Raw genomic sequence first — 144,179 nt, forward strand, 5'->3', positions numbered from 1 at the left:
TACAGCTTGCAAGTGCACATGGGGACAAAGATCTTACTTTCTGGAGAAATGTCCCCTGGTCTGATGAAACAAAAATTGAACTGTTTGGCCATAATGACCATTGTTATATTTGGAGAAAAAAGGGTGAGGCTTGCAAGCCAAAGAACACCATCCTAACCGTGAAGCATTGGGGTGGCAGCATCATGTTGTGGGGGTGCTTTGCTGCAGGAGGGACTGGTGCACTTCACAAAATAGATGGCATCATGAGGAAGGAAAACTATGTGGATATATTGAAGCAACATCTCAAGACATCAGCCAGGAAGTTAAAGTTCGGTCGCAAATGGGTCTTCCAAATGGACAATGAACCCAAGCATACCTCCGAAATTGTGGTAAAATTGCTTAAGGACAACAAAGTCAAGGTATTGGAGTGGCCAACACAAAGCCCTGACCTCAATCCGATCGAAAATTTGTGGGCAGAACTGAAAAAGCGTGTGCGAGCAAGGAGGCCTACAAACCTGACTCAGTTACACCAGTTCTGTCTGGAGGAATGGAACAAAATTCCAGCAACTTACTGTGAGAACCTTGTGGAAGGCCACCCAAAATTTTTGACCCAAGTTAAACAATTTAAAGGCAATGCTACCAAATACTAACAAAGTGTATGCAAACTTCTGACTTCAACTGTAAATGACGAACAATGGACCAGCACCAATACCTGTGGCACTCCAGTAGTCACAGGCCTCCAGTCACCATTTACTACCTCTTTCTAGCTTCTCCCACAAAGTCAATGTCTAATCCATTTACTACCTCATCTTGAATGCCAAGCAACTAAACCTTCCTGACCAACCTCCCATGTGGGACCTTGTCAAAGGCCTTGCTAAAGTCCATGTAGACAACATCCACAGCCTTGCCTTCATCAACCTTCCTGGTAACTTCCTTGAAAAACCTATAAGATTGGTTAGACATGACTTACATGCACAAAGCCATCTTTGACTGTCCCTAATCAGTTCCTGTTTATCCAAATATTTATATATCTGGTCCCTTAGAATAATTTCCAGTAACTTTCCCACTATTGATGTCAGCCTCATTGGCCTATAATTTTCTTCTTAAGTGTTCCTTTGCATTCCTTACGCTCCTTAAGTTCCTCATTTGCTCTTGCCTGCCTATGCCTGCTATGCACCTCCTTCTTTTTCTTAACCAGGGCCTCAATATCACTCAAAAGCCGAGATTCCCTTAACCTGTTATCCTTGGCTTTTATTCCAACAGGAGCATACAAGCTTTGTACTCTCAAAATTTTGCTTTTGAATGCCTCCTACTTACCAAGTACACCTTTGCCAGAAAACCACCTGTTCTGATTCACACTTGCCAGATCCTTTCTGATACCCTTCTCCAATTTAGAATCTCAACCCAAGGACCAGACCTATCCTTTTCCATAACTACCTTGAAACTAATGACATTATGATCTCTAGATGCAAAGTGTTCCTCTACACAAACTTCTGTCACCTGCCCTGTCTCATTCCCTATTAAGAGATCTAGTATTGCACACCCTCTGGTTGAGACTTCTATGTACTGATTAATGAAACTTTCCTGAACACATTTAACAAACTCTTTCCCATCCAGACCTTTTACAGTATGGAAGTCGGATACGTGCAAAATTAAAATCGCCTGCTATGACAACCTCGTGTTTTTTTGCAACAGTCTGCAATCTCTCTACAAATTTGCTCAATGTTGGCTTTCGGGGCAGCCTATCCAGTCAGAATTATTCCCCAGCTGCTCCGGTGTGCTCTGCACATTTCTTTTTCTCACTGGAGTATTTGTCCAAAAGCTTATATGTGTTGAGTTTGAAATGTTAAGTGAAAAACAAATTATTCAGGAAATGCATGGAAATTAAAGCCAGCACCTGCATATTTCACTAATAGTGCAAAATTACCCATAATATTGCACAATTTTCATCATATCTAATCAAAAAGTTCTATCATGACACATGTTGCCTAATGACTCATTTTTGACAAAGCATCATGACCTATTGCTTTTTGGTTGTTATATTTGCTTCAGTAGCATACTTCTGCAGAAAATTTTATCAGACTAGATAGCAAGCTACGCTCAAATCCTATCCTTATGTTGTCATTTGGATCTATACTAAATTATTTCATTGAGTCATTGCATTTTAAAGTTCTGAAGGGAATCAATGGATGGGCTCCAGTATCTTTAAGGTAGTCACTTCCTTATAAAATAAATTGTTATATAACATGACCATGCAAATAAAATACATAGATACAACGAAACACAGTCCCCTGGAGCATGTATTTAGAGGTCAGTATGTCCATTCTATCTTGGTGCTTCCAGCACACACAGCTCCTCTTGTTTGCTCAATCTCCTGATTTTTGAGGTTGGACAATACTAAGCCAGTTACTAACATCTTCACAGCACCTCCATCATTATGATAAGGCAGCTTAAAAAAGGGGGTTGATAAATTGCTTAATGAAACCCTCAGTGCAAAGATAACTCTGCCAGAAAAGAATGTGTTAAATGAGGCATTACAGAGCAACTCAGTCCATGCACATGACTTTTTATAGAGCTGGGTTTTCACCCTTCCCCACATGGAAATGTTGGCCATTTCCATTCCAATGCTTGTGGGCCATCATGCAGCTGAACTTGTTTAATTCTCATTTTACATTGATAATGTATTACCTTATCATGGTGAAGAATGGAATATGTTAAGGATATTCTTTTAAATATAGCTGTATGCCAATATTCATCGCAATGCAGCAGAGTCAGAATCAGAATCGGGTTTATTATCACCAGCATGTGTTGTGGAATTTGTTAACTTAGAAGCCCCAGTTCAATGTAATACATAATATAGAAGAAAAAATAATAAGTTATTAAATCAACTACAGTATATATATATATTGAACAGATTTTAAATTGTGTAAAAAACAGAAATAATATGTATTAAAAAAGTGAGGTAGTGTTCAAGGTTTCAATGTCCATTTCGGAACTGGATGGCAGAGGGGAAGAAGCTGTTCTTGAATTGCAGAGTGTGTGCCTTCAGGCTTCTGTATCTCCTACCTCATTCCTAAGCATTATGGCAGAAACCCGGTCTGAAACCCTAATCCTAACCCTTACTCTGGGCCAGATCAAAGTAGCAGGGTTGCGTGACACTGAATCTCAAGTGACAAGATTAAGAAACACAAGATGGATGATTTTCCCACTGCCTCTGTAATCACATTCTAACCCTAATGCAAATTCAGACAGCTGCTCTCATATAGTGAATACAAATATCAAAGGGATCTTAATAGTTAAAGGCATTTCAGCTGTGATTCAGGAGCTTCCAACCACTTATTATGCAAAATGCCTTGCCATTAACCAAGGGTTCTGTGGACCTCAGATTGGAAACCCCTGCATTGTTGCAGTTCTGCCTTGGGGGAATGTCAGTAATGCTGCAGAATAACATCCGCTGTCCTTGTTAAGGCTCACCATGGTCATTCTTGCAATGATATCACAGCTGGTTGTGTGCAATTCAGCTGCTGGTTACAGGGAGTGGTATGTACTGAGGACAGACTTTCTAGGGCCACAGCTGCAGGTTGCAGCAGCTTTCTCCAATGAAAGCCTGGAAACTTCTAAAGATCACGTGGAGTTCGAGAGTCATAGAGTCATAGAACCCAACAGCACAGAAACAGGACATTCAGTACGTCTAGTCCATACTGGACCATTAACTTGTGTAGAAACACCAAGATAAGCAAAGTCACATGGAGGGCAGGCACCAAAGGAAGGTAGAAGAGTATTTTGTTGATGTTATACTGATTGCTGGCATGGTTAAAAGTATAAATATAGTCTGGGATGTTGATTTGATTAGATTTGTATTCCATAATTGTGGTCAAGGACAGAAGGAACAGAAAGCATGTATAGGGGAACTGGAGTGGTATTTATTTGAAATGCAAACTAATCTGCTATTACCTGCTGTCAGATCAGAAGTGGACACCATATTTTTTCATCCTCCCTTTATCTTTTTTTTCCTTTCTCCTTGTCTTCATTTTCTACCCTCTTGTCCTTCTTTTCAACCTGTTCTTTCCTGCTCCATGTTCCTGGCAAAGATGAGTAATTGCCAGTCTATGCAGCTGCCAGGGGTCTGAGCCAAATGTCAGGCCACTTTTACTTTACAGAGACACACATTATTTTTATGACTCGTATGACCAGTTTCTCAGTATACTGTCTCACTTTTAAAATAGGGTGGTACTGGAGTTAGAAATCTAATTTATAAGGAAATATGATGACATTGTTTAATATTACAACAAATAAATTAGAAGAAAAAGTTGTGTGTGTTAAAGAGTGATGTCTCCACAAAGTGAAAGCATATAATGAACCTCCAAAAAAAGTCGTATTAGTAAAATATCTCCAGCTGACAGGGAAGATTGGTTTAGCTCAATTTGCAATCCCATTTTGTATTATAAGAAAATTAAATGGCTAGAAAGCATATTAGGTATGAATTTTCAAATCTGTGTGCCCAGCATGGAGTCTTACTCACTAGCAGTCGATAACAAACATTTGAGCATGTGCTGTACATAACTTCAAATTGAAAATTCATATATCACTGTGCGTTTATCTTTCCGATGAGCTGCAAAAGCACAAAGCTATCCATCAGGAGTATAAAGTTAAAAGGGAGAAAAAAAAGTATGGCTCTAAAATTTGCTCTCTGAATTTTAAAAAGGTACATTAAATTGGTATTCAGAAGGGGACAAGATATGTTCTGTTTGTTGATACTGCACAGTAACATTCTATTGCTCACTGAATGCTCTGCCATTAAAGAAATATACTGTGAAATGCTGAGTATCAGCCAGGTATTGGAAAGAGGGGTTCAAACCTTCAGGGGTCATTGAAGGACGATGGGTAAGATTGAAGGGATCACTGCTTCCAGTGTGGGATCTCCATCAGAGTATGTGGGGACAGGGCTTAATCATAAATTAAGGCTCTGGCCAGAGGCATCAGTGGCCAGAGATGCAAACATTTGGAGTATCCCAGTGATGAAACTGATTTAGGATGGTTGGAGGACATGAAGGTTATCTACAAGGAAGCAGTGAGGTAGGATTCAAGGGGGAAATAAGAACCCTAAAGAAAGACCGACCTGTTCGTGAATTCACAGGCTGAGCATCACAGCAACAAACCAAAGTTTGGGCTGCTCCCCTGGATGTAGCACAGGATTAGTTTTCACTTGTCTTGGGACACATAATTTTTTGTGTCACTGTACAAGCCAGACATCTGATTTAGCAATTGTGTTTTATAACTAAATCCTTCGCATGCAACACAAAATCTAAAGAATTTCTAGACCTTCATCTGATTAAGCATATAACCTTCATGCTCTGTCTCCATTCTATCCTACTTCTATCCATTCACCAACATGCTTATCAACAGAACCGCTCTGTGGCAGATGACATAGCATTTGTCATTCACCTGGTCCTGACACACCTACAAAACAAGGACACTATGTCAGAATGCTGTTTCTGGATTTCAGTTTGGCACTCAACACTATTGTCTCACAGACCTTGGAGCATGCACAATCCCTCTTCCCTCTCCATCATTCCCTACACGAGTGCCCCAGAGCTGTGTGCGGAGCCCATTCCTCTACAAATGCTCATGCAACACTGCAGGCCCAAGCACCCGAGCAATCATGTCATCAAGCTCGCCAAAGACTCAACTGTAGTGGGGTTCATCACCATCAACAATGAGACAGCGTAAAGAGAGGAGGTGGAAGAGAGTGAGGTCTGGTAACAGGCAAATAATCTCTTCCTTAATGTCAATGAGATGGTTATCGACTTCAGGAGAACTTTCACCATTCAGACCTCCTGTTTGAATTGGCGGCACAGCAGTGGAAACTGGAAGCAGTTTCTAAATCCTGGGAGTGCGCATCACACACAATTTCTCATGGTCCCAGAGTGCATCCTACACAGTCAAGAAAGCTCACCAACACCCCTACTTTCTGAGGAGGCTGAAGAGAGCAGGACTTTGCACATCCATACTCACATCATTCTCCAGATGTGCAGTAGAGAGCACCCTGAGAATCTGCAACATTGCTTGGTATGGAAACTGCACTGCAGCAACCAGAAGGTCTCTACAACATTTAGTCAAACCTGCTCAACACATCACCAGCACCAGCCTACCCTCTATTAAGGACATAATATATTGAAAGGCCCCAGAAAAGAGCAGTAACATTATGAAGGACCCCACCCACCCTGCTCATTGTGTCTCTGTCCCATTCCCATCAGGGAGGAGGCTACAAAGCACCCACACCAGGACAACAAGACTCAATAATAACACACATCAAAGTTGCTGGTGAACGCAGCAGGCCAGGCAGCATCTGTAGCAAGAGGTGCAGTCGACGTTTCAGGCCGAGACCCTTCGTCAGGACTAACTGAAGGAAGAGTGAGTAAGGGATTTGGAAGTAGGAGGGGGAGGGGGAGATCCAAAATGATAGGAGAAGACAGGAGGGGGAGGGATAGAGCCAAGAGCTGGACAGGTGATTGGCAAAAGGGGATACGAGAGGATCATGGGACAGGAGGTCCGGGAAGAAAGACAAGGGGGGGGGAGTACCCAGAGGATGGGCAAGAGGTATATTCAGAGGGACAGAGGGAGAAAAAGGAGAGTGAGAGAAAAAATGTGTGCATAAAAATAAGTAACAGATGGGGTACGAGGGGGAGATGGGGCCTTAGTGGAAGTTAGAGAAGTCGATGTTCATGCCATCAGGTTGGAGGCTACCCAGATGGAGTATAAGGTGTTGTTCCTCCAACCTGAGAGTGGCTTCATCTTTACAGTAGAGGAGGCCGTGGATAGACATGTCAGAATGGGAATGGGATGTGGAATTAAAATATGTGGCCACTGGGAGATCCTGCTTTCTCTGGCGGACAGAGCGTAGATGTTCAGCAAAGTGGTCTCTCAGTCTGCGTCGGGTCTCGCCAATATATAGAAGGCCACATCAGGAGCACCAGACGCAGTATATCACCCCAGTCGACTCACAGGTGAAGTGTTGCCTCACCTGGAAGGACTGGTTGGGGCCCTGAATGGTGGTAAAGGAGGAAGTGTAAGGGCATGTGTAGCACTTGTTCCACTTACACGGATAAGTGCCAGGAGGGAGATCAGTGGGGAGGGATGGGGGGGGGGACGAATGGACAAGAGAGTTGTGTAGGGAGCGATTCCCGCGGAATGCAGAGAAAGGGGGGGAGGGAAAGATGTGCTTAGTGGTGGGATCCCGTTGGAGGTGGCGGAAGTTACGGAGAATAATATGTTGGACCCGGAGGCTGGTGGGGTGGTAGGTGAGGACCAGGGGAACCCTATTCCTAGTGGGGTGGCGGGAGGATGGAGTGAGAGCAGATGTACGTGAAATGGGGGAGATGCGTTTAAGAGCAGAGTTGATAATGGAGGAAGGGAAGCCCTTTCTTTAAAAAAGGAAGACATCTCCCTCGTCCTAGAATGAAAAGCCTCATCCTGAGAGCAGATGCGGCGGAGACGGAGGAATTGCGAGAAGGGGATGGCGTTTTTGCAAGAAACAGGGTGAGAAGAGGAATAGTCCAGATAGCTGTGAGAGTCAGTAGGCTTATAGTAGACATCAGAGGATAAGCTGTCTCCAGAGACAGAGACAGAGACAGAAAGATCTAGAAAGGGGAGGGAGGTGTCGGAAATGGACCAGGTAAACTTGAGGGCAGGGTGAAAGTTGGAGGTAAAGTTAATGAAGTCAACGAGTTCTGCATGTGTGCAGGAAGCAGCGCCAATGCAGTCGTCGATGTAGCGAAGGAAAAGTGGGGGACAGATACCAGAATAGGCACGGAACATAGATTGTTCCACAAACCCAACAAAAAGGCAGGCATAGCTAGGACCCATACGGGTGCCCATAGCTACACCTTTAGTTTGGAGGAAGTGGGAGGAGCCAAAGGAGAAATTATTAAGAGTAAGGACTAATTCCGCTAGACGGAGCAGAGTGGTGGTAGAGGGGAACTGATTAGGTCTGGAATCCAAAAAGAAGCGTAGAACTTTGAGACCTTCCTGATGGGGGATGGAAGTATATAAGGACTGGACATCCATGGTGAAAATAAAGTGGTGGGGGCCAGGGAACTTAAAATCATCGAAAAGTTTAAGAGCGTGAGGAGACTCAATAACAGTTACTTTCCTCAAGCAGTAAGGCTGATCAATACCTCCACCCACTAGCTCCACCACTGCTTTATGATTTCCTGTCAGTTGTCTTATCTGTGGATCTAGTGTGTATGGACTTCGGTAAGGCATTTGATAAGCTCCCCATGCGAGGCTCAAGGTAAGGAGGCATCTTCATTTAAGGAGACCTTGCTTTGTGGATCCAGAACTGGCTTGCCCACAGAAGGGAAAGGGTCTTGACCTGAAACTGACGAAGGGTCTCAGCCTGAAACGTCGACTGTACCTCTTCCTAGAGATGCTGCCTGGCCTGCTGTGTTCCCCAGCAACTTTGATGTGTGAAGGTAAAGGGTGGTTGTGGATGAGGAAGTCGAAGGGAGGGTAGTAAGTTTGCTGATGAGACAAAAGTTGGGAGTGTTGTGGACTGTCTGGATGATTGTCAGAGGTTACAGTGTGACATCAATAGGATGCAGAACTGGGCTGAGAAATGTCAGCTGGAGTTCAAAGTGTGAAGTGGTTCATTTCGGTAGGTCGAATTTGAAGAGAGAATATAATATTAATATTAAGACTCTGGGCAGTGTGAAAGATGAGCAAGGGTGCAAAGGACTCTCAAAGCTGATGCACAGGTTGACAGTGTTGGTAAGAAGGCATATGGTCTGCTGACCTTCATCAATCCTGTCATGGAGTAATGTTACAGCTACATAAGACCTTAGTTAGACGTCACTTGGAGTACTGTGTTCAGTTCAGGTCAGCTCACTGCAGGAAGAACGTGGATATCATAGAGAGAGTGCAGAGGAGATATACAAGGATGCTGCCTGGACTAGAGAGTGTACCTTATGAGAATAGATTGAGTGAACTTGGCCTTTTCTCCTTGGATTGACGGAGGATGAGAGGGGACCTGATAGAGGTGCATAAGATGATAAGAGGCATTGATCATGTGGATAGCCAGAGGCTTTTTTCCAGGGCTGAAATGGCTAACGCGAGAGGGCATAGTTTGTCAGAGGTATGCTTTTCACACAGAGAGTGGTGGGTGCATGGAATGCACTGCTAGTGAAGGTGGTAGAGGCGGATACAATAGGGTCTTTTAAGAGACATGGAGCTGAGAAAAATAGAGGGCTATGCGGTAGGGAAATTCTGGGCACAACATTGTGGGCCGAAGGGCCTGAAATGTGCTGTAAATTTCTATGTACAGTCTAGCATCACTTCATGGACACACAATCAGTCTATGTATATGAACTATCTATATTTATTGTGTTTTTCTTATTATTATTGGGTTCTTTACCTTTTGTGTTTTTTTTGTGCTGCATGAGATCTAGAGTAATAATTATTTTGTTCTTCTTTAAACTTGTGTACAGGAAATGACATTAAACAATCTTGAATATTTGGAATATTTTTGGTCTCAGAGAGTAAGGAATGCTGAGGTTTAGATTAACTTGGAATGCATGCTGAGAGATCTGCATTGAGAGAAAAAATAGCTTTATTTGTCACAGGTACAGCGTAACATCAAAACATACAGTGAAACTTGTCTTGCCATCAATGACCTACAGAGGCCGGATGATGTAGGGGGCAGTCTCATAAGTGTTGCCACACTTCTGGCACCAATGTAGCAGGCCCACAACACATTAACCTGAACTGTACATCTTTGAACTGTGGGAGGAAACTGGATCACTCAGAGGAAACCCACGCTGTCCCGGGGAGAACATATATGTTCCTTACAGACAGTGGTGGGAATTGAACCTTGGTGGGTGATCACTGATACTATCAAGCATTGCACTATTTGCTATGCAATCTGAGCTGTGAAGGCAACTGTGATATTGAACATTTTTTTTCCCTCACAGATGGTTGTTACAGATTTATACTATATCTCTCAGCCTGTGATGCATACTGGATCTCATTCCATCTTTCTTGGTGTAACACTCACTTTGCCTAGTGGCTTATTAGAGGGGGTGATAACCCCCTGCCCGGCCAAACTTAAGAAATCTCGTTTGACTAGATGCTGTGCGATATATCCCCTCTTACAAATCGGTACCCCGAGAAAACAAACTACACAACATGTGATTAAACTTTAAAACTCTTACTTTGATGATATGCTTAGTAAAGAAACAAAATATAAAAGAAAAAGGGCTTAAATCTTATTAAACAGTCTGTGCACATGAAGTTGGAGCTCACGCAGTTCAGTAGTTCTTCTTCCACCACCAATCTCCTCCGAGCGTCGCCAACCCTTGGACCCCTACTCCGAGTCCACCCCGTCTGACAGTCTACCAAACTCTCCATTCACGTCTTCTCTCTTCATCTCTCTCTCCCCCCCTCTACAAAAGCCTGTGAAAACAACTGCTTCCAGAATCACAAGACAAGGCAACAAAATCCTGATTGGCTAACAGTCAGGTTATCTCCGGCCATAACCCAAGCATTGCTGCTACAGAGAAACCATTACTTCAACAGTGAACATTACAAAAAAACCATTACATAGCAGTGAACCCTTACAGCGCGTTACATTGGCATAAGCAAATAGAATGAACATAAGTATTCTGATATCGCAGGCTTTCCATGGCTCTGTGTGTCATTGCCTGCAGGACCTTGTTTAGTCTGTACTTCATGTGAACTGTGCATGCACCCAAACTGATTGTTCATTATAAATGTCAGTTATACAGTGGCATGCAAACGTTTGGGCACCCCCGGTCAAAATTTCTGTTACTGTGAATAGCTAAGCAAGTAAAAGATGAACTGATTTCCAAAAGGCAAAGTCAAAGGAGACACATTTCTTTATTATTTTAAGCAAGAAATCTTTTTTATTTCCATCTTTTACAGTTTCAAAATAACAAGAAAGGAAAAGGGCCCAAAGCAAAAGTTTGGGCACCCTGCATGGCAGTACTTAGTAACACCCCCTTTGGCAAGTATCACAGCTTGTAAAAGTTTTTGTAGCCAGCTAAGCATCTTTCAATTCTTATTTGGGGGATTTTTGCCCATTCTTCCTTGCAAAAGGCTTCTAGTTCTGTGAGATTCTTGGGCTTTCTTGCATGCACTGCTCTTTTGAGGTCTATCCACAGATTCCCGATGATGTTTAGGTCTGGGGACTGTGAGGGCCATGGCAAAACCTTCAGCTTGCACCTCTTGAAGTAGTCTATGTGGATTTTGAGGTGTGTTTAGGATCATTATCCTGTGGTAGAAGCCATCTTCTTTTCATCTTTGGCTTTTTTACAGACGTTGTGATGTTTGATAGATAGATAGATAGATAGATAGATATACTTTATTGATCCCGAGGGAAGTTGAGTTTCGTTACAGCTGCACCAACCAAGAATAGAGCATAAATATAGCAATACAAAAACCACAAACAATCAAACAACAAACTGCAAACTATGCCAGATGGATAATAAGTCCAGGCCCAGCCTATTGGCCCAGGGTGTCTGACCCTCATTGGGAGGAGCTGCAAGTTTGATGGCCACAGGCAGGAACGACCTCCCGTGCTGCCCAGTGTTGTATCTCTGTGGAATATGGCCAAAGTCCAACAGCAAGAAGTTCAATATCCGGTCTACAAACATGTTCCTCGATCGTAATATGACCCGGATTGCACCATCTGTTGTTAACCAGAACAGTAAGCCCCCAAATCCTTTACGCTTACCGCTCTCAGTGCACTTCTGGTCAGCCCGAACTGTCAGGCAGCCGTCCATGGAAAAGATTTGATCGGGTATGTCCTCGTGCAGCCCCGTTCCAGTAAAACACATAACACTGCTCTCCCGAAATGTTCTCTGACGCCTGGCTAGCGCCGTGAACTTGTCCATTTTATTACCCACCGAACTCCTCTTCTCCATAAGTCTCTGTTGTCTCGACCCGGTCCTCTTTCCTCGACTTTGTGATTCCCCTCTGCATCACCTGTGTGTTTTCCTCCAGATCTCAGCAGGAGTGTCCGCTGTTCTGCTCGCTAAACCAGCCGGGATAAGCGCAATCAGCTGGTCCCTGGAGTACAAAATGCTACCATGCTTCTGTCCTGCTAATGAGACGTGTCGGAATGTACCTATTTCCAGCACTAAAAATCCAAATAAAACTCTCTCTACCAGCATGTTAGAGAGGGTGCAGCTTCGATGTGTTAACGTGCAAAAAAAAAACAAAACATAACGTAAGTTAAAAAGTAAGAAGAAAAAAGTAAGAATACTGGTCTGGAACGGCTGTAACAGGCGGCATGCGTGACCAGTGCTTCCCCACTGTAGAAGGGTTCTGGCCCGAAACGTTGACTCATCGTTCCCACGGATGCTGCCTGACCTGCTGAGTTCCTCCAGCGTGTTGTGAGTGTTGCCTTGACCCCAGCATCTGCAGAGTATTTGGTGTTTACGATGGGTAAATAGTACCAGTTAAATATTAACAACAAATATCTTGATCCTTCGGCAGTTTGTTCTGCTTTGCTAAAAAGCGGAGTTTCTAGTGCAGTACTGAGACCTTGGGTAAACGTTGCATTTGTGGCAATAGAAACTGCAGTATTGTCCATCGGATGTTGTATCATGGTGGATTTCACAGTCGTGCTGATGGAAGTGATCAATATACCAGGTCTGTAATTAAAGGAAAACTCTGCTCAGATCTGCAGCCTCAGATGACACTGAGTTCCCCACACCACACCCCCCCATCATTCTTGACAATGAGCACAGTTATTCTAATCAAACTGCTAGTCAATCAAACATTTGGGTGTGCAGAGCTACGTGTACCCTAATCCATCCCTAACTGCAGCAGGACCAGAGTGTGACATTCACTTCTAATATGTTGTAAGTTTCCCTATCATTCCCACACTCCCCAGCTCCACACTTCTGTGTCTGCAGTTTTATCACATTACAAGTTTTCCTTTATGTTATTGTTTATACTTGAACAGGTGTCGGTGAAGTTAAAACCAAGTAACCAAGTTCTCTCATTTTAGATTCTTCTTGGTCTTCTTGATTGTGTTGATATGCCATGTCAGAACGTAATTGGAAAGAGTTCTGAGCATGCACAGAAATAATAGAATGATTGAGAACATGGCTTTGTAAGAAATGTGCTTTTAGTTGTTGCTGTAAATTAAAGTTCTAATTCTTCCAGAAGCTGTTTCATCATTGGTAACCCATGGTACGTATAAATATAAAGAACACAACATGGTGTCAGAAGTTGGTCTGGAAGAATAATACGTTTCCTAAAACAGGACAATCGAAGATAAAAAAAAGAGTTCAAACTGTTCCGGTTTGCTAACAATTTTACAAATGGAAGGGCTGCAACCTCAATCAACACTTCAATTGTCTGGGACCGTAGCTGAGAACTGGAGAAGATTCAAGCAGTGTTTTGAAATATATTTACCGGCAATCGGAGCTGACAGAAAACCGAGAAAAACAAAAGCTGGGCTTCTATTCCACGTAATAGGTGACAACGCAATTGAGGTATATAATCACTTTGTTTTTGAAGATGGAGATAATTTAAAATTGGAATCGATAATGGACAGATATGAAGCATTTTGTATACCGAAGCGTAATTTGACGTATGAAAGGCATACATTTTTTACACATGCACAGAGAGCTGGTGAAACAATTAATCAATATGTTACTGAATTGAGACACCAGAGCAAAACTTGCGAGTTTGCAGAATTGACCTCCTCTCTCATTAAAGACAGAATTGTTCGTGGCATTTGGGATAATGGTCTGAGAGAAAGACTGTTAAGAGAACAAGACTTAGACTTGGAAAAAGCTTTGATGCTTTGCAAAGCTTCGGAAACTGTGACGTTGCAGGCTGAAGACCTTTTCAAGAAGAGCTGCCACGTAGACACTGTGGAAAAGCACAAACATATTATAAAAAATGATAGCACAACAACAAAACCAACAGAGAGCAAGACGTTATCTGAGAGAAATAAGCTATGTGATGGCTGTGGGTAGCAGCACCGGCCAAAACAGTGTCCAGCATACGGGAAAATGTGCAACGACTGTGGTAAGCATAATCATTTTTCATGCTGTTGCAGAAGTAAAAAGAAAATAAAACAAGTAAATGCAGTGCTTGAAAATGAACTTGAGGAGTTTTATATAGATGTGCTTTGTGAAAACAAACAAAGTAAGAATTACTGGACTATTCCATTACAAGTGAACCAAAACAATATTCTGTTTAAACTTGATACTAGAGCACAAGTAAATGTTCTTGCAGAATCTGAGTTTAATACATTAAGGCCAAGACCAAAGTTACATAAGACAAATATAAAAGTGACTGGGTATTCAGGTGCAGACATTCCAGTTAAAGGAACATGTATGGCAAAAGTATCACACAAAAATATTGCGCACACACTTTCATTTGTGGTGGTGTCAATACTGGGTTTATCTGCCTGTGAGAGACTGAATAAGGTGAAAAGAATTTTAGTTCTGGATAGTGACTCAGAGTCAGAATACAGTGACTTGATGAAAGAGCATGAGGACTTGTTCAAAGAGCTTGGTTGTCTTCCAGGAGAGCACACGATTAAAATTGACAACACAGTGCAACCCAAAGTACATCCATGTAGAAAAGTACCTTTTGCATTACATCATCAAGTGAAAACAGAGCTTGACAGAATGGAACAGCTAGAAGCCATAAAAAAATGCTCCCAGACCCATCCCTTTGTTACCAGCATCTGAAAAAGCATTGCCACCAAAACCAGAAGTTGCAATTTTGCTCCCTGGAAGTAATGCACATGCATCAATAGGCCATGCATTCCATCACAATCTCACCTCTGCAGGAGGACAGAGTCCAAACTTGCCGGTACAGTACAATAGTGATCTGAAGCCAAAGAGTGACAAGAATCAGGATCCAATTGAAGAAGTGAAAGCACAAGTGAAGGAATTGAGAAGTTTTATTGAAATAATGAAGTTTTAGCATGAAAAAGAGATTACACAGTTAATGAATGAATTAGATGAAGAAAAGAAGATTTGTATCTTCTTTGACTCTGTGGTTAAGAAGGCGTATGGTGTATTGGCCTTCATCAATCGTGGGATTGAGTTTAGGAGCCGAAAGGTAATGTTACAGCTATATAGGACCCTGGTCAGACCCCACTTGGAGTACTGTGCTCAGTTCTGGTCAGCTCATTACAGGAAGGATGTAGAAGCCATAGAAAGGGTGCAGAGGAGATTTACAAAGATGTTGCCTGGATTAGGGAGCATGCCTTATGAGATTAGGTTGAGTGAACTTGGCCTTTTCTCCTTGGAGCGACGGAGGATGAGAGGTGACCTGATAGAGGTGTAGAACATGATGAGAGGCAAAGATCTTGTGGATAGTCAGAGGCTTTTTCCCAGGGCTGAAATGGTTACCACACGTGGACACAGGTTTAAGGTGCTGGGGAGCAGGTACAGAGGTGATGTCAGGGGTAAGTTTTTTTTACGCAGAGAGTGGTAAGTGCGTGGCTGCCGGCAACGGTAGTGGAGGCGAATACGATAGGGTCTTTTAAGAGACTTTTGGATAGTTACATGGAGTTTAGAAAACTAGAGAGCTATAGGTAAGCCTAGTAATTTCTAAGGTGGGGACATATTTGGCACAATTTTATGGGCTGAAGGGCCTGTATTGTGCTCTAGGTTTTCTATGTTTCTGTGTATTTCATTACAAATGGAAGTGGAAGGAGTTAAGAAAGCTACAGTACTTGAAGAAGTACGACCCAGATCATACATGGTCCAAACAAAAGGAGCAGTGTTAAGAGGAAATCATAAAGACCTCAAGAAAGAGCCAACTGCAGAGTTTCAGTTAACTGATGCAGACCAGACAAAACATGGAAATAACAACAAAACACAAGAACTGTGTGAACCACTTAGAAGGTCTATTCGTATTTGTAAACCCCCAGAGAGACTGATAGAGACATGTTAAATTATACATTTGCTTTGATTAATGTTGCTAATTATTCTTCTTTTTAAGGAAAGGAAGATGTGTTCATATGATGTGTCAGAACGTAATTGGATAGAGTTCTTAGCATGTGCAGAAGTAATAGAATGATCGAGAACCTGGCTTTGTAAGAAACATGCTTTTAGTTGTTGCTGTAAATAAAAGTTCTAATTCTTCCAGAAGCTATTTCATTAATGGTAACCCATGGTATGTATAACTGTAAAGAACACAACATTGATAAATGCAGCTCTTTGGGAACTGAAATGAGAAAGAGATTCGGTTTGGGACATTGAGGCTGGCATGGGGAAAGTAAGACATTTGTGCTTACGGCATCTGCTGCATATAATTCAAACCGATGGAATGATGAAAGGGAAATAGAATGAGAGAAGGAGTATTAGATCTGCAGATACCTTCAGCAGTTCATGGGTCTGGACATCAATCTTTTCAGTAAGCATCCAAAATGTCTCCTCTCAGGAGTAAATGCATACTCACTTTGGTTAAGATCCCCACATTTCGTTCTCCTTCTCCAACAGCAGCATAGCATTGCAGTTAGCATAACTCTACCACAGATCCAGGGATCCAGGTTCAATTCCACCACTGTCTGCAAGGAGTTTGTATGTTCTCCCTGTGAACACACGTGTTTACTCTGGGTGCTCTGGTTTCTTCCCATACTTCAAAGGTGTGTAATGCTCAGCTATATTGGCTCGTATTTATCTAGGGGAAACCCCGTCTGCCGCCCAACCTTGTCTCCCGGTTATGTCGGTTGCTGTGCAGTGCCACCTGATTCGGCCTCAAACATCAATCATCAGCCAGTACACAAAGTACATTTTACAAATTACACTTTATAAATCTTACTAGGACTATGAGATTAATAGAGGTACAATACAAAAGGGAATGAAAAAAAAAGGTGCCAGACTTATCAAAGTTCAATTTCTTCGTGCACACAGCTGGAGCTCGGGTCCTTCCTTTTCACCCTGCGATCCACTCCGACCCCCTCGACTCGCAGCTCGGGGCCACCCGAAGTGATCCACCACAGCACTCCCAGCACGTCTGTCATCCTCCTACTCCCCACCAAAACCCCCCTTTCCCAGCCATATGAGACAGCATATCACCCCAAAAAAAAAAATAACATGGACACCCATTGGTTCAGCCTCTCTCTTATCAATAAGATAACCCAAACAATCTACAGCGAAAGAACCTTCTCAGCACTTAACATAACAAAGAAGCCATTTTGATTAACATACGCAGTAACATAAAAGAGGAAACCCCTTGCAGGTGTACGGGAGAGAAGAGCCTGTTATTGTGCTGTATCTCTAAATAAAGTAAAATAAATAGAAAAAAGAACATTGTATCAATAAATGCAATCTAATTACATCATGTTCCTGCCACTATCATAGGAGGATCATTATAAAAAAAACTCTCTTCAGATATTTTATAACAGTTTAAATATTCTTTTTTGTTTTTTTTTATTTTTACAGGAGAATGGTCCCTTGTACATATTATTCCATATTTTTTTCTTTGTATGGTTTAGTTATAAAAGATTCCTGTTTTAGCAGAATTGTTCTTCAAAGTCATTTATGTTTGGCTAATAAAGGTACATCTAGGAGTTTACCGGCTTCATCAATGTCAAGCTGTGGGTAATACTGTAGGGTTTGTAATCCAGTGTGGTGATCTGTCAACTCCAACAGCTTTTACAGTGCATATCCCTTGGCCAATGGCACTACCTCTTGCAAAAGCTCAGATTTTTGAGACATTTTGGCTTTAGTTTGCAACAGGCAATTTCAAACATGCACGGAGATTAAAAGAGCTTTCATTCATTCTTGGATTCACTGACCTAAATTGAGCTACAAAGTTTATCATCACACATCACTGGAATTGCTGCCATGAGGCAAGAGCGTATAGTGGTCTAGACATGGAGATTGCAGCTGTCTCTTCGCGTAATATCACATCTGGAGCATGCAGCTGCTCCACACAGTGTCTGAAAATGTGCAAGGATGGTGACTAAGGTCAGTCATTATTTTATCAGCAAGTGTGCAGAAGACTGTGTCTCAAAGATATCAATCTGTGTTCCCAAACCAGAAGCCATGTATGAACTATGAGTCTCAGTCTCTTCTGAAATCTAGAAATGCAGCAATCAAATCAGGTGACCCTGATTTTTTATGGCAGCATCACTGACAACAGTATATCCCTTCCTGATGATCTTAACAGGATTTATGTGCTTTTTAACAAACAGATATGGATTGGAATATTACAACCAATGCATCAGAACCCAGAGTCATCGTTGCAGGCATAAGATCTGGAGAGTGAGCCCACGGAAAGCATCTGGTCCAGCTGGTGCACCATATATACCCTCAGATCCTGTGCATGTCAGCTGGTGGGATATTTGTAGATGTTTTGAATCTCTACCTATTTCAATCTGAGGAACCCACCTCCTTTAAGACCACTATCATCCTGGATTATATATCATTCCAGTACCTTAGAGAAATCAAGGTAACACATCTTAATGACATCCACCACCATAAAGTTCTTTGAGAGACTGGTCATGGCACGTTAACTTCTGACTCCCAGACAGCCTCAACCCACTGCAATTCACTTACCCCTGAGAAAGGTTTATGGCAGATGCCATTTCCCTGGCCCTATACTCATCTATGGAGCATTTGGATATTAAAGACACCTATGTTAGACTGTTGTTTATTGGCTACAGATCTGCCTTCGATACTGTAACTCCAAGCAAACCCATCCTCTGACAGTGAACACCTCCTTTTGTAACTGGATCCTTGACTTCCCGTGAACAGATCACAATCAGCAAGGATAGGTAGCAACACCTTTGCCATTATTACCCTCAACAACAGTGCCCCATAATACTGGGTCCTCAGCCCCCAACTCTACTCTCCATACACTCACCACTGGATGCCAGATTCTGCTCTAACTGCATCTACCAGGTTGCAGATGACACCACTGTAGTGAACCAATTCTCAAATAGGGGTGAGTTAGAGTACAGGAATAAGAGAGGGTCTTGTGACATGGGGCCTTGACAACAACCTTTCCCTCAATGTCAGCTAAACAAATGAGCTGTTCATTGACATAAGGGTGCGTATGTGGGTGGGTGGGTGGGTGGGTGGATGGGTGGTGGGGGCTGTTGCGGTACCTGTCTACATTAATGGTGCTGAGGATGAGAGAGTTGAAAGCTTCAGGTTCCTGTTTCCTCAGAAATTCGATACGTTTCCTTTGACTCTCGCCAATTTTTATTGATGCATCATAGAAACTATTCAATATAGATGCATCACAGCTTGTTACAGCAGCTGTTCTGCCTGTCAGCGTAAGAAACTGCAGAGAGTCATGGACACAGCTCAACACATCACAGAAACCAACCGCTCCTCCATGGACTCTGCCTACACTTCTTGATGCCTCAGTAAAGCAGTCAAACCTCACTCACCCTGGACATTGCGCTTCTCTCCTCTCTCATTGGGTAGAAGATTCAAAAGACTGTACCACTGGGCTCAGGATCAGCTTCTATCCTGCTGCTATAAGACTATTGAACAGTCCCCCCATACAACAAGATGGACTCTTGACCTCACAATCTGCCTCTTTATGGTCTTGCACCTTATCGTCTGCCTGCACCACACTTCCTCTGTAAATGTAACACTTCATTCTGTTATTGTTTTCCCCTTGTACTACCACAATGCGCTGTTGTAATGAAATGACCAGTTGTCAGGACGCTGGAGCAGGGATCCAATTGCAGACCCAGTACTGTGCACGCAGTGATATTCATTGAGTAACAAATCCTGAGGTGCAGACAAAGTCAGCGTCAAAGTTCAGGCAGAGATCATGCAGAGAAATCCAAAAACCAGAATCGGAGAGGGGGGAGGAGGGGACTGACTGAAAAGGCTCAGGAAAATTCACCAGCACAATCTAGCAACCAACAGCTGAAAACACAGGACTGAAATACACTGAGCAATAAACAGAGAGGCAGATGATAGGTGGAGCACAGTGAGACACAGGTGGCAGCAACACAGGTAATAATGAGAAACAGATGAGAGAGGGAGTACTCAGTAATACAGGGGCCAGAGTGGAGCAGGAGTGGGGACAGGAGCACATGGTAATACAAAACCACAGACTGACAGCTGGGGGGAAAACACACAAAAAGACAGAGTTCAACTGGAGGTACTGACACTGCTATAGATAGCATGCAAAACAAAGTTTTTCATGTGCCTTTGTAATAATTTAACAATTTCTTGCACAAGCAGGAATGGCTGCACTGAACAAGCAGTTCCAGGGAAAGCCATGTAGATTGCCAGTTCACTTATTTTTAGTGCAGAAAAACAATAACAAGTTACACACCCCACAGTGTGTTTGCAGTAAAGGGAAGGAAGCAATGTGGAAGGAGGCAGTTACATCATTGATTCTTCACATGAAATAGAAAAATAAATTAGTTGCTCTTTGTTTGACCTTTGTCCATTGAATTTCTTTATGATTGTGCCAACAAAAACAGCAGATCAGGAAAATAGAAAACAAATAGGATTTGGAGGAAAACAAGGACTTACCTTCAGAAAGCTATTTATTGCTATCTGATTAGATATATGCAGACCAAATCTTTCATTAAAAGTCACCTGTTTGCATTTTATCTAGGTATTCCTCACAAGATTCTTGTTAAATGCATCAATGATTTTGAAGTGATTTTGCTTAATGTATTCATTTTGCCCTTGCCAAATAATTGCTTACTGTTGACTTAAAAGTAATAGTTGCCCTTAGAGGTGTGTGCATGGAGTTAAATTACCAGTTGTGCATTAATTGCACTATCCAGTTAAAGTGCTTAATTTAATATCACTTAATATGTTGTAGGTGTTTATAATTAGCATAATTTGGAATACGTTTTTAATATTTAATTACTTAAGATCATATATCTACTATTGACAGTGCATACCCAATGAGCTAATTGCTTATCTCTCAACACTTTGATTCTGAACTGAGCATAAAATATATGATATCATATTCAGATATTACTTGATTTACATGAGAGCGATCAAAATGAAAAACGTAGAGCTCTCATTGTGCCGAATGTTAGAATTAGTGATAAAGGTATATGAAGTGTTATTAACAAAGAACAAACTGAAGTAATTAATTTGCAATTATTCAGATTCTTAAGTATATTAATCTTTCGATCCCTTCAGTCTCAGAGTACAAATGTATGTGCTGCTATATTGAAATTTCATTGAAGGGTACAGTTCTGTTGAATAAGTTACGTGTTTGAAGCTGCCAGTTATTGTCTTCAGGAAGTTTTTGTGGTTTTTATCTCCTTAAGAGCATATTTGAAGATTGACACAATAATTTTTTTGTCATTATGGACTTTTTTTAGGTATCAATTTTATAGTCCCTTATGGGGATATCTGCTAAGCTGACAAATAATAATACACCAAGTACCTTGAAGTAATGTGATTTGTTATTTTCTAGAGTTATGGATAAAGGACATTTTACTCATTATAATGAATTGGTTTTGTCCAGCATGCATGATCTTACATTGCCTGTCACTATTATTTCAAGAAATGTAAGAGTCTTCAGTAAACAGTCTTACGAAATATACAGCAATTCAGTAATTTTTAGGTGCTTTGAAGTAACTAAAGGTTTTTATTCATTTCTAATTTTATTTATAGGTCAAAATGACAGTACGAGTAATCACCAGCTAAACTGTTGTGGAATCTGATAGGACATATTATTGTTGCCCTCAAGGTGGCAGCAGTGGAAGTCTTGGCATGCAACCATTTCATTATCCCCATGGCGAAGCAATAACGACCTAACAAAGTCAACATCAGTGGAGCTACCATTACAGTCAGTGACACAGTGAAATTATAGAAAATGTCTAGGCCTTCACCTTTCCCACCTCTCCAGCACCCTTCTCTTTCTCACACTTAACAAATTGAATGTGATGCAAGGAATATTTTCCCCCTCACCAGCACATCAGCATCTCGTAACAGTCATGTTTGTGGTATAAATTCAGAATTCTGGTCTCTAAATACCTTAATAATGAAGAGTCCAGAGAAACTAATTCCTATCACAAAACCCATTCTGACATGAAAGGATATTGTTTCTTTGATTGCTTTGTCTATCTTTTAAAGAAAGGAAATAAATCTAAAATTTAAAGAAATAAATTTAAATAGATATCGATCCTTTGTTCTGTCTATCTTCCAGCAGAGTGATAATTAAGTGGCAGTCATATTAATCTAACTTGACATATAACATGCGTTGTTATTTCTTAATAAATTTGTCATATTGATACAACAATCATTCATTTGCTCGTTAAAAGATCATTAAGTATCCAGGAAAGTATGAAGATTAATAGGAGGATCAGCAATGAAAATTATTTTGGTTTGTATTCTGCTGGATCAAAGGATGCTGTTTTCTCCATCTGAATTATTCTTATCTTTAAAAAATTCTGTTAAATCTGTTTGTCCATTCCCCTCTTCAATGCAGAGAGTTCAACGTCTCATATATCTTCTTGATGTTTCCTAGTATCATCCTGTTGAATTGATGCTGGATACTCTTCTCCAAGGTTCGTCACCTTGCCGTGATGGAGAAGCTGTGAGTTCCCGAGACCACAAGACCAATGCTGTTTAGAGTTGCTCTCTGGCAGTTAGCTCCTGCTGGGGTCGCTCATGGCAGTAAGGTCAAGAGGGAGGTTCCAGACAAAGACCGATCCAGCCAAGCCCTCGACAGAGGAGCTGGTGGAAGATGATGACACATCACCGCAGTGAAGGTGGAGGACGGCTGCTGCAGTGAAGGGTCTCCATTCATCTTGCTCTCATGCCGCTGGACCCTGACCCTGATCCATCAAGGACTGTATGTGGAGTAAGTGTGTTGAAGAGAATGTGTTTTCTTATGCAACGATGTTTTTTCCTTCTCGCTATTTTGAATGCGCATGTATGTTTTTGTACCTTTGCCCCAGAGGAATGCTGTCTCATTCGGCTATATCCATGTGCGGTTTGAATGACAATTAAACTTGATTTGGCTGATCTGATTTGATTGTACGGTGACTGCCCATGCATCAGTCTCCCCACCAGTATCAGAATCAGGTTTAATATCACAGGCATATTTTGTGAATTTGTTGTACAAATTGGAGTTTAGTGCAATGCATAATTTAAAAACTACAAATTACAATAAGAAATATGTAAAAAATTAAATGAAATAGGTAGTGTGAAAAGAGAGCAAAAATAATTGTGAGGCACTGTGCATAGGTTCATTGGCCGTTTGGAAATCTGGTGGCAGAGGGGAAAATGGCAGCATGTGTGAACGTAGTGGCCTCTCGTGGGCTAACTATTGGTGATTTTTTTTTCTTTGTAAAACTGTTTTTTACAATCCAGAGACAATTCTATTCCTAGAACTTCAGGTACTGCAGCCTACTCCAACAGTGAGCTGCTCATTGATCGGAGTAGCTGGATTGTGTCGGTAGTGGAGCCAGCCGAGGTGTCAAAGGAGCTGGTACGGATATTGGAGGAGCCATCTGGGATATTGGAGAAGCCGGTTGGGATATCGGAGGAGCCGGTTGGGATATTGGAGGAGCTGGTATGGATATCGGAGAAGCCGGATGGAATATTGGAGGAGCCGGTTGGGATATTGGAGGAGCTGGTATGGATATCGGAGGAGTTGGTTGGGATATCGGAGAAGCTGGTTGGGATATTGGAGGAGCCGGTTGGGATATTGGAGGAGCTGGTATGGATATCGGAGAAGCCGGATGGGATATTGGAGGAGCTGGTTGGGATATCGGAAGAGCTGGTATGGATATCAGAGGAGTTGGTTGGGATATGGGAGAAGCTGGTTAGGATATTGAAGGAGCTGGTATAGATATTGGAGAAGCTGGATGGGATATTGGAGGAGCTGGTTGAGATATTGGAGGAGTTGGTTGGGATATCGGAGAAGCTGGTTGGGATATTGAAGGAGCTGGTATGGATATTGGAGAAGCCAGATAGGATATTGGAGGAGCTGGTTTGGGTACAGAGGAGCAGAGCTCGTTGAAGACCGTGTTTCTGCCCGCTACTTGGATGCATCAGAGTTGTTGCAGTATGACTGTGGGGGATAGTCTCAGACATTTCACTTGTGATCGCAACACTCTTTTGGACAGTGATAATGTAAGCTGCCGTAGGCCTGTTACCCTTGACTGGTGGAAAGACGGTTGGCATGGGAGCTGCATAGCCTCTGTTGTAGTGAGAACTAGGCCTCAAGCCTTGGCTTGCCTGCTTCTGCAGACCAGGTGAGAGACACGGAAGCGCAGCAACATGGCCCTCCCATGTTGGAACAGTGGAATGTCAGGCTGGATTGTGTGCATCTGTATACAGCCCCGAGACTGTACCGTCGATTGCTGGACGTTGTCGCTCATGGTTTTGGACTATATATATATGTTTTTTTAAAGTGAATATGCTTCTTTGCTTGATATTTTGAATTATGTTACTTGCTATTTTTGAATGTTTGCTTGCTATTTTGAATATTTTGCCCTTTGGCCAGAGGAACGCTGTCTTGTTCTACTGCATCTATGTATGGTTTGAATGATCATTAAACCTGATTTGATTTCATTTGCGATCACATGCAAGAGAAAATTTGCAGTTTCTGGAAATCCAAGCAACACACACAAAGTGCTGGAAGAACTTAGCAGGCCAGGTAGCATCTATGGAAAAGAGTACAGTCAATGTTTCAGTCCTGATGAGTCCTGGGGAAGGGTCTCAGCCCACAAAGTCGACAGTAATCTTTTACATAAATGCTACCTGACCTACTGAGTTTCCCCAGCATTTTGTGTGTATTGCTTTGATTTGATTTGAAGCTGTTCCTAAAACTTTGAGTGTGTGCTTTCAGGCTTCTATACCTCCCCCTTGATGGTAGCAATGGGAGGAGGGCTTGTCCTGGGTGATGATGCCTTTGTGCAGGAGTTCTCAATGCTGGAGGGGCTAGTGCTCATGATGGAGCTGGCTAAGTCTAGAAATTTCTGCATCGTTTTCATGCTGTGGAGAGGTCCCTCCATACCAGATGGTGATACAGCTAGTTAGAATGCTCTCCATGGTACATCTGTAGAAATTTGCTAGAGTCCTTGATCGCATAACAAATCTAATGAATTATAGCCTTTGTCATGCTTTCCTTGTAAATGCACCAATATGTTGGGCCTAGGATGGATCTTCAAAGATGTCAACACCAGGAACTTGAAACTGCTCACCCTTTCCACTGCTGATCCCCCAATAATGATTGGTGTGTGTTCCGTCAACTTCCCCTGAAGTCCGTAATCATTTCCTTGTCTTACTGACATAGAGGGCAAGGTTGCTGTGACACCATTCAATCAACCGATTATCTCACTCCTCCTTGTCACCATCTAAAATTCTGCCAACAATAATTGTGTCATCTGCAAAGTTATAGGTGATGTTTGGGCTGTGCCTCGCCACATGGTCACGTGCGTAGAGAGAGTAGGGCAATGATCTAAGCACTCATCCCTGAAGTGCACCCGTGTTGATTGTCAGTGAGGAGGAGATCGTGGCCTCCCGATGAAGAAGTTAAGGATCAGCCAGTCAAGGCTTTGGATGATTGACTGAAGTGTTTTTTCTATCTCCACAGCAGCTGCCTGTCTATTAAGTGTTTTCAATATTTTCAGTTTTTCTGACATCTTCAGTGCTTTTATCATCCCTGTGCTTTATCCTTTTCTCATCACACTTTCCCTTCCTACTGCAATGGGTGAGATTCATATTGACTTTTGCATTGATTTTAATTAACTTTGCTATTTAACTTTACATGCTGGTATGGGAACACCGATGCCCTTGAGTGGAAAATCCTACAAAAGGAGATGGATTCAGCCCAGCACTAACTCTAACCACTGAGGACATCTACATGAAACATTGCTGTAGGAAAGCAGCATCCATTATCAAGGATCCTCACCACCCTGGTTATGGTCTCTTCTTGCTGCTTCCGTCAGGTGAAAGGTACGAGTGCACCTCAGGTTGAAGAACAGTTACTACCCCTTAACCATCAGGCTCTTGATCAAAAGGGAATAACTACACTCATTTAAGGATTCTTTATCTTGTTATTTCATGCTCGTTATTTATTGCTATTTATTTATATCTGCACTTGCATAGTTTGTTGTCCATTGATCCTGTTTACAGTTACTGTTCTATAGATTTGCTAAGTATGCCCGTAGAGAAAGAATGTCAGGGTTTTATGTGGTTACATGTATGCAGTCTGTCAATAAATTTTACTTTTTGACTTTGACCTTTGCTCAATTGTTCAAAACTAAACTAAGTCCCAAACTTCAGTGAAATGTTGATATCTGAGAATTATTACCAGATGTGAGATGTTAACCAGGGAGAATCACCTCTTGGATGCTTAAAACACCTGACCTGGCGCAGGACAAAGACACAGTGATTTTACTAGGGATTGAAAAAATGAAGATAGAAGGCAATGGGAAAGGGAAAACAACGTTTGTTGCATTTACTAATTTTTAAAAAATTATTGACTTCATTTTAAATTCCCAATGCAGTTAAAACTATTAATATTCAAATAATTTTATAGCTGGTAAAATCCTCCCCTTTTGCCAACTTTACCAGTCATCAGTAATGTTTAGGGGTGAGTGCTCTACATAATGTAGCCTGAAGCTCATGGATCAGTTAGACCACACCGCTGGCTTCCATGATGCACAGAGCAGTGAGGTGGACTTTTTACATACAGCCCAGTTATGTGCAGGTTTGAGCAAACTAGAAGAGATAGTCCTCGATAGGGCTTTCAGGACAGTATAATCTGAACTAATTTCTATGACCGTAAAGCTCAGAAAACTTAGAGCAAGGGGTCCCCAACTTTTTTTATGCTATGGACCCCTACCATTAACCGAGGGGTCTGTGGACCCCAGCTTGGGAACCCCTTTTTTTCTTGAACTTTTCTAAATTACATTGTTGAACATAGAATAGTACAGCACATTACAGGCCCTTTGGCCCACAAAGTTGTGCCGACCCTCAAACCCTGCCTCCCATATAACCCCCCACCTTAAATTCCTCCATATACCTGTCTAGTAGTCTCGTAAACTTCAGGAGTGTATCTGCCTCCACCACTGACTCAGGAAGTGCTTCCATGCACCAACCACTCTCTGAGTAAAAAACCTTCCTCTAATATCCCCCTTGAACTTCCCACCCCTTACCTTAAAGCCATGTCCTCTTGTATTGAGCAGTGGTGCCCTGGGGAAGAGGCGCTGGCTATCCACTCTATCTATTCCTCTTATTATCTTGTACACCTCTATCATGTCTCCTCTCATCCTCCTTCTCTCCAAAGAGTAAAGCCCTAGCTCCCTTAATCTCTGATCATAATGCATACTCTCTAAACCAGGCAGCATCCTAGTAAATCTCCTCTGTACCCTTTCCAATGCTTCCACATCCTTCCTATAGTGAGGCGACCAGAACTGGACACAGTACTCTAACCAGAGTTTTATAGAGCTGCATCATTACATCGCGACTCTTAAACTCTATCCCTCGACTTATGAAAGTTAACACCCCATAAGCTTTCTTAACTATCCTACCCACCTGTGAGACAACTTCCAGGGATCTGTTGACATGAAACCCCAGATTCCTCTGCTCTTCCACACTACTAAGTATCCTGCCATTTACTTTGTACTTTGGTTTGGAGATTGTCCTTCCAACGTGTACCACCTCACATTTCTCCGAGTTCAACTCCATCTGCCACTTCTCAGCCCATTCCTGCATCCTATCAATGTCTCTCTGCAATCTCTGACAATCCTCTACACTATCTACAACACCAACCTTTGTGTCATCTGCAAACTTGCCAACCCACCCTTCTACACCCACATCCGAGTTGTTAATAAAAATCACGAAAAGTAGAGGTTCCAGAACAGATCCTTGTGGGACGCCACTAGTCACAATCCTCCAATCTGACTGTACTCCCTCCACCACAACCCTCTGCCTTCTGCAGGCAAGCCAATTCTGAATCCACCTGGCCAAACTTCCCTGGATCCCAAGCCTTCTGACTTTCTGAATAAGCCTACCATGTGGAACCTTGTCAAATGCCTTACTAAAATCCATATAGATCACATCCACCGCATTACCCTCATCTATATGCCTGGTCACCTCCTCAAAGAACTCTATCAGGCTTGTTAGACATGATCTGCCCTTCACAAAGCCATGCTGACTATCCCTGATCAGACCATGATTCTCTAAATGCCCATAGATCCTATCTCTAAGAATCTTTTCCAACAGCTTTCCCACCACAGACGTAAGGCTCACTGGTCTATAATTACCTGGACTATCCCTACTACCTTTTTTGAACAAGGGGACAACATTCGCCTCCCTCCAATCCTCCAATACTATTCCCGTGGACAACGAGGACATAAAGTTCCTAGCCAGAGGCTCAGCAATCTCTTCCCTCGCCTCATGGAGCAGCCTGGGGAATATTCCGTCAGGCCCCAGGGACTTATCTGTCCTAATGTATTTTAACAAGTCCAACACCTTCTCTCCCTTAATATCAACATGCTCCAGAACATCAACCTCACTCATATTGTCCTCACTATCATCAAGTTCCCTCTCATTAGTGAATACCGAAGAGAAGTATTCATTGAGGACCTCGCTCACTTCCACAGCCTCCAGACACATCTTCCCACCTTTATCTCTAATCGGTCCTACCTTCACTCCTGTCATCCTTAACCCCTGCCTTAGAGAGCTATACAGTGATGTCCAGAAACTGATCTTGTTGCTGTTTTATTTACTCATGTTGTGAGATCTGGTAAGGTCATTATTTATTCCCATGTTGCTCTTGGAAAGACTGTCATGAGATGTCTCCCTAAACTGTTGTCTTGGTGAACCAGATTTGCTTGCCAAATGAGTGCATTGATGGTGGTGAGATCTACCATGACAAATGTAAAGTGAAGACATGTAGTGATATTCATATTTATATGAATTGAACCACCTACATCGTTAGCTGTAGTATTCTTGGTGAAAATACTTCCACTAGAATATATTTCATTATTTGTTAATTTATTTATGGTAATATTACTCTATGTGTTGTGTGTAAGTTATATGTATCGTGTTGTGCATCTTGGATGGAGGAATGTTGTTTCATTTGGCAGTATACATGTTTTCCGCTAAGTGACAATAAACTTAAACGTGAACAATACTGTTACAGAAGCAGTACCAGCATTGAGACAAAGCAACAATAAAGGCGCAGTGATACAATTCCAAATTAGCACGGTGTATATATGGAAGAAAACCTGCAGGTAGTGGTGCTTTCGAGCACAAATGCCCTAGTGCTTAATGGTGGAGGTTTTGTTGTTTTTGGAGTTGATGGAGTGACCTGGGTGAGCAACTGTGGTGCATTTTATGGATGGTGGACACTGCAGCCAATGTGCACCTCTAGTAGAGGAATGAATGAGTTGGACAGAGATCATTATTTTACTTTAGAGAAAGTGGACTGGAACATTATCATGATCCTAAGATGTCAGTGCACTTCCGTGCTGCCTCACAATCAAAGGAGTGACGTTGGTATTGGATGTAGAGATTGTGATTTTGGTCCAAGATAGTTAACCTAATGGAACACAAAATAAACTTACATTTTCCTTTACCATTGTGAACAATCATGTTTTCTTTATTTTCAGTTAGAAAGTGGATTAATTCAATATTTTAAATTTATTTTTGGGAATTACATTCCAAGTCTTAGTCACAGCCACAATCGTGTGGGTTGAGTCAACTCAAGCCAACAGTTATAAGACAAGGAAATGGATGGATTTCTTAATGAGAAGTATATTTACATAGAAACATACATAGAAAATAGGTGCAGGAGTAGGCCATTCGGCCCTTCGAGCCTGCACCGCCATTTATTATGATCATGGCTGATCATCCAACTCAGAACCCCGCCCCAGCCTTCCCTCCATACCCCCTGACCCCCGTAGCCACAAGGGCCATATCTAACTCCCTCTTAAATATAGCCAATGAACTGGCCTCAACTGTTTCCTGTGGCAGAGAATTCCACAGATTCACCACTCTCTGTGTGAAGAAGTTTTTCCTAATCTCGGTCCTAAAAGGCTTCCCCTCTATCCTCAAACTGTGGCCCCTCGTTCTGGACTTCCCCAACATCGGGAACAATCTTCCTGCATCTAGCCTGTCCAATCCCTTTAGGATCTTATACGTTTCAATCAGATCCCCCCTCAATCTTCTAAATTCCAACGAGTACAAGCCCAGTTCATCCAGTCTTTCTTCATATGAAAGTCCTGCCATCCCAGGAATCAATCTGGTGATCCTTCTCTGTACTCCCTCTATGGCAAGGATGTCTTTCCTCAGATTAGGGGACCAACACTGCACACAATACTCCAGGTGTGGTCTCACCAAGGCCTTGTACAACTGCAGTAGTACCTCCCTGCTCCTGTACTCGAATCCTCTTGCTATAAATGCCAGCATACCATTCGCCTTTTTCACCGCCTGCTGTACCTGCATGCCCACTTTCAATGACTGGTGTATAATGACACCCAGGTCTCGTTGCACCTCCCTTTTTCCTAATCGGCCACCATTCAGATAATTATCTGTTTTCCCATTTTTGCCACCAAAGTGGATAACTTCACATTTATCCGCATTAAATTGCATCTGCCATGAATTTGCCCACTCACCCAACCTATCCAAGTCACCCTGCATCCTCTTAGCATCCTCCTCACAGCTAACACTGCCACCCAGCTTCGTGTCATCCGCAAACTTGGAGATGCTGCATTTAATTCCCTCATCCAAGTCATTAATATATATTGTAAACAACTGGGGTCCCAGCACTGAGCCTTGCGGTACCCCACTAGTCACTGCCTGCCATTCTGAAAAGGTCCCGTTTATTCCCACTCTTTGCTTCCTGTCTGCTAACCAACTCTCCACCCACACCAATACCTTACCCGCAATACCGTGTGCTTTAAGTTTGCACACTAATCTCCTGTGTGGGACCTTGTCAAAAGCCTTCTGAAAATCCAAATATACCACATCCACTGGTTCTCCCCTATCCACTCTACTAGTTACATCCTCAAAAAATTCTATGAGATTCGTCAGACATGATTTTCCTTTCACAAATCCATGCTGACTTTGTCCGATCATTTCGCCGCTTTCCAAATGTGCTGTTATCACATCCTTGATAACTGACTCCAGCAGTTTCCCCACCACCGACGTTAGGCTAACCGGTCTATAATTCCCCGGTTTCTCTCTCCCTCCTTTTTTAAAAAGTGGAGTTACATTAGCCACCCTCCAATCCTCAGGAACTAGTCCAGAATCTAACGAGTTTTGAAAAATTATCACTAATGCATCCACTATTTCTTGGGCTACTTCCTTAAGCACCCTGGGATGCAGACATATTTGAACACTAAGAACGTCATCTTTCTTCCCAACTTCTTCTATTAAAATTAATTTGCATTTGACTGATGGAGAAGATGATTGAGGTGACTTCTTGAATTGTTGAGGTCCATTTGGTGAATTCTGTGGATCAGGCTGGTTCATCCAAAGTATGCGTTGATGGTAATATGATCTGGCAGATGACAAATGTAAAATGAAGATACATAATCAGGTAGATATTTATGTTCATGAAAAATGCAGGAGGGTATATACATGGAAAATAAATCTGATTACTTAAATACAATAATGCAGTCTACCAAAGGAAAAAACAAAATAAGAAAGGATCAGTCTTTTGTGGCTTAGAATTTAAGCCTGAAATCAACATTCATCATCAAGTGAATTTAACAACCAAGTGTACCATTTTTCTGTTTATGTTTCAAGACACAGATAAACAGTGATTGGGGGAATTATCACATTTTACACAAATTGCTCAAAGGGGCTGTGCAGTTTACTTCCTTTTTAGTTTGCTTCACATCTAAACTGTTTACCCTCTAGCACACAGCAGAGGTAATTTCGCAACATTATGTTCCTCTCCTCCAACCCTCTGACTCTGTATGGAGCCCCTCAGGGCTGCATACTGAGTCCCCTCCTTTATTCCCTGTACACCCTTGACTGTATCACCACCCACAACTCCAATCTGCTAATTAAATTTGCCAACGACACAACGCTATCTCAAACAATAATGAGGTGGCCTACAGGAAAGAAGTCATCTCTCTGACACAGTGGTGTCAAGAAAACAAACTCTCCCCCAATGTGGCAAAAACAAATGCGCTGGTTATGGATCACAGGAGGAATGGAGACGGGCTAACCCCTATTGACATCAATGGATCTGGGGTTGATGAGAGTGAAGAGCTTCAAATTCCTCGGCATCCACATCACTGAGGACCTCACGTGATCTGTACACACCAGCTGCGTGGTGAAAAAGGCACAACAGCATCTCTTTCACCTCAGACAGTTGAGGAAGTTTGGTATGGGCCCCCAAATCCTAAGAACTTTCTACAGGGGCATAATTGAGAGCATCCTGACTGGCTGCATCACTGCCTGGTATGGGAACTGTACCTTCCTTAATCGCAGGACTCTGCAGAGAGTGGTGCGGACAGCCCAGCGCATCTGTAGTTGTGAATTTCCCATGGTTCAAGACATTTACAAGGACAAGTGTGTGAAAAGAGCCCGTAGGATCATTGGGGACCCAAGCCATCCGAACCACAATCTTTTCCAGCTGCTACCATCTGGGAAGCGGTACCACAGCATAAAAGCCAAGACCAACAGGCTCCAGGACAGCTTCTTCCACCAGGCCATCAGACTGATGAACTCACGCTGATTTGAGTGTACTCTATATTACATTGACTGTTCTATTTATTATAAGTTATTATAAATTACTATGATTGTGCATTGCTCATTTAGATAGAGACGTAATGTAAAGATTTTTACTCCTCATATATGTGAAGGATGTAAGAAATAAAGCCAATTCAATTTATTGGGTATACCACTACTATCAATTCACATCATCTCTTATATGATATACAATTCAAGCAGTTTATCTATTCAATGCACAGCCATATTGTGCATGTAAAAGCAAACATACACATACAACAGACTTGGAAATATAGAATAAGTGCCTGCATATAATATTTTACAGTCAGTTGCAGATGTAGAATGCAAACTTCTGAAATTCAGAACAGAAAATCCTGTTATAAACAGTTGCTGTCATGAGCTGTGCTCTCTACCCTCCTTGCCTTAGAAGTGGTCAGAATCTTAAGCAGATTCTTCATATCTTTGGTACTATACTTTATCCTGAGGGGATCAGATACCCTGCAGTCAATGACCAGATTCTTCTACTTCCAATGCATCATCCTAATCAGTTTCTGCCTCTGCTACTTGCTGTTAAACTAATCTTGAGACTATCTAAACACTATCCCATCTAGCCACTTTCATTCCTTTCTCCAGTAAAATTCATTCTTACTTCTGCTGCCTGTGCCTAATACACACTACCCTATTTACCTGGAAATTACTCTTTGCTTTCAAATCTTCTATTGCCTCTCACCATTCTCTGATCCCTTAAAATTATTGCTTCACCACTTCTGATGGTGTATTTGACCTCTGAATGTGGGGGGTGCACACTCTCCTGTTTGCATCAACAGCACTGAATTTAAGAGCTTCACGTTCTTAAGAGTGAATATCATCAATAATCTGCTTTGGTCCAACCATGGCCAAGAAAACTCACCAGTGCCTTTAGTTTCTTAGGAGGCTAAAGAAATTTGCATGTCCACTTTGACCCTTACTAAATTTTAATAATAAACCATAAAAAAAAAGCATCCTATCCAGACACATCACAGCTTGTTATGGCAACTACTCTGCCATGCCTGTAAGAAACTGCAGGGAGTTGTGGACATGGCTCAGTACATCACAGAAAATAACTTCACAGAAAATAACTTCCCCGTGGCCAGCTATTTTAATTCCACTTCCCATTCCCACACTTTCATATCTGTCCACAGCCTCTCTACTGCCCAGTAAGGCTAATTACAGGTTAAAGGAATTACACCTCATATTCCTTCTTAGTAGTCTTCACGCTGATGACATCAACATCAATTTCCCTAAATTCTGGTATGCTTCTCCTTCTGTTTTCCTCACCACCCTCCCTTTGATTTCCTTTATCCCTCTGAGCCCATTTCCCCTTCTCTTTCTCCTGCACTGCCATCATGCTCTGCCTTTATCCACACCTTTACCCATACCTTTCTCTCTCTGATTCCCCACTTCCTTCCCTTTATTCCAAGGTCCACTGTCCTCTTTTACCAGATTACATCTTATTCAGCTCTTTGCCTCTGCTTTCTAACTCCTCCCTGCTTCTCACATCGTCCTCATCTCCACCCCCCAATGTCCATCTTGCCCCCTCAAATAGATCCACATATCACCCTCCAGCTCGTGTTCCTCTCCCTCGCCCCCTCCATTTTTTCCTGGTGTGTGCCTACTTACTTTCCAATCCTGATGAAGGGTCTTGATCTGAAACGTTGATTGTTCATTTTCAACTTGACCTGCTGAGTTCCTCCAGCATTTGTTTTTATATGTTGTCACTCCATTCCAGCATCTGCAGTCTTCCTTGTGTTTCCCCTCCATGGACTCTACGCATCTTCCTGCCTCAGTAAAGCATAATCAAAGACACTGCCCTCTTTGAACCTCCTCTCTTCTCCTCCGTCCCTATAAAAGCCTGAAAGTGTGCACCACCAGGCTCAAGGATGGCTTTTCTCCTTCTGCTATAAGACTATGGAATGGCCATTAGCATGATAAGCCAGAGTCTTGACCTTACAATCTACCTTGTCTGTCAGCACTGCATTTCCTCTGTAACTGCAGCAGAATCAGGCTGATTATCACTGACTTAGATTACATGAAATTTGTTGTTTTGCAGCAGCAGTAAAATGCAGAGACATAAAATTAATACAAGATACAAGGGTAAATAATAATGCTGAAAAGGAATAATGAGAACATAAGAACATAAGAAATAGGAGCAGGAGTAGGCCATCTGGCCCGTCGAGCCTGCTCCGTCATTCAATAAGATCATGGCTGATCTGGGACTGGACTAATCTCCATCTACCTCCCTTTTCCCCATAACCCTTAATTCCCCTACTATGCAAAGATCTATCCAAACTTGTGTTAAATAAATTTACTGAGGTAGCCTCCACTGCTTCATTGGGCAGAGAATTCCAGATTCATCACCCTCTGGGAAATGCAGTTCCTCCTCAACTCTGTCCTAAATCTACTCCCCTGAATCTTGAGGCTACGTCCACTAGTTCTATTCTCACTTATCAGTGGAAACAACTTTCCTGCCTCTGTCTTATCTATCCCTTTCATAATTTTATATGTTTCTATAAGATCACTTCTCATCCTTCTGAATTCCAGCGAGTACAGTTCCAGGTGACTCAATCTCTCATCATAGACTAACCCCCTCATCTTTGGAATCAGGCTGGTGAACCTCCTCTGTGCTACCATAGTGATGAGGTACAGTTTACAGATTCATGGATCATTCAGGGATCTGATGGCAGAGGGTAAGAAACTGAGTGTGGGTATTTAGTGTCCTGCACCTCCTTCCTGATGGTAGTAATGAGAAAAGGGCATGTCTTGGATGGTGAGGCCCTTAATTATGGATGTCAATTTTTTGAGTCATACCTCTTGAAAATGTCCTTGATAGTGATGAATGTTATGCCTGTTACAGAGGTGACTGGGTCTACAACTGTCTGCAGCCCCTTTCAATCCTGTGCAATGCAGCCTCCATACCAATTGTGATGCAACCAGTCAGAATTGTCTCCACCATACATTTATGGAAATGTATAAGAGCCTTTGGTGTCACACTGAATCTCCTCAACCTCCAAGTGAAAGGAAGTCTAATGAAGATATATCTACTTCATGGGTTGCATCAATATATAGGGCTCAGCATGGATACAACGATATGTTGAAATTGTTCATCCTTTCCACTGCTGACCCTTCAATGAGGACTGGTGTGTATTCTCCCAACTTCCCTACCTGAAATTCATAACCAATTCCTCGCTCTTGCTGATATTGTGCGTGAGATTGTTGTTGCAACATCACTCAAGTAGCTTATTAACCTCACTCATTTTCACCTACTCCTTGCCATCTGAGATTCTGCCAATAGCAGTGATGCGAATATACAGATGAGGGCTGGAGAGTAAAAAAGCAGGCTAAGTTTGCATCCTGAGGTGCGTCTGTGTTGACTATCGGTGAAGAAGAGATGTTACTATTGATCTGCACTGATGCCAAGCTGCATTTGATAAAGAGCAGAGTGATGTATGTTTTGCTATTGTCTATGTAGAGTGGAAAGCCAGTGAGATTGTGTCAGCTGTGGACCTGTAGATGACATAGGTGATGGCAGCCAGTCCAGTTCCTTGCTCAGGCAGGAGATAATTAAAAATAAAAAAATAAAATCAACTCTTTGGAAGGAGGTGACATAGGATCAGAAGATGTAGAATCCTTGTGGGCAGATTTAAGGAACTGCAAGGGTATGAAGACCCTGATGGAGTTATTTACGGGTCTCTGAACAGTAGCCAGGATGTGGTCTACAAATTACAGCAGGTGACAGAAAAGGCATGTCAAAAAGGCAATCTTATGATAGTCATGGGGGATTTCAATATGTAGATAGATTGGGAAAATCAAATTGATGCTGGATCCCGAGAGAGAATTTGTGGAATACCTCCAAGATGGCTTTGTGAAGCAGCTTATAGTTGAGCCCGCTAAGGGATCAGCAATTCTGGATTGGGTGTTGTGTTATGAACTGGGTTTGATTAAGGAGCTTAACGTAAAGGAACCCTTAGGAAACAGTGATCATAATATAATGGAATTCACCCCGCAATTTGAGAGGGAGAAGCTGAAGTCAGATGTATCAGTAATACGGTGGAGTAAAGGGAATTACAGAGGCATAAGAGAGTAACTGGCCAAAGTTGATTGGAAGGGGACACCAGCAGGGATGTCTGGAGTTTCTGGGAGCAACTGAAAAGGATCCCAATGAAGAGGAATTATTCTAAAGGCAGGGTGATGCAACAATGGCTGACCAGGGAAGTCAAAGCCAACATAAAAGCCTAAGAGAGAGTATATAACAGAGCAAAAATTAGTGGGAAGCTAGAGCATTGGGAAATTTTTTAAAAAACAAGAGAAGGTATCTAGAAAAACCATGGCGGGGGTGGGGAATGATGAAATATGAAGGTAAGCTAGCCAGTAATATCAAAAATGATACCAAATGTTTTTTTCAGATATACAGAATAAAAGAGAAGTAAGAGCAGATATTGGACCATAGGAAAATAATGTTGGATACAGAAATGGCAGAAGAACTGAGTAAGTATTTTGTATCAGTCTTCACTGTGGAATATACTAGTAGTATGCTGGAAGTTTGAGGGTGTCAAGGGGCAGAAGTGAGTGCAGTTAGTATTACTATGGAGATGGTGCTTGGGAAACTGAAAGATCTGAAGATAGATAAGTCACCTGGACTAGTTGGTCTACACATCGGGGTTCTGAAAGAGGTAGCTGAAGAGATTGTGGAGGCATCAGTAATAATCTTTCGAGAATCAATAGATTCTGGCATGGTTCGGGAGGACTGGAAAATTTCAAATGTCACTTCATTCTTCAAGAAGGGAGAGTGGCAGAAGATATAAAATTATAGGCCAGTTAGCCTGATCTCAGTGGCTGGGAAGATGTTAGAGTCAATTGTTAAGCTGTGGTTTTGGGGTACTTGGAGGCACATGACAAATTGGGCCAAAGTCATTATGGTTTCCTCAAGCGAAAATCTTGCCTGACAAATCTGTTGAAATTCTTTGAAGAAATAATGAGCAGGATAGACAAAGGAGAATTGGTTGATGTTGCGTACTTGGATTTTCAGAAGCTCTTTGACAAGGTGCCATACATGAGGCTCCTTAACAAGTTAAGAGCCCATGGTAGATTAGGAAAGCTTCTGGCATGGATGGAGCATTAGTCAATTGGCAGGAGGCAAAGAGTTGGAATAAAGGGGGCTTTTTCTGGTTGGCTGTCATTGACTAGTGTTGTTCCACAGGAATTAGTGTTGAAACCACTTACTTTTATGTTATATGTCAATGATTTGGATGATGGAATTGATAGATTTGTGGCCAAGTTTGTGGATGATACAAAGATATGTGGAGAGACAAGTAGTGTTGAAGGAGCAAAGAAATTACAGAACACTTAGACAGATTAGGAATATGCGCAAAGAAGTGGCAGATGGAATACAGTGTCAGGAAATGTATACAGGGTCATGCACCTTGGTAGAAGAAACAAAAGTGTAGACTATTTTCTAAATGGAGAGAAAATTCAGAAATCTGAGGTGCAAAGGGACTTGTGAGCCCTTGTGTAGGATTCCCTCAAGGTTGATTTGCTGGTTCATTCAGTGGTGAGGAAGGCAAATGCCATGTTAGCATTCATTTTGAGAGGACTAGAATATAAAAGCAAGGATACAATGTTGAGTTTCCATAAGGCACTGCTGAGGCCTCATTTGGAAAATTGTGAGCAGCTTTGAGCTGCTGATATCAAAGAAAGGATATGCTGACATTGGAAAGGGTTCAAAAGAGATTCATGAAAATAATTCTGGGATTGAAAGGCTTATATCAGGAGTGTTTGATGGCTCTGAGCTTGTACTCATTGGAATTCAAAAGAATGTTGAAAGGTCTCAGTTGTGTGGATGTGGGGAAGATGTTTCCTATGATAGGGGAATGTAAGACCTAAGGACACACCCTCAGAATAGATGGACTGATTCAGAACAGAGATGAGGAGGCATTTTGATAGCCAAAGAGTGGTAGATCTGTGGAATTCAATGTTGTAAGTGGTTATGGAGGCCGGGTCATTGGGTATATTTCAGGCAGAGGTTAATAGATTCACAAAGGGATATTGGGGAGAAGGCTGGAGATTGGGGCTGAATGGGAATTGGATGAAATGGCACAGACTCAATGGGTCTAATTCTGCTCCTATAGCTTATCGTCTCATAAGACCATAAGACATAGGAGCAGACGGGCCATTTGGACATCAAGTCTGCTCTGCCATTCAATCATGGCTGATCCTTTTTCCCCCCTCCTCAGCCCCACTCCCCAGCTTTCTCCACATAACCTTTGATGCCATGAAAAATGAAGAAGCTATCAAGCTCCGCCTCAAATACACCCAATGACCTGCCTTCCACAGCTGCCTGTGGTAATAAATTCCACAAATTCACCACCCTCTGGCAAAAGAAATTTCTCTGCATCTCTGTTTTAAATGGACACTCCTCTATCCTGAGGCTGTGCCCTCTTGTCCTAGACTCTCCCACCATGGGAAACATCCTTTCCACATTTACTCTGTCTAGGCCTTTCAACATTCAAAAAGTTTCAATGAGACCCCCTTCATTCTTCTAAATTCCAGTGAGTACAGACCCAGGGCTATCAAACGTTCCTTCATTTTGGATCTCCCCCTCCCCCTCCAACTTTCAAATCCCTTACTCACTCTTCCTTCAGTTAGTCCTGACGAAGGGTCTCGGCCTGAAACGTCGACTGTACCTCTTCCTAGAGATGCTGCCTGGCCTGCTGTGTTCACCAGCAACTTTTATGTGTGTTCCTCATATGAAACCCCTTTCATTCCTAGAATTATCCTTCTGAACCTCGTTTGGACCCTCTCCAATGCCAGCACATCTTTTCTTAGATGAGGAACCCAAAACTTTCACAATACTCAAGGTGAGGCCTCACCAGTGCCTTATAAAGCCTCAGCATCACATCCCTGCTCTTGTCTTCCAGACCTCTTGAAATGAATGTTAACATTGCATTTGCCTTCATCACCACCGACTCAGCCTGCAAGTTAACCTTTAGGGTGTTCTGCACAAGGAGTCCCAAGTCCCTCTGCATTTCAGATTTTTGGATTTCCTCCACAGTTAGAAAATAGTCACATTTATTTCTACTACCAAAGTGCATGACCATACATTTTCCAACATTGTATTTCATTTGCCACTTTCTTGCCCATTCTCCTAATCTTTCTAAGACCTTCTGCAGCCTCTCTGTTTCCTCGATATTACCTGCCCCTCCAATGATCTTAATATCATCTGCAAACTTGACACCAAAGCCATCTATTCCACCATCTAAATCACTGATATGCAGCATAAGAAGAAGCAGTCCCAACACCGACCCCTGCAGATCACCACTGGTCACTGTCAGCCAACCAGAAAAGGGTCTTTTTTTCTGCTCACTGCCTCCTACCAATCGGGCAATGCTCTAACCATGCTAGTAACTTTTTGCAATACCTTGGGCTCTTAACTTGCTAAGCCGCCTCATGTGTGGCACCTTGTCAAAGGCCTTTGGAAAATCCAAATATACAAAATCCGCTGCATCCCTTTATCTATCTTACAGAGAAAATTTATAAGGATATTGCCAGGATTGAGGAACTGAGCTACAGGGAAAGCTTGAATATGCTTGGACTTCATTCCCTAAAACATAGAAGGTTGAGGGAGATCTGATAGAGGCATACAAAATTTTGATGTGTATAGATAGGGTAATTGTGAGCAGGATTTTTCCACTAAGGTTGGGTGAGAATAAACCTAGAGATCATGGTTTAAAGGTGAAAGTTGAAATATTTAAAGGGAACATAAGGGGGAATTTGTTCACTCAGAGGGTGATGAGAGTAAGGAATGAGCTGCCATTGAAAATGATAGATGCAGGGTCAACTTCAGCATTTAAGAGACATTTGGATCAGTCCATGGATGGAAGCGTTATAGAGGGCTGTGGTCTGGGTGCAGGTTGATGGGACTTGGCAGATTAATGGTTCAGCATGGACTATGTGGGCTGAAGGGCCTGTTTCTGTGCTGTAGTGTTCTGTGACTCTATGACTCTAGAACGTTTCTGCGGCCTCTGGAGCCTGAGTCCTTGCAGCTGTGGCCGTCCAGTGAAGCAGTGACTGTCCGCACTGACTAGGTCACAGGTTTGAAGCTAATGGGCTGGAAATCAAACAGGGCTGAGCTTCGTCCTTGAATTCAGTGTTAAAATTAATGTGTAACTTGGGGTCAAATGTGCCGGCATCTGCTTCCAACATCTTTCTGTGTCCTGCAGTATAACGCATGGGACTGAAAGCCAGGCTCATACTGACCCACAAAGAGCATCTTAATCATAATTCTCTTCTGAACTGATGTCAAAAAGTAAGGAAGTGTCAGCCCATGTCTGCCTTAATTGAGGCTACAGCAGATGGTGCCAGTTTTAAACACAGATCATGTTTTGAACAGTTGTAAAAGTTTGCCTTTCAAATATGGGGAAACGGCTGGTAGTTGAACATGAAATGTTCATTTATAAATTCCATATAAATCTACTACGTTAAAGTTAAATTACATGGTGCTGTATTTTTCAGGGTTAATTTTTACAGCTGAATCTCAATTGTCTGCTAATTAGTTAATCTCCCAGATCCCTGCAGTTCAGGAAATTAGACTGTGTCTTCTTAATTGTCATGCATCAGGCATTAGGTGGAAAGGACAATCTAGGTGTGACCACTATTAATCATCCAGAGCTCATTTTGGATGTTGTCAGGTGAAAGAGGATCAAATTTTGTTGTTTTGGCAAATCATTAGCTATCGACCGAGGATCGCCATTTCACGGTACAGGAAAACGTCAATAATGCAGATCTCCTGGGACTTCTGTAACCCGGGAGCTGCAGATTTTCCTGTCTATTGGATGCTGCTCCTTTTAATAACTAAGCGATTTTATTTCATCAAAGTTGCTGGTGAACGTAGCAGGCCAGGCAGCATCTCTAGGAAGAGGTACAGTCGACGTTTCAGGCCGAGATGTTAGTCCTGACGAAGGGTCTCGGCCCGAAACGTCGACTGTACCTCTTCCTAGAGATGCTGCCTGGCCTGCTGCGTTCACCAGCAACTTTGATGTGCGTTACTTGAATTTCCAGCACCTGCAGAATTCCTCGTGTTTACAATTTTATTTCACTTCTTTTCCAATTCATACAGTAGCATAATTATTTTTCGTGAAATCAAAGGAAGCAACAAGTATACAAGCATTCTGGACTGTGGCTCCAATCTCAAACTTGCCCATGTTCCTGACCATCGTGCTTGGATTCCCATCCCCAGATTTGTATACACACAGCTGGCTAACAAACTGGACTCTTGTCCTGGCTACACTCTGGACTTTAGGCTTTCCTCAGACACAATGTTGGCCCTTTGGACCCCTGGGTCACATGTGACTGAATTAGTAAATGAACGTGATGCCAGGCCACTGGAATTTAAACAATTTGATTCTGGATTATTGAACTTTACTGTACTCTGTTTAGATCACAAGACATAGGAGCATAATTAGGCCATTCAGCCCATCGAGTCTGCTCTGCCATTCCATCATGGCTGTTCTTGGATCCCACTCAACCTTTGATGCCCTGACCAATCAGGAAACTATCAACTTCTGCTTTAAATATACCCACGGACTTGGATTCCAATGCAGTCTGTGGCAGAGCATTCTATAGATTCACTACTCTTTGGCTACAAAAATTCCTTTTTATCTCTGTTCTAAAAGGTCACCCCTCAATTTTGAAGCTCTGCCCTCTAGTTCTGGGTACCCCCACCATAGGAAACATCCTCTCCATATCCAGCTTACCTGGTCCTTTCAACATTTGATAGGTTTCAATGAGATCCCCACACATTCTTCTAAATTCCAGTGAGCACAGGCTTAAGGCTACCAAACGCTCCTTATATTTTAACCCCTTCATTCCAAGAATCATTCTCATAAATCTCCTCTGGACTCTCTCCAATGAAAGCACATCCTTTCTGAGATATGGCGCTCAAACTGTTGAGGATAATCCATGTGGCCTGACTAGTGCCTTGTAATGGCTCTGCATTATCTCCTCGCTTTTATATTCTAGTCCCCCGAAATAAATATCAACATCGTATTTGCCTTCTTTACCACAGACTCAACCTGTAAATTAACCTTATGGGAGTTTTGCATGAGGACTCCCAAGTGTACCTCTGATGTTTGAAGTTTCTCCCCACTTAAATAATAGTCTGCACTATTGTTCCTTTTACCAAAATACAATATCATACATTTCCCAACACTGTGTTCCATCTGCCACTTTTTGCCCATTCCTCCAGTTTGTCTAAGTTCTGCTACAATTCTATTGCTTCCTCAGCACTACCTACCACCTCCACCTATCTTCATGTCATCTACATACTTTGCCACAAAGCCATCATCTAAATCACTGACAATGTGAAAGGTAGCGGTCCCGATACTGACCCCTGAGGAACATCACTAGTCACTGGCAGTCATAAAGTAAAGGCCCCTTTTATTCCTACTCGCTGCCTCCTACCTGTCAGCAATTCTTTTATCCATGCCAGTATCTTTCCCTTTCCTGTAACACCATAGGATTTTATTGAGAGGCACTGAGTTCAAAATAATGAGTTATTGGACAAACTTGTGAGATATGACATTTTGTGCTACATCAGCTACAGCCATCAGATTGAAGAACTAATTTTAGTATGTGGAAAATTCTACAAAATTATAATGCTACAAAAGACTTGTAGCTGACATGTTGATCATCAGCAAAGCACAAGCAATGTGGATAATTGGGCCTGCTGTTCTTTGACCCTGTCTTGGTGACTTCTTATTCAACAGTTCATAGCAGGCTGAGTTAGCAGCAGGAAATACTGTAATTAATATTGTTTTGTCCTGGAAAATTAGAAACAGAAGGGGAAAAGGTTGCCCATATCTTAAATGTAACCAGATAATTACATGTACTTTTTCACTTTCTAACCTCCAGATGATACATCACAAAGGATGTTGTGAGGTATTAATAGTCACTCAGTTCAATAGAATACACAGTGGCTTAGCAACTACACTACTGGACTAGTAATCCAGAGACAAGTTCAACTCCTACAATCGCAATTGTGAAATTTAAACTCAGATAATAATCTGGAATTGAAAACAAAACTAGTCGTTAGTAATAATGACCACAATATCATCTATTCTAAAAAGTCATCTGGTTCACTAATGTCCTTCATGGGTGGAGATATGCTATCCTTACCTTGTCTGAAATATATCTGACCCCAATGCAACCACACAATAAATAATAAATAATTGAAATTAAAAGTGATCCCCTGTTAAGTCTATCTTTTCAGAAAGCCTCTTTAATTTTGATCCACCCATGAAGGACATTAGTGAACCAGATGACTTTTTAGAACAGATGATATTGTGCTCATTATTACTAATGACTAGTTTTGTTTTGGCATATTAAAATAAATTCTGGATTCCTCAGTTCTTGAAAATGTCAGATATAACTGTAAAGCTTGAAAGTTTAAGGTCATGATTAGATTCAATGATCAAATTCATGGAAAATAAATACTAGAGAATGAATGACAATTCACAAGGTTTCACCGAAATGATATTAGAATGACGTTCAAACTCTCCAAAAGTAGTGAATGAGCATCTTCTTAAGAATGTAGTTTTATCTTTTAGTAATTAAATATTGTGAAGAAAATTATTCTGGTATATTAACAAACTAGTGGAATTCCTAACTAGTGGAATAAACCAATAACTTACCATGTATTTTGCTGAAAGGTTTTGAGTATAATTGAGATGGATGCCTTAATGTTTACTGCCTATAATCAGTTGAGAGGCAAGAATATCATACACTTAGAACAATTGTTGTTTACGTCAGAGTGGTGATGCATTTAGTCAAACTTGAGAGTAAATTTAGGGAACTGTCAGTTTAGTGCCACAGGGAAAGCGGAACTGCTGTTGACTTCTCATGCGGTGGTACAGTTAGAGCTCAGGGACCTTCAAAGGGATCTCTTGGTCTGCAGCAGCTCCTATCCTGTCAAATTTAATTTTATGTGCCTCTAGGCTGAAAAATGATTTCTACTAGCATTCCCTTACCCTTCACATAATGAACTCTGTCACCAACACTGATAGCTTCAGCCTGTATGTTCTGTTTATTTTTTCCAGTTCATTCTATATTTTAAGGTTGTAAGCAGTTGCTGTTTAGATGATGAATATTAATATTCTGGGCAAAGAAACGTCTGCCAGCGAGGAGCCTGAAGTATTGTTTGTTTACCTGGAAGGGTAAGGAATGGTGGTGACTGCAGCTGTAGGATCCATTGTAGTTCATTGCCATTTATCTTCAGTACCTGTCCTGATTCTTAGACCCATGGCACTGCCAAAAAAATTTCCATGATAACTCTAATTAATGCAGTAGCTGGCTCTTTGGTCTCTGTGCCGAAATATTATTACCTGTCAAAAATGCTCATTGATGGAATTTTATCAAGCTAGGTTGGACAGATGGTTAAAAGAAAGCAGAATATGGGGTAAAGGGGCAAGGCACGCTGTTAGAATCAAGAATTGCTTATAGTGTTTCATTCAAGTGACCCATTTCTGTGATGAAATACTAAGTAAAATATTGTTGTTAGATGATACCAGTATCACAATCTATGGTATCCAATAATGTGTCCAATATCTGACAAAACAGATGACCTAGTGTCTGGGATTTATGTAATGTCATATGCCATGAGCAGACATACCGTAAACATCAAATGTAAACCTTCCCACCTAATGTTAGTTCCTTCTAATTGCTCTTTTTCTACTTTACCTCTGAGATCCATGAAAGACTAACGCCATTGGCCCCAATATTTTCATGCAGCAGGGGATGGAAAGGGAATAGCGGAAACCGGAACATTAAATTTCAAAATACAAAGCAAATTATCACTATTATTTTCTTCCACTGACAGCTGTTGGATCTGCAAACCAGAAGGAGGGACAATGGGAAGATTGTGGGTTATGTGAGGGTGGGTTCTGTTGTGAATTCAGGACAGCTTGTAGGGGTGAGAGGAAGTGGGGATGTCATCCAACTGAATCTGCTAGTGCCCTAATACCGGTGTGAACAAATTCCTGTTACATTTTTCTATATCTGTTTCCTGGGATGAATATAGATGCTTGTATCTATTGGTATGGACACAATAAACAGAAAGCCAATGTCCATGATTGTGTTACCATAGAACCTAAAAAAATTATGATACATGTTGGTAAAAAATGGAATCAAATTTTAGAAAGAGGTGACATAGGGTTGGAAGGAGCTGAATCATTGTGGATAGCGTTAAGGAAGAGCAAGAGTAAAAATACCCTAATGAGAGTTATATACAGACCCCCAGACAGCAGCAAGGATGTGGTCTACAAGTTACATTAGAAGATAGAAAATACATGCCTAAAGGGCAATGTTAGAAAATTCATGGGGGATTTCAATATGCTGGTAGATTGGGCAAATCAATTGGTGCTGGATTCCAAGAGGAGGAAGTTCTCGAATGCCTAATAGATGTCTTTTTAGAGCAGCTTATGGTTGAGTCCACTACAGGGATCAGCTATTCTGGATTGGGTGTTGTGCAATGAACTGGAGCTTAAAGTAAAAGAACCCTTAGGGGTAAATGATCATAATAAGACCATAAGACCATAAGATATAGGAGCAGAAGTAGGCCATTTGGTCGATCGAGTCTTCTCCATCATTCAATAATGGGCTGATCAAATTCTTCCAGTCATCCCCACTCACCTGCCTTCACCCCATACCCTCTGATGCCCCGGCTAATCAAGAACCTATCTATCTCTGCCTTAAATACACCCAGTGAGTTGGCCTCCACAGGTGCTCGTGGCAACAAATCCCACAGATTTACCACCCTCTGATTAAAATAATTTCTCTGCATCTCAGTTCTAAATGGACATCCTTCAATCCTGAAGTTGTGCTCTCCTGTCCTAGAATCTCCTACCATGGGAATTCATAATATGACTGAATTCACCCTGAAATTTGAGAAGGAGAAGTTAAAGTCAGATGTATCAGTATTATAGTGGAGTAAAGGGAATTATGGAAGCATAAGAGAGGATTTGGTCAGAATTGATTGGAAGAGAACACTGGCAGGGATGATGGCAGAACAGCAAGGTTTGGAATTTCTGGAAGCAATTCGGAAGGCACATGATATGTACTTCCCGAAGAGCAAGAAGTATCTTAAAGGTAAGATGGCACAACCGTGGCTAACAAGAGAAGTTAAAGCCAACATAAGAGCCAATATCAGCAGAAGGCAACTAAAAAACTCATTAAGAAGGTAAAGATGGAAAAAAAAAGATAGCCAATAGTATTAAAGAGCATACCAAAAGTTTCTTCTGATACATAAAGTGTAAAAGAGAGGTGAAAGTAGATACCAGACTGCTGGAAAAAAGTTCCGGAGAGGTAATAATGAGGGCCAATGAAATGGCGAATGAACTGAATAAGTACTTTGCATCAGCCTTCAATGTGGAAGACATTAGCAGTATGATGGAAGTTCCTGCTGTCTGGGGGCATGAAGTGTGTGAAGTTACCATAAGCAGAGAGAAGATTCTTGGCAAACTGTAAGGTCTGAAAGTAAATAAGTCACCTGGACATAGAAACATAGAAAATAGGTGCAGGAGTAGGCCATTCAGCCCTTCGAGCCTGCACCGCAATTCAGTATGATCATGGCTGATCACCCAACTCAGAACCCTGTACCAGTTTCCCTCCATACCCCCGATCCCTTTGCCTCAACTGTTTCCTGTGGCAGAGAATTCCACAGATTCACCACTCTCTGTGTGAAGAAGTTTTTCCTAATCTCGGTCCTAAAAGACTTCCCCTTTATCCTCAAACTGTGACCCCTCGTTCTGGACTTCCCCAACATCGGGAACAATCTTCCTGCATCTAGCCTGTCCAATTCCTTTAGGATTTTATACGTTTCAATAAGATCCCCCCTCAATCTTCTAAATTCCAGAGAGAAAAAGCCTAGTCGATCCAATCTTTCATCATATGAAAGTCCTTCCATCCCAGGAATCAATCTAGTGAACCTTCTTTGTACTCCCTCTATGGCAAGAATGTCTTTCCTCAGATTAGGGGACCAAAACTGCACACAATACTCCAGGTGTGGTCTCACCAGGGCCTTCTACAACTGCAGTAGTACCTCCCTGCTCCTGTACTTGAATCCTCTTGCCATGAATGCCAGCATACCATTAGCCTTTTTCACCGCCTGCTGTACCTGCATGCCCACTTTCAATGACTGGTGTATAATGACACCCAGGTCTCGTTGCACCTCTCCTTTTCCTAATCGGCCACCATTCAGATAATAATCTGTTTTCCTGTTTTTGCCACCAAAGTGGATAACCTCACATTTATCCACATTAAATTGCATCTGCCATGAATTTGCCCACTCACCCAACCTATCCAAGTCACCCTGCGTCCTCTTAGCATCCTCCTCACAACTAACACTGCCATCCAGCTTCATGTCATCCGCAGACTTGGAGATGCTGCATTTAATTCCCTCATCCAAGTCATTAATATATATTGTAAACAACTGTGGTCCCAGCACTGAGCCTTGTGGTACCCCACGGGTCACTGCCTGCCATTCTGAAAAGGTCCCATTTATTCCCAATCATTGCTTCCTGTCTGCCAACCAATTCTCTATCCACATCAGTACCTTACCCCCAATACCGTGTGCTTTAAGTTTGCACACTAATCTCCTGTGTGGGACCTTGTCAAAAGCCTTTTGAAAATCCAAATATACCACATCCGCTGGTTCTCCCCTATCCACACTACTAGTTACATCCTCACAAAATTCTGTGAGATTCGTCAGACATGATTTTCCTTTCACAAATCCATGCTGACTTTGTCCGATCATTTCACCGCTTTCCAAATGTGCTGTTATCACAACTTTGATAACTGACTCTAGCATTTTCCCCACCACCGATGTTAGGCTAACTGGTCTATAGTTCCCCAGCTTCTCTCTCCCTCCTTTTTTAAAAAGTGGGGTTACATTAGCCATGCTCCAATCCTCAGGAACTAGTCCAGAATCTAAAGAGTTTTGAAAAATTATCACTAATGCATCCACTATTTCTTGGGCAACTTCCTTAAGCACTCTGGGATGCAGACCATCTGGCCCTGGGGATTTATCTGCCTTTAATCCCTTCAATTTACCTAACATCACTTCCCTACTAACATGTATTTCCCTCAGTTCCTCCATCTCACTGGACCCTCTGTCCCCTACTATTTCTGGAAGATTATTTATGTCCTCCTCAGTGAGGACAGAACCAAAGTAGTTATTCAATTAGTCTGCCATGTCCTTGTTCCCCTTGATCAATTGACTTGTTTCTGTCTGTAGGGGACCTACATTTGTCTTAACCAATCTTTTTCTTTTCACATATCTATAAAAGCTTTTACAGTCAGTTTTTATGTTCCCTGCCAGTTTTTTCTCATAATTGTTTTTCCCTTTCCTAATTAAGCCCTTTGTCCTCCTCTGCTGGACTCTGAATTTCTCCTCGTCCTCAGGTGACCCGCTTTTTCTGGCTAATTTGTATGCTTCTTCTTTGGAATTGATACTATCCCTAATTTCCCTTGTCAGCCACGGGTGCACTAACTTCCCTGATTTATTCTTTTGCCAAACTGGGATGAACAATTGTTGTAGTTCATCCATGTGATCTTTAAATGCTTGTCATTGCATATCCACCGTCAACCCTTTAAGTATCATTTGCCAGTCTATCTTAGCTAATTCACATCTCATACCTTTAAAGTTACCCTTCTTTAAGTTCAGAACTTTGCTTCTGAATTAACTATGTCACTCTCCATTTTAATGAAGAATTTCACCGTATTATGGTCACTCTTACCCAAGGGGCCTCTCACGACAAGATTGCTAATTAACCCTTCCTCATTGCTCAAAACCCAGTCTAGAATAGCCTGCTCTCTAGTTGGTTCCTCGACATGTTGGTTCAAAAAACCATCCCGCATGCATAGAAATGTAGAAACATAGAAAATAGGTGCAGGAGTAGGCCATTCGGCCCTTCGAGCCTGCACCGCCATTTATTATGATCATGGCTGATCATCCAACTCAGAACCTTGCACCAGCCTTCCCTCCATACCCCCTGATCCCCGTAGCCACAAGGGCCATATCTAACTCCCTCTTAAATATAGCCAATGAACTGGCCTCAACTGTTTCCTGTGGCAGAGAATTCCGCAGATTCACCACTCTCTGTGTGAAGAAGTTTTTCCTAATCTCAGTCCTAAAAGGCTTCCCCCTTATCCTCAAACTGTGACCCCTCGTTCTGGACTTCCCCAACATCGGGAACAATATCCCTGCATCTAGCCTGACCAATCCCTTTAGGAGTTTATACGTTTCAATCAGATCCCCCCTCAATCTTCTAAATTCCAACGAGTACAAGCCTTGTTCATCCAGTCTTTCTTCATATGAAAGTCCTGCCATCCCAGGAATCAATCTGGTGAACCTTCTTTGTACTCCCTCTATGGCAAGGATATCTTTCCTCAGATTAGGGGACCAAAACTGCACACAATACTGCAGGTGTGGTCTCACCAAGGCCTTCTACAACTGCAGTAGTACCTCCCTGCTCCTGTACTCGAATCCTCCTTAGTGAAGTCAGAACCAAAGTAATTATTCAATTGGTCTGCCATGTCCTTGCTCCCCATAATCAATTCACCTGTTTCTGTCTGTAGGGGACCTACATTTGTCTTTACCAGTCTTTTCCTTTTTACATATCTATAAAAGCTTTTACAGTCAGTTTTTATGTTCCCTGCCAGTTTTCTCTCATAATCTTCTTTCCCCTTCCTAATTAAGCCCTTTGTCCTCCTCTGCTGAACTCTGAATTTCTCCCAGTCCTCAGGTGAGCCACTTTTTCTGGCTAATTTGTATGCTTCTTCTTTGGAATTGATACTATCCCTAATTTCTCTTGTCAGCCACGGGTGCACTACCTTCCTTGATTTATTCTTTTGCCAAACTGGGATGAACAATTGTTGTAGTTCATCCATGCAATCTTTAAATGCTTGCCATTGCATATCCACCGTCAATCCTTTAAGTGTCATTTGCCAGTTTATCTTAGCTAATTCACGTCTCATACCTTCAAAGTTACCCCTCTTTAAGTTCAGAATCTTTGTTTCTGAATTAACTATGTCACTCTCCATCTTAATGATACATTCCAAGAAATCCTCTTCCTCAGCACCCTTACCAATTTGGTTCACCCAATCTATATGTAGATTGAAGTCACCCATTATAACTGCTGTTCCTTTATTGCATGCATTTCTAATTTTCTGTTTAATGCCATCCCCAACCTCACTACTACTGTTAGTTGGCCTGTACACAACTCCCACCAGTGTTTTCTGCCCCTTAGTGTTACGCAGCTCTACCCATATCGATTCCACATCCTCCCGACTAATGTCCTTCCTTTCTATTGTGTTAATCTCCTCTCTAACCAGCAATGCTACCCCACCTCCTTTTCTTTCATGTCTATCCCTTCTGAATATTGAATATCCCTGAATGTTGATCTCCCATCCTTGGTCACCCTGGAGCCATGTCTCTGTGATCCCAACTATATCATATTCATTAATAACAATCTGCCCTTTTAATTCATCTACCTTGTTACGAATGCCCCTTGCATTGACACACAAAGTCTTCAGGCTTGCTTACAACACTCCTGGACCTTATACAATTATGTTGAAAAGTGACCCTTTTTGATTTTTGCCCAGGATTTGCCGGCCTGCCACTTTTACTTTTCACCTTACTACTTTTTGCTTCTACCCTCATTTTACACCCCTCTGTCTCTCTGCACTTGTTCCCATCCTCCTGTTGTGAACTAACCTCCTCTCTCCTAGTCTCTTTAATTTGCTTCCCACCCCCCCAACCATTCTAGTTTAAAGTCACCTCAGTCGCCCTTGCAAATCTCCCTACCAGGATATTGGTCCCCCTAGGATTCAAGTGTAACCCATCCTTTTTGTACAGGTCACGCCTGCGCCAAAAGAGGTCCCAATGATCCAAAAACTTGAATCCCTGCCCCCTGCTCCAATCCCTCAGCTACACATTTATCCTCTACCTCATTACATTCCTACTCTCACTGTCGTGTGGCACAGGCTGTAATCCCGAGGTTATTACCTTTGCAGTCCTTTTCCTCAACTCCCTTCCTAACTCCCTATCTTCTCCTTTCAGGACCTCTTCCCTTTTCCTTCCTATGTCATTGGTACCTATATGTACCAGAACCTCTGGCTCCTCACCCTCCCACTTCAGGATATCTTGGACGCGATCAGAAATATCCCGGACCCTGGCACCAGGGAGGCAAACTACCATCTGGGTCTCTGGACTGCGTCCACAGAATCGCCTATCTGACCCCCTTACTATTGTGTCCCCTATTACTACTGCCCTCCTCTTCCTTTCCCTACCCTTCTGAGCTACAGGGCCGGACTCTGTGCCGGAGGCACGGCCACTGTCGCTTCCCCCGGGTAAGCTGTCCCCCCCAACAGTACTCAAACAGGAGTACTTATTGTCAAGGGGCACAGCCACAGCCGGTATTCTCTAGTACCTGACCCTTCTCCTTCCTAAACGTGACCCACTTGTCTGCCTCCTGTGGCCCCAGTGTGACCACCTGCCTGTAACTCCTCTCTATCAACTCCTCACTCTCCCTGACCAGACAAAGGTCATCGAGCTGCAGCTCCAGTTCCCTAACACAGTCCCTTAGGAGCTGCATCTCGGCGCACCTGGCGCAGATGTGGATGTCCAGGAGGCTTGGAGACTCCAGGGCCTCCCACATCCAGCACCGAGAACAACAAGCTGCCCTCACACTCATACTGCCTCTCTCCCCAAATAACAACAAAAAATGAATGCCAAACCCACTTCGCCTCGCCCGTTTCCGCCTAAGCCCGTTGAGCCAAAGCCCTTAAGCCTTCACTCTGCTCCCGGCTCACTCCGCAGCCCAGAAACTACACTGCCCGCTGTATAAGGCTCGGTTCCTTTTAAATCTTCTGCGCTTCACTGCCCAACGTTACATGCCTGCGCAGTCCCGCCTCTCTGAACACCGATGGAAAAAAAAATGGAAAATTCAAAAATAGCTTCCATCGCACTTCCGCTCCGATTCTCAGACTTCCTTCTCCGAATTAAACCCGAAGCAGGATTTCTGTCCTTTTAAATCTACCAGATGGTTACATCCCAGGTTTCTGAAAGAGGTGGCTGAAGGGGTTGTGGAGGCATTAGTAATGATCACTGGATTCTGGAATGATTCTAGGAGACTAGAAAATTGCAAAGATCACTCCACTCTTCAAGAAGGGAGAGAGGCAGAAGAAAGGAAATCATAAGCAAGTAAGTTTGACCCCAGTGGTTGGGAAGATGTTGGAGTTGGTTGTTAAGGATGTGGTTTTGTGGAACTTGGAAGCACATGACAAAATAGGTCATAGTCAGTATGATTTTCTCAAGGGAATACCTTGCCTGACAAATCTGTTAGAATTCTTTGAAGAAATAACAAGCAGAATAGACAGATGGAATCAGTTGATGTTGTGTACTTGAATTTTCAGAAGGCCTTTGACACACTGCCACAGATGAAGCGGCTTAACAAGCTATGAGTCCATAATACTTCAGGAAAGATTTTAGCATGGATAAAGCAGTGGCTGATTGGCAGGAGGCAAAGAGTAGAAATAAAAGGAACCTTTTCTGACTGGCTGCTGGTGACTAGTGGTGTTCCACAGGGGTCTGTGATGGGACTGATTCTTATTATGTTATATGTCAATGATTTGGATGATTGGAATTGATGGATTTGTTGCAAAGTTTGCAGACGATATGAAGATAGTTGGAGGGGCAGGCAGTTTTAAAGAAATATAGAGGCTATAGGAGGACCAAGACAGATTGGGAGAATGGGCAAAGAAGTGGAAGATGAAATACTTGGTTAGGAGGTGTATGGTCATGCACTTTGGTAGGAGAAATAAAAGAGTAGACTATTTTCTAAAAGGAGAGAAAATTACAGAAATCTGAGGCACATAGGGATTTTGGAGTCCTTGTGCATGATTCTCTGTAGGTTATTTTGCTGGTGAGGAAGTCAAATGCGATGTTAGCATTCATTTCAAGAAGACTAGAGTATAACAGTAAGGATGTAATATTGTGAATTTATAAAGCACTGGAGAAACCTCACTTGGAGTATTGAGAGCAGTTTCCAGCCAAATATCTAAGAAAGGATGTGTGGACATTGCAGATGGTTCATATGGGGTTCACAAAAATGATTACAGGATTGATCAGCTTGTCATATGAAGAGAATTTGATGGCGTGTATTCACTGGAAATCAGAAGAATGAGGTGTGATCTAAGTGGAACCCATTGAATGGTGAAAGGCCTTGATACAGTGGATGTGGAGAAGATGTTTCCTATGTTGGGAGTGTCTGACCAGAAAACAGAGCCTCAGAATAGAGGGGTCCATGAGGGAGCTGAGTTCATAACTTTCTGTAGCGTCTTTCAATCCTGTGCAGTGGCTGCCCCACCTCCATGCCAGGCAGTGATATCGACAGTTAGAATGGCGATGATGAGGAACTTCTTTAGCCAGAGAAAAGTGAATCTGTGGAATTCATTGCCACAGGCAGCTGTGGAGGCTGTATGTATGTACAGTATATTTAAGACAGATGTTGATAAATTCTTGCTTGGTCAGGGCATGAAGGCAAATGGGGGAATGCAGGAGATTGGGTCTGAGGGGAAAAATCGATCAGCCATGATGAAGTGACTTGAGGGGCCAAAGGGCTTAATTCTGTTCCTCTACTTTATGGTGTTATGATTTATATCAGTGCAGTTACTAAGAAGGCAAAGAACAGCTATGTTTTATTAGGAATTTGATGAGATTTGGTATATCACCAATCACACTCACAAATTTCTACAGATGTACCACAGAGAGCATTCTAACTGGCTGCATCTCCGCATGGTATGGGGTGGGGCAGCGGCTGCACAGGACTGAAAGAAGCTACAGAAAGTTGTGAACTCAGCTCCATCATGAGCACTAGCCTCCTCAGCATCCGGGACACCTTCAGGGATCGATGCCTCAAAAAGATGGCATCCATCATTAAGGACATGACCTCTTCTCATTCCTACCATCAGGGAGGAGTTACTGGAGCCTGAAGGCACACACTCAATGATTCAGGGAAGTTCTGAATTCCTGAATGGACATTGAACCAATGAACACTGCCTCACTACATTTTTTTAAAGAAATTTTTGCACTAGTTATTTAATTTAACTACTTTATATGTATATTCTTATTGTAACTCACAGTTTTTATTATTATGTATTGCTGCCACAAAACAACAAATTTCACAACATCTGCCAATAATATTAAACCTGATTCTGATCTGATTCAGTTTCTCTGTCTCTTTCCCACTGCGTAGTTCTCCTCGCTTAGGGACCTAGCTGTTGACATAGTCATATCTATAATATTTTCCTTCCCACCTCTCCTCTGTATGCATTTAGGGTTGTATTTCAAAAGCTTGCACACATCATACAATTTAAATTAGCTGGTATTGCAGTTTACGATAGAACTAACAATAGGACCTGGAGCTTAGTGAAACATCTTCTTTAACTCCTACGTTCTATCAGTGCTATGCTGCAATGGGGCCACAGGAATCCCATTGAGTAGAATACTGACATGAACTAGGACATGAACTGCACTGAGAATGAGATTTCTGATGGCAAGTTGGTACAGCAGTTAGTTTTACTGAGTTACAACTCCAGGGACTAATGTTGCACCCTGACCCTGGGTACTGATATTGTTTTCATGTTCTCCATGTGAATATGTGGGTTTCTGCTATGGAATTTCAGTTTCAATGTACATCCCAAAAAAAGACATTCTAGTAGGTTCATTGAATATGGGAAATTATCCCTTGTGGCAAAAAATAATCAAAAGAGAGTTGTTGAGTTTATGAGAGAGAATAAAGTAGGAAGATGTTTTGGAAATAAGGAGGGGGGATTAGGACAGATGGGATTGCTGTCCTGGGGAGTCTGCATGGGTCTAATGAGCCAAATGGCCTCCCCCTGTGTCATAGCTAGTGAGAAATCTAATTAGAGATTAAATTTATTGTTGGTGACAATGTGTTGTCTAAGAGCCAGAGGCGATCCTTCCTTTGACTTTCCACTGCATTGCCATGACAATGAACTCTAAGGGAAAAGAATATGGAAATATTCTCAGCAGACTGGCTTGTAATATTATTTTAATAATGATATAGGAGATCTTGCTAAACTAAGTACTTTGTTTATACATGTTGTTTTTCTTAGTTCTGTATGTTGATGGGCATAAAACATTGGCTTTCTACATTTGTTTTAAAATACTGTTCAATTAGCTCAGTATACATATTCTAGTTAATGTTTTTGTAATTAAACATGACAATTTTTCTGACATAGCCTGCCATTTCTGCATTTTTAGATGATTATTATCACCTGGGACTCGCTCTTTATGAACCTGTGAATTTTTCTGTTTTTTGCCTTTTTTAGATGAAATAGCCAATGAGAAGTGAGTACCAATGTTGCTGAGTGCATTGGGTTTAAAGGCATACTGTTTGCTTTGAAGCTTGACTACTCCAACCAAACCAGCAGAAATGAGCTTTGCTGGCATTATGAATGTAATTCAGGAACATTTAGAACTGAACTCATCCTTGATTGCAGCTTCATAAGCAGAATCAAAAGGATGGGGAGTCCATTTCAGCATACATTGCTCAATTGAAGAGATTAGCTGAAAGTTGTCAACTTGACAGCCTCTTATGTGCTGGGCTGCACTTTTCACTTGTTATTCCTTGCTTAACTTTTAAAAAATTTTAATTGTCTCACAGCGCTTCAACAGGTCGGCAGCTATCTTGGATTCATTTTACAGATACCTAAATGCCACTGTTTTGTAACTTCAAAACATTAAACTGACTCAAAGGAAGTCATATGAGTCTGAAGGTAAGTGAGGTGTGCACATATCATGTGGTAGCATCATGATATATGCAATTCATGTATTTTTATGTATAACTTGTAGTGAATTATTTAAATGAAAAAGAGTGCTTAATCAACAAGAACTGATGTCCACCCATTTCAACCTGACTTTCCATTCCCACTCTGACAAGTCTAGCTATGGCCTTTCCTACTGCTATGATGAAGCCAAACTCAGGTTTGAGGAGCAACACCTCATATTCCGTTTGGGTAGCCTCCCAATTTCTCCACATCCTTTGTTTTTCACTTCCCATTTTGGTTACCCTCTCATACCTTCTTTTCTCACGTGCCCTTCATCTCTGTCTGGTTCATCTCCTTCCTTTTCTTCCATGGTCTAATGTTCTCATCTATTTGATTTATTCTTCTTCAACCTTTTACCTCTGTCACCTATCTTCTTCCAGCTTCTTAGTTCTTCCCCCTCCCCCACCCACTCACATTTACCCTCACTTGGTCTCACCTATCACCAGCCAGCTTTTACTCATTCTCCTCCCCGACTTTCTATTCTGGCTTCTGCCCCCTTCCTTGCCAATCCCAAGATGTCAACTGTTTAACCCCCTCCATAAATACTGCCTGACTTGTTGAGAGTTCAACCAGCATTTTGGACGTGTTGCTCAGGATTTCTAGCATTTGTAGATTCTCTTATGTTGTATATCAATTCCTGATTCAAATTTTTTTTAAAATTACATCAATTGTAACAATACAAGTTGTGTCTTGGTTTAATTTTTAAATAATACCAACCAGTTAACAATACAGTACAAATTCTGATGAATTTGTAAGAAAAAACACATCTGCTTGCAACTAAAGATAGTTCTGTGCTCTAAATATAAGATACTTATTTCATCTACATGGCTTATAGCAATTGCATCCAAAATAGGACCAGCCAAAACAAGCTATTAAACCCTGTTTAATGTAAAAATCAATTGTAAGACTTGCATTTATGTAACTTCTGGATGTTTCAAGTACTGTGCAATTGAAAACATACTCTGTAGTCAATCTCATAAAGTAGGAATGACAAGAAACTGGGTAACTTTTAGCTGATAATTGAAAAACCACAGTTTTGAATTATAATAGCAAACAACTTCATTTGAAACTAAGTCAACATGAAGTGGGACTGGGATATTCTGTGCACAATCTGTGTTAATGTGCCTGTCCTTGTCTTGGCAATAGGTGTGCGAAACGGTGACGTAATTGTAAACAAAGCTCTCATTTCTACTGACAATTGCATGTTAGAACTCAGAGGTCCATCTTCTGTGGAGCAGAACTTTCAAGGTTGTTGCTTTTCACACTATTTAAAGTACACCCTGCTGAGACTGTTAGACAAGGATGGGCAGCTTTAGAATGCATTGCAGGTTGCACAGACACCCAGAGCACATAATGTGCTTTAGCAAACACTTTTTTACCTGATGAAATATTCATTTCATGATTGCTTCAGTGGAGACTCCACAGGCAGCACTCCTCTTCTGGAATTTTGATAAAGCCATGATTGGTGTGTGGGTCCAGAACCGCACAACTAGAGGCAAATGCCTTTCTGCCCCAGAGCTTTCAAAGACGTGAAATCCAAGCAGCACCTCTGTGCTCTTTCAGTTCTTATATAATTAGTGATGAGCTCTGTTTTTATCCGCCTGTCCCCTCTTTCTCTTTATCTCTCATCTCTTTCTCATCTACATAAGGTAGATCTGTCCCATTCTCAAACGCGCACTTTGACGGTCTCTGGTGAACAGCATATTTGAAGGCTCAGAATTTGAAAAGCTGCCATCACTGGGATGTGGGAAGATCCTTGGCAACATTTGTGCCAGCATTGTTCCCTCCAGGTAAGTCTAATTCTTTATTTCTCCACTACCGAATCTTTCTGATGTATGATAATTCCCACCACAGCATTGGGGAACCCTCAAACATGCTCTTTCAGTTCTTATATAATTAGTGATGAGCTCTGTTTTTATCCGCCTGTCCCCTCTTTCTCTTTATCTCTCATCTCTTTCTCATCTACATAAGGTAGATCTGTCCCATTCTCAAACGCGCACTTTGACGGTGATTCTATCCCTATACTATCTACTCTCTCAGCCACGGGCAACAGTACATATTGCCATTCTTTCTTTTAAACCTCCACATCCACACTCTTACAATCTACCTACAAATATTCAATGCAATCACGCATGGCCGCCATGTCTCTTCTACTCACGTAGATCTCATTATTCAATGCAGCAAAGAACACAAGGTCTCACACCCCCCCAACCTCTTACTTTGACCCCCTTCCCCCCACCTTCTTACTCTGACTCCTCATCTTTTTTTTCCAGTCCTGCTGAAGGGTCTGGGCCCAGAACGTCGACTGTACTCTTTTCTCTCGATGTTGCCCGGCCTGCTGAGTTCCTTCAGCATTTTGTGTGTGCTACTTGGACTCCCGGCATCTGCATAATTTTCTCTTGTTTGTGATTGAATGATCACAAGGAGTAGGCTGGAGGAGCCCAAGTTGGCTCGGCCTGTCTATGAACTACTGGGATGCAGAGACAGGTGAAGCTCAGACATTAGGAGAGGGTAGACTATGTCCAAGGTACATGAACATAAAAAAAGGAAGTGTGGATGGTGGAATTCTGAAACAAAAGCAGAAAAAGCAGGAAATACTCAGCAAGTCAGGCCATATCTGTGAGGAAAGGAACATGTTTGTTCAGACAAAGGATCTCCAACTTGAAATGACAACTCTATTTCTCTTCCTGAGGTATGACTAGACCTGCTGGGTATTTCTACCTAATGTCCATCAGTTATGATTTCTTTACACGTTAGTGCAACACACACTCCTATTGGTTCTGCTGTACTTCTCTACAGGGATCATGCTGATTTTCAAGTATTCTCAATTAATGCATTCTTTGAATATCAATGGAGAATTAGGTTGCTGCATTATGCAGGTGACTGTAGAATACATACATTCAGTACACACATTATTAGGTACACCTTTACACCGGCTCGAAAATGCTAATATCTAATCAGCTAATCACATGGCAGCAACTTAATGCATAAATACATACAGACGTGGTCAAGACCCAGGTTCGGTTATTGTTCAGACCAAACATAAGAATGGAGAAGAAATGTGATACAAGTGACTTTGACTGTGGAATGATTGTTGGTGCCAATATGGGGTGGTTTGAGTATCTCAGAAACTACTGATCTCCTGGGATTTTCACGTACAACAGTCTCTAGCGTTTCCAGAGAATGGTGCAATAAACAACAAAAACAAAATCCAGTGAGCAGCATTTCTGTGGGTGAAAATGCCTTGTTAATGAGGGAGATCAGAGGAGACTGGGCAGGCTGGTCCAAACTGACAGGAAGGTAACAATAACTCAAGTGAACATGTGTTACAACAATGGTGCGCAGAAGAGCATCTCTGAATGAACAACACATTGAACCTTGAAGAGGATGTACGACAGCAACAGAACACGACAAACATATTCTTAGTGGCTGCTTTATTAGATACTTGAGGTATCTAATAAAGTGGTCACTGAGTGACTTAGACAAGCTTAACACCCAGACCAGATAAACAGGCTTATGAGGTGACCACAGCAGTAAGTATTTGCTTCACAATGCTGAACAGGGATGCAGTACTACACTCCTGGATTTCACCTGTTGTTTTAATATAGTGCCAAAGCAATCATTTTCATTAGAGACAACATTGCAGATCCTATTTCCATACAAATATTACAAAGTTCCTGTCATGTGAACTCTTACAATGCCGATATCATAAATGTATGGTCAAAGTTTGCAGTTAGGATGGACATGCTTATTTCAGTCTCCATTGGAACATTTAGACTTTTGGAAATGCATTCACTGGTGTCAGTCATAAAAAGATAAAATTGTCAGCATGATTTTATGATAATAAACAGATCATTTTAAATGTATTAAATGTATTCAGAGGTTGATCTTGTGACAGATGCAGGCTACAGAAACTACAAGTGTTCCCATGCTTGGTCGTGGTTTAATATTTGTAACCCAACTTTGCTGAGCATATTTAAATTGTGTTATAGGATGAGGACTGGGAAAATCCAGGAGTCCATTACTTTGTCACTATGCTGTGTTGCGAAGCAGGTATTGAAATGTAATTTTACAAAAACCCGTTTACTCAGCTTGGGTGTTTAATTTGACTCAGTCATTTATATTTTACAGCTACCTAGATAATTCAGCAATGCTCCAGTAATAACGGAAGAATCTATTAATTGAAAGAGATTTGAAATAAACCATCTCAATGTATTCCCTTTCATATTTCAGGCTAGAAATCAGTAAGAGGCAGGGAATTGGACAAGCCACAGCCACAGCTTGCTCATCAGTGGAGCTGCTCTGGTCAGCTAAAGAGCAGGAGGTGAGGCTACTAGCAGAGGCTACTGAACGCAGAAGGTTCCACATTGCATCAGTGCATCTGTTCCCACACATCACTTGTACAAATCCTGCAGGAGGGAAAAGGGAGATGAAGTCAATACACTGCAGATGCTGGCAATTTCAAAGAAGAGGAGAAAATGCTGGAAATATTAGCTGGTCAGATAGCATCTGTGGAGAAAGAAAAAGGATTAATATTTCAAGTGGCTGACTTCTCATCAGGACTAAAAAAACTTACAAATGAAGTAAATTTAAGTTGCAGAGAATGTGCTGTATAAACAAAATGTATAAATCTTCAGTTATGTATAACCATGCACATTCAGAGATTATCACATTCAGAAATTGTGAGCACCATGTATGCTAAGTGCCTTTATCTAACAAATGGTGAGCAGCCAGATTGGCACTGATGTCATAGGTAGCAAGGGAGAAGAAGCCCTGCACAGTGAGTGTAAGAAGTAAGGGAAAAGACTGAAAGAGGATCATCGTTGGGAGCTTAACACACAAGGAATCACCTTGTATTGAAGGACATGCAGATAAGAAGGGGCTGATGTGGCTCTGTTGGAAAAAAAAATGAAATCAAATCCTTAGAAAGAGGTGACACTTAATCGGAAAATGCAGAATCCTTGTGGGTAGAGTTAAGAAACTGCAAGGGTAGAAAGACCTTGATAGGAGATGACTAAATATAGGCTCCTGAACAGTAGCCGGGATGTGGGATATAAATTACGACAGGAGACAGAAAAGGACAATGTCGTGACAGTAATGGGGAATTTCAATTTGCAGGTAGATTGGGAAAATTGGGTTGGTGTTGGATCCCAAGAGAAGGAATTTATAGAATGTCTATGAGATGTTTTTTCAGAACAGGTTGTGGTTGATCCCAATAGGGGAATGGCAATTCTGGATTTGATGTTGTGTAATGAACTAAGTCTGATTAGGAAGCTTAAGGAAAAGGAACCTTTAGGAGACAGGTAACATAATATGATAGAATTTACCCCACAGTTTGAGAGGGAGAAGATCAAGTCAGATGTATCAGTGTTACAGTGGAGTAAAGGGAATTACAGAAACATCAGAGAGGAGCTGACCAAAGTTGATTGGAAGGGGTCACAATCAGGGATGATGACAGAACAACAATGGCTTGAGTTTTTGGTGGTAATTTGGAAGTTGCAGAATAGATACAGCCCAAAGATGAAGAAATATTATAAAAGGAGGACGAGGTAACTGTGGATGACAGGTGATGTCTAAGTGAGCATAATAGGAAAAGAGAGGGCATAATATAGCAAAAATTAGTGGGACGTTAGAGGAGTGGGGGGTTTTTAAAACCAACAGAAGACAACTAAAAAAATATAAAGATGAAACATGAAGGAAACAAGCCAATAATATAAAAGAGGATACTATATGTTTTTCTCAGATATATAAAGAGTCAAAGAGAGGTGTAAGTGGATATTGGACTGCTGGAAAATAATGCTGGAGAGATAGTTATGGAGGACAAAGAAATTGCAGATGAACTTTAGTATTTTGCATCAACCTCCACTGTGGAAGGCCCTAGCAGTATGCCAGAAATTTGAGAGACTCAGGGGTTAGAAGTGAATGTGGTTACTATCACTAAGGAGAAGGTGCTTAGGAAGCTGATAGGTCTGAAGGTTGGTAAGTCACCTGGATCAAATTGACCATTCCCTCAGGTTCTGAACAGGGTAGCTGAAGCAATTGTTTAGACGTTAGTAATGATCTTTTATTAATCACTAGATTCTGGAATGGTTCCAGATGACTGTAAAATTGCAAATGTCACTGCATTCTTGAAGAAGGGAGGGAGACAGAAGAAAGGAAATTATATGTCAGCATGACTTCAGTAGTTGTAAGATGTTGGAGTCAATTGTTGAGGATGAGGTTTTGGGATACTTGGTGGCACGTGATGAAGTTATCCAAAGTCAGCATGGTTTCCTTAAGGGGATATCTTGCCTGACAAAGCTGTTAGAATTATTTGAGAGAAAAACAGGCAAGATAGATAAACGAGAGGCAGTGGATGTTGGTTACTTGGATTCTCAGAAGGCCTTTGACAAGGTATCACACATAAAGCTGTTTAATAATATGAGAGTTCGTGGTATTATAGGGAAGATACTAATATAGATTGAAGATTAGTTGACTGGCAGGAGTCAATGTGTAGGAATAAAGGGGATCTATTCTGGTTGTCTGCCAGTGACTATAGTGGTGTCCTTTAGGGTCAGTACTGGGATTGTTTCATTTCAAGTGATATGTCAGTGATTTGGATGGCAAGATTAACGACTTTGTGACCAAGGCTGCAAGTGATGTAAAGATAGGTGGAGGTACAGGTAGTGTTGAGGAAGCAGGGAGACTGCAGAAGGACTCAATCGGATTGGGAGAATGGCAAAGAAGAGGCAGATAGAATATAGTTCTGGGCAATGTATGGTTATGTACTTTGGTAGAAGGAGTAAAGATGGAGACTATTTTATAAAAAGGGAGAAGATTCAAAAATCAGAGGTGCAAGAGGACTTGGGAGTCCTCTTGCAGGGTTAAGGTTAATCCTGCAGGTTAACTTGCAGGTTGATTTGGTGGTAAGGAAGGCAAATGCAAGGCTATTATTCACGTTGAGCGACTAGATATCAGAGCAAGGGTGTAATGTTGAGCTTTTATAAGCATTGGTCAGTCCACACTTGGAGAATTGTGAGCAGTTTTCAGCACTTTATCTAAGAAAAGGGGTGCTGGCATTGGGGAGGAGGTTTACGAGAACAATTTCAGGAATGAAAGGAGCGTTTAATGGCTCTGGATTTGTACTCACTGGTGTTTAGAAGAATGAAGGGGGATTTCATTGAAAGGTCTAGGTCTATCAAATAATGAAAGGTCTAGATAGAGTGGATGTGGAGAGGATGTTTCCTGTGATGGATGAGATGAGGACCAGAAGGCATAGCTTCTGAATAGAGGGGTGTCCATTTAGAACAGAGATGAGGAGGTATATCCTTAGCCAGTGGTGGTTAGTTAGTTCCTCTGTGTGCCTTGTGGCGCACTGGGCACCTGCCATTTCTTTAGCATTTGTTTGGTTTTCACAAGCTGAATTTCTAGATTGAAACACAAGGCAGCACGTGATGAAAAGTGTGCAAGGAGCTGGCTAGATTCCGACCTGGGACTACTGGCCTTGAAGCCCGGTGCCGATAACACTACACCACTGGCCAGCTTACTTAGCGGTGGTAAACCTGTGAAATTCGTTGCCATGACAGCTGTGTAGGCCAAGTGATTGAGTATATTTAAAGTGGAGGTCGATAGGTTCTTCATTAGTCAGGATGTCAAAGGTTATAGGGAGAAGGCAGGAGAATGACGTTGAGTAGGATAAAGGATTAAGCATGGTGGAATGGTGGAGCAGACTTGTTGGTCCAACTGGCTTGATTCTGCTCCTTTGTCTGATGATCTATGGAATCCTACTCTAGGCACATCAGCCCCTCTGTGACTCCCTTGTCTGCTAGTCCCTTCACACCGAACCCGTCCAAGCCCTTATCCTTCCATCACGCTGTGTTACAGCTGCACCTACAGTCCTTCCCACAACTATACTTAGGGCCCTGAGCAATCCTTCCAGGTGAAGCAGTACTTAACGTGTGAAATAATCAGTCATTTATTGCACTTGGTATTCCCAGTGCGGTCTCCTCTATATCGGTGAGACCCGGGATAGATTGAGGGACCGCTTCGTTGAGCACTTTCACTCCATCTGCCACAACAGGCAGGATTTCCTGGATTTAATTTCAATCTTAGTATCAATCCATGATTTTATCATTAAAAAATGCCCTCCTTATGAGATTTACCTAGTTTATTTCTGAGGTATTCCTTTCTTGACTACCTCTCATGATCAATTTATCCCCCTTTCTTTGTATTTAGGGATCAGATATTTTTCAACTCACTGAAATTAAGTCAATCCCAGGCAAAGTCAAATTCTATCAGTTAGAATTGATTGATTGCTGTTTTGTAAATATTAAGTAATATTTAACTCTTGAGTTGTTTTCCTGAATTCATTTACATAGTTCTATCAATTTCTGCAAGCTGTCTCCATTACTGATTTCTAGCTGTCACTTTCATTAGGTATACTGTGTTATGACAGTGCAGAACTTCAAATTCAGTACCAATTTAAAATTGACAACTTTAATTCAAATGTTATTTATAAAAGGAAAAATAGACTGCCTGCATAAGTAAGTTTTGTTATTAAGCACTTAGAGGCAATAAAAGCTTTGCTGTTCATTAAAGTATATATCTAGGGTATCTCCTGAAATCTGTAAAAAACTACAGAGGCTTTTCAGATTATGAATGATCAAACATACAGAAATCAAACCACAAAATGTTCACAGCAGTATTTATACACTTAAGAAATACTGCAAAGTTATGTCTGTTTCTGTTACGTAATGATGCTGAAAAACTAATTCATTCCTTCATATCAAATAGACTGGATAAATGCAATGCACTTTTAATTAGCTTTATAAAGCAATCTATTGATAATCTTCAATTCAATCAGAATGCCGCTGCTAGATTTTTAACTAAGGCCAGGATGAGGGAGCAGCTTGCAACACTGTGTGTCCGACAGAGTGATCAGCAGCACTGGGGCTCCACAGGGGACTGTCTTGTCTCCCTTTCTCTTCACCATTTACACCTCGAACCTCAACTACTGTACAGAATCTTGTCATCTTCAGAAGTTTTCAGATGACTCTGCCATAGTTCGATGCATCAGCAAGGGAGATGAGGCTGAGTACAGGGCTACGGTAGGAAACTTTGTCACATGGTGGGATCAGAATTATCTGCAGCTTAATGTGAAAAAGACTAAGGAGCTGGTGGTAGACCTGAGGAGAGCTAAGGTACCGGTGACCCCTGTTTCCAGCCAGGGGGTCAGTGTGGACATGGTGGAGGATTACAAATACCTAAGGATACGAATTGACAATAAACTGGACTGGTCAAAGAACACTGAGGCTGTCTACAAGAAGGGTCAGAGCCATCTCTATTTCTTGAGGAGACTGAGGTCCTGTAACATCTGTCGGACAATGCTGAGGATGTTCTATGAGTCTGTGGTGGCCAGTGCTATCATGTTTGCTGTTGTGTGCTGGGGCAGCAAGCTGAGGGTGGCAGACACCAACAGAATCAACAAACTCATTCGTAAGGCCAGTGATGTTGTAGGGATGGAACTGGACTCTCTCACGATGATGTCTGTCCAAGTTGCATGCCATCTTGGTCAATGTCTCCCATCCACTACATAATGTACTGGGTGGGCACAGGAGTACATTCAGCCAGAGACTCATTCCTCCGAGATGCAACACTGAGCGTCATGGGAAGTCATTCCTTCCTGTGGCCATCAAACTTTACAACTCCTCCCTTGGAGGGTCAGACATCCTGAGCCAATAGGCTGGTCCTGGACCTATTTCATAATTTACTGGCATAATTTACATATTACTATTTAACTATTTATGGTTCTATTACTATTTATTATTTATGGAGCAACTGTAACAAAAACCAATTTCCCCCAGGATTAATAAAGTATGACTATGACTATGACTATATCACTCCCATCCTAGATTAGATATGGCAAAGTTATTTCCCATGGTAGGGGATTCTAGGACAAGAGGGCATGACTTCAGGATTGAAGGACGTCCATTTAGAACTGAGATGTGGAGAAATTACTTTAGTCAGAGGGTGATAAATCTGTGGAATTTGTTGCCAATTTGTTGCCACAAGCAACTGTGGAGGCCAATTCATCGGATGTGTTTAAAGCAAACATAGATAGGTTCTGGATTAGCCAGGGCATCAAATGGTATGGAGTGAAGGCAGGTTATTGGGGATGACTGGAAGAATTGGATCAGCCCATGATTGAATGGGAGAGCAGACTCGATGGGCCGAATGGCCTACTTCTGCTCCTATTTCTATTGGTCTGATGGTCTTATGGTCCTAATTACACTGGATTGACTTCTTGCATCCTTTAGAAATGATTTTAAAGTTCTTTTACCTGTTTTTAATGCTATTAATGGTCTAGGACCGGAGTACATAGCAGAATCACTGCAGTATTACAACTGCTTTAGAGCTCTAGAGCTCTCAGGTCTTCTTCCATTAGTCTCTCACATTTAAACAAACTCCTTCAAAAGATCATTGGCAGGTCAGCTTTTTTGAACTTTGCTCCTAATCTGTAGAACTCAATCCCTAAAACTATAACTGATACAGACTCAATTGACATTTTTAAACACCACCTCAAAGCTTGTTTATTTAAACCCACTTTTAACTACCATCTTTTTGTTTTTTATTTTCATGTTTGCACTTTAACTCATTGAAAAGCACTTTGAACTATATCATTTCAAATCTCAAGGTTCAATGTAAATTATTATCAAAGAATGTATCCTATATACAACCTTAGATTCATCTCCTTACAGGAGCCACAAAACAAAGAAACCCAATAGAACCTGTTGAAAAGAGACCGTCAAACACCCAATGTTCAGGAAAAAAAGCAAATCATGCAAACAATAAAAGTAAGCAAATAATATTCAGAACTGAAGTTCATGAAAGTGAGGCCACAGCCATGAAGCCAGTCACAGCCGATCTCAGAGCCTGTTAGTTGCAGGCCACAGCCTGAGTTCAGCACGGAGATGAGTAATCCTCATGGAACAGCGAGCTGAACCCTAGCCCATTCCTCACCTCTGGCTCTATAAATAAGTTATTATTATTATTATTATTAAATTATCCCATACTTAAAGCTATTTTAAAGCTAGCAACAATAATAATAATAATAATAATAAAAATTTTCATGGTATTCATTAACAATTGGATACAGTGATTATTCCATTAGTTTAATTATAGTTAATATTAGGGTATATATTCAAAGAAATTAAAGAATTATAACAAGTAGAATGATACCATCTGGGTAGCTATCAAAAACAGACGTTTCTGAATAAGTTTACTCACTAAATCCAGATTTTATGACTAAGAGACTCAAAGATAAGGACAACCACAGACGTTTGTGGATAGTGTATCCGTTGCTTAAAAATAATTTATGAGACTTTAAAATCCATTTTACAACAGATTTTGCACAATTCACATTTATTAATGTCCAGGATGGGCAAACAAAAAATTCAGTGCCAAACTGAGCTAATTCAGTCACATAACCTTTCTTTTTGGAAATATTGACAAAAGAAGAAAGAACTTTAAGAAATGAGAAGCTTGTCATTCAAAAGCTAGAAAGACATTGTTAAGATATTGCACTCAATGTTTATTTGTAGTTAAAAGGCATCACTAATATAACAACACATCATAAGGTGCTTCATAGGAGCTGTATTGTAGAACATTTGACATTGAGCCAGATTAGAAGATATTAGGACAGATCAGAATTCCCATTCTGATATGTCTATCCACGGCCTCCTCTACTGTAAAGATGAAGCCACACTCAGGTTGGAGGAACAACACTTTATATTCCGTCTGGTTAGCCTCCAACCTGATGGCATGAACAGTGACTTCTCAAACTTCTGTTAATGCCCCACCTCCCCCTCGTACCCCATCCGTTATTTATTTATTTATATACACACATTCTTTTTCTCTCTCTCCTTTTTCTCCCTCTGTCCCTCTCATGATACCCCCTTGCCCATCCTCTGGGCTTTTTTCCCTCCCTCCCCCTTTTCTTTCTCCCTAGGCCTCCTGTCCCATGATCCTCTCATATCCCTTTTGCCAATCAACTGTCCAGCTCTTGGCTCCATCCCTCCCCCTCCTGTCTTCTCCTATCATTTCGGATCTCCCCCTCCCCCTCCTACTTTCAAATCTCTTACTAGCTCTTCTTTCAGTTAGTCCTGACAAAGGGTCCCGGCCCGAAACATCGACTGTACCTCTTCCAATAGATGCTGCCTGGCCTGCTGCGTTCACCAGTAACTTTTATTTGTGTTGCTTGAAATTCCAGCATCTGCAGATTTCCTTGTGTTTGCGGTTTTAAAAAGGACAGATGACCAAAAGCTTTGCCACAGAAATAACTTTAAGGATCATCTTTCAGAATAAAGAACAGTACAGAGTCAGGCAGATTTAGAGATGGACTTCACGACTTGAAACCTTGTGTAAATTATGTTACAGTACCCAATGATGATGTGATTAAAATAAGGGATGAATAAGATGTCAGAAAAGAGGAGAATATTTTGTATTTTTCACCAAATAGATGCCCTATCCAGCAACAGTGGATATTAGCCTAAGTACATGTCCAAGAAAGCTGATAGATCAAAAAGAGTCCTATGTGACACAAGTATTCTCAATGAGGCTTGACAGAGATCATTACAATTCTTTCTGGACCGTTTTTACTCCTTGCCAGGACATGTTGACTGATGAGAACTCTACTGATGATGACACCATAAGTTGCAATCAGATGAATTCTCATACATATTTTGGCCAATATGATTTATCAACAATTGAAATAAAGCTATATTTACAGCTGACATGTTATGTGATGTTCATAATACTTTTTGACTGTCTTTTCTATTTCAAAATCAAGCAGAATTCCTGATATTAAAGATGAATTGATATCAAAAACCACATTGAAAATATGTGGTTATTCCAAATAAATACTGCGCTATTTAATTAAATATGAGGTATTAACATAACACAGTATGTGCCCTGTTTCCTATTAGAACATCATTCTGAGTAAACAACAAAATTTCAGGTTTGAAGATTAACTGTGTGAAAGGCAATGCAGTTGTCGAGCCTGCTGTGATGCTCAACAGTATCATGGCTGCTTTCCACCAACGCCATTTACTCAACTTGCCTGATCGCTTCTGCCCTGGGAATCCTGCTGCCCTCCTTCTTTCAAGTCCAGAATCCTAGACACACATTGTCCTTTGTTATTTCACTTGGCTCTACCTTTAAAATTGCACTGTAAAAGCAGAAAATGCTGGAACTACTCTGCAGGTCAAGGTGCATATGCGGAAAATGAAATGTTTTGTGCTTCAGGTCGAGAACTTTTTGTTAGAATTGGGTGAGATACAAAGAATAATTAAGGTGCAGTGAAATTATAGAGAGGCAGGTGTGGAGAAAACAGGAAATTGATTCACACAAATGGTATTTTACCAGCTGAAGGAAGGTGGCAAAGGCTATGTAATAGGAAGAAGTCCATAGAAAAAGATGAATGAAATCTGAAATGAAAGAAAAGAGAAACTGAAATTTGGAAATGTGATATATAAAATGGTGGAATGGCTCATTATCTGAAACGGTTGTATTTAATGCTGAGTCCTGAAAGCTATAAAACTGTATGTCAAGTTAGAGGATGAGGTGTTATTCCTCAAACTGGTACGAGACTTTCCCAACTGCACCAGCTTCCGGGATTTAGATGCTCTAACTCCTGGGAGTATGGATAGCTGGCAGGGCCTCTTTAATGTTCAGGACAGTCCTCCTAATTGGTATTCATGCTTTGGGCGCCACAAATTCAGTAGTTAAGGAATGTAGGTCAGAGAATTGCTCAGATTTGGAGGAATTTGTGGCTGCCATGAGGAAGGTATTTCATCACCCATCGGAGCCAGCCAAGCTTTGGACTGCCTGATGAAGATTCGACAGGAAGGACGGTCAGCAGCCGACTATGCAATTGAATTTTGGACCTTGGCCCAGGAGAGTTATTGGCTTTGTTCATGCTACACCACCATGGGCTCTGAGATGATCTGAAGGATGCCCTTGCCTTGGCAGAGCAAGCGGAGACCTTAAAGGTTCTGATCGACCAGTCTATCTGTCTTGATAATCGCCTGGCCAGGTGAAAGTGGGACCACTTCAGAAAGTCGAAGAGAGCCAGTCTGAGCCTGGTCCCTACACGTCACAGTTGCACTCCCTAACCTCTGATCATGACCAGCCCATCGCCTGATCAAGATTCAGTCAAACCCATGCAGGTCAGTTGCACTGGGCTCTCCATTGATGAGAGTTTCTGGCGTTGGAGTCAAAGCTGCTGCTTTTACTGCGGTCACCTGCTGGCTGAATAATCGAGTGTGCAGCCACCCGGAAAACTGCTAAGACCGTCCACTGTCAGGAGGACTGTGTTGGTAGCAGCCACTACGCCCAATCCCAGAAATCTTGGTTTTGTGCTGAAGGTGTAGTTTACCTGGGGTAAGAACTTGAGGCAGGTGAAGGCTTTTTGGGACTCGTGGCAGCAAGTAATTTTCTGGATTTAGTAAGTGCCCATTGGTTGGACATACCACTGCAAGAGTTGAGCCAGTCCATGCCCACAACTGTCTTGGACTGCTGCCCACTAGGGTCCGGGCAGATCCAGCAACAGACTGTGGAGTCGCAGATGAGGATAGAGGATCTTGTGGAAGACATTAGTTTTTAAATTATTGACTCACCACTCATGCCCCTGATCCTTGGGTATTCTTGGCTGTCCCATTATAACCCACCCGTGGATGGGAAGGAGGGGAGAATCATTGCTTGGTCCAGTCATTATGAGAGGGTTTGTTTGCGACACGGTGTTCCAATACACAGACTCTCTTGTGACCAATGACCAACAAGGGGGCAGCCTTCGGTATGAGGAAACCTGAGACCTTCTGGAGACCTAGTCCTGTCCTCAAGAGCAGAAGAAGCCGGTTTCAGCCAAAGGGGCTGTGTGATTCCTGATATTGTCTGGTTGGAATCCCACAGGAACTAGAGAGAGGGAATCGCTCGTTCAGGAGATGTCCGAGGAGTCTGGGAAACTTGCTGCTAAGCTTAAGAAATCCAGCTGCCAGGTCTCAAAGAAAGGAGAGGCTCCTTTATGTCGATCCTTGAAGCCTATTCTGAGGGGGGGGGGGGGGGTTGGTAGCAAGAACCCTCTGTAATGTCTCGTTGCCTTTGCCTGTGGATACAGACAGGGATTTGGACTTTAATTTGGCCACTGTTTCTACGTATGAACTTTGTGTGCTTAGGGAGAGATCTTTGAGGTCCGTTGAATCGCCCGTGTCAACTAAGAAGCCTCAGGAGTCATTCTTGAAGGAAAGTCCAGAGGAGAGGACCGTCCGTTGAGTCCTCTCTATCAGTGGTCCATCTGATAGAGGTGCATAAGATGACGAGAGGCATTGATCGTGTGGATAGTCAGAGGCTTTTTCCCAGGGCTGAAATAGCTATCACGAGAGGGCATAGTTTTAAGGTCCTTGGAAGTAGGTACAGAGGGGATGTTAGGGGTAAATTTTTTATGCAGAGAGTGGTGAGTATGTGGAATGGGCTGCCGGCTACGGTGGTGGAGGCGGATACGAAACGATCTTTTAAGAGACTCCTGGACAGGTACATGGAGCTCAGAAAAATAGAGGGCTATGGGTAACCCTAGGTAATTTCTAAGGTAAGGACATGTTCGGCACAGCTTTGCGGGCTGAAGGGCCTGTACTGTACTGTAGGTTTTCTATGTTTCTGTGTTCTAAGTTTCTATGAGATAGCAACACCCAAACTGGACAAAATTCTGTCCGTCTACAAGGAGGCTGTCTTCAGCAAGGGAAAGGCCTGGACTCTTCCTCTGCACCAACAACGTTGCTATAGACCTGCTGCCCTGTACTTGCCTCCCCCACCCCCGCGTGTAGATTGTATGTGCTTTCAGGCCCAAGGAGAAGCACCATGGAGAAGTATATAAAGAAAGCTCTTAACATAGGCTTCATTTGGGACTCCACCTCACCCACTGGTGCAGGCTTCTTCTACGTACACAAGAAAGATGGAAGCCTGTGGCTGTGTTTTGATTATAGTGGATTAAACTGAATAATGGCTAAGAATCGCCACCCACTTCCACTCATGAATACGGCTTTTGAGATACTCCAGGGGGTGAGGGTATTCACAAAACTAGACCTATGGAGTGCATAGAGTCTGATCCATATTAGGGAAGGTGGTGAGTGGAAGACTACATTCAATATACCGACAGGGCAGCACGAGTATCTGGTTATGCCCTTCAGCCTTGTGAATGCTCCAGCTATTTTCCAAGCCTTTATAAATGAAGTGCTCCAGGATACTCCCCATTAGTATACTTTCATCCACCTGGATGATATCCTAATCTTCTCGAAGTCCATGAAGGAGCATGTCGCTCATGTCAGGGACATTTTAAAGAGTCTTCTAGACCATGGACTTTATGTCAAGTTGGAGAAGTCAGAGTTTCACATGACAACCGTTTCATTTTTGGGTTTCATCATCTCCAACGGCAATCTCAAGATGGACCCTACCAAGACCCAGGCAGACAGAGACTGGTCAGCACCATTTAGTGTCAAACAAGTCCAACTTCTACTGGAAGTTCGTCAGAAGCTTCATCTCAGTCTCACTGATAGCACTAACTAAGAGATCCATGGGCCCTTTTGCTTGGACTACTGAAATGGAGGTGGCTTTTGTAGAGCTTCAACAGTGGTTCATCACAGCTCTCATCTCGGTTTCTCCTAAACCATACCTTCTCTTCCTTCAGTTAGTCCTGACGAAGGGTCTCGGCCTGAAACGTCGACTGCACCTCTTCTTAGAGATGCTGCCTGGCCTGCTGCGTTCACCAGCAACTTTTATGTGTGTTGCTTGAATTTCCAGCATCTGCAGAATTCCTGTTGTTTGCGTTTAAAATCCTTCTCTTCATCATGGAGGTGGCTACCTCAGACATCGAAGTGGTTGCTATTTCGTCACAACGACCACCTTCGGACAGCAAACTGCACTCATGTGCATTCTTCTCCAGGTGGCTAATGTCAGCAGAGAGGAACTATGACATTGGGAATCGGGAGTTTCTTGCTGTTAAGTTAGTTTTGGAGGAATGGGGTCATTGGCTAGAGGGGGCCAAGAATTCTTTTATCGTTTGGACTGACCAAAAAAAAAACATGTTCAGGAGACCAAGAGGTTGAATTCCAGGAAAGCCAGGAGGTCTTTGTTCTTTAACCAATTTGATTTCATTTTGACTTATCGACCGGGGTGAAAGAACTAGAAGCCAGATGCCCAGTCCCGTCATTTTGAGGAACCGGAATGAAAGGAGCAGCCTATCACCATTTTGCCCCAAGCAAGGGTGGTAGTGCCAACTCATTGGGGAATTGTCGCTCTTGTTCACAAGGCCCAAGCAGAAGGAGAGATTCCTAAGAATGGTCCTCTGGGCTGGCTGCTTGTCCCAAGTTCTGTCCGATCCCAGGTACTCAAATGCAGACATTCGTTGAGAATGACCACACACCCAGGGATTGCAGGACCATCGAGTTTATCAGCAGGAAATATTGGTGGCCCGGAATGACGATAGAGGTTCGACAGTACGTGCAAGAGTGTGACGTGTGAGCCCCGTACCCAACCTCAATGTTACCTCCACCCACTACTTGTTCTAGAACAAGAAGCCAAGGTTGAGGCTGCTGGGGCCGAGGATTTCATCCAACACGGCAAGCAAAACTGGATCAGGGCAAGGGAGGTTTTGCTGGCTTCTACCTGGAAGGTGGGGGCCAAGGTGAACCAAAGGAGAAGTCAGGGACCTGTTTACAGCCTGGGCAACAGGTCTGGCTGTCCACTCATGATTTGTTTCTCTGAGTGTAATCTAAAAAACTGGCGCCGAAGTTCACTGCACCCTTCATGATTCTCAAGAAAGTAAATCCGGTGGCTTACTCCTTGCAGTTCCCCAAGGCTCTAAAGATCAATCCCATCTTCCATATGTCTAAATTAAAACCTGTCTGCACCAGTCCCTTAGCCCGACCACTATCAGCTCCACCACCACCCAGGTTTATTGAGGAGGAACAGATCTTCACAGTGAAATGACTCTTGGACTTGCATACTGTTTGAGGTGTTTGGAAATACCTCATGGACTGGGAAGGATTTGGACCTGAGGAGAGGTGCTGGGTGCCTGAAAGAGATATCTTGGATCCTGCTCTCATCCACAATGACCATCACCACCTCTCTGAGCAGCCAGGGCTGTCAGAAGTCGGCCATAGGGGAGAGGGTCCTGTTACAAGACACTCCAAACCGCGCCAGCTTCCGGGACTTTGACGCTCGAACTCCTAAGAATACAGATAGCTGGTGTGGCCCCTTTAAGGATTCAGAATGGTCCCACTAATTGGTAATCATGGGCACCTGGTTTTGGGCACCAGGAATTGAGTATGGAAAGTACACCTGAACTGAGCTGCTCAATCATAAGTCCTACCAGTGATTTTGTCTAGTGTTTGTTCTGTGCTCAGTTCTCAATGCAGTTTGATATGGTGTCTTGTGCCTTGCTTTGGATACTGCGGCATTTGGATCCAAACCATCCTCATTCAGGACTCTTCTCACACAAACTTTTTACATCATAATATGGCAGCAAGCCCTTTAGCTCTTGGCTTCACACCAACTGCTAAAACATCTTTACACCAGTCCTGCACTAATCCTCTTTTATTTTCCCTCATTTCCCATAAAATTCCTCTAAATTTTAACATTTATTTTCAAAGAAGAGGTACTTTTGAAGGCAGAATGTAATATTTATGGTAAGACTCTTGGCAGTGTGGAGGATCAGCAAGATCTTGGGGTCCGTGTCCATAGGACGCTCAAAGCTGCTGCGCAGGTTGTCAGTGTTGGTAAGAAGGCGTATGGTGTGTTGGCCTTTGTCAACCATGGGATTGAGTTCAAGAGCCATGAGGTAATATTACAGCTACATAAGACCTTAGTTAGACCCCACTTGAAGTACTGTGTTCAGTTTTGGTCACCTCACTACAGGAAGGATGTGGATACTATAGAGAGAGTGCAGAGGAGATTTACAAGGTTGTTGCCTGGATTAGAGAGCGTGCCTTATGAGATAGTCTGAGTGAATGGCCTTTTCTCCTTGGAGTGACAGAGGATGAGAGGTGACCTGATAGAGGTGTATAAGATGATGAGGGGCATTGATCGTGTGGGTAGCCAGAGGCTTTTTCCCAGAGCTGAAATGGCTAACATGAGGGGGGCACAGTCTTAAGGTGCTTGTAAGGGGGATGAGATTAGTTTTTCCACACAGAGAGTGGTGGGTGCATGGAAGGCACTGCCAGCAAAGGTGGGTCTTTTAAGAAATTCTTAGGTACATGAAGCTTAGAAAAATAGAGGGCTACGCAGTAGGGAAATTCTGGCAGTTTCTAGAGTAGGTTATATGGTCGGCACAACATTGTGGGCTGAAGGGCCTGTAATGTGCTGTAGGTTTTCTATTTTTCTATGTTTTACAATGATCAATTAATCCATTAACCCATGCATTTTTGGGAAGTGGAAGAGAAAATAAAGCACTCATCAAAATCCAGGTGATTACAGGCAGAACCTGAAGATTCCTCACAGACAGCATTGGAAGTCAGGATTGAACCTGAGCCACTGGAACTGTATATACCTGTATGTAGCTGATCTACTAGATGTACCAACATACCTTTTGAACCCATCTCAGTCAAACAGCAGGTACCCAGTTTAACTTCACCTTCCAGTACCAGGACAACAACCCTACAGGTCATAACTCTTCAAATGGTCAAGTCAAACTCAAGTCAAGTCAAGTCAACATGTACAAAAGACAACAAGGTACACATACAATAAAAACTAGACACAGAGGCAACATACAGATCCTGCTGAAGGGTCTTGGCCCAAAATGTCAACTGTACTCTTTCCCATCGATGCTGCCTGGCCTGCTGAGTTCCTCCAGATGCTGCCTGTGTTACACTGAACATTAATTATACATTATATATATCTATGCAGTATATAAATTTGGGAAATCTCTCTGGCTCTACTATTCTTTCAAGCAAAAGAATTCAGAAATCTACTGGAAGAAATATCTTTTCTACAATGTGCAGGAGGAGCTCAGCAGGTCAGGCAGCATCTATGGATGGGAATATTCTCTGTTCAAAAGGAAACAACACTAGCTTATCAAACCTTTATACACTGTAGAATTTTCAATCCTTATAAATCTCCTCTGCACTCCTCTTCTGTCCACACATAACCTTGATTCAGGCTATGATCGAACACGCGTTGTATGCAGTACAAGCCCATATTTCCTGCTCACACATCCTAAGCCTTTGTTAATAAATGGAAGATTCCTGTCCACCTTTTCAACCAGCTTTTTAATCTGGCCTGCCACCCTTAAGGATTGAAAAAGTGATCTGTCTCTGCTCCTCCATACCTCTCAACAGTTCCCATTTATTACTTATTTCCTTGTTTTGTTACATATCCCCATTACCTCACTGTTCTTTGCATTAAATTCTATTCGCCATATTTCTGCCCAATTAACCACTACAGATAAGAGCTTTCCTCCCCACTGGCAGAAGCATAGCTAAATTTTGTATCATCTGCAAACCTCTTTACCATTCATCCTGTATTTAGTCTAAATCATTACTATCCAGTGCTAATAAAGGCTCGGTAATAAATACTACTCTCTCTGGAATTTGAGTGGCAATAAAATCTTTCTCAATCATTACCTTCATGCATTGGTTACTCTGTGGTCTTTATTATTCCCTTAGTTATGATTTGGCTCCTTATGTTCTTATGAAACAGATTTTGATTTTCTTTGATGGTATTTTGCCAATTTTTAAAATTCTTCACTTTCATATTTTCCTTCCAATTTCACTCCCACACTTGTGGTGTACTTCCAGGCTTTCTGCTACATTACCATAATCTTTATATTAACACAGTAACAGACATAAGCCTGAGCTCTTAGTACTAACATAAGTTTTCCTTTCATGCCTCATCATATCCTCTCTGCATCTTGTCACTTGGAAGGTTCTCGCCATCCTATTCTTCTCTGTTTGTGGCAACAGGTTAATTCTAACTCCACTGTCGCTTTCTGAAGTGTCTCCCATTCTTCAAAGACAGACTTAACTTCAAGTAACTATTTCAAATCTACCTTTGCTAAATGATACCTTAGGCTAGTAATACTGGCCTTAACCCAGTTACAATATCGACTCCTAACACATCATTGTCCTTTTCCATGACTGTACTAAATTGAATTGAATTATAATAACCAGCATAACAATCATCTAAACCAATCACTGCTTCTAACTGTTCTAACTGTATTTTCTAGAACTAAATCCAGAATGGCCCCCATTATGTTGGGCTTGATATATTCTAACTCAAAAAAACTTTCTAAATTGAATTCTTTATTTTTTGCACTATCTGTATCCCAGTTAATAATTGGGTAATTGCAATCTCCTTCTATTACTACCATCATTCTTTTGCACTTATGTCACGGATTCACTTACAAATTTATTCTTCTATTTTCTTCAGACAATTCTACACTCCATCAAATCTTCTCAGAAGTATGTTAATACCATAAGGTCATATGACATAGGAGCAGAATTAGGCCCTTCAGCTCACTGAGTTCGCTCCACTATTCCATTGTGGCTGACTTATTATCCCTCACAACCCCATTCTCCTGCATTCTTCCCCTCACTTTTGACACCCTTACTAATCCAATGACTTGGCCTCCACAGTACTCTGTGGCACTCTTGTTTTTGGCTTCTCTCTTGTTCTTCATTTCATCCCATGAAGTCTTATTTGACATTTTTCTGACAGATATGATAAAGTGCAGTCATATTTTCAATTTTTGTCCTTGTTATAAACTTCCTCTTCCTGGCTTTCAAACTCCCCCTCTGAATCTTTATGTAGCTCCTCATGTTCATTCTGGGCTATCTTAAAATGTACACAATAAAGCAACTTCAGCTGTGTACATGATAGTGGACCCTGGAGTCTTCAAACACGGACTTCATATTTGTACAGGTGTCACCTGCCTGTCTTCTGCACCATTTCCTCAGCCATGCACTATCCTCCCATCTCTGTACTCACTGGCATGTGGTACTGGGAGAAATTCAAGATATTGCTATATTAACTCATTTCTCAACTCCTTAAAATGTATCTGTAGATCACATTCGTTTATCTACCAATGTTGGAAAAGATTCAATTACATTGCTGTTTTCGCTGCCAGGAGCTCTTGCTTTTGGGGGAAGCAGGAGATAGAAGAATAGGTGTGCAATGAGCTGCAGTTGCATGGGGAGGTTCCAGGAGCAGTGAGCTGGATGTTGGTGGAATTTCAGGAGTGCCAGAGCATGCCATGGAGGGATTGGTCTCTTCAGAATGCTGAAAGAAGAGGGCAAGATATGGAATTGTATATTCCAGATGCCAGAAATTATAGAGCATGGTCCATCAAATGTGAAAATGGTGGAAGGTGAAGACAGGGAAACCCTAATTTAATTCATGGTAGGGGGACAGGGGGTGAGAGCAGAAATGTGCAAGATAGAATAGATGCTGTTGAGAACTGTGTAAATTATAGTGGATAGGAAACATGGTCGAGGAAAAAGGCTGAAATATTGGAAGCATTGTCAGAATAGATGCAACACAGCTGGAGAAAATGGAAGCCAGTATTGTGGATACTGGTCATTAATGTTTTTCCTGAAATAGTGGTAGAGGATTTGAGAGAGGAAGACCGCATGAGATTGTGAGCAGAGTGGTAAATTGGTATCAAAAGTGATGAAATCTTTGACTTCTGGACAAGATCAGGAGGCAAGGAGCAGCATGAAGTAGAAAGTGAAATGTCCAGTGGCATAAAAACATGCTGAAAGAGTGCCAGCCTGGGACTTATTGAAGAGCCAGGTGAATCTGGGGACTGGTGTCTAAGCAACCGTCCCGCAGACTCAAGCCGCAAAAAAAATCATGCAGTCAATATGTCAGATTACTTCATCACCATCTCCAGCAATGCTTTTCCCATCACAAGATAGGCCCTCTAGAGGTGGTAGCGCAATGGTATATTAAACAGGAAGGAGTAACTTTCAGATTCCTCAACATTGACTCCAGATCACATGAAGTTGTATAATATAATGTTTAATATGGACAAATTAAACTCTGCCTGATTGTGATACAGTATACTCTCCTCCCTCAGGTGATGAATCAGTGCAGCTCCATGTTAAACAACACTTGGAAGATACAATAAAAGTGACAAGGGTGAGGTTTTCAATTCCCATCACCAAGAGTGGCTTTGCAGTACCTCCATATACCCAGCTGGCCAAGTCACTGCGGCTATCGTTGCCATTCTGCAGGTAGAATTTAGCAGGTAGTGAGTGAAGCAATATGAGAGATGAACACACATGAATTCATCCATACTGATCTACCTATAGCAGATGCATCACTTTCACGATAGCAAGAAGTCACATCACAGTCCTATAAGAGAGTCAAACCACCCAACCTTGATATTCAAAGGCATTGCCATCACGGAGACCTCTCCCACAGCTTTCTGGGGGTAGGTGGGTATGGTCACCATTCACAGGCACTCAACTGGTCCAAGCACCTAGATACTGTCGTTCTAAAAGCTGGTTGAGTATCTTGTTATAAGGGGCCCTGTTCCTGAGAAACCAAGGGTACTTCCAACATCCACTATGGACAATTTAGGAGCATGATGGAATACCCTCTGCTTGCCTGGACGAGGGCATTGGCAATAACTCCCAGGAAACTTGACAAAGCAGCTGTTGATTGACATTCCATCAGCTATCCTATGGATTTTTTTTCCCAGTTCCACAAACAGATTGTAGTATGTACCACCTACAAAAGGCACTGTTGTTACTCACTCAGACAATGCCAACAGTACCTGCAACTTTGATCACCGAGAGAGAGGACAAATACAGATACCATCACCTAAAGGTGCCTGCCCACACTACACACCATCTTGACTTGGAAATGTATGAATGATCCTTCATTATTATTGGGTCTATATCCTGGAGATCTGAGGTTAGAAATAGTTCAATAAGGCAACTACCACCACTCTCATAAGTCCAATTAGCATGTTTACTTGCCAATGAAAGCCAGGTCCTGATAATGAAAATACAAATACCTCTGCCGTTAATTTTGCAAAAGAGATTTTCATGAAACCATTGCATTTACACTTGAATTGCCGGTTGAACTTATCACAGATATTTACTCAATAATATAATTACCTTTTAACCCAATCTTTATTAATGACTATCAAATAGTTTCTCTAGACCAGAGAATGCACATTTTAAACATGATGCCTCATTGCTTTGACATCATGAACAGTTGAAATTTTATTCTTTTTTTTCCCCAAAACCTATTGCTGCTACAAATTCAAATTCATTTCCCTTCTTAGCCCTTCTGCTACTTAACTTCCAATCATTTAACCTTTTGTTAAGGAGAAATATTTTTAATCTCATTGTTCACAACGTTCATTGATATTCTATTGTTCACACCCTGCCTTTATTAACTGACATGTCCGGCAATGTGATGCAAAGATGTTTCCAATATTGAAACAGTCTATACCTGGAGGTCATATGTGTGGCAGTTTCTAATAATCCCTCTAAGAATCTAGGATGAGCTTCTTTACCTGGAGATTGCTTATGATATGAAACTTACTACTATGTGAATTGGATGAGATAAGGTTTGTAAATGCATTTCAAGAAACTTAAATGATTACTAAAGAAAAGGAATAGAGCAACAGGCTTATAGAATAAGGTGAAGGAGAAGCAGAGACTCAGGCAACACACATAAAATGCTGGAGGAACTCAGCAGGCCAGGCAACATCCATGGTAAAGAGTGCTCAGTCACCATTTTGGGCCGAGTCCCGATGAAGGGTCTCTGCCAGAAACGGCCACTGATAACCTTTTCCATAGATGCTGCCTGGCCTGCTGAGTTCCTCTGGCATTTTGTGTGTGTTGCTTTGATCTCCAACATCCACAAGTTTTCTCGTGTTAGAGGCTCGGGCAGGGTAGTGAACACCCAATGATCATTATGTACAGGCATACAGTATTTATCAATGTCCTTCAAAAATTATTATATTTAAATTCCCGATCATGCCCCTGAGTTCCAGCCCAGACTTATTGTGTTGTTTCTGTGACTGTAAGATCACATATGATCTGATGTTTTCTCAGGATAATCTCTCTATCACAACCTAATAGCTGACTAGGTTAGATTCACTGCATAGCTGCATGCAAACCTTTATGATATGCTATAAGTTGTGTATAAACCAGATATAAGTTGCATATAAGTTGTGTATAATTTGCAAAATCCCAATGAGACCATAAGACATAGAAGCAGAATTAGGCCATTCAACCCATAAGTCTGCTCAACGATTCCAACATGGCTGATCCTGACAGCCCCTCTGACTCTCAACACAGGTGCCCCTCAGGGCTGTGTCCTAAGCTCCCTCCTTTACTCCCTATATACCCATGACTGTGTTGCCACTCACAGATACAATCTGCTAATTAAATTTGCTAACAATACTACACTGATTGGCCTAATCCCAAATAATAATGAGGCAGCCTACAGAGAAGAAGTCATCACCCTGACACAGTGGTGTCAAGAAAACAACCTCTCCCTCAATGTCACAAAAACAAAGGAGCTGGTTGTGGACTACAGGAGGAATGGAGACAGACTAGCCCCTATTGACAACAATGGATCTGGGGCTGAGAGGCTGAACAGCTTTAAGTTCCTCGGCATAAACATTACTGAGGATCTCATGTGGTCTGTACATACCAGCTGTATGATGAAAAAGTAACAACAGCGCCTCTTTCACCTCAGATGGTTGAAGGAGTTTGGTATGGGCCACCAAATCCTAAGGACTTTCTACAGGCGCATAATTGAGAGCATCCTGATTAGCTGCATCACTGCCTGGTAAGAGAATTGTACTTCTCTCAATTGCAGGACTCTGCAGAGAGTGGTGTGGACAGCCCAGCACACATTTATAGACGTGAGCTTCCCACTATTCAGGACATTTACAAAGCTGGTGTGTAAAAAAGGCCCGAAGGATCATTGGGGACCCGAATCACCCCAACCACAATCTATTCCAGCTGCTACCATCCGGGAAGTAGTACCGCTGCATAAAAGCCACGAGCAACAGGCTCTGGGACAGCTTCTTCCACCAGGCCATCAGACTGATTAATTCATGCTGACACATGTTATATTGTTGTACATACTATTTATTATAAATTACTATAAATTGCACGTTGTACATTTATAAGGAGACATAACGTAAAGGTTTTAACTCCTCATGTATATAAAGGATGTAAGTAATAAATTCAATTCAATTCAGTTCACTCAACCCCATACACCTGCCTTCTCGCCACAGCCTTTGATGCCCTGACCAATCAGGAAATGAAACCCATGGTCTTGGCCACCAGAGCTGCCTGTGGCAGAGCACACCGTGGCAGTGTGCTTGCAACACTGTGTGTCCGATAGAGTGATCAGCAGCACTGGGGCTCCACAGGGGACAGTCTTGTCTCCCTCTCTCTTCACCATTTACACCTCAGACTTCAACTACTGCACAGAGTCTTGTCATCTTCAGAAGTTTTCTGATGACTCTACCATGGTTGGATGCATCAGCAAGGGAGATGAGGCTGAGTACAGGGCTACGGCAGGAAACTTCGTCACATGGTGTGAGCAGAATTATCTGCAGCTTAATGTGAAAAAGACTAAGGAGCTGGTGGTAGACCTGAGGAGAGCTAAGGTACCGGTGACCCCTGTTTCCATCCAGGGGATCAGTGTGGACATGGTGAAGGATTACAAATACCTGGAGATACGAATTGACAATAAACTGGACTGGTCAAAGAACACTGAGGTTGCCTACAAGAAGGGTCAGAGCTGCCTCTATCTCCTGAGGAGACTGATGTCCTTTAACATCTGCCGGACGATGCTGAGGATGTTCTACGAGTCTGTGGTGGCCAGTGCAATCATGTTTGCTGTTGTGTGCTGGGGCAGCAGGCTGAGGGTAGCAGACACCAACAGAATCAACAAACACATTCGTAAGGCCAGTGATGTTGTGGGGATGGAACTGGACTCTGATGGTGGTGTCTGAAAAGAGGATGCTGTCTAAGTTGCATGCCATCTTGGACATTGTCTCCCATCCACTACATAATGTACTGGTTGGGCACAGGAGTACATTCAACCAGAGACTCATTCCACCGAGATGCAACACAGAGCGTCATAGGAAGTCATTCCTGCCTGTGGCCATCAAACTTTACAACTCCTCCCTTGGAAGGTCAGACACCCTGAGCCAATAGGCTGGCCCTGGATTTATTTCACAATTTACTGGCATAATTTACATATTACTATTAAATTATTTATGGTTTTATTACTATTTAATTATTTATGGTGCAACTGTAATGAAAACCAATTTTCCCCCGGGATCAATAAAGTATGACTATGACTATGACTATTCCATAGATTCACCATCTCTGGCTAAAAAAGAAAAATCCTCTTTACCTCTGTTCTGAAGGTTCAACTCTCAGTTTTGAGGCTGGACACCCCAACCATAGGAAATATCCTCTGCACATCCACCTTATCTAGTCCATTCAACATTTGGTAGGTTTCAGTGAGATCCCCACACATTCTTCTAAATTCCATTGAGTACAGGCCCAAAGCTGCCAAACACTCTTCATATATTAACCCTTTCATTCCTGGAATCATCCTCATGTATCTCCTGTGGACTCTCTCCAATAACAATACATCCTTTTTGAGATATAGGGCCCAAAACTGTTGTCAGTACCAGAGTGTAACCTGACTAGTGTCTTATAAAGGCTCAGCATTATCTCCTTGTTTTTATATTCTGTTCCCATTGAAATGAATGCCAACATTGCATTTGCCTTCTTACCACAGTTTCAATCTGTAAATTAACCTTCTGGGAGTCTTGCACGAGACATCAGATGTCCCTTTGCACGTCTAATGTTTGAATTTTCTCCCCATTTAAATAATAGTCTGCACTTTTGTTCCTTTTACCAATATGCATTATCATACATTTCTCAACACTGTATTCCATCTGCCACTTTACTGCCCATTCTTCCAATTTGTCTAAGTCCTTCGGCAATCAGATTGCTTCCTCAGCACTACCTACCCCTCCACCTATCTTCGTATCATCCGCAAACTTTGCCACAAAGCCATCAATTCCATCATCCAATCATTGACAATCAATAAGAAAAGTAGTGGTCTCAATTCTCACCCCTAAGAAAGACCACTAGTCAGCCAACCAGAAAAGGCCTCCTTTATTCTCACTCGTTGCCTCCTGCCTGTCAGTCATTAGGATTTTAGCTTGTTAAGCAGCCTCTTATGTGACATAATATCAAAAGCCTTCTGAAAATCCAATAACATCAACTGCCTCTCCTTTGTTCACCCAGCTTGTTACTTTCTCGAAGAACTCCAGCATATTTGTCAGACAAGGTTTCCCTTTGCAGAAACCATGCTGACTTTGACTTATTTTATCATTAGTCTCCAAGTACCTTGAAACCTCATCCTTCATTATGGACTCCAACACTTCCCCAGCCATTGAGGTTAGGCTAACTGGCTTATAATTTCCATTCTTTTGCCTTCCTCCCTTCTTAAAGAATGTTGGTGAATGCTGGTAAAATGGTGAATACTCCATTCTACAGGAAGAGCCAGAATATTTAAAGTAAACTTGCATAAACTTGCCTTTAAATGGATATTGAAGATACTGCCTGAATCCTCTATGGTAACTTTTGTTTAATTTGAATGATAGCAGACATTGAAAGAACTATCCATGTGAAGTACTCAGATGTCTAATCAACAAATATAAACTGTTTGTTGCAAGAATTAAATGCATTAGCATTCAAGTTTGAAAATGATTCACATTGTATACTCGAGATAAGGACATAGAACCATAGAAACTACAGCACAGAAACAGGCCTTTTGGCCTTTCTTGCCTGTGCCGAACCATTTTCTGCCTAGTCCCACTGACCTGCACATGGACCATATCCCTCCATACACCCCCCATCCATGTATCTGTCCAATTTATTCTTAAATGTTAAAAAAGAACCTGCATTTACCACCTCACCTGGCAGCTCATTCCCTACTCCCACCACTCTCTGTGTGAAGAAGCCCCCACTAATGTTCCCTTTAAACTTTTCCCCCCTCACCCTTAACCCATGTCCTCTGTTTTTTTTCTCCCCTTGCCTCAGTGGAAAAAGCCTGCTTGCATTCACTCTATCTATACCCATCATAATTTTATATACCTCTATCAAATCACCCCTCATTCTTCTACGCTCCAGGGAATAAAGTCCTAACCTATTCAACCTTTCTCTGTAACTGAGTTTCTCAAGTCCCGGCAACATCCTTGTAAAACTTCTCTGCACTCTTTCAACCTTATTTATATCCTTCCTGTAATTTGGTGACCAAAACTGAACACAATACTCCAGATTCAGCCTCACCAATGCCTTATACAATCTCATCATAACATTCCAGCTCTTATACTGAATACTTTGATTAATAAAGGCCAATGTACCAAAAGCTCTCTTTACAACCCTATCTACTTGTGACGCCACTTTTAGGGAATTTTGTATCTGTATTCCCAGATCCCTCTGTTCCACTGCACTCCTCAGTGCCTTACCATTAACCCTGTATGTTCTACCTTGGTTTGTCCTTCCAACGTGCAATACCTCACACTTGTCTGTATTAAACTCCATCTGCCATTTTTCAGCCCATTTTTCCAGCTGGTCCAAGTCCCTCTGCAGGCTCTGAAAACCTTCCTCACTGTCTACTACACCTCCAATCTTTGTATCATCAGCAAATTTGCTGATCCAATTTCCCACATTATCATCCAGATCATTGATATAGATGACAAATAACAATGAACCCAGCACTGATCACTGTGGCACACCACTAGTCACAGGCCTCCACTCAGAGAAGCAATTCTCTACTACCACTCTTTGGCTTCTTCCATTGAGCCAATGTCTAATCCAATTTACCACCTCTCCATGTATACCTAGCAACTGAATTTTCCTAATTAACCTCCCATGTGGGACCTTGTCAAAGGCCTTACTGAAGTCCATGTAGACAATATCCACTGCCTTCCCTTCATCCACTTTCCTGGTAACCTCCTCGAAAAACTCCAACAGATTGGTCAAACATAACCTACCACGCACAAAGCCATGTTGACTCTCTCTAATATGTCCCTGTCTATCCAAATGCTTGTAGATTCTGTCTCTTAGTACTCCCTCCAATAACTTACCTACTACTGACGTTAAACTCACTGGCCTATAATTTCCCGGATTACTTTTCGATCCTTTTTTAAACAACGGAACAACATGAGCCACACAGCGACATTTTAAATATTTCTGCCAGGGCCCCCGCAATTTCAACACTAGTCTCCTTCAAGGTCCGAGGGAACACTCTGTCAGGTCCTGGGGATTTATCCACTTTAATTTTCCTCAAGACAGCAAGCACCTCCTCCTTTTCAATCTGTACAGTTTCCATGATCTCACTACTTGATTCCCTCAATTCCATAGACTTCATGCCAGTTTCCTTGGTAAATACAGACGCCAAAAACTTATTTAAGATCTCCCCCATTTCCTTTGGTTCCGCACATAGCCGACCACTCTGATCTTCAAGAGGACCAATTTTATCCCTTACAATCCTTTTGCTCTTAATATACTTGTAAAAGCTCTTTGGATTATCCTTCACTTTGACTGCCAAGGCAACCTCATGTCTTCTTTTAGCCCTCCTGATTACTTTCTTAAGTATTTTCTTGCACTTCTTATACTCCTCAAGCACCTGATTTACTCCCTGTTTCCTATACATTTCATACAACTCCCTCTTCTTCTTTATCAGAGTTGCAATATCCCTTGAGAACCAAGGTTTCTTATTCCAATTCAATTTGCCTTTAATCCTGACAGGAACATACAAACTCTGCACTCTCAAAATTTCCTCTTTGAAGGCTTCCCACCTACCAATCACATCCTTGCCAGAGAACAACCTGTCCCAATCCACGCTTTTTAGATCCTTTCTCATTTCTTCAAATTTGGCCTTCTTCCAGTTCAGAACCTCAACCTTAGGACCAGATCTATCCTTGTCCATGATCAAATTGAAACTAATGGTGTTATGATCACTGGAACCAAAGTGCTCCCCTACACAGACTTCCGTCACTTGCCCTAACTCGTTTCCTAACAGGAGATCCAATATTGCATCCCCTCTAGTTCGTCCATCTATATATTGATTTATAAAACTTTCCTGAACACATATTACAAACTCTAAGCCATCTAGACCCCTAACAGTATGGGAGTCCCAATCAATGTATGGAAAATTAAAATCCCCTACCACCACACCTTTATGTTTCCTGCAGTTGCCTGCTATCTTTCTGCAGATTTGCTCTTCCAATTCTCTTTGACTATTGGGTGGTCTGTAATACAATCCCACTAATGTGGCCATACCTTTCCTGTTTCTCAGCTCCACCCATAAGGACTCAGTAGACAAGCCCTCTAATCTGTTCTGCCAGAGCACTGCTGTAATATTTTCCCTAACAAGCAAAGCTACTCCCCCACCTTTCATTCCTCTGCCTCGATCACTTCTGAAACATCGGGACCCTGGAATATTAAGCTGCCAGTCCTGCCCTTCCTGTAGCCAAGTTTCACTAATTGCTATAACATCATAATTCCACGTGTCAATCCACGCCCTCAACTCATCCGCCTTCCCCGCAATACTCCTAGCATTGAAATATATACACCTCAGAAGATTTTTACCACCACTCACAACCTTTCTATCAGCGGATTTGCTGGAACTTTCAACATTGTTTATTTTCATCCCAGCCACACTGTCAGCTCTGCCACTCTGGTTCCCATCCCCCTGCAAATCTAGTTTAAAGCCTCCCCAATAGCACTAACAAACCTCCCTGAAAGAATATTGGTCCCCCTGTAGTTCAAATGTAACCCGTCTCTCTTGTACAGGTCCCACCTGCCCCAGAAGAGGTCCCAATGATCCTGAAATCTGAAACCCTGCCCCCTACACCAGTTCCTCAGCCACTTGTTCATCCTCCAGAGCATCCTATTCCTACCCTCACTGGCACCTAACACAGGTAGCAATCCTGAGATTACAACCCTTGAGGTCCTGCTTATCAACTTCCTACCAAGCTCTCTATACTCACTCTCCAGGACCTCCTCATTCTTCCTTGCTATGTCATTGGTACCGATGTGCACCACGACATCTGGCTGGTCACCCTCCCAGTTCAGAATGTCATGCAAGCAATCAGAGACATCCTTGACTCTGGCACCTGGGAGGCAACAAACCATCCTGGATTCTCTGTCACAACCACAGAACCTCCTATCTGCCCCTCTAACTATTGAATCCCCTATCACTACCGCTCTCCTCTTTTTCCACCCTCCCTTCTGCACTGCAGAGCCAGACTCAGTGCCAGAGATCCGGCTACTGCAGCATGTCCCAGGTAAGTCATCCCCCCAACAGTATCCAATGCGGTATACTTGTTGTTGAGGGGAATGGCCACAGGGGAACCCTGCTCTGCCTGCCCTTTCCTCTTCCCTCGCCTGACAGTAACCCAATTTCCTGTCCTCTGCTCCTGTGGCGTAACTACCTCCCTGTAGCTACGATCTATAATCTCCTCATTCTCCCGAATGATCCGCAGGTCATCCAGCTCCTGCTGCAGTTCCCTAACGTGGTTTGTCAGGAGCTGCAGCTGGATGCACTTCTTGCAGGTGTCGCTGTCAGGGACACCAGAGGGCTCCCTGACTTCCCACATCCTGCAAGAGGAGCATTCCAACATCCTGCATGGCATTCTCACTGCACTAAACAATCTGAACAAAAAACTTACCAGAACCTACCCTGGCCTCTGCCTGTTCTCGCTGAAGCCTGTTTGAGCCAAGGCCGTCCCACTCTGACTCAGTCCACTCCGATGATGGCTGCTGTATATGGAGGTCTGCTTTTAAACCTTGGCGCGCTACGTCACGCGCCTGCGCAGTGCAGACCCTTCTCCCCGAGCAGTGTTTAAAAAAAAACGACTTTTTCTACCCGATTTCTTCCACTCTTCTTCTGGCTGCTTGCTTCGACTGAAAAAAAATAAATAACATGCTGTGAATTCTATACCATTACTGCCATATTGTGAACCAATGCATACCTGTACTTATCACTGAGATTAGATTAGACACTAACATTGGCTTTCTGCTATCCTTGAGATAAGAAATATTAGAAATATTCGGAATATTCAAGATCAGACAAACAGACTGAGAGATATATTTTCTTTACACACAATGTTAAATCAACTGATAATTGCAATTGGTACCTTACAATATGCCTAGGACATGAGACATGTATGTACTTGTTTCCTTCCAAAAAAGAGTCATCAACCTGACATGCTAATTTTGTTTCTCTTTCCATTGATCCTGCCTGACCTATTGAGTGCTGTCCAGGATTTTTGGCTTTTACGTCAATTTGCTGATGTGTGTGTATATTCCACACTGGATGCATGGGTTAACACGCTCATCATACAACACTCTACAAAACACCACCGAACATCATCTCACAGAACATCATATCTGAAGGGTGGGGTAAGAACTTTGGTAGATTCAGTTGCTGCAGAGGTAATAGGAAATAAATGATAACCATCGTAGAAGATTTATCTAACCGAGCAATTTTAGTTTAGTTAGAACATCCATATCTTCAGTAATGGTAGTTAAGGCAGGTATATCGCTTATTTCTTTTCCTAGAACAAGTAATCATTTGGCGTATTATTTTTAATTTGATCCTTAGCTTTCAGTCATTAGTATTTCTTAAAAACCTAATTTCTCTAACTTCTCTTTCCGTCTTAGATTGGAAAATAATCATAGTTACATTCAGTTATACTGATTTCCAGAATACTTTTTATATGATTAAGATACTTTATATATGATAAGCACATCTTTTGCTACGAGTGCACAAAGGAATTTAAACTGCGCACAAAAAGTTGTCACCCTCCACCTCGTTGTCACGTTAAGTAAATTTCACGATCATACACAATCACATTTCCTTTTCCAGTTTCTGATGTGGACAGTGTTGACAATGTGGAGGTTGCAATGATTTGTCTGCTGATTTTAGAACTGGCTTATTTATACCGTTTTTATTGAAGAAATTATTTAGCACGCACATGTTTTTGCCATTGGGCAAAAAATTGCACAGCACAAGATTTTTGCACACACTGGTCATTACAAATTAGAGGGATCTTCAGTCACGTGTAAGGACTTTGTAGTGAAAAATCAGTATGTAGTAAACAGCTTTGATTTCAGCTTCATCATAAAATGACCCAAGCATAGTAAAGTGGATTTAAAATTTCAATTTCTTCACTAAAACTGTTTAACTAATTGTTCTTTTATACAATTTTATTGTCAAGCATGGAGCACAAGTAAACAAATAACGTTCAATTGGAATGCTGTATTATTCTAAGCTCCATTAATGATGGTGATTGAATTAAGCCGGAATTGCACTAGATTTGGCATAGTTCCAAACCCACTGACTGACACTAAAGTGAACTATTAGATACCGGCAGACATACGCATGTTGGCATCTACCAACAGTTATTAACACCAGTGCCATTTGGCTTAGCCCGTTTTTCACTGTCACATTGCAGACAGTGAATTGTAATAAAACCATAATGTGGAACACTCTGTGCTCCACTGCATAGGAGGTGATTAGTGAAGTGTAAAATTTATTTCACAAGCTAGGACTCTATTCCTACTATTATTGCATATAAATTGAGGTAGGCAGGATGAAGAAAATAATTCATTTTAGGCTAAAGTTCAGTTATCCAACAGCTGTTCTAAGATAATAAGGTTCAGATGCTGTGAAATTGCAGCTTGTGAGGCTCAGGGTATTTGTACAGCAGCAATTCCATTGAAGTTGTTGATTAGTGTCCAACAATACAGAGGCCACAAGGTGAGGGTGTTAGAATACATACATTTGTAGGGCACATGACCAATAACCTTTGCCTAAAGCAGTCTGCAGCCATGATCCTTCAGTCACTAATGCATAGAACCATGCTGACCTTGGACGATGGAAAATTCTGCACACAGACATTGTAAGTTGCAATGGAAACTGCAGTTTTGACTGTCAGTGTAGTTTGCTCCACATCTGTACAATGGACTCAATTCCCATTTTATTGCTGAAAAGAGTGAGATTCAAGATTACAGACATTGTGGGCCGAAGGGCTTGTTCCTGTACTGTACTATTTTATTTGTGTTAAATCTTGTATCAGGTTGACATTGGACAGATTGAAAATGAATACAGGCTGCTCAATGCATCAAGCATATCACTGGATTCTTCAGTAGCCTGCTTTATTGAAGTGCTCATTTGGATCCTCTGAAGCAGAACTTATGTGCAGTCAGTCTCACCTTCTGGTGAGGTGGCAAATGTGCTATGATTTCCTATGCCTTGGCTGTAGGCCACTCATGCCTGGGGTCTCACCACATGCAAGTGCTACCTCTGTGTTATCTACTTAATTAGATGCAGTGTCAATACATGAATTGGTGGGCATGGGTTCAGACTGAAAGACGATATGTTTTCTTCCTGTTCTCGCATTGCCTAGCCAGGTTGCCCATCTTGGTTATCTAAAGCTAAAAAAGGGAAGGTTAATGATGATATTGAGGGAGGCTGGGGATAGGAGAGGGATTAAACAAGAGGTTCATTCTTGCACTATCAAGTTAGCCAATGAAAAAAGATGTAATCACTGATTAAACACTGCAGTCATGAAAATGTGCAGGAGTTCTGGTTAATTGAGCTTCACAATCTCTATCTGAGCTTTCAGTTTCTGTTCAAATGTGTCCCTTCTGGAACAGATGAATGCAATCACTTATCTAATAGCTCATCAGTGAATAGATGTTTACAATTTAGGTAGATCAGTTGAGACAAGGGAGTGCAAAAGAATTCAGACTTTTCTATATTATTGTCTGCCCTTGGAGCCAACTCTCTGAGCTCTTTATGGATATCATCATGATCTATTTATTTAATTGTATGATAACAGGCTCCAACTTAGTATTAGTTTTAGTTCACATGTCTTAATATATTTTTACATTTCTTTGTCAACTATTTTAATATAGCAAATAAACCTGTCTAAAAACAGCTTATTATTCATATTAAGGTATAGTAGTTAGGTGGGAAACTGTTGTACAGATTCATTATAATGACCTCATGAATTTGACAAAGACATTGCCTAGTATATTATTTTGGTTAGGTTTTAATTTGGTTTTATTACCAGAGAGTTCTCTTCTGGTAAACTCATTTTTTTCCCATCTGGTTGTCATATTAGTTCCAATTAGATTCTGCATTTCTTGGAAACAAATTAGGAATTTCATCCTTTATCAAAATCTTTATGTGCACCAAATGAGGGAATTTCTGCAGAAAATTAATCATCGTATCTTATATTAGAATTATTTTTTAGCTCAATGATTACAATGTTATTTTCTGTACTGTAGATGATGAACTGATGAGACCCTGGTATTGATCGTGGTGAACGGTGCATTTCGATGACTGGATACTGCAACTTTGAACCTCATTTGTGAATATGTATGATGAGTGAGGCTGATTTCAGACAGATTTAAAAGAAACCTACTTGAGCAGATCTCGGCCTACAGAAGTCAGTGCTGGGAATTGGATACAGGTAGGTGTTTTTGGGTTAATAATATCCTATCATTGATTGTTTTTCCTTGGGCTTTCTTTACTCAGTTGCAACTGTGATCCTCAACCCACAAACATATTTGTCATGCAGAGACACAAGAGACCGCAGATGCTGGAAGCTGGAACAACAAACCATGTTCCAGAGGAGCTCAGTGGAGTCCTGATGCAAGGTTTCAACCCGAAATGTTGAAAATTACTTTCCTCACATAGATGATGAATGACCCACTGAGTTTTTCCAGGAGGACATTGTTAGTTGCTTCATATTAACTTATTTTTCATCCTTGCCACGTCATCGAATGATCCCAATCCATCATAAAGCAAACCATTTACATGACAAGGCTAAAGCTGCTTTTGAGCCTTAAGGTATTGAGTCCACCTCACTAACCTCTGCTTCGCTGGAACACTTTCTATGCAGTCCACCCTCAGTTCTGCCCTTCCAAAACACAGCATTGCCTCCAGGTAGCACTCCGACACTGCAGTTATTCAGTATTGTCCTACTTGGATGCAACTCCTCCTCAGCGCAGTTCCTCCTCCCCGCCCCCCATGCAACCCTTCTTAAGCACAACTACTCAGTGTAGCCCTTTCTTAAAGCAACCCTCCCTCAGCACAGTAAATCACCTAGTTCAGCAATATTTCAACCTTTATTCTCTCAGCATATTCCTTTCCCAACAAAAGGCACTCTCCCCAAAGCACTCCTTTAACAAGGTAAAACTAGGTATTGTACGCAACTCAAATGGTGCTGCTCTCCTAGTATGCACCCTGCCTGCCTGGAACTTCCTCATACTCTGTTTGTGCTGCACATCCTATACAGAAAACTCACTCAGTTCACCATGGCCTGAGAGCAGTTTTGCCTCAGTAGTGTGTTCTCGGTGCAACATTCACTCTGTTCAGCACTCCCTCAGCACTACACCTTCTCAGCAGAGGAACCTTTTAGTGCAAATTCGTGGACTTTATGTTTTGGCAGCACTTTTGTGGAATACTCCAGAGTGCTTATTTATAATGAGCTCCTTTTCCAAGTGCAGATAATAGTTATAAGACAATATATCAAGTAAAATCTACATCAGTTGGTATGATTATTAATATCTCCTCACAAAATATTTCAAAAACATATGTGAATGACAGCTCCCACTGCAAAAGCAAGAAAATCATATTATATAACAAACTTAACAAGTTTTTTAAGAGTCTGTCTTTGCCAAATTGACTATCTCCACTTCCTGTTTTATCTATATGAGTTGAGCTTAGCAAATATTGTTATGATTATGTTTTACATTTTACAAGAACTCTCTAAAGTAATTTGCAAGATAGACCGAATACTGTACATGTGAAACCAAAGAGCAAAGACTTTGCAATGATGTCATGATGCTTCCTCATCATAAAGATTTTACTAAGTTCATCGATGTGTACCCATTATTTGAAAGTCAGTTAAAGTGAAGGCATTTGCACAGAACCAACAACAGGATAAATGACATTATCTATCTGGAGACTGTGAGATAAATATTGGACTCCCAAAATGTTCTTTGCATTATGTTAAGACATTTTTCCATCAACTTTGAGCTGTAAGGTGAGATCTTGATATAACAGCTTTTAGTGAAGAATTCTTTAACACTGAGGTGTTAGGGTGGTTTATACCTTCAAGAGTTTAGAATGAATCTTAATTCCACAACTTCCACAACTCTGAGACATCAATAGACTGAAGATCAGCTTCTAATTAAAAAGAAACACACGCTACACAGTACTGTGCAAAAGTCTTAGGCACCCTAATTATATTTATGTGCCTAAGAATTTTGCACAGTACTGTATATTCTACATCACCTGAATACCACAGAAGACCTGAAACATGAAAACATTTTACAGCACATTACAATATTATTTCGGCAATACTTGCAAATAACAATTTAGTTCTGTCTCGTTGTTTATTATATTTCATATCAGGCCAGTCAATTAAACTTGGTCTTTTTAAAATCATGTTCATACTAAGTATTTGGTTCTATATATAAAATATTCATTTTCACATCTTTTACATGTTCTTGAAGGAACTCTTATGCATTTCCTCACACAAACTTTCCAGCTCTCTGTCCTTCACTTTTCTTGTCTGTTTTCTCAATGTGCTGGAATATTTCAGACCTTGTCTGGATCGACTGAAGTACCAGGAAAAAAATACCAACTAGCACCAGTGTTGGAATAAGATGGAGTAAGTTATATCTTTTAAATGTCATTGAACCTCAAAAAAAATTCAAACAAGAGAAAATCTGCAGGAGCTGGAAATCTAAGCAACGCACACAAATCGCTGGAGGAACACAGCAGGCCAGGCAGCATCTTTGGAAAAGAGTACAGTTGACGTTTCGGTCCAGCATTTTGTGTGTGTTACTCAAAAGAATCTGTTATTTAATTGTGCTATATACATCATCCTCTGAAAAATGCTGTTCATATTACTTTCTAAGAAGTTGCAATTGTACAAATAATACTTTTACATTTTGTATTGAGATTGAAGATTAGTGATAACTTTAATTGTTGAGGCAATTAGGTTAATAAAGGTTAAACCAGAAACATAAATTCCATCCTTATATCATGCTGAGATTGCTCCAATGAAGCACACTGATATGATTGAATGTGAACTTTAATCATGCATTGAAGCAAAATTAAACTGTTACTTTATAAATATGAAGTACGTCGCAAGTCAGTCACATTGAAGAGATAGTTAAAGCTCCAGAAAGAACTGTGCCATTCAACAAAAACATGTTTAGTTAGGTTATTATGGATTCACAATTCATGCCCACAGATTATTGCCTGAATAGACAGGTTAGATCATAGAACATAGATCAGCGCAGCACAGGAACAGGCCCTTCGGCTGACAATGTTGTGTTGAACCAAATAAATTAGTGATCAAATGCCCAACCAAACTAATCCCTTATGCCTGCACAATGTCCATATCTTCCCTCACTCACATTAATGTGCCAATCTAAACGTCTCTAATCTATCTGCCATCCCAGGAAGTACATACCAGGCACCCGCCACTCTCTGTGTAAAAAAACTTTGTCCTCACATCCCTTTTGAAACACCCCCTCTCACCTTAAATACATGCTGTCTATTATTAGACATTTCAACTCTGTGAAAAGTTTCTGTCTGTCTACTCTGTCTGTGCCTCTCTTAATCTTGTAAATCTTTATCAGATCTGCCCTCAGCTTCTCCAGAGAAAACAACCTCTTGTTACAGCGCATGTCCTCCTATTCAGGCAGCCTCCCAGTAAACTTTTTTGGCATCCTCTCCAAAACCTTGACATCCTTCCTAATTCTGGGTGACCAGAACTCTGGGTAATTAGAGTTTTATAAAGCTGCAACATAACTTCCTGACTTTAGATCTCAATGCCTACAACTAATAAAGCAAGCATGCTATGCTCCTCCTGAACCACCCTATCAACCGGTGTTTCCACTTTCAGGGTCTCCAAGAATGTGGTCTCCAAGATCCCACTGCTAAGGATCTTGCCCTTAACAGCGTCCTGTCACTTTACATTTGATCTACCAAGGAGCAATACTTCACATTTGGCCAGGTTAAACTCCATCTGCCGTTTCTCTGCTTATATCTGTAAAACACCACCAATCTTTGTATCATCTGCAAACTTACTAACCCACCCCTTTATATTTTCATCCAGATCATTTATATACGTCAGGAACAGCAGAGGTCCCAGTACAGATCCCTATTGGCTATCACTAATCGCAGACATCCAGGTAGAATAAGACCCTTCAACCACTACCCTCTGTCCTCTATAGGCAAGCCAGTTCTGAATCCAAAGACCAGAGGTCTAAAATAAAAACAGAAGATTCTGAAAACACCAAGCAGATTCAACAGTATCTGGGGAAGAGAAATTGGGCAACCATTTTAGATACATTTCCCTATAGATCCAGTTTGACAAGCATCCAGGCTCTTTCCCCAAATTGGAGACATCTGTTAAAGTAATAGTGCTTCTGATTCCTAAGAATAAATTGCTGATAAATTATAAACTACTTTTTGTTGAGAGACAGTGCAGAATAGGCCTTCGCAGCCCTTCAAGCCATGCTGCATAGCAATCCTCCAACTTAATCCTCTCCTAATCATGGGACAATTTATAATACCCATTAAACTAGCAACTGATACAGGAAATCAGACCAGTCAGAGAAAACCCATGTGGTCGTGGGAAGAACATTCAAACTCCTTACAGACAAGGCAGGAATTGAACTCGGGTTGCCTGTACTGTAAACCACTGGGCTACCATGCCGCCCTACTATCCTTCAAGGATGAATACCTGTGACACTGTTTTATTCTGAATAGTTTCCATTCTCTGTGCTCCCAGTGTGGATGAAAGACCATCAACCAGAAATATTATTTCTTCATAGATGCTGAATGACCTGTTGAGCTTTTCCAGCATTATCTGTTTTTGCTTTGGTTTCCAGAAAAAAATCTTCAACTTTTTGCTTTTGAATTCTTAATTTTACTGCAAAGAATTTATAGATGTTAGTCTAACAAGATTTGGAATGCAAACTATTTATTAATATTATCAATCCTTAGATTTTTCATTTTTTTCAACCACTGATATTAAATTAAAGTATCAATATCTCCCTGGACGTTTCCTATCTCTTTTCTTAACTATCACTTGTCCTCTGGCCTTGTACCTATTCATTCAAATTATTAAATTAGTATAGCAGTGCCTCTGCTTTCTTCTTTCAGAGATTTTCTCTTACAAAGCCTGGAAGCAACGTATCTATAAATGTGCTTACCACATGAATTTTAATAGCTTGATTAATTTATTTAATATTTTCTTGTTTTTCCTATTTTTGAATGTGGTTATATAATTTAATATCTCATCTTCTGATGTCAAGTTAATCTAACGTGTCTCCTATTGAAATGCACCACAAAATTATTATTTAGGATTTCTGACCTTTCACTATTATTGTCTTGTAGCAGTGTGCTACACACAGCGCTAGAATAACCACACGTAGTTGGTGAGTTGGAGTCGCGATGAAAGAGATTTATTCAAACTTCGCAGCTTGCTTTAAAGCCTTCCCGTTCCCGCCCTCCTCGGGCAGGACTGCTGTGGGGAATGCATATTCCCAGACCCTTTCCGCGCATGGGATTTTCCCCCCGCTGGTGAAGATGGCCTGGCGCCCTTATTGGGGCCGGCCCTCTGCCTGCGCGCGCTGTTGTGAGCCGGTTCGTGTGTACCAGGAAGTCCACATGGGCAGGTTTGAGTCGGTCCACCATGAAAACCTCCTCTCTCCCCCCAATGTCCAGTACGAACGTGGACTCGTTGTTCCTGATCACCTTAAACGGTCCCTCGTAGGGCCGCTGTAGCGGTGCCCAGTGTTCGCCCCGTCGTACAAAAAAAAGCTTACAGTTCTGCAGGTCTTTGGGTACGCAGGTCGGGCTCTGTCCGTGCTGTGAAGTGGGGATGGGGGCCAGGTTACCGAGCCTGTCCCGTAGTCTGTCCAGGACTGTTGTGGGTTCTTCCTCTTACCCCTTTGGGGCTGGTATGAACTCTCCTGGGACTACCAGGGGTGTGCTGTACACCAACTCGGCCGACGAGGTGTGCAGATCCTCTTTGGGTGCCGTGCGGATTCCGAGCAGGACCCAGGGACTCTTGTCCACCCAGTTAGGTCCCTCCAGGCGGGCCATGAGAGCCAATTTCAGGTGACGGTGGAAGAGCTCCACTAGTCCGTTCGACTGTGGGTGGTAGGCAGTTGTGTGGTATAGCTGTGATCCAAAAGGTTGGCCATAGCCGACCACAGGCTGGAGGTGAACTGGGCGCCCCTGTCGGAGGTAATGTGGGCCGGTACCCCGAAGCGGGCTACCCAGGTTGCGATCAGTGCTTGGGCGCAAGATTTGGAGGTGGTGTCGGTGAGCGGGACTGCCTCTGGCCATCTGGTGAACCGGTCTATCATAGTTAGGAGGTACCGCGCTCCTCGTGACACTGGCAGGGGCCCCACGATATCCACATGAATGTGGTCGAACCTCCGGCGGGTGGGTTCAAACTGCTGCGGCGGAGCCTTGGTATGCCGCTGCACCTTGGCCGTTTGGCACTGCATGCACGTTTTGGCCCATTCACTGACCTGTTTACGCAGCCCATGCCACACGAACCTGTTGGCGACCAACCGGATGGTTGTTCTGATGGAGGGGTGTGCTAAGTTGTGAATGGACTCGAAAACCCGCCGGCGCCAGGCTGCTGGGACGACGGAGCGGGGTTGGCTGGTAGCTACGTCACACAGTAGGGTCCTCTCACCTGGGCCTACGGGGAGGTCTTGGAGCTGCAAACCGGAGACTGCAGTCCTGTAACTGGGGATCTCAGCGTCTGCCTGCTGTGCCTCTGCCAGCGCTGCATAGTCCACCCCCCGGGACAGGGCCTGTATGGTAGGTCTGGATAATGCATCCGCCACGACGTTGTCCTTTCCAGAGACATGCTGGATGTCCGTTGTGTACTCGGAGATGTAGGACAGATGTCGCTGCTGGCGGGATGACCAGGGGTCGGACACCTTCGTGAACGCAAAGGTAAGCGGTTTGTGGTCTGTGAACGCGGTGAAGGGCCTACCTTCTAAGAAGTACCTGAAATGCCGGATTGCCAGGTATAGTGCCAATAGCTCCCAGTCGAAAGCACTGTATTTGAATTCAGGTGGTCGTAGGTGTTTGCTGAAGAATGCCAGGGGTTGCCAGCGACCCTCGATGAGTTGTTCCAGCACTCCACCGACTGCTGTGTTGGATGTGTCCACAGTGAGGGCAGTAGGAACGTCCATTCTGGGGTGCACTAGCATCGCGGCGTTTGCCAAGGCTTCTTTGGTTTTACCGAAAGCGGTTGCAGCCTCTTCGTCCCAGGTAATGTCCTTGCCCTTACCCGACATTAGAGTGAACAGGGGGCGCATGGTTTGGGCTGCTGAGGGAAGAAAACGGTGGTAGAAATTCACCATACCCACGAATTCCTGCAGGCCTTTGGTTGTGTTGGGTCAGGGGAAGTTGCAGACCGCGTCTACCTTGGCGGGCAGTGGGGTTGCCCCGTCTTTAGTAATTCTGTGGCCCAGGAAGTCGATGGTGTCGAGTCTGAACTGGCATTTGGCTGGGTTGATTGTAAGGCCAAATTCGCTCAGGCGGGAGTAGAGCTGGCGGAGGTGGGTCAGATACTCCTGCCGACTACTGCTTGCTATGAGGCTGTCGTCCAAATAGATGAATGCAAAGTCCAGGTCGCGTCCCACCGCGTCCATTAGCCGCTGGAAAGTCTGTGCGGCATTCTTTAGACCAAACAGCATTCGGAGGAATTCGAAAAGTCCGAACGGGGTGATAAGTGCTGTTTTGGGGATGTCGTCCGAATGTACAGGGATTTGATGGTATCCCCGGACGAGGTCTACCTTGGAAAAGATCCTTGCGCTGTGTAGGTTTGCTGCGAAGTCTTGAATGTGCGGCACAGGGTAGCAGTCTGGCGTTGTAGCCTCGTTCAGTCTGCGGTAGTCACCACATGGTCTCCAGCCCCCCCGTTACCTTGGGCACCATGTGCAAGGGGGAGGCCCATGGGCTGTCGGACCGTCGTATGATCCCCAATTCCTCCATCTTCTTGAACTACTCCTTCGCCAGTCGGAGCTTGTCCGGGGGAAGCCTTCGAGCACGGGCATGGAGGGGTGGTCCCTGGGTCGGGATGTGGTGCTGTACTCCGTGTCTGGGCATGGCTGCCGTGAACTGCGGTGTCAGTATTGATGGGAAATCCGCCAGGACCCTGGTGAATTCGTCGTCGGACAGCGTGATGGAATCCAGGTGTGGGGCTGGCAACTGTGCTTCACCCATGGAGAACGTTTGAAAAGTCTTGGGGTGGACTATTCGCTTCCCTTGCAGGTCGACCAGCAGGCTGTGGGCTCGTAGAAAATCTGCCCCCAGGAGTGGTTGGGCCACGGCGGCCAGTGTGAAGTCCCACGTGAACCGGCTGGAGCTGAACTGTAGCCGCACCGTGCGGGTGCCGTAGGTTCATATTATGCTGCCATTTGCGGCCCTCAGGGTGGGTCCCGGTTCTCTGTTGCGGGTATCATAACTTGTTGGAGGTAAAACGCTGATCTCCGCTCCGGTGTCGGCCAAAAAGCGGCGTCCCGACTGCTTGTCCCAGACTTACAGGAGGCTGTCCTGATGGCCAGCCGCCGTAGCCATCAGCGGCGGCTGGCCCTGGCGTTTCCCGGGAATTTGCAGGGTGGTCTGCAGCGGCGGGCCTCTGTGCCCCACCGCTGGTGGTAGAAACACCATTATTCGTTGGGCTCCTCACTCCCGTCGCCGGGTTTTGTAGGCTGTGCTGCTGGGCCTGGTCTGGTCTGTCGTTGGGCATGCGGCTTGGTGATCTGTACGACGGGCGCCCCGCTCTCTTTCCTGGCATTCCACAGTACATCTGCTCGGGCCGCCACCTCCCAGGGGTTGCTGAAATCTGCGTCGGACAGCAGCAGGCATATGTCCTCGGGCAGTTGCTCTAGGAACGCCTGCTCAAACATGAGGCAGGGTTTGTGTCCTTCAGCCAGGGCCAGCATCTCGTTCATTAATGCTGACGGCGGCCTGTCTCCCAAACCATCCAGGTGCATTAAGCGGCGTGCTCGTTCGCGCCGTGAGAGTCCGAAAGTCCTTATGAGCAGGGCTTTGAATGCTGTGTATTTGCCGTCCTCCGGGGGCGACTCTATAAACTCAACTTGTGCAGCTGTCTCCTGGTCGAGTGAGCTCAGCACGTAGTAGTAGCGAGTGGACTCCGAGGTTAACTGCCGAATGTGGAATTGAGCTTCTGCTTGTTCGAACCATAAGTGGGGTCGCAGCGTCCAGAAGCTTGGCAGTTTTAACGAAACTGCATGAACAGATGCGGCGTCGGTCATCTCTGGTCCAAATATCGTTTGGGCCGTCGGGGTCACCAATTGTAGCGGTGTGCTACACACAGCGCTAGAATAACCACACGGAGTTGGTGAGTTAGAGTTGCGATGAAAGAGATTTATTCAAACTTCGCGGCCTGCTTTAAAGCCTTCCCGTTCCCGCCCTCCTCGGGCAGGACTGCTGTGGGGAATGCATATTCCCAGACCCTTTCCGCGCACGGGATTTTCCCCCTGCTGGTGAAGATGGCCTGGCGCCCTTATTGGGGCCGGCCCTCTGCCTGCGCGCGCTGTTGTGAGCCGGTTCATGTGTGCCAGAAAGTGGGTCGCCACAACAGCTCTTATAATGTTCTTAATTTCTTAGTCAACTTGATCCAATCTGGGTGTACATTACTTTTTTATTTATGCACCTGAAGAAAAAATTATTTTGTTTTATTTTCCTGGATAATTTAATTCCCTAGATATTCTCTTACTGTCTAATTATTTTTTGAGTTCTCCCGTAATCTCTTGGCTTTCTCTTTTGTCACATTTTCTCCAGCTGTCGATCTATAGTGTAATTTGAATATTTCTGCTACTTACTTTCATTTATATTGTCTCAATAAAATGTGCTACACTGCACAAGTACTACACCTACCCACTCACCACTTCCCTCACCACCATTCAGTGCCCCGTACAGTCCTTCCAGCAAAGGCACCACTTCACCTTCGAGTCTGTTGGGGGTCATCTACTGCACCTGGTACTCCCAGTGTGGCCTCTTCCACATCAATAAGATCCAACGTAGGCTGGGGAACATTTTGTTGAGCACCTCTGCTCCATCTGCAGCAGGGAGGATTTCCCAGTGGCTAGCCATTTTAATTTCACTCCACATTCCCATTCCGACATGTTGGTCCATGGCCTCCTCTACTGCCATAATGAAGACACTTTCAGGTTGGAGGAGCAATACCTCGTATGTTATTTTGTTAACCAACCTAACTGCATGAATATCAATTTCTCTAACTTACAGAAATTTCTTCCCTTCCCTCTTCTCTTCTGGTGCAGAAATTGAGCAACCTGGGCCTTGGCAGTTCACTGTGCTCGTGGATACTGGATTTTCTGAGTAACAGACCCCAAAGTGTCAGGATGGGAGAACACACATCATCTACTCTCATCCTGAACACCGGTACACCACAGAGGTGTGTTCTCAGCCCCACCCTCTATTCTCTTTTCACCCATGACTGCTCTACCATTCACTCCACTAACACCATTGTCAAATTTGCTGACGATACTACCCTAATAGGTATCATATCAGACTGTGATGAGACAGCCTATAGGGAGGAGGTACAGCATTTGACAGAATGGTGTTGTCATAATAACCTGGACTTGAACATCACAAAAACCAAGGAGCTGATAGTAGACTTCAGGAAATCAAAGCGCGTCGAGCACCCTGCTCTGCACATATACGGGAAAGGGGTGGAGAGAGTAGAGAGTTTCAAGTTCCTCGGCGTCCACATCTCGGCTGACCTCACCTGGACTGCCCATATCTCTTATCAGTTGGGGAAGGCCCAACAGAGGCTCTACTTCCTAAGGAAGCTAAAGCACGCTCTCCTCCCTTATCACCTGCTGATCAACTTCTATCGGACAACTATAGAGAGCCTCCTGACGTATTGTTGTGCAGTGTAGCTTGCCAGCTGCACAGAACAGAACAGGAAGGACTTGCAGCGGGTGGTGAGTGTAGCAGAGCAGGTTATTGGCACAACATTACCCTCCCTCAGAGACATTTATACTGGCAGACTTCAAAACAAGGCTACTTGTATTTCAAAGGATCCCACTCATCCTGGACATCACCTGTTTTCCCCTCTACCTTCTTGGAAGAGATACAGAGCATTAAGGATGAAAACAAAGAGACTCCTTAACAGCTTCTACCCACAAGCAGTGAAATGTATAACACCCCCTTCCTTTCTCCTGCCCCCCTCCTAAGACGGCGGCAGATAAATGCATCACACTTCCTGGAATGGCAGGTGTGCAATAGACCTACGCCCCCCCCCATCCATATATTATTAATTTTGGACTGCACTCCTGAGGTTTTAGAGTTTATTTTATGTATATATTCTTTGTCATGCTGCAAAACGTTGAGCTGCTAAACGGTGTTTCATTGCTCCACAACAATGATAATAAGATATTTTCCTTTCCTTTCTTTTCCATTCCTCATTTTGGCTCCTTTCTTACTCCTTCTCTTCTTCTCACCTGTCTATCACCTCCCTCTGGGCCCCTTCCTCCCGTGGCTCACTCTCCTGTCCTCCTTCAGTCCTTTACCTTTTGTACCTCTCACCTTCCAGCTCTCCACTTCATCCCCTCCATCTCCTCCACCAACTTACCTGGCTTCAGCTATCACCTTCCAGTTTGTACTCCTTCCCCTCCCCCATCTTTTTTTATTCTGGAATTTTCTCCCTTCCTTTCCAGTCCTGATGAAGGTTCTTGGCCCAAAATATCAACTCTTTATTCCTCTCCATAGCTGAGAAGAGAAGAGGGAAGGGAAGAAATTTCTGTAAGTTAGAGAAATTGATATGTAGCTGTCTGAATTGCTGAGTTTCTCCAGCATTTTGCATGAACTACTCTGGACTTCCAACATCTACAGAATCTCTTGTGTCAATAACAGAGCTTTTTGACAATAATGGCGATTTCCTGGGCTTTAAATAATTCCATTTTATTTCTCTAAGTTCTATTCCTTAAGGTTGTTATTGCCAGGGGTGATAGTAGGGAAAAGCTCTCACTACCTATTAAATCCTCTCAAAGGCATGGGTCCCAACTGGCCTCTGATAACCAGCTCCTAGCCTTAACGTGTGGTTTAGCGACTATGCCAATCAGAACCATTTCTGCTGATCGGGGAAGGGGCAAAGAGGTGTTACATGTGCCTTAAAATCCAGTCGATTCAGACAGATAGGGTTTGTCAGCCATGTTTGGTAGCTTTACTAGGAGGAGGAAAACTCTGATCTCAATCTTCAGTTGACTGGCAGCCCTACCCTCCAATGAAGAAGGCTTTGGGAGGAAATCCTGAGGAAAAATCCGGAGCTGGAGTCCCTCAGGCAGTCCTATGTTGAGTTCAACGCTGACTGGCAACTCCTGAGTGCCAAACAGTATCGGTCTCTGCTGTTCTTTTGGGTTCATCAGGTGCAAGGAGAGGGTGAGACTGCTACACGGGCATCAGCCTACTCTCCATATGATACTGGCTTGCATATTATGTAGACAGCTGGGACACAAGCATCCATGGTCAACCCTGATCAATGGATAGTTTCTATTCTCAGTCTCATAACTATCTTCATTCTCTTGTTGTTTACATTGGATAATGTAGGACTAGTTCCCTTTTAATTAATATCTTAAGCATTTAATTTTAATCATTCATTACTCACTGATAAGAATATAGGACTTAGCTACAGGTTTTGGAGTTGACCCTCAGATCTACCTTTCCATTCTGATCTTTCTATCGTACCACCATTTTCCTGTCCTATCACATACCCCTTGATTCCTTTAGTATTTAAAATCTATTGATCCCAGTTGCAAACAAAATCAAAAATTAAATTTGAGCTCCAATGTCATGGTCTGGTCCGTGAAGTCCGTATTCCGGTTCACGGTGCTGTCCATCGACCATTGCTCCAGATTTTCCTGTTTACCCTGTTTTTGTTTAGCTCCAATTTAGGCAGCTGATGCTCATTGGGGCTGGCTGCATAAATACCTCCAGAGACCAGGGCATGGTGACTGGATTGTTCTTGTCCTTACTCCTTGTATCCCTTCCTCTGCCTTCTGTTTCCTCGCCTGAAGCCCTGCTTTGTCTTGCTGGTAACTCTTGCCTTGCCTGAAGTTCTCGTCTCGCCTTGCTTTGCCAGAAGCCCTGCCTTGCCTGAAGACTCCAGCCTCCTGCCTAGCCTCAAGTCTGAAGAATCCAGCCTCCTGCCTAGCCTCAAGCCTAAAGACTTCAGCCTCCTGCCTAGCCTCAAGCCTGAAGTCTTCAGCCTCCTGCCAAGCCTAACCTCAGGCCTGAAGACTCCAGCCTCCTGCCTAGCCTCAAGCCTGAAGACTCCAGCATCTAGCCTCTAGCCTCTTGCCAAGCCAAGTCTCTAGCCTCTAGCCTCTTGCCAAGCCAAGCCAAGTCTCTAGCCTCTGGCCTCAAGCCTGAAGACTCCAGCCTCGTCCTTGCCTGGTTCTGGGGTCCGAGCCAGAGGCAAGACCTAGGTACTGGGTCCTTGTCCAGTCTCTAGCTCGGCATCCAAGCCCGGGCTCCTAGCTCTCTTGTCCAGTCCTGTTTCAGGTTCCTGGTTTTCGTGTCCATGTCCTTGGCATCAGCCTGTATCCTAGTCCTGTCCCTCGTACTTCAGCATCTGTGTCTTGCACTTGGGTCCGTTCCCAGCCACCGCCTTATGACATCCAAAGATTTATAACCTCTGTATAATTAAGTCTTAGTCCTCAGTGTCTGGTCCCTTGCCCTGGAAGTGCTGTCAGATTCCACTTTGTCCATTTCGATGGTACAGTCACTCATTATGTACCCTCAGAGTGCACTTGTTTCCAAGTGATGTCCTATTACTGCTGCTTGTGTGAGAAAGTAGGATGTGCTTGGCTTGTAAACCGTGCATTCCTGAGATTTAGGTGTGTTGGTGTGCTGATGGTTAATTTTTCCTAGTGATTGAGGAAACATCACTTAAAACCAGTGAAATTTAGAACAGATAGGTGATTTCATTGAAGGATTGAAGACTCTGAGAGAGTCTGATAAGAAGCTGCCTTCTCTGACTACAGAATCTGAAATCTGTAACTGTCTTAGAATAAGAGACCACGATGAAAACTTTAATTATGCAAAGGTTTTAAATCTTTGGAATTCTCTATTTCTGAGAGTTGTGCTTGTTGCTTGGTTATTGAGTACATACAGAACTAAGAAGCAGATTTTTGGACATGATAGGGATCAGAAGAAAAGGGATCAGACAAGAAAATGTAAATGAAGCACAGGAACAGTGTGATATTGTAACTTGGATTAAGGGCCCTACTCTTGGTTCTGGTTCAAATGTCAGACAGCATGGAGTAATGATACAAAAGAAGCTTATCCCAGGAATGAAGACATGAGCTCATGGAGAAAGTATTGAAAGTGTGCTTTAATAAATCACTCACAAGATCAGAATCAGTGAATATACCATCAAATCTCCACTAAAAGAAATTTCGACAAGTACATGGATGGGAGGGGGATGGTTCAGGTGCAGGTTGATGGGACAAGGCAGAATAATAGTTTGCCATGGATTAGATGAGTAGAACTGCCTCTTTCTGTGCTGTTGTGGCTCAATGTCACCTTCTCCAGTTGCACCATTAGCCTTCCACACTATCCTAAACAGCGCATCAATGTCACTCACCTACAAATAGTACCAGTGAAATACTGGGTATAATAGTACTGGGGTACAATGGTCTGTGTTATCTAATCTGATGTTCTCCTTCCACTTACTTGTGAGTTTATTTAAGTTTTATTTATTTAGAGATACAGCATGGTAGCAGGCCTTTTTGGACCAACAAGCCTGTGCTGCCAATTACATCCGCATAACCAATTAACCTATGAACCCATATGTCTTAGGAATGTGGGAGGAAACCAGAGCACCCGGAGGAAACCCATGTGATCACACGGAAAATGTACAAACTCCATAGTGGCAGGAAATGAACCCGGGTCACTGGCGCTCTGCGGCATTATGCTAGCTGCCTGCTACCATGCCGCCACAACGTACATTGCTTGCCGTGCATCGAGACTGGCCAAACGCCTGAGCTGGTTCACCAGGCCAACCTCATTCCACACTCCTCAACACTTGGTGTTCAATTGTGCACCTGGGGAGCTGATGTGACCAGGCCTCATGCAGGCTGATGATTCAATTCCTTCGGTTCACAGGGGAATGATGTGTAAAAACCCAGAGATGTCTCTTCCTCGCCACTGTCTGATTTCTGAATTGTCTACGAATCCATGAACACTACCTTGTGATTCATCTTAATTATTTTGTAATTTTATGTCTTGCGCTGTGCTGCTGCCACAAAACAACACATTTCGGTGCATACTGTATGTCAGTGATGATAGATCTGTATCTGACTCTGATTCTAAAAAATGTAAAAAATGAATAGTAGGACTGATTTCTCTTTTCATTTCATTGTTTGCCCAAAATAACTCTGGCATTTTGACCAAACAATATCGCAACTACATGGACAAAATTCAACAATTTTCCTGGATCACTGCCATATCTCATCAAGTGTGTTGTCTTGTAGCAGCAAATTTTTTTATATATATGTATATACTGAATATGAAATTAAATATGTGGTGCAAAAAAGACCAATGATGTGTGCACTATGGGTGGGTGAACAACAGAATTAACAGAACACTTTATCTAATATCGCAATGATGAATGTGAATTTTTAAGGTTCCTTTAACTTACATATAAATAGAATAGCCAGAGCTTAATAGAAAGCATAATTCAAAGATACTGAGAACATTTTAATTATACCTTTGATTGATAAGAAAAGAGTGCAACTTTCTTAAAGGTCTTTAATGACAGAATGATATCTGGCTGAGTCACCACCCTACGTGGGTGAAGAAGATTAAATATGCTGTGTTATGCCTTGTGGAAGGTTGGCATATTTGTAGTTTGTTCAAGACCTGCCTACACGGAAGCACATTTAATCCTCAGACTATTAGTGCTTAATTGAATTGAGGAAAATTCTACCAAATCAGTTATTTCCTTTACTTGAATATTTATTAATGCAGCTACACATAGTTTTAACCGGGATATATTACTTAATTTAATTTTTTTAATGACTCTTCTGTTTTGTTGCCATGACATTGTAATCATGTTAGACTACGAGGTTAATGAGACTTGATGAACTGAATAGCCTAATTCTATCCATACGTCTCATGTCTAATACACAAACTGTACATCACACCCTGTGCATATAATAGTCTATAATTTATGAAGCTACAACATTAAAAACCTTACACAACTATGGGAAAATATTAATAGAATATATATAAAAGATGGCTCATCACTACTTCTTTCAAGGCAATTAGGGATGGATGATAATTATGGCTTTTCCAAGGATTCCTGTATCCTAAAAAATAAATTTAAAAAGCTGGATGAGCCTGGATGATGCATTTGTCCATGTCTATGTCTACCAATCGTCATAAGCTTCAGATGAAGGATGAATATAATTCTATATCGAGGAATTTAATATAATGTTGCTTCACAGTTCACTGGATTATACTCAAATCAACACATACATGTGTCACCTCCATTCACGTCCCCAAACAGTCCTTCCAGGTGAGGCAATACCTCATGTGTGAATCTGCTGCAGCCATCTGTTGTGTCTGGTGCTCCCGATATGGCCTCCTCTACAGCGGTGAGATACCTCGTAAATTCGAGGACTGCTTCGTTGAGCACTTCTGCTCCATTCGACAAAAGCAGAACTTCTTGGTGGTCAAACATGATTTCCATTCCCATTTTGACATGCCCATGGCCAAGATGAGGCCACCCTCAGGGCGAAGGAGACACACCTGGTAGCCTCCACTGTGATGGCATGAATATCAATTTCTCCTATTGGTATTTTTTTTCTCCCCCTCCCCTCTTCTTCTATTCTCTACTCTGGCCTTTTACCTTTTCTCAACTGCCTATCACTTCTCCCTGGGTCCCCTCCTCCTCCCCTTTCTCCTGTGGTCCACTCTTCTCTCCTATCAGATTCCTTCTTCTCCAGTCTTCTACTTTTCCCACCCATTTGGCTTCACCTTACTAGCCTCCTTCCCCCTCCACTTTGCCCAAAACATTGACTGTTTATTCATTTCCATAGATGCTGCCTGACCTGTGGAGTTCCTTTGGCATTTTGCGGGTTTTGCTTTGGATTTCCAGCATCTGCAGACTTATGCATGTTTTTCATATATGTAAAAGGTTAGTTCTCATAACTTATTCGTATGTAACCAATTAATTCCAACTCTAGGCAAATAGGATTTTGTCAAGTATTGAAAAGCAAGATATTGCAAATGGTGTATTATGAAACCTTAAGTAAATTCTGAAATACTCAGTAGGGCAGAGAGCATTTGTGGAGCGTGAAACATGGTAACCATTTCAACTCAATTACAATTCATCAGAGCTGGAAAAAGTCTGACATACGTTAAGTTTAAGACTGCAGCTCTCATGAACTGAAATAGTAACTCTGTTTCCCTCACTACAGATGCTGTCTGAACTGCTGAGTACTTCAGGCATTATTCTATTTTATTCCATCAAATGTAGCATCCATGTTTCTGCATAAACAGTCAATTTTAAATTGGACACATCTCAGACTTGGCTTTATATAATTCAGTCAATGTGAAACAGGTGTTACTAGATTATCAGAGACATGCTGGAAGAACTCCTGGAGAAACTAATTACTTGTACTAGTATTTTGAAAGCAGCCTTGCTAAGATTAGAGGAAACGAGTTGTCCTTAAGAAATACACTAGGAAAAACAGAGAAGGAAATAAAACAACACATTGTTCTGTGAAATATCAGAACTGTCAAACCCTGAGGGAGCTCTAAAATAATGTCCTGTAGTTTACAATAGAACAAATCTCTGAAGGCTTTCCAAGGGTTGCCATAACAACATGTTCTTCCCACCTCAAACATCAGGAGAGAAGCCAAGGTTATTATACTGATTTCAGCAACTCAACCACCTCCTAGCCTTCTGTTTAATCTTGTGTGCCAGGAAAACATGGATCATTAACAGCTCATGGAGGGAGTTTCAGAGATACACAGAGGCAAGATATCTCAGTATTGGGAAATAGATTATAACAAAAAGTACTCTTTAAATAACATCTCTCTCTCTTTCTCTTTCTCTCTTCTCTCTCTCTATTTCTGCATTGGTTTGAGTGATAATACATTGGATAGTTTCTGTGATGCAGACAATCGGTGGGAGAAGCAGCAGAGCAAGAACTCACAACCGAGGGATTGGTTTATGCCATTGACATAAAAACTCTAATTAGTTGTTCAATATTATAACTCAACATAGGAACATAGTGTTTAGTATTATAACTCAAGTGTAGGCCACTCAGTCTCTCAGGACGGCCCCTACTTTACAATATATTCATGGCTGATCTGACAAAGGCCTCATTTCCACTTCGATGCCAGTTCGCTCCAGCACTTAATACCCCGATCTTTCAAAGATTTATGTGCTTCTTCTTTAAGTACTCCCCCCCCCCCCCTTCAGTAATCCTGTCTTCTCAATCCTCTGGTGTAGAAAATTACAAAAATTCACAAACCTCTGTGAGAAAAAATTCCTACACATTCCCAGCTTAAGTGTCCACTTCTTAATCTCTTAACTATATCCATAACTAGCAGCAAAGGCTGAATTTTGCCTATTCTGTAGCTGTTCTTCCATCATCTCAATAAAAGGTGAAGATCTAAACTCCATGAGTGAACAGACTAAATCTGGTCACATTTACTACTTCTAAAGCAGATATTTAATTTGATCCAGAGTTAATGGAACGTTCTTCATGTGAGATATGGGAGCTCTGAGCTGGGTGCATTGTGCGGCAGCTCATTAGAAGCCATACTAGGGAATGGAGCTGCAGCTGGATAGCCTTCAACTTATACAGGAGAATGAGAAGGTGATAGGTAAGACCTGCAGGGAGGTAGTCACCCCTGAGTTACAGGAGGTAGGTAGCGGGGTCAGGAGAAGGAAAAGGAATAGGCAACCAGTGGAGAATAGCCCTGTGGCCGTTCCACTCAGTAATAAGTGTACTGCTTTGGATACTGTTGGAGGGACGACCGACCGGAGGAAGTTGCAGTGACCAGGCCTTGGGCACTGAGTCTGGCTCTGTGGTTCAGAAGGGAAGGGGAGAGAGGGGGAATGCAGTAGTAACAAGGGATCCAATAGCTAGAGGAGTGGACAGGAGATTCTGTGGATGTGTAAGTATGCTGCCTCCTAGGTGCCAGGCTCAGGGATGTCTTGGATTGGGTCAACGGCATTCTAAAGGAATGAGGGTGAACTCCCGGAGGCCGTGGTACACATTGGTACCAATAACGTAGGTAGGAAGCATAAAAAGATCCTGAAGAGAGAATATAGGGAGTTAGGTAGAAAGCTGAAAAGCAGGACCTCAAGGGTAGTAATCACTGGATTGCTGTCTGTGCCATATGCTATTGAGAATAAGAATAGTGTAATTGTGCAGATAAACATGTGGTTGAGGAATTAGTGCAGGGGGCAAGGGTTTAGATTTCTGGATCATTGGGATCTCTTCTGAGGAAGGCACATCCTGTATGAAAAAGATGGGCTACTCCTGTATTAAAAATGCAAAATGAGGAAATCTGCAGATGCTGGAAATTCAAGCAACACCCACAAAAAATGCTAGTGAACGCAGCAGGCCAGGCAGCATCTCTAGGAAGAGGTACAGTTGACGTTTCGGGCTGAGACCCTTCATCAGGACTAACTGAAAGAAGAGATAGTAAGAGATTTGAAAGTGTAGTTCTCATCACTAATCTTTAAAGCCACAAATCTAGGCTTCAGCGGATTATGAATCTCCTAGTCCATGAGCTGGTCAAAGTTGCTTGGAAGGAGACACTAGCAGGAATAATGGCAGACAGCAATTCTGGAGTTATGGAAGCATAATCTAAAGGGAGGATGGCACATCCATGGTTGGCAAGGGAAGTCAAGACAGTATAAAAGCAGAAGAGAGGGCATATAATATCATAAAAATTAATGGGAAGTTAGAGGATTGGGAAGCTTTTTAACATCAACAGAAGTCAACTAAGAAAGCTATAAGGAGAGAAAAGATGAAAAGATGAAATATGAAGGTAAGATAGCCAATGATATAAAAGAGGATATAAAGCATTTTTTCAGATGTATAAAGAGTAAAAGGGAGGTGAGAGTGAATATCAGACCACTGGAAAATGATGCTGGAGTGATAGGAGAAAGGGAGAAAGAAATGGCAGATGAACTAAATAAGTATTTTGTGTCAGTCTTCTCTGTGGAAGACATTAGCATATGCCAGCAATTGAAGGGTGTCAGGGGCAGAAGTGAGTGTAGCTGCTATTACTAAGCAGAATGTGCTTGGGAATCTGAAAGGTCTGAAGATAGATAAGTCACCTAGGGCAGATGGACTACACCTCAGGGTTTGGATGGAATTAGCTGAAGAGATTGTGGAGGCATTAGTAGTAATATTTCAAGTATTACTAGATTCTGAAGGACTGGAATATTGAAAATGTCACTCCACTTTTTAAGAAGGAAAGGTGGCAAATGAAAAGAAATAATAGTTAGCCTGACTTCAGTGATTGGGAGTCCATTACTAAGGATGAAGTTTTGGAGCACTTGGAGGCACATGATCAAATAGGCCGAAGTCAACATGGTTTCTTTAAATTTTGCCTGACAAATCTGTTTGAATTCTTTGAGGAAATAACAAGCAGGATGGACTAAGGAGAGTCAGTTGATGTAATATACTTGGATTTTCAGAAGGCCTTTGATGAGGTGACGCACACGAGGCTGCGAAACAAAAAAAGAACCTATTGTATTACAGGAAAGATACTAGCATGTATAGCTTGGCTCACTGACAGGAAGCAAAGTGTGGGGAGCCTTTTCTGACTGGCTACCGGTGACTAGTGGTGTTCCACAGGGGTCAGTGTTGGTACGCTTCTTTTCTCGTTATATGTCAGTGATTTGGATGATGGAATTGATGGCTTTGTGGCCCAGTTTGTGGATGATATGAAGACAGATGGAGGAGCAGGTAGTGTTGAGGAAGCACAGAGTCTGCAGAAGGACTTAGAGCGCAAAAATGGAGAGGCAGATGGAATATAGAGTAGGGAATTGTATGGTCATGCATTCTGTTAGAAGAAATAAAGGCATAAACTATTTTCCAAATGGGGAGAAAATGCAAACATCAGAGATGCAAAGGGACTTGGGAGTCCGCGTGCAGGATTCCCTAAAGGTTGACTTGCACTTTGAGAAGTCTAGAATACAAAATCAAGGATCTAATGCTGAGGCATGGAGAGAATGTTTCCTATAGTGGGGGAAGTCCAGGACCAGAAGGCGCAGCCTCAGCCGAAAAGGACGTCTCCTTAGAGCAGAGATTAGGAGGAATTTATTTAGCCCGAGGGTGGTGAATCTGTGGAATTAATTGCCTCAGATGGCCAATTCATTGGGTATATTTAAAGAAAATGTTGATAGGTTCTTGATTGGTAAGGGCATCAAAGGTTAAGTGAAGAAGGCAGGAGAATGAAGTTGAGAGGTATAATAAAACAGCCGTGATGGAATGGTGGTGCAAATTCAGTGAGGCAAATGGCTTGATTCCCCTCCTAAGTCATATGGTCTTATTATGGTCAGATGTTTTCTTTCCAATTTGCCTTTTAATTTTATTGAACTGGAGTTTCCTTTGTCAGAGAGTTTGATTCCTGAAGTCCTATGAGTTCTGTATCTTGGAAAAAAATGAAAAGTGTAGACTGACAATAGGTGTGTCAAGATATTGGAGAGATGTTATGTGTTCATACACCAGAAACTGCAAGGCAAGCTGGAAAGGAATTTGCAGTGAAGGAGAGTGAATCCACAGGAACCAAGCTCAACCCTATCTGAACTTTACTGAAATGATCTTTAATAGGTGCCCTGACCTAAATTATAGTCGGCGTGCTGTGTGAGTTAACGTACAGCATTACCTATTTCATGTTGGCGTGTGGCCCAGTGGTTAAGGCGTTCATCTAGTGATCTGAAGGTCGCTAGTTCGTGCCTTGGCTGAGGCAGCGTGTTGTGTCCTTGAGCAAGGCATTTAACCACACATTGCTCTGTGACGACACCGATGCCAAGCTTTATGGGTCCTAATGCCCTTCTCTTGGACAACATCGGTGGCGTGGAGAGGGGAGACTTGCAGTATGGGCAACTGCTGGTCTTCCATAAAACCTTGCCCAGGCCTGTGCCCTGGAAACTTTCCAAGGCATAAATCCATGGTCTCATGAGACTAACGGGTGCCTATTACCTATATGAATGCAACTGCAAATATGGAAAATTACATATAAGCTGCTGCAAATATGGAAAATTATATGCAACCATACTGTATATAGAAACATAGAAACATAGAAAACCTACAGCACAATACAGCCCCTTTGGCCCACAAAGCTGTGCTGAACATATACCCACCCCAGAAATTACCTAGGGTTACCTATAGCCCTCTATTTTTCTGAGCTCCATGTACCTATCCAGAAGTCTCTTAAAAGACCCTATCGTATCCACCTCCACCACTGTTGCTGGCAGCCCATTCTACACGCTCACCACCCTCTGTGTAAAAAAACTTACCCTTGACATCTACTCTGTACCTGTTTCCAAGCACCTTAAAACTGTGCCCTCTCGTGTTAGCCATTTCAGCCCTGGGAAAACGCCTCTGACTATCCACGTGATCAATGCCCCTCATTATCTTGTACACCTCTATCAAGTCACCTCTCATCCTCCATCGCTCCAAGGAGAAAAGGCTGAGTTCACTCAACCTATTCTCATAGGAAATGCTCCCCATATTTTAATACCTGATAAAGCTTGCTCGGATTCTTTTGTTTTCTTTCATGCATTACTGTTTTTTAAAAACATCTCCAAGTCTTGAAGTTGCGATACATCCAATTTTCAACTTGTATTGTGACTGTCATCTTATGATCCACCTGCGTTTGCACTTGAATTGTGTAACGGGAAAAGCAAATCCTATTAACATTTCAGATTCAGGCAAGTTTTAAAGACCTGCAAAATTAATGGGAGCTGTTTTATTCCTCAGACTAATTCTTCATGCCTTGGTAATTTCAAGGACCAGTGGTATTTAATTGTGATTATAGGAAAAAGAGGTATTGGAGAGAAAAGTAGCTTTTAAAAGTTTTATCAGCCACAATAAAATTGCTTCTGCAAGAATTGGAGTTCCAAGCAGAAGAATATTATTGTGTGGGAGGCATTTGGGTTTAGTCAGAAATTATTTTTCCCAGCAACAACTTTTATTCATGTAGTATTCATGTAGTATCTTATCCACAGGTGCATCATTCAACTTTTATTCATGTAGTATTCATGTAGTATCTTATCCACAGGTGCATCATTAAAATATTATTAAAGAAAACCTGAAGCATTATTTCAAAAATGCAAAATGAGAGAATGAGAATTCTTAGGAGGGAAACCAAGAATTTAAAGCTCTAACAGGTGAAGGCATTGCCACAAATAGTAGTTAATTTACATTTGGAGATGATCAAGAGGCCAGAATTAGAGGAAATATAATGGAGAATTAAAGGACTCCATGTGGAGTGTTGAGCCCATGGAAGGAATTGAAACAATGGAATATTTATAATGAGGTACTACTTAAATGGGTGTCAGTATAGGTCAACTAGCAATGCGATGCAGAGTGAGCAGGGCCCGGAAGGAGGCCAGATATGGATGAGTAAGAATTGGGAGTCTGGCCAGAAATATATTGGAGAAGTCAAGTCAAGAGGTAGCAAAGACATTAGTGATGATTCAGCCAATCGATTACTACAGTTGGACATCTCAGTAACAAATACTTTCGAACAACATGATTACAAACAGTTAGCATTTCCAAAAAATCGCTGGAGGTTTGAGGTGGATAGGACAAATGTAAAAAATAAACAAAACACACTGGATTCACTCAGTAGAGAGCAGAAGTAAGCCAGTAGGCCCTTGAGGCTGCTCTGCTGATACAATTGTGTTTTCAACATTTACGAGGATGTTACTGGCATTTGAGGACGTGGGTTATAGGGAAAGGTTGAATAGGTTAGTACTTTATTCATTAGAACATAGAAGATTGAGAGGAGATTTGATAGAGGTATTCAAAATTATGAGGGATATAGATAGGGTAAATGTAAGCAGGCTTTTTCCACTGAGGTTGGGAGGGACTACAATCAGAGGTCATGGGTTAGGGGTGAAAGGTGAAAATTTTAAGGGGTCATGAGGGGGAACTTCTTCACTCAGAGGGCGGTGAGAGTGTAGAATGAGCTGCCAGCACAAGTGCTGCATGCAGGCTTGATTTCGATGTTTAATAGAAGTATGGATGGGTACATGGATGGCATGGACCTGATGCAGGTTGATGGGATTAGGCAGTTTAAATGGTTTGGCACAGACTAGTTGGGTCGAGGGGTCTGTTTCTGTGCTGCACTTTTCTATGACTCTATCCCTTGATCCCCTTTGTGTGTCTATCATCTTGAGTATACAACGCTTAGTGACTCTGAAACCATAGACCTTTAGGTAGAGCATTCCATAGATTTAAAATTCTCTGAGTGGAGGATTCTCTAGATACACTCCACAGCTGCTGCCTGACCTGGTCCCAATCTTCTCTTTTATTTCAGGTGACCAGAAACTCCAGTTTTTGCATCTTAATGTTTCAGTGTTGTTTTTTACCTCTCCCTCTTCCCTGACCTCATTCCTCTCCCTCTACTCAGATCTGCTCCAGGTAGATTTAAGTTACAAGTTGTCATTAGCATCTGTTAGCCTGCACCACTATCACTACCACTTGTGTCTCCACCCTATAGCAGATATTCTCCTGACTCTCTTCATTTTTTAGCTCTTAAAACAAATCTGAATTTTTATTTTTCCAAGTTCTGATGAAAGATTTTTACCTTGAAATATTAATGCTTTCAACTCAAAATACCTTATCACCTCCAGCCATTGGAGGAAGAAGAACAGATTACTAAAAAAGAAAAAATACATAGAGAAAATGAATTAAATAGCAAGGAAATAGTGGCTGGTAATAAGGGTTGTGAAATAAAATACTGGGTCTCGAGAAATTGTAAATGGCAACACCAAATTTTGTACTGGCATTATTTAGCTGAGAAAATGGAAGAGGGGTTGTGAACTGAAGCCTCTTGAATTAGTGTTGAATTTTGATATTGCTAAACTGTATGAGATTGATTCTGTAATGATTTCACTATTTAATAACGTCTTGATTTGTAAAAAAAAACTGTTCAATTAAATACTTGTAGTGAGGCCTCTGTATAGACTTCAGGCTCTGCACCTCTGCTTGCAGTTTCTGGCATTGGAACACAGTGTAGCTCCCCAACATCTTGACACACCCAACATCACTCTGCAACCCTTCCTTTTCTTCTCTACACATACTCCTGCACCTCCTGAGCATTTCCAATATTTTCTATCTTGATTTCAGATTTCTAGTATTGTTATTTGTTTCGCCATTTGGAGGAGATAAGGAGAGTTTGTGGGAACAATGGTGAAGGAGATGTCATCGTTATTCATTCTTTTTTCTTGGCTATACCACCCAGAAATGGGATTGAGATGGCAGATTTAAATTACAGATAACTGGAGGTTCTGAAAAGCCATCACTTAATCTGCCTGTGGTCCTTTCATTGGAGAGTGACTACGTTATAGTAGTAAACTCAAACTTTGTTTATAAATTGTCTGGATGAAAATGCAATAAACTGGATCATCAAATTTGCCGATGATACCAAGATTGGGAGAGTAGTGGACAGCAAGGAAGACTATCAAAGCTTGCAGCGGGATCTTAGCCAATTGAAAATTTGTGCTGAAAATGGCAGATAGAATTTAATGCAGACAAATGGGAGGTGATGCACTTTGGGAGGACCAACCAGGGTACGTCCCACTCAGGGAACCGTAGGACACTGAGCAGCGCAGTAGAATAAAGGGATCTGGGATTACAAATAAATAATTCCTTTAAAGTGGCGCACAGGTATATAGGGTGGTAAAGAGAGCTTTTGGCACATTGGCCTCGAAAATCAAAGTATTGAGTACAGGAGTTGAGATGTCATGTTGAAGTTGAATAAGATGCTGGTGAGGTCTAATTAGAGTATTGTGTGCAGTTCAGGTCACCAACCTACAGAAAAGTTATCAGTAAAATTGAAAGGGTACAGAGAAAATTTACAAGGCTGTTGCCAGGACTTGATGATTTGAGTTATAGGTTAAGATTTAATCCGCAGAATGTAGGAGAATAAGACAAGATTTGATAAAGCTACATAACATTTTGGGTGGTATAAATGTAAGCAGGTTTTTTCCACCGAGGTTGGGTGAAACTAGATATGAAGTCATGTGTAAGGTGAAATGTTTAAGGGGAATATGAGTGGGAACTTCTTCACTCAGAGGATGCTGAGAATGTGGAATGATGTGCCAGCAGAAATTGTGGATGTGGGTTGGTTTCAACATTTAGAGAAACTTTGGTAAGTACATGAATGGGGGCAAGTATGGAGGCCTATGGTCCAGATTAGGCAGATTAATGGTTTGACATGCACGAGCGCAGTTGAATGGCCTGAGGCTGTGCAGTACTGCTCTATGACTCTCTGACTCTATAACCCTTGGTAGGATTCCCTTTATGGTTATTTCTTCATATAGCCTTTATATTCCGTATGCTATTTCTGAATAACAATCATCAAACACACACTCCCTTTTCCTCTCCTTTCAGAAATACAAAAGACCATTCCCTCCACAACCCTCTGGATACTTGTCCACCAACTTCATCTCAGCTCCTCATGGCACCTCATTGAACAACTATGAGAGGAGCAAAAGTTCCTATCACCTCTACCCTTAGGAGGGAGAATAAGAGATCAGTTAAGAAATAAAATGAATTAAATGACAGGGAAATAGTGTTTAGTAATAAGACTAGTGAAAGAAAATACTGGGCCTAGAGAACTTATAAGTGGTAACACTAAACTTTGTACGAACATTTTCTGGCTGAGATAATAGTAGCAGTGGTTATGATCTTAAGCTTTATAAGTTAGTGCTGAACTTGAATATTTTTAACCTGTGCAAGATTGGTTCTGTAATGTTTTCACTATTAATGTCTTGATGCTCTGCAAAAATTGAGCAATTAAGTACATGTCGTGAGGCCTCTGTGTAGACTTCAAGTTGTGCAATTCCCAGTAAAACTTAAAATGGCATGTTATCTTAAAAATTTGTAATCGGAACAGCTACGAAATTGCATCAAATTTGCCATCAAGGTATAAAAACTATACTGCGGTTACTAATCTAACCCGTGAGACATGTAAAATATCTAATTGTCTTCACTTTGAAACAGGTTTTGATAGAGCCAAGATATCAAAGTGCTTTTATCAAGATAGAATAAATACCCATTGGGAAATAAATTAAAATACCTGAATCTATGTATGAAAGAAGAGCAACAGGATAAAATTTATTTGTGAGCAATAACACTTTACTGGAATGTATTAATAGCGGACATTGGTTGAAAATCTGCTCAAAGAGAGGATAATATTACCTGCGATAGACAGAACTAATACTGAAAACTTGCATTAACAAGTGTAAACCACAAACTTAATGGTAGTGGCAAGACTCTTTATATAGTCACAGATCAACCTTTAACATATTTTGAGGCTAATTACCACCACCGTCCAAGACAAATGTGACCCAGAATCAGCTTTTTGAAAGGAAAAAGAGCATAGGGAGTCAGTTTGGGCAACTCATATTGCTTATGTTTACGTGTTTTTATTTTAAGTTGGTGAATCTATGGTAGACCAATATACCTATACCAACAGATGACAGGGAGTTTTCCACAATGCAAGAAGCATGTTTACAGAGATGTAGGTCAATGTAGATTGTAGACATAAGTGTGTCTTCTTGCTGAGTGTGAGGAGTCACTCTTCAATAACATGATGCTCATGAGGATCATGAGACACTACAATTGCTCTTCGAGTACCTCAAAATCACCCAGGTTATTCTGTGGTGGTATTAAAATCACTTACTAGCTAAAGAGAAATCTTTGTGATTAATGTAGGAATAAGACATTCTGTTTGGATACTTTTAGACTGGGACTGACCTTTTGTTAAATCCTTTTTAAAAATTTATTGAGATTAGACCTTTCCTGTCCATACAGGTGCACGCCAACCAGTCCTTGATTTAATCCTGGCCTAATCATGGGACAATTTACAATGACCAATTAACCTACCAATTAGTATGTGTTTGGACTGTGAGAGGAAACTGGAATACCTGGAGAAAACCCATGCAGTCATGGGGAGAATGTACAAACTCCTATAGACTGCAACGGGAATTGAACCTGGTACTGTAATGCATTGTACTAATCATTATGCTACCGTGCTACCCCCTTTGATCCACTCACCATAGGAATAGCTCTGTATCTTTAACAGTCTACCAACCTCGTGTGTACTCACCACACATCGTTCCACAAATCTGTTAACATTAAAAGGAGCTTTTAATTTTCTATGAAGTGAAGATGGAATCAGGTATCTAGTAACAAGCCAGGTGATTATTAATTATATTAATATTAGCAGGCATATAAAATTTATTTGTTCTTTGCAACAAGCAGAGCTCATTGAAACTAGACTTCAGAGGCAGTTGGTCAGCCAGAAATTAAATATGTAAATAAATCAGCTCTCATCACATAGACACAGGCCTAAAGAGCATCCTAGCCACAGATGAAGTGAATAAATTAAGCTGTCTTCTGTACCTGGACTTCATCTTTGATAGCAGTAGTCCACATTGTTTAGTAATTTAACAAATTAATAGATGCAATTTCAACAGATGCATTGTGACATTGTGGAAGGGATTAGACCATCTGGTGATTAACTAACTAAATGAAATGCTCCTGCTAAATATGTTTACAAACTTTGATCATATCTTGATTGTTATTGGAAGCAATGCCATTGGAGACTTTGTTGTGGTGTCTCCCCTATGATGCTATCCCACTGAGAATATTCTGCCAAAAACTCCTATGGCTCTGATTTTGATGGGATTTTACAACAGTTCTCTGACTTACTGCAAGTTCAGGTCTTTGGCGCATACATACGTAGCTAAATTTATAAGTCCTGAACTTGTAGGCTGTGCTTTTCCCAGAAAACAAGGGTTCACTCCAGGACACCACAAGGTGCACAGTGACAGAGCACAAACTTGTGGGAATTCTGCAGCATTTAAGCTGGAGTATTGACACATCACTTGATTTGCATAGGATTTCACAACTGCAAGGAAGTTAGAATATAACAAGTTATATATCTGTTAATGATCTAAATTTTTTAAGATTTATAAATGGCTTAAAGCTGTAATCTTAAAAAATGTTTATTTTGTTTCTGATAGATTATGAATCATTTTCTCAGGAAAACAGCGTCCATCATCAGGGATCCCCACCACCCAGGTCATGCTCTCTTCCCGCTGCTGCCATCAGGAAGAATGTACAGGAGCCTCAGGATTCACACCATCAGGAACAGCTATTACCCCTCAACCATCAGGCTCTCGAACCAAAGGGAGGGGATAATTTCACTCAACTTCACTTGCCCATCATTGAAATGTTCTCACAACCTATGGACTCGCTCACAAGGACTCTTCATCTCATGTTGTGAAATTTATTGTTTATTTATTTATTATTATTCTTTCTTTCTTTTTGTACTTGCACAGTCTGTTGTCTTTTGCATACTGGTTGGATTCTCAATTTAGTGTGGTCTTTCATTGATTCTATTAGTTATTTTTCTATTATGGATTTATCGAGTATGCTCGAAAGAGAATGAATCGCAGGGTCGTATATGGTGATCCATATGTACTTCAATAATAAATTTACTTTGAACTTTGGGTACTAGAGACATTCCCAGGTAATAGCTGACTTTGCTATTAGTCAGAAGTTTTCTTTGCCTAGCGCAGTTCAGAATTATTTTTGGCCCACCCAAGTGTCCTGACAAAGTTCCTGGCTTCCAGCAGGGCTACATCAATTGAGTCTCGGAGGCTTTGCTCAGAAAGTTCTTTTTCATGGAGAAGCATAAAACAAAAGCAGGACAATTGCATATCTTAGCAATAGATAGCGATGGTGAACCCCTCTCAGAAATTTCAATCAAGGGAGGGTCTTCAGGAGGAACAAGTTCTGCTCACAAAACTTGTCAAATGGAGGGTAGTGGCACAGAAAACCATTTGATATCTTGGAATGCTTTCCTTATAAATCAATGAATCACTTGCACAACAGAACTAAGCAAAGTATGTATGAGATGAAGGCCTGGTTAAGCAGATAGACAAAGCACATTGAATCACACTAAAGATAATTCAGTAAAATATCTTAAATGCTTGGTGGTTGCTGGGGGGGGGGGGAGGTGATAATCGTTTCTTTATACCAAGAGATAGGAAATGAAGTTGTTATGTCTAAAGGTATTTCCATTCCCATTTAATTGTTTTCATTCTTTGAAAAGAGGAGGAAGGCCAGCCTTGGATTTATATACTGGAATAAATTTCAAGATCAAGTCACTGATAGAAACATACCTTAATATGGAATTCACATTGACATCGGTTTTCCAAAACGTGGAAATGCTGTAACTTTTCAGTAGTTATAATAATTTAATATAGTTTCAGTATGTAGATTAGTATCATGTATATTCAGTGCTCGTACTTACAGCTTGGTTGCAGTACGTTCAATTGCATTCCATTCAGTGACATAACTGAACATGAGGAATGCTCAATGATTTCACTACTTTCAAGCAATGTTCATGGTCAAAGTTTTGTTGCAGTTTTCATTCATGTTTCTTAGATCCTAGCCATCCACTTTTTCCTGTTTACTTCCTTTGTTTTTAGAACCTTAATCACTCTGCTCTTTGTAATGAATTTTGATACCAGAACAGTCATGGACCACATAAAAAGCATTCATCTCATTTTCCGACAGAAAGAACGCTCAGTGCAGGTGACAGACTTGGTATTTGTATTCTCCCTTCCTCCTGAGGTGGAAGAGCAAACTTAATCTTTCATACATGGATAACCTGTGTTCCAGACTCCTATGAATCATGTGTTTATCTGCTGCTCCAAGGAACACCTATAACAATTACCGCCTGACCTGCTGAGTTCCTCTAGTATTTTGTGTGTGTTGCTCTGGATTTCCAGCATCTGCACAATCTCTTGTGTCTCTTATTGGCTGTCCACTGCAAAGTCTTTTCGAGGTGTGCCTACCCTGAAGAAGTGTAAATGTGCTCTTTGACAGGAGTTCAGTGGGACCCTCTCTGAGATGCTGCCTGACCTCCTGAGTTCCTCCAGCATTTGTGTGTGATTCTGAGATATTCTAAATTTATATTTGATTTTGACATGTGTAAAACTTACCTGTTGAACAGTCATTATGGAATCAAAGTTCTTTCAGCATATTTAATCCATGCTAAACCACTCCAAGAAAGCAACCAATTCCCCCAGCCCTTATTTCCCTCTAAACGTGAAACTTGTTCTCCCTCTTGCTTAACAACTCACTATTGATTCTTTTTGTCACTAACCTATCTACACACCTTTCGGATGTAGGAGGAGACCAGAGCATGTGGAGGAAACCTATTTAATAAAAGTGAGAATGTTCAATCTCCACACAGCACCTGAGGTCAGGATCAAACCCAGGTCCCTGGAGATTTGATGCTGCCATGCTTATATACTGACTGCCGCCCCCCCCCCCCCCCTATGACACCAGTGGCTGGAGCTTATAAAGTACACCAGGACAGATATTGTGGAAATTCTGGGATATAAGGATGGACTAATGGTCCACAATGGACTGATAATCTCAGCAATGTTGGCAGTTATGCTGAAAAATGCAGGAACTGCTGCACTGATGGTTGGAGTAAATTCACATCTGGCAAATGCAGTTTTCTTGAGCCTTTAAACACTGTTGTGAATGAGAAAGGGATCTCCTGGTAACATGAATAACATAACCATAATATGCTTCTTTTTAACGTACAGTGGGATGCATAAACCTAAGTTCTATAGTCCCACAAATGCGTGAGAGGTCCTATTTCAGCCATTGTACATGACTCACTACCACCGCTGCTGTCCATCCTGATGTATATGCGCTTGACCATACAATCACAGAAAAGGACAGTCAATGGTCCATCATGAGGCATTCTTCTGTGCTAAGGAGCTGTCTCTGTAAGTTAGGAATTAAGAGTTTATACCAGTGCTCCAATAAGGCACTAACTTTAGAACACAGTGTTGGTGTCAAAGTAAAATTTCATGTACAGGTATCACGCATCACAAAGATATAGTAAATAAATGCCTGCTGATATACAATAATGGTTATTTCCTCAGACTGCAATCACAGAATGTCATATTATCAAACACTAGGCATAACAGAAGGCCAGAGTGCTGAACAGCCGACATTGCCTGATTGGCTGCACTTCCAAAATGTCAACAATAATTTTTGTTGATCTTGCATCAACAAAATGACCTGAACAAACTAGCTCCAGTGAGAAAGAGAGATTCAAGTTTGCACCATCTGCTGTATGAACTGCAGGTTGCATGGGACATTAAGAGTACCAGGTGTCACTCTGTGCATATGGTTACACCTGGGGCCCTTTTTCTAAACCTGCTCTTAATTTTAAGGAGTTTTAGTTTGGGAAAATACTAATAATAATGACTAATAATATAATCAGAATACTTTCAGTCTGTCACAGGTATTTTGCTGATGGTCAGTATTAAATACAGTGAAGTTTGCTGCAGTTTAAAACAGATATAATACCACATTAGTGGTGCTAAGGCTTAAGGTATAACTGCTCTGTTGATGTCTCTGAAAAATTAGACATGGCTTTTGATTAGTCCTGAAATGAAATATGACTAATATTTGCAATACATTTGCCAAGGTTTTTATAATTACATAGAACCTTGGTATAATTATATTATATATACAGATATATAATTACATATAATAATCATTGTAAATTATGTTATATATCAGATATATTTACACTATATATTATATATCACTTGGAGTACTGTGCACTAGTTTGATCTCTATTGGTAAAAAAATGCATAGACTTGGCAAAAAGGAAGTGCAATGTAAATATACTGGATCAGTTTCTGCAATGGCAAGTTTGCTGTTTGGGACTGCAAAGGCTAGTGTTGTACTCTCTAAGTTTCGAAGAAAAACTGAACTTAAAAACTTCTTACAGGGTGAAATTATTGATGATGTTTTACCTGGATGAGGAATACAGATGTAATTCAAGGTTTGAGGTAAATTTATTATCAAAGAACATATATGTTGCCATATACTTCCTTGAGATTCATTTTCATGCCAGTATTTATAGGAAAAAAGAAACACAATAGAATTTTATGATAAAAACTATACATGAAAACTGACATATAGCCAATATGTAAAAAAAACAAACCGTGCAAGTAAAAGTAATATTCAGAACATAAATTGAAGAGAATCCTTGAAAGTGAGCCTATAAGCCATATCATCAGTTCAGAGTAGTGATGAATGAAGTTATCCACGCCTGTTCAGAAGCTTGATGGTTATAGGGTTTTAACTACCAGAATGTGGTAGTGTGGGTGCTAAGGCTACCTTGTGCCCAATGGGCACAGTCTTATGATAAACAGTTCGACCTTCAGGTCTGAAAAGAGGAGATATTCTGCATTGTGTGGTGGTGAAACTTTGGTTTACTCCTTCCTGAAGAACTGAAGAAGATTCATCACTCAGTACATTAAAAACTGAGATAAATGGATCTCCGGCTATTAAAGGAATCAAGGGAAATGGAAATAGAATAAGTAGGTAAATAACTCTGAAGTAGAGGATCTGCCACATTGATGATCAATGGCAGACAGACTCAAAAGGCTAGCTGGCTTACTCCTACACCTCATTCTTATATTCTCGTATGCTTGATATTTCTTTCTAAAATCAGAAGTCTCATTATAAGGCTATAAGATGATAGGACATTGGAGCAGAATTAGGCCATTCAGCCCAACTAGTCTGCTCCACCATCCCATCATGGCAGATTCCAGATTCCACTCAACCCCATACACCTGCCTTTTCACAATATCCTTTGAAGCCCTGACCAAACAAGAAACTATCAACTTTTGCCTTAAATATATGCACAGACTTGGCCTCCACCACAGTCTGTGGCAGAGCATTCCACAGATTTACTGCTTGTCCCTCAATTTTGAGGCTGTGCTCTCTAGTTCTGGATACCCCCACTATAGGAAATATTCTCTCCACATCCACCTTATCTAGTCCTTTCAACATTTCGTAGGTTTCAATGAGATCCCCCTGCATTCTTCTAAATTCCAGTGAGCACAGGCCCAAAGCTGCCAAATGTTCCTCATGTTAACCTCTTAATTCCTGAAATCATCCTCCAGAACCTCCTCTGGACTCTCTCCAATGAGAACACGTCCTTTCTGAGACATGGGGCCCAAAACTGTTCACAATACTCCAAGTGTAGCCTGACTAGTGCCTTGTAAAGCCTATGCAGTCCTTAACTTCCCTAGTCTGCCACGGTTGCCCACCCCTACCGTTTGAGAACTCTCCTTCAGTGGGACTTGTCTATGTTGCGCCTTGTGAGCTATACCTTTGTTCTGCTGTCAATCCTGCCAGTGTCCCCCTCCAATCCACCTGGGCAAGCTCCTCTCTCATGCCTCTGTAATTCCCTTTATTCCATTGCGATAGTGATACATGTGACTTATACTTCTCCCTCTCAAAATGCAGTATGAATTCAATCATATTATGATAACTGTCTCTTAAGAGTTATTTTACATTAAGCTTCTTAATAAGATTAGTCTCCAAGTAACTCTATTAATAGACACACAACCACTGAGGTTAGGCGAACTGACCTATAATTTCATTTCTTTTGCCTTCCTCCCTTCTTAAAGAGTGGAATGACGTTTGCAATCTTCTAATCCTCTGGGACCATGCCAGAAAGATCATGACTAGTGCATCCGTTATCTCTTCAGCAACCTCTTTCAGGACTCTGGGATGTAGTCCATCTGGCCCAGGTGACTTATTTATCTTAAGACCTTGGAGTTTTATGTATTGGCTCTCTTCCTGTTTACCCTGTATACCTCGGCCTTTAAATATGACACTGATTCATGTCATCTGCAGAAATTCTCTGATGACTCAGCAATAGTTGGGTCTATAAAGAGAGGACAGGAGGATGAATACAGGGCCCTTGTGGAGGACTTTGTCGAATGGTGCAAGCTGCATTATCTGCAGCTCAACATCAGTAATGCAAAGGAGAAGGTGATGGGCTTTAGGAAGATTAAGCCTGCATTTCTCCCTGTTACTATTAATGCTGAGGACGTGGATGTGTTGAGGACCTATAAGTACCTAGGGGTGCACCTGGAGGACAGACCTGAGTGGAGCACTAACACAGAGGCTGTGTGCAAGAAGAGCCAGAGTCACCTCTACTTCCTGATGAGACTGAGGTCCTTTGGAGTATGCAGGCCTCTCCTTCATATGTTCTACCAGTCTGTTGACACCAGTATTTTCTGCTATGTGGTGGTGTGCTGAGGCAATGGCATCAACACGGGTGATACCAACAGGCCCAATAAACCGATTAGAAAAGCTGACCCTGTGATAGGAATCAAATTGGACATACTGGAGGCTGTGATAGAACAAAGGACCCTACAGAAAATCCTAGCAATTCTGAACAATGTTTCTCACCCTCCGTTGCCCCTTGGCTAAACAGTGGAGCACTTTTACTGATAGACTAAGACAGCTGTGCTGCTCCAAAAAGCACTGTATGACGTCATTCTTATCCTTGGCCATTGGGCTTTCTAATGAACAAGAGAAAATCAGCAAATGCTCGAAACCCAAGCAACACACACAGGCTCTATAATGAGTTAACCCATAGCTGGGGAAGTGATGATCCTCTCCTGTTAGACTGTTTGTGATAACTTATTATTTATTTTTTTTATTTCTGTTCTAATATTTATTTCTGTGCATTTGTAATACTACTCTGACATTGTAATTTCCTTCGGGATCAATAAAGTATCTACTTATTTATCTACCTATCGATGTATACACCCAGGAACCCTTTGTGGGTGAAAGAAACTACTGACTTTATGTATTTCTGTTTGTACAAAGGAAATGAAAAGAAAAGAAAGACAGATAAGCAGATGGTATTGGCAGTGATAAATTAATGAAGAACAAGTGTTGTGACAGGAGGGAAACACATTAAGGAGAGAGATCTCACTGTGTGGACAAAGGTAGTTCACTAAGTGAACGTTCAAGTTGAGACAACGAGAAATATTTTATTGTAAGGATACAGAGTGAGTATTTTGAAGGCAAGCTGGCCAGTGAGTTTCTGATGGTCTCCTTCACTCTAACCTCCCTTTCTTCACCAGAACAGTACCAGAATTCTACACTGTGAAAGGAAAACATCTGTACAGAACGATAGAAAACAAGATGATTCGTGTGCATTTTTCAGACTTCACATACAATGGATGTTCAGTACTCAAAGTGTTAATACTAATTCAGAATCACTCTTTACTGCAGCGTTGTGTTGTCCCTGCTGTAATAAAGACCCAAGTGTAACCTTTTTCATCCAGCACAAGAAATATCCTTACTCACTGAACTCTTATCATAATGATCTTCCCTATAAAATCAAAAGTAATAATCTTTTTAGAACACAATTACTTGGATTTACTGTTCTCCTCTGAGCTTCCCTAATGGTCAAAAGAGTAGATTTGAGGAATTATTGGTGGCTGCCTTATCAATCAAATCTCTGACATTACTTTTCTAAATCCAACAAAGACTTACCAATCTGTTGTAATACTCTTAAAGTCACTTCACTCAGAATGAATATTATGCTAACATTCTAAAGTGTAGAAATCTATAAAGATCGAAAAAGTTTTAAGCTTTAGAATATTCTTCATCTTTGGTATGTATCTATCCTATGCCTTCTTAGTTGCCCCAAGTAACTCCAGTCATTACTATTTTGCCGTCATCCCTGCTAGTGTCCCTTTCCAATCAATTTTGACCAGCTCCTCTCTGATTCCTCTGTAATTCTGTAAGTCGATATTGGGACTGCTTCTTTTTCACATTTTATGTCAATGATTTGGATGATGGAATTGGTGGCTTTCTGGCCAGGTTTTCAGATGATACAAGGATAGGTGGTGGGACAGCCAGTGTTGAGGAAACAGGAAGTCCACAGAAGGACTTAGACAGATTAGGACAATGGGCAAAGAAGTGGCAGATGGAATACAGTGGAATATAGTCTGGGGAAGTGTATGGTCATGTACTTTGGTAGAAAGAATAAAGGCATAGACTATTTTCTAAATGGGAAGAAAATTCAGAACTCCAAGATGCAAAGAGACTAGGGAGACTCTGTGCAGAATTCCCTAAAGGTTAACTAGCAGGTTTAGTCAATGGTAAGGAAAGCAAATGTAATGCTAACATTCATTTAGAATATAAGAACAAGGATATGGTGCTGAGACTTTATAAGGCACTGGTCAGACCTCACTGGGAGTATTGTGAACAGTTTTGGGCCCCTCATCTAAGAAGAGATGTGCTGGCATTCACGAGGGTCCAGAGGATGTTCACTAGAATAATTCTGGGAATGTAAAGGTTAACATATGAAGAGCATTTGATGGCACTGGGCTTGTAGTAGCTGGAGCTCTGAGGAATGAGGAGGGATCTCATTGAACCTATCAAAAAGCATAGATAGCATGGATGTAGAGGGGATGTTTTCTATAGTTGGTGACTCTAGGTCCAGATGGGTACAACTGCAGGATAGAGGGACATCCATTTTGAACAGAGGTGAGGAGGAATTTCTTTAGCCACAGGGTGGTTAGTCTGTGGAATTCATTGCCATGGACAGCTGTGGAGGCCAAGTCATTGAGTATATTTAAAGTGGAGTTTGAGAAATTCTTGATTTGTCAGGGTGCCAAAGATTATGTGGAAAAGGCAGGAAAATGGGGTTGAGAGGGATAATAAATCAGCCAAGATGGAATGTCTGAGCAGACTGAATGGGCTGAGTGACCTATTTCTGCTCCTATATATTATGGTCTTATAATCTTTGTTTCAATAGGCAGCTATAGAGATTATCCCTCCGAAGTGAGGAAAGTATCCTGGTGACTGGGATTTGATATTATACTTATGTTTACTGCAAGATGACTGGAATCACAAAAAGCCCAGTGGTTGAATTTACTTACTTTTGCCTGGCAGGAACAGACTGGCAATAGTCTCTAAGTATAAATGGTAGTGGTATAAGATCACTTAGCATAAATGATTGAGCCTTTTTTGTTCGGAAAATGACCTGTAGTGTTTTCTAAGACACAAAATAATCTGCAGATGCTGGGATCAAAGAAACACTCACAGCACGCTGGAGGAACTCAGCAGGTTGGGCAGCATCAGTGGAAACGATGAGTCGACGTTTCAGGCCGGAACCCTTCGTCAGGACTGAACAAAGAAGGAGGGGGAAGGATTTGAAGAATGCTTGTAGGTTCAGTTGAAAGACCAGTAACTTGAAAGACAAAGGGGTGGGGGAGAGGAAGCAGGGATGTCATAGGCAGGAAAACAATGGGTAATAGAAGAAGGAGGCGGAATCATGAGGGAGGTGATAGGCAGCTGGGGGAGGGGGCAGAGTGAAATAGGGATAGAGGAAAGGAGGGGGAGGGAATTACCGGAAGTTGGAGAATTCTACGTTCATACCAAGGGCTGGAGACTACCTAGACGGTATATGAGGTGTTGCTCCTCCAGCCTGAGCTTAGCCTCATCATGGCAGTAGAGGAGGCCATGTATGGACATATCTGAATGGGAGTGGGAAGCAGAGTTGAAGTGGGTGGCTACTGGGAGATCCTGTCTATTGTGGCGGATGGAGTGGAGGTGCTCGACAAAGCGGTCCCCCAATCTGCGACGGGTTTCACTGATGTTGAGGAGGCCACACCGGGAGCACCGGATGCAATAGATGACCGCAACAGACTCACAAGTGAAGTGTTGTCTCACCTGGAAGCACTGTTTGGGGCCCTGAATGGTGGCAAGAGAGGAGGTGTAGGGACAGGTGTAGCACTTTTTTCAGTCCTGACGAAGGGTTCTGGCCCAAAACGTCGACTCATCGTTTCCACTAATGCTGCCTGACCTGCTGAGTTCCTCCTGCATGCTGTGAGTGTTTTCTAAGAGTTTACCCCTCTGCTAAAGTATGAAGCTTCATTTTAATATGAAAGTCTATGTTCACTGATACTGTAGAGCTGAATTAGTCAAAGCCTGTAGCATGCACAATCTCGGTAAAAGAATAGAAAAGGCTTGCCAAGGGAATGTATCAATTGGAACAGTGATATCACATGCAGAGTTGTCCCCTCTTCCTCTGCTTCCCTAGTGGGAGGTCATCCACATCCCTATTACGTTATCCTTGTGTACTAAACAGGTTTATCACTTTCTGATTCTACAAATAGTATTATGACTCAGAACATCACCATTCTCTGATGTACCACAGATCTTAAACAATTGTTGCACATGGAGAAGCTATCTGCCTGAAAATCAACATCCTGCTGTTTTGTGCAAACAGAACTATTCATTCATGTGATGTACATGTCACTAATTCAAATTCAGGTTCAGATTCATTTATTTATCACATCGAAATATACAGTAAAATGTGCCATTTATGTAAACAACCTACACAACTTAAAGATGTCAGCACATATTCCAGCGTCAACATAGCATGCCCATAATGTTCCGCAGAACAACACATGGAACAACAAGAACAGCAGAACAACAGCAAGACAAGCCGCTTTTCTCCCTTCCTTCCAAACCCCCCACTTACACACACACACAGACAATCCTCCAACCCCAGCCCCTGGGCCTAAAGCCTAACGTGGACACCCAGGCATCCCAATTGTACTCGTAGACCCAAGCTTTGACCATTGGGTTTCAACTTCCAGATTACTAATTGACCTATGAACGTTGATATTCAGTATCTATCCCAATCTCCAGGCCTTGAACACCAGACTCGCCACCATGTACATAGGGGATCATCAGCCCTTGTGTCTCATGCCCACATGGACCTCTGATCCCAAAACCTGCTGACCTGGCGGTGGGGGGAGGGGGGCCCTCGTTCTTGTGGGTCTTCATCCACAGCAGTTGCAGCTCAACATCAATCCATGGATGTCCCACGTTAAAGATCCACATCACTGGCTTTCGAAGTGCAGAGTACAGGCCTACACTCTGGTCTGACCTCTAACTCCTCTACTCCTCTTCCATTCTCCAAAACCATTTTATTTCTTCAAAAAAAAACACTCAATTTGAGCCACGACCTCAAAAAAGGCTGCAGTTTAGCACCATCTTGACCAGAAGCATTATGTACAGATTTTGTCACCCTGCTAAAGGAAAGACATGGCATAATAATACCCATGAACTCGGTGAAAGTCTCAGAAGGCAGTTAAGTAGGAATTTCTGTGAATCAGCACTCCACTATTAAAGTAGTGGCTTCTTATCTTAGATTAAGTTAATTAATTGAATTTAAGGTTCGCAAGGTACAATTTCAATCCATCTCTCCAGATCATTCATTCAGGCCACTGGATACCACTCCCTTGACTAAACCACTCCTCTTCTATACACACTGTTGCCCCTGGATATCACCATAAATCTCGTATTGTATTCCACACACTCACAGGGATTTTTTTTATCTCTATATCGAACTGTATTAATTATTCACACAGCACTTAAGTAAAAATCAAACATTTCTTACTCGTTCAATACAAATACCAATTGTAGATCTAATCTCAGGTGTATTTATATCTCCAGGTTAAATTTGCAGTAAAGACCAAATTTAATGCATTTCAGACCCTTAACTTTCTGTAGACAACTTGTGTTTAGAGTTTCATAAACCCTTCTCTAATTTGTAAGGATACATATGACAGAATGGTCCAACTCCACAAAGAACAGGACCATTAACCATGTGGTGAAAACCTTACAGTCTAAACAACAAAATGATCATAAACAAATACAATTGAAGGGCATCCCAATCACTCAAAGTTGTTGTTCATTTCACCAATGAGGGTGTACTGCTGTAAATTTATATATCTATCAGTGTGACCTTGAAGGATAAAGGTGTTAATTATCATTGCATTTAAATACCTGGTGAAGGCCTTTATCATCATACTTTTAAAATTTTGCTCAGAACTGAACATCAGCATATTCTTCCATTCTAAAATGATTCATATTTAAGACACCAATTCAGAAAAGTAAAATTAAATAAACTTCTAAATTAAGTTCAGTAAAATGAATAAATGAAAAAAATCTGCATATTCGATTAACAAAGACAGAATGCTGGAGGAACTCAGCAGGTCAGTAGCATCTATGGAAAGGAATCAAGAGTCGATGTTTTGGGCTGTGACCCTTCAAAAGGATTCTTTGTGCATCTCTATAGATGCTGCTGCCCTGCTAAGTTCCTTCAGCACTTTTTGTGTGTTACTCTGGACTTCCAGCATCTTCAGAATCTCTTTTGTTTATGATTTGCAGCAAATTGTTTTGAATTTATCTGACTGAAGCAAAACTTTATATTGAGCCCTGGGTCTCCTTTTTTCCCTGTTCCTGAAGGCCAGTATAATTAGGCACTGTCAGTCACACATGCTGCTCTGCAATCAGGAAGCACTTATGAACCGACTATGCCACCATTCTATAAATTTGCAGGTAGCCCTTAGTTAATTTGATCGAAGTATGTATTTATGCACTTCAGCAACAATCATAAGGATTTCATTTTACTGTGCTGTGTGTGCAGTACAATGTATGAATTATTGAGGATCCCCAAGATATCCAAAGGCAGCAGAATATGTATAGTAGCACAGTGGTTAAATCATGGTACCAGGATCCAGGCTTCAGTCTGTCATTACTATCATATATGACTTGCAGATAAGTCTGTAAGGATGGCTTCAAGGAGATCAAACAAACATCTTCATGCAAGGCTCTGACATTACTGCAACATCCTCTGTGCAGCTATTCAAAAGCCAGATCATATTAACATCATGGTGTGGGTATGCATCCTATGTTGTGGTTCATAAATATGAAATTTTAGAGGAAGATCGAAATGAGAGGTTTCATTTTGAAATGGCAAAAAGATGAAAGGTATTTTCTCTAATTTGTGTTTTCATATTTGTTTCTCCTCAAAAATCATTGCTTCCAGTTCTCTGTAACATTACTTTATCTTATTGTAAATTATTATATCCTGCTCATGCCTGCTGGAGTTTTCATTCATTTTATTCAGCTGTAAATCTTACAGTCTCACATGTGATATCAATATCTTTTGTTGTCTCGAATTAAAGAAAACTTTAATGTTAAGAAGATGAGCAAGGAGTGTAGAAACAGAGGAAGTTCAAAACCTAACTGTAAATGAATTAGGTAAGTATGAAATATTATGCAAGGCTGGATGCTAACTTCTACTTGTGATATTCTCACTGAACTACCATATATTACCACGAGAACTGATTAAATCTGAACAGCACTGAAAATAACTGGCTGCTAATTTCAAAGGCATGCATTCTCTCCTTGATGGGGGTACACTGCAGTAAATTTAAGTATCTATCAATGTAATATTATTGAGGTATAAAGGTGTTCAGAATCTGAATCTGGTTTGTCATCACTGACATATTTTGTGCAACTTGCTGTGATAGCAGTACAGTGCGTGACATAAAAATCACTAGAAGTTACAATAACTCAGTAAAGAGTGCAAAGAAGCAACAGTGTGGCAGTTTTCATGGGAACATGGACCTTTCAGAAATCTGATAGCAGAGGGGAAGAAACTGATCCTAAAAGGTCGTGTGGGCCTTCTGGCTCCTGTACTTCTTCCCCGATTGTTGCAATGGGAAAAGAGCATGTTCTGGGTGGAGAGAATCCCCAATGCTGGTTTGAGGCACCACATTTTGAAGATGTCCTTGTTGGTGGGAAGGCTTATACTTGTGATGGAGCGGGATAAGTCTCATTAGTTAGTTAGTTAGTTCGTTGGTGTTTTATTGTCATCGCTGTGGACTACGAGATTGCAGTGTTACTCCATTCAGGGCAAAACAGCTTGCTGGCAATTCAATTACTAAAATCAGAGCAACTACATTTAAAATAACACCTGAGATTTTTCAAATAACTTCTAAGTTACAACTGAAATAAAAACTAACAACTCCAAAATTAAGAGAAACAGTGGCTGCCTCAGTCACCAGTGAGGATAAGAATAGATAATTTGGCAGGCAAATGCATGTCTGAGGAACTGGTCCGGGGGCAGGAATTCAGATTTATGGATCATCAGGATCTCTTCTGGTGAAGATATGACCTGTACAAAAGGGATGGGTTACACCTGGACTAGGGGGGGATGAATATCCTTCGGGCAGGTTTGCTAGAGTTGTTCAGGAGGGTTTACACGGATTTGGCATAAGGATGGAAAATGGAGTGATAATACTGAGGATGAAATCGTTGGTTTACAAACAGAGGCAGTCAGTAGTGAGATTACTAGCAAGTAAAGGCTGATGATAGGGAGAAATTTCAGTCAACTGGATGAGTTGCAATGCAAAGGTGGACAAAATCGAAAAGGAAGATGAATACAGGACTGAATGAGTCATATATTTGAATGTACGGAATAAGGTAGATGAGCTTGTAGCACAGTTACAGATTAGCCTGTATGACATTGTGGGCATCACTGAATTGTGGCTGGAAGAAGATTATAGCTGGGAGCTTAATGTCCAAGGATACACATTGTATCAAAAGGACAGGCAGGTAGGCAGAGTGGGTAGTGTGGCTCTGTTGGTAAAAAATGAAATCAAAACATCAGAAAAAGGTCACATAGGGTCAGAAGGTGTTGAATCATTGTGGGTAGAGCTAAGGAACTGCAAGGGTAAAAAGACCCTGATGGGAGTTGTATACAGACCCCAAACCGTAGTAATGAAGAAGTATTCTAAAGGAAAGTTGATACAACTGTGGCTAACAATAGAAGTCAAAGCCAAAGAGAGGGCTTATAATAAAGCAAGAATTAGTGGGAAATTGGAGGATTGGGAAGCTTTAAAAACAAGCAGAAAGCATCTAAAAAAGTCACTAAGAAGGAAAAGATGGAATATAAAGATAATCTAACCAATAATATTAAAGAGGATACCGGAAGTTTCTTCAGATACATAAAATGTAAAAGAGAGGTGAGGGTGGATATCGGACTGCCGGAAAATGATGCTGGAGAGGTAGTAATGGGGACAAGGAAATGGTGGACAAACTGAATAAGTATTTTGCATCAATCTCGACTGTGGAAGACACTATCAGTATGCCGGAAGATTGAGAGTGTAAAAAGGCAGAAGTGTATGAGGTTGCTATTACTAGGAAAAAAGTTCTTGGGAAACTGTAAGGTCTGAAGATAGATAAGTCACCTGGAGCAGATGTGTACACTCCAGGGTTCTGAAAGAGGTGGCTAAAGATATTGTGGAGGCATTAGACATGACCTTTCAAGACATGATTCTGGCATAGTTCTTGAGAAATGGAGAATTGCAAATATCAATCCATTCTTGAAGAAGAGAGAGACACACAAGAAAGGAAATTATAGGCCATTTAGTCTGACCTCAACGGTTGGAAAGGTGTTGGAGTCGATTGTTAAGGATGTGATTTCGGAGTACCAGTATTCAGGGTCTGGGAGGTTGATATGTGCTTGCCTAGTCTTGCTGTCTGGTTGTGATTGGTAAGGAAGTCCAGAGTCTAGTTTCAAATTTATATATAGAGTCCCAGATTGTGTAGTTTAACAGTCAGCTTACTAGGGAGTATGGTGTTGTTGAAGGCAGAACTATAGTCAATACAAAGCATCCTGGTGTAGGTGTCTTCATGCTCCTTGTGTTCCAGTATAATGTGGAGAGCGATGGAGTTGGATCCTTGGCTGATCTGTTTGCCTTATTGGTAAACTGGTGCTGGTCCAGAGTAGCAGGGACTGTGTTCTTGATGTGGGTCCCTCCAAGCATTTGGCTGCTATGGGAGTGAGTACAGTCGTTGAGGCATGTTACTGCTAACTGATTTGTAATTGGTATGATGGTTGATGTTTTGAAGCATGCCGGGATCGTAGCAAGGGACAGAGAGAGGTTATAGATTTCAGTAAAAATCTCTGCCAGCTGGTCAGCGTATTCCCTGAGGACCTGCCCAGGTATGCCACCTGGTCCAGCTGCTCTGCGTGTGTTGATACTACGGAGAGTACTCTATATCTCATCTCAGTGTCAATACTGTGTCCTCCTCAGGCGTCAGGACTTTTATCACTGGTTTGCTGTTGTCCCTGTCAAACCGAGCAAAGAAGTTGTTTAACTCCTCGGCTAGTGTGGCATCACTGTTTACAGGGCAGGAGATCTTTCCTTTGTAGTCAATGATTGACCTGATGCCTTCCCACACACATTGGGGGTTGGTGGTGTTTTTGAAATGCGTCTCAATCTGTTGTTTGTATCTGTACCTGGTGGTTTTAATGCCTCTTTCAAGGGTCGACTTGGCTTTGCTGTATACTGCAGCATCACTGGATCTGTAAGCAGCATCCCGAGTCCAGGCAGGTTCCGGACTTCATTGTTCATCCATGGCTTCTGATTGAGGAATACCTGGATGTTTCTATTGCTGGTGATGTGGACTACACAGGATGATATAGTGCATCACCATTGAGGTGTATTCCGCTAAGTCATTTCCCGAATCATGTGTTGCTTGGCATGCAAACAGTCTCCATTCTGTGCATGCAAAGCAGTCTTGAAGCCATGAGACAGCTCCCTCAGGTCATAATGTCACTGACCTGGTAATTGGTTTTGCCTTCCTTATCACTGGTCTGTAGGCTGGAATTAGAAATAAAAACATGTGGTCGAACAGACCCAGATGAAGGAATCAATAAGCCCAGTACATGTCTACAGTATTGGTATAAGACTGGTCAGTTTATTGAATTTGATTTATTTGAATTTACTTATTTAACTCTTACATTCATCCCACAACGAGGGAGTAAAAATCTTTGCATTATGACTCCGTTGCAGTGTACAGCCATGTGAATTTATATCTCTAATGCCTTGTAGAAAGAAGCTGTCCTATAGCCTGTTGGTCCTGGCTTTAATGCTGCGGTACTGTTTGCCAGAGGTAATGCAGCTGAAACAGTTTATGGTTGGGGTGACTGCTGTCTCCGATTATCTTCCGGGCCTTCTTTCTGCACCTGCTGCTATAAATGTCCTTAGTGGAGAGAAGTTCACATCCACAGATGCGCTGGGCTGTCCGTACCCTCTCTGCAGTGCCCAGCGATCAAGGTTGGTGCAGTTCCCATAATGGTGCCACTGTAGAAGTTCTTGAGGATTTAAGGCCCTATGCCAAACTTCTTCAGTCACCTGAGGTGGAAGAGACGCTGTTGTGCTTTTTTTTTTGCCACACAGCTGATGTGTACGGTCCAGGTGAGCTCTTTGCTGATGTGTATACCAAGGATCTTAAAACGACTCACCCTCTCAACTGCAGTCCCATTGATGTTGAATGGGCTAGCCTGTCTCTGTTCCTCCTGTAATCCACAATGAGTTCTTCTGTTTTTTGGACATTGACGGAGAGGTTGTTATCTTGGCACCACTGTATCAGGGTGTTAAGGTTGACAAGGCTGTCTCATCACTGCTAGAAAAAAGGCTGATCAATGTCGTGTCATCTGCAAATTTGAATAGCGGATTGAAGCTGAGTGTGGCAACACAGTAAAGGGAGTAGAAGAGGGGACTCAGGACACAACCTTGGCCCCGCGTTGCCTCTTGTATGGCATTTCACATTCCAGCAACATTTTGGGAATATTGTTTTAAGGTTGGCTTGATTGAAATCACCGGCTACAATGAAGGTGCCATCAGGGTGGGCAGACAGTTGCTTATTAATAACATCATACAGTTGTGCTAATGCTGACTTAGTGTTGGCTTGTGGTCTACACTTGCCTGTCACCTCTTTTGATCCTGCACATTGGAAGCTCCAGATGGTGATGAAACCAGTCAGAATGCTGTTCGTGTACATCTGTAGAAATTTACTTGAGCTAATAATCACTCCACTGCTAGTGTTACTAATTACTCCATTCAGATACCCGGTAAAGGTCCTTTTTCACTTTCCTTTTAAAAGCCTTGGTCAATGCTGAACATCCCTGTGGTGTTAGATCATTCACAGTAGTACAATCTGTAATCACTCACTTTTCATTTCATTTTAGTTATGTTAAGTTTGGTTTAATAATGAGTACAGTAGGGCATGTTGGATTATCACTAGATGTACTCAAAAGTGAGGAGTCAGCCCAATGAAACAACAGCCCAAAGAGCACACAGAGAGTGGTGGGTGCGTGGAATGGGCTGCCAGTGGCGGTGTTGAAAGCAGATACAGTAGAGTCTTTTAACAGCCTCTTAGATAGGTACGTGGAGCTTAGAAAAATAGAGGGTTACGCACTAGGGAAATTCTAGGCAGCTTCTAGAGTGAGTTACTTGGTTGGCTCAACATTGTGGGCCAATGGGCCTGTAATGTGCTGTAGATATCTATGTCCTATATTCTATGTAACCCATGGCTACAAGCACAACAGCACAATACCATGCAATAGGGAGAACTATGTGATCATTACAGCCAGTAGTTCAGATTAAAGCTCTGCAGTACAGATCGCAGTGTACAATTTAACAATTCGGTTAAATTAAAGAAAAACCAAAATAGCAAATCCCAGCCAGGAACTGTGAAAGACAAAATAGAAACATTTCTAAACATTTCAATCAAAAATGGTAAGTGAATGATTTACCTTATCTTACTCCACAGGTCCTCCAACATTGCAGAAGTTGGTCTTGAGTCAATTTGGTTCATTCTAATTGTGATACCAAATATGGCTGATGAGAATGGACATGTTTTCTAGACAGGATCCCATCCGTGGGGCTAAGGACTTTAGCTCCAGAACTAGCCATGCCATGAGCTAAACAGTGCCAGGACAATTACTGAACTAATATTTACCTACAAAGTCAAAGCTGAGTCTATTGTCATCTGCACAGCTACAATGAAAACAGTGCAAATTGATCATAGTGTTGCTAAGCGTTAGTTTTAAAAGCCAACACAATGATTGTACCATAGGTTCAAGAACTGAAAAGAACAAATCCAGCAAGAGGGAGCTTACCCTACTAACTTTGATACTCAGCCTCAAGTTCTCTACACGATAGGAATCATAATAGACCAGGCACAGGTTATTCTGCAATGATTTAGTTCCTGACATCTCAAAGCTTTTCCACCAACTCAAGCATTGATTAGTAATACATTAGTAGTACATTCCCATTGTTTGAATGAATGTAGGTCAAGATTAGGGTTGACAACTTTCTCACTCCTCATTGGACAGAAGTAGCAATCGAATATGGGACACTTGTGTTTACTCCGATAAAGACTACCACGACCATGAAGCCTTGCGTGGGCACCTGTATGCGCATGCGTGTATGTGCTGATTTTTTTCTACAAATCTGTTTTGGCTTAATCTTCCCAATTCTGTTAAGTGAAACTATACTGTACATACATTATTTCTACTTTATATAGGCTGTGTATTTATCATATCATTCCTGCTTTTACTATATGTTAGTGTTATTTTAGGTTTTTTGTGTTATTTGGTATGATTTGGTAGATTATTTTTTGGGTCTGAGAATTCTCAAAAATTTTTCCCATACAACTTAATGGTAATTGCTTCTTAGCTTTATGCCATTTTGGCTTATGAACAGTTTCATAGGGACCATCTACCTTAGCAGGGGAAATACAGGACAAGGGCGGTCCCATATGGGACAAAGCAATTTAGCCCAATATACCGGATGTTCCGGCAAATATGGGACAGTTGGCAACCCTAGTCAAGATGCTTGACGCCATCCAGGATAAAGCAAAGAGTTGAATGCTATCTGATCTTTATTTGGTTCCCTTCTCCCTCTGGTGTTCCAGTGATGCAGCATTGTACTATCAGCACACCTGGGCTTCAGTTAAAATAAAAAGACCAGGCATACAAAGGCAGAGAGATTATATATGAATTTAGTAAAATATTGGTTGGAAACTTCACAGAGAGAATATTGCATCCAATTTTACATTGGGAAGGATGGTAAAGTCTCAGAAAGGATCATGGAGTCATAGAAACATAGAAAACCTACAGCACAATACAGGTTCTTTAGCCCACAATGCTGTGCTGAACATGTTCTTACTTTAGAAATTACCTAAGGTTACCCATAGCCCTCTATTTTTCTAAGCTCCACATACCTATCCAGGAGTCTCTTAAAAAACCCTATTGTATCCACCTCCACCACCATCCCCGACAGCCCATTCCACGCACTCACCACTCTGCATAAAAAACTTATCCCTGACATCTGCTCTGTACCTGCTTCCAAGCACCTTAAAACTGTGCCCTCTCGTGTTAGCCATTTCAGCCCTGGGAAAAAGCCTCTGACTATCCACACGATCAATGCCTCTCATCATCTTATACACCTCTGTCAGGTCACCTCTCATCCTCTGTTGCTCCAAGTCATGGGTCATAGAAATGTACTGAAAAGAAATGGGTTCTTCAGCCCATCAAGCTTGCACTGACCATCAATCAGCCATATCCAATAATTCTACATGAATCTATTTTATTCTCCCCACATTCTTATCTTAATCCTCAGACTGGAGCGCTCAACCACATATTTAGAGTGGAATTACAGTGGCCAATTAACCTCCAAACCTGCATATAGGAGGATGTTGGTGCATCTGGAGGGAATCCTTACAACCACAGAGAGAATGTATACAAACAGCAACTGAGATTTGGGTTGAACCTAGGGGATCTCTGATACCAAGAGGCTGTGACTCTACTAGCTGAGCCACTGTGCCACTGCAGAATAGGCGAATGCACCCAAATTATTCCACTAATCAGAAAATTCAGCTTACAAAAGTAAGCTGAAGTGGGGTTATTTTTCTTGGAACGTTGAAGGTGGAGGAAAAACACCACAAGGGGCTTAAAGAGGTAAATTCTTAGAAGCTGCTGCTATTGGTGGATGGGTGGGGAAAGAGTGATATACGATTATGGAATCATTGAAATGAATCGTTTCTTTCTCTGTAGTAATAATTCAATGATCCTATGACATTATGAGACAGAGACAGGGTGTACTGCATGGAAACAGGTGCTTTGGCCCACCAAGTCCATGCAGACTATCAACAGCACATACTTATTTTAATTCATTTTATTATCCCCACCTTCCCGGATTCTAGCACACATCTATACACTGGGGCAAGTGACTGCATCAATTAACCTACTAATTTGCACGTTTTAGGGATGTAGGAAGAACCTGGAGCATCCAATGGAAACATGCCGTCACAGGAAGAACGTGCAAACTCCACATAGGCAGCACCCAAGGGTCACAGGGGCTGTGAGGCAGGGGCTCTACCAGTTGCGACACTATGCTGCCCCGTAATGTTGCAAAATGCAGTCACTCCTAACACTACTGTATCAGCACCTCCAGAACCTACAACTTCTACCACTGCGGACAGGAGCAACAGGAATGAAGAGACACCACCACTTGCAAGTTCCCCTCCAAGTTGCACACCATGCTGACATGGAGATACATCATCAACCTTTCATTGTTTCTACATCTATATTTGGAACATCTACATGCTCTGTGAGAGAACTGCAGCCAGACAATTTGACCCTCTGCATATGAGAAAATGGGCTTTAAGCTGGTACCAGGCCTCAGGGGGCAGATACCAAGGTTCTATCCCTAGAATGCCTGATGCTCCTTATTGGCATATCACAACTCAACCTTTGAGCCTTAACTGCAGAGAAGGTGGGACACCCAGAAACCAGCCTTAAGCTGGTCAATGATGTATTGCAATCCAAGACAAATTGAGCTGCAAATGGAATCCTGTCAGGTGAATTGGGCAAAATGTTCTAACTTATTTTATTTAATATTTTAAATTGTATAGTTCAAAAGTTGTTAAGCAGAGAAAGGTTTGAGTAATTGATAGATCAGAACCTATTGGGATTTCAAGTGTGATCAGATCTCATTAAAATTAATGGCCTTTAACAGTGGCTGAATAGTCTGTTTGATACAGTTGCTGCTTAAATTACAACAATGGTGGGCTCTGCATCAGCGTCCAAAGTTATCATCTCAACATGGTTACGTGACTGTTAAGCTCATCACCACATATTTTAACATTAATTAATTATAAAGAAATACCAATTTACACAAATAAAAATAATCTGTTCCTGGAAAAACCCAGCTGATCAGGAATGAGAAACAGAGTTAATATTTCAGATGCTGCCTGACTTAATGAAAGCTTCTGCTATTTTCTGTTTTTATCTCAGATTTTGAGCACCTGTTTTTTTTTTTATTTTCACCTATTTAGCTTTCCTCTTTTCAAAGCATTTTTGATTTTTGATTTCTAAACTTTATCATAAAGATACTGCATGATAAAGCAAAATGTGGTCATATTTATTGCTAAGGTATGCAAACTTTTGAACTAGAAGCAGGAGGCACATGGGGCATTAGAGTATATTCCTAACACCGATGCCCTGAAAACAAATTTCTATCCAGCAATGTAGAGAAAAAATGGATCTGAAATATAAGTAAGCTAAAATGTTCTTTGGCCCAACGAA

Source organism: Mobula birostris, chromosome 1 (genome assembly GCF_030028105.1).
Source record: "Mobula birostris isolate sMobBir1 chromosome 1, sMobBir1.hap1, whole genome shotgun sequence".
In the NCBI taxonomy this organism is placed as follows: Eukaryota; Metazoa; Chordata; class Chondrichthyes; order Myliobatiformes; family Myliobatidae; genus Mobula; species Mobula birostris.